Below are 144,179 nucleotides of genomic sequence, written 5' to 3' on the forward strand. Positions count from 1 at the left end.
ACATCGACTCCAACAGCATCCTACCCTCCCAGTACCTTTGCGAAAAAATTAAGACCATCTTTGACAAATTCGACAACAACCCCCACGAGGAACCCACACCCACCACTTCCTGCACCACACAGCCGGCACTGGACTGCCGGACAGTCCTTAGCATCGAAGACATCCTAAAGACTATGAAGACCACCCACTCCGGGGCCCCCACGGACCCCTGCCCCCTCCACATCTACCACAGAACCGCAGACATCATCGCCCCTGAGCTACAAAGAATCATCAACCACTCCTTGGAAACCCACTCCTTCCCCGATGACTGGAAACACGCTGAGATCAACCCTCTCCTAAAGAAACCCTCAGCGGACCCCACTGACCTCAAGAACTTCAAACCGATCTCCTTACTTTATATCAGGCGAAAGTCATTGAAAAAGATGTCAACAGCCAGCTCGCCTCCTTCTTCGATGAGAACAACATCCTTGACTCCTCCCAATCAGGCTTCAGGAAGTCCCACAGAACAGAGACCCTCCTCTTTGCTGTGACTGACGAAATCCGTTCCATCCTCGACAAAGAAGAGATGGTGGCCCTCATCCTCCTGGACCTCTCTGAGGCCTTCGACACAGTCTCACACCACACCCTAGCCCGCAGCCTCCACGTTGCTGGAATACGGAACAAAGCCCTCGACTGATTCCGCTCATTCCTCTCCAGCAGAATGCAGCGGGTCAGACTCCATCCTTTCCTCTTGGAGCCCACACCAATCACCTGCGGAATCCCCCAAGGATCCTCCATCAGCCCCACTCCGTTCAACGTCTACATGGCCCCTCTCGCGTCCATCGTCAGATAACACTGATGCAACATAGTATCGTACGCAGACGCCACACAAATCATCCTCTCCCTATCCAACTAACCCAACATCTCGAAACACAACTTTCAAGAAGGAATGGAAGCAGTCACCAGGTGGATAAAGAACAGATCCTACAACTGAACACAGTCAAAACCAAAGTACTCATCACAGGCCCTCATCCCGAGATGTGGAACGACACCTGGTGGCTCCCCGACCTTGGGAACCCACCCCCACCCAAGAACCATGCACGCAACCTCGGAATCATCCTGGACTCCAAACTCAAAATGGACCGACAGATCAATGCTGTCACCTCTTCCTGCTTTCACACCCTCCATTTCCTACGTAAAACTTTCAACTGGATCCCCCTTGAACACAGGAAAACCGTCACCCATGCCCTCATCAGTAACAGACTGGACTACGGCAATGCACTCTACGCCGGGATCAACAAGCACCTCACCCGCAAACTCCAGAATGCCTCCACCAGACTGGTCCTTAACCTACCGCACCACTGCCACATCACCCAACACCTGCAGGCTCTACACTGGCTACCCTTTAAGAAGACAATCACTTTCAAGCTTCTCACCCATGCCCACAAAACCCTCTACAACACTGGCCCCGCCTACATGAACCACTGCCTCTCGTTCCACGCACCCCAAAGATCCCTCCACTTAGCCCAGCTTTCCCTCACCACGGTGCAGTGCATCAAGAAGAACAGAACAGGAGTCCACTCCTTCTCCCTTCTCGCGGCCAAGGCATGAAATCCCTCTCTCTCCACCTCCGCCAGACACCTACCCTCTCCAAGTTCCTAAAGGACCTCAAGACCTGGCTCTTCAACGGCTCACCATGAGCGTCAGGCACCCGCACGTACCCTGGTGAGCCATGGAAGTCCTATGGAACCACTTGGCCTTCTAAGATACTCCGTGAGTGCTACGGAGCTGCACGCCCCCCTCTTCCCCCCAACACCTTGAGACCCTTCTGGGTGAGTAGCTGCGCTTAACAAACCCTTGATTGATTGATTGATTGAAAGAGGCATACGCATGCTGAAGTAGACGGTGCTGGCCTGCTTCCACCCACTGATTACACAGCTAAACTGTAATTTTGTTGAAGGTGGGATAAAAGATGCCTCACAACTCACCTAGTCCCCTTGCAACGCGTGCGCTAGCTTGAACTTAAGAAAGAGCAGCAAGATATCTCACATGAAGATGGCCCTGTCGTGGCCTGCCTCAAACTAATCAAGTGCACTTCTCTTTTGCGATCAAGGGCAAAGGTTGCTGGGCATGGAATCCATGCGAGGACATCCCTCAGAGGCCTGCAGTCCCACACCACGCCCTGGGGCATATTATCAAGGACGGCGTTAAAATTATCGCCGCTTTAGCGGCAGGAAACTGCCGCTAAAGCGGCGATAATGGGCTTGATAATATGCCGCAGAGAATTCCAATAGAAGCCCAGGTTCACACCAGAACCTGGGCTTCTATTGCAATTCTCTGCGGCATATTATCAAGCCCATTATCACCGCTTTTAGCGGCAGTTTCCTGCCGCTAAAGCTGCGATAATTTTAATGCCGTCCTTGATAATATGCCCCCCTGTTTGCCCCCGGGCGCTTGCCTTCTGTCTTGCACTTTGCACTTTAACTTAGGGGATGTGTTGGTCTCTTGCGATCTCACTACTTTGAACAGGAGACAAACAACATTTGCTTCATCTGTGGGCTGAGTTTTAATTTGTTTTATCTCCTCTGTAGCATTCCTTTATTATCTGTGGCACTTTATTCAACATTTTTTTATTGCATGTTTTAGGCATGGGGTCTGGTTGCATTTGCATGGGGCTTTTAATTAAGAATAATTAATTTGAGGTGGTTAGTACTAGTCATTATAGAAATTGTATTTTATGTTTGAAGTCGTATTTTATTGCAAAGGTTTTAAGTAACTATGCAATTAATATGTACATCTGAATCTATCTATAATGATGTGATGACCCCTTGACACAACTAATAGATTTGCCTTTGTAAAATGATGTGGTGACCCATTGACAAAGCCAATAGCCTACTTTTTATATACTGATGTAAAGACCCCTTGAGAAATTCAGTAGACCTCCATTATTTAAAATGATACCATTCTGTATTGTGATGAGTGCTCTCATTGGCTGGCTGTGTACCGGTATATATACAAGGCAAGCCTAATAGCTTTGTCAAGGGATCACCACATCATTATACAAAGGCAAACCTATTGGCTTTGTCAAGGGGTGACCAAATCGTTATAGAAAACCAATCATTTGGCTTTGTCAAAGGACGATCGCATCAATGTGCAAAGCAAGCCAGCTGGCTTTGACAAGGGGTGATCACATATAAAGACAAGCCTATTGGCTTTCTCAATAGGTGAGCACATAAATATAGAAAACAAACCTATTGTCTCTGTCAAAAATATAGAGCACACATTTAGAGTCTTTCTTTTACATTCCTGGGGCCACAAAATACAGCCCTAGCACAAGGGCAGGGCCGGGTTCTTATTAGGGGCGTGGGGGCTACACTGCGCATGTGCCCTGTCACAGGTTTTTCAGGTGTCGTCTGATTTCAGCCCTAGTTTCTGTGGCCTGCCTGAGCGTCACACCCTCACTGACTGACTACATTTGGAGAGCTACAGGCTGCAGCCTGTGCTTCCCAAGTGTGCCAATCAGTGTGAGTTCGCCTTTCACAACTCGTCACAGCGTGGGGTGGAGCAGCACGACTCACTGGCCCACCCCACTCTATGACTAATCTACAATATACATAGGTATTTTGAGAGATAAGTCCTGATGTACGTAGCATTACAGAAATGAATGGTCTGCAAAACATCTTTATGCAATGAATCATGCCAGATCCATGTGGCATGTGTCCACCTATGCATCTCATAAATAGAGACGCCAGTGATTGCAATATTTTCTACTTTAGACAAAATGCTATTTTTCATGCTTTATTATGTAAATTTCGGTAGTGATTTCAGTATTTGCTGATTTGTAAAAAAAAAAAAAAACAGTGGTTATCTGTAGAAGATCCTGGGTCAATGTTTTCAAAATCTTACAGAGAAGTTTGCTTTTATTAATGTTTGCTTTATGCACCAACGTTCCATAAGTTTGAGCTTCTTACTACTCTCATAAGGCAATTTCAAAATCTCCAGCAGAAGACCATCAGTAGGAAGGAAGGAAAGTGAGAATGTCAGAGAGAAGGTGGAGGAAATTGAGAGAAGAGGCAGCAAGAGGAAGGCTGGGACAATGATGGAGATAAAACAGGACAAGGAGAATAAGAGAGGAATAAGGTGTGATGAAGAAAAAAAGGATAAATGGATACATAGAGGGAAGACAGGCTCAGAAAAACAAAATGGGAGAAGGTAGGGTAAATGTACAGTTGAATACAAGAGTTATAGCTGGCACAGGATCACTTGAAATCTCTGAGGAAAGCGGATGGGAGCGACGAGGGAGGACACAGGAATGGAAAAATTGAGGGAATGATGGGAGAGGGAACAGATTGGGCAAACAAATCCAAGAGAACAGAAACAAAAGATAGGAAGAGGACAAAGAATATGAAGGGAGAGGAAATGGAATTTTGGTGGTCGGGGATAAAGAGGAATTGAGTAATACATGAAAGAAGAGAAGGAATTAAATGGAAAGGAACAGAAGACACAAAAGAGGGGATTGTGTTTCCAAATGTCATCCACAAAAATAGTGTCATTCAGAAATATTATAGTCAGCATATCAAATGGGAAAATATACTTCATGCAACTATATATAGCTAAATATAAATTTACTATTCTTAATTTACACACCTTGAAACACGCACCCATGAAGTCTCATTGTGACAGTTGCGCCAATTGCACTCGTTTGCATGGTTAACTCAGGATTTGGTCATCCACCCCACCACTTTCAAAATTCACCAGCCGTCACTGCACAACGAAACCCTGCAATCCTTGGCTGTCCAGCTGATGCTCCAGCCCAGGAAATGCTTAGAAAGACAGTCCATTATTCCCGGGATCATGTTGTGCACACCCCAGAAATCAAATGATTACTTTTAATAAATGGTTCCCAGGGAGATGCTGCTCATTCTGCAGCACCCACCACACTTTTGTAACACGTTGGTGGTGATTGGGACACCACCATGCAATATGCACATTAGCCCCCAAAGGGCATTACTGGGTGCTCCTGGCTGGAAGCAGTGAATAATAAATTAGCCCCCTCAGCCAATCAGAAGTCTTGACTCTGAGGACCCATCCCCCAGAATTGTGTCATAAAGAAAGGGGAGGGGAACGCATGCCCTTCTCTCCAAAGCCTCTTAGAGACCCCAGGGACCCCGTCACCTGAGGCCAATTTTATGATATAGAGAAGGAGGTGCCCCACCTTCCCCAAGCTTCAAAAAAATGTTTTGTGGACCACATCGTCCCATTTTAATAAAGGGGAGGGAGACCGCTCCCTTCCAGAGCCATACCATCACCCCAGGGACCGCATTCCCTGGTGCCAGATCAGGGACGGTGTCCAGGGGTCCCCAACCCCCAGGACACCATCTTTTCCCTGCCCTAGAGTGCTGTAGGGAAAGAGTATTGTTCTCTCAACAGGCAGGAGCACAAAGCTGTTCCCGCCTGTTGTTTTCCCTGCCTGTACTCTCAGAGAGGGAAATTGCCCAGAATTGCTCTCACCTTGTGGGAGCAAAAGAAAACTTGTCCTGTGGGGCAGGAGCAATGTCAGCTCCTGCTGCACCCATGATAGGTGCAAGCAGGAAAGCTGCTGGGGCTTCTGGAGCCCTCGTTCTCACGCGCAAACCCCAACGAGGGATGTGCTGTGAGGTGCAAACCCCAATGAGGGATGTGCTGTGAGGTGCCCTTGATGGGCATCACACTTTTTTAAAAACAAGCTGACTCCAGCAGGAGCGTCGCGCCCCTGAACAAAAATAAAAGTGTGAGGTGCCCCGGGTGGGCACAAGGGAACCCCTTCATATATATTTCTAAAAGTTGCCTGCTCCTGCTCACCCTCGCCATACACTGCTAATTTCCCTTCATATTAGATCACTCACAACATCTTCTATGACGTCATTGGTAATATCACTGCAACATTTGCAATGAAATTATTGGTGAGAAAATGTGTTGCAGGGATTCTGCTCAGGAACAGAACTATGCTTAGGACCATAGAACATCAGTATGTAGGGACTGAGTCACCATACCACCTCAGTATCCATGAGCCCAAGTCCGACAAGCTATAGTGCCTCACTTGCCCTCCTAACCTTACCAGAGAAGCAAGTGAATAGGCACCCCAGAACACAACACTATTGACCCTCTCAGGAATCTCGGTAACGGGACACAGCCTTTCGCTCCCTCACTTGTACTCGTCCACAATAAGATACAGGAGACAGGAAGAAAGTTTAAAATATTTATTTAAACTATCGTGCTCTGAAATGCAGTATTCGTGACACAATTAGAAAAAAAACACATACAAAAAATACAGGCACCATTCACAAAGGTAAACTGAGACGAAAGTTTAACTTTACGACTTTCGGTATTTACAAAGGGCATTTACACGTAGAAAAGTTAGACTTTTGTCTCAGTTTAACATACGTTTTGGTCTTTAGTTTAACTCCGACTAGACTTTTGGTCTCAGTTAAGCTTAAGACCAAAACTTAAGTTTAGCTGAGATAAAAGTCTAACTTTACTACCTGTAAGTGTCCTTTGTGAATACCGAAAGTCGTCGTTAGACTTTCATCTCAGTCTCAGTTTACCTTTGTGATTCAGGCCTACTGTTAGCATGGTTAATAAACTGCATACCATGAAAAGAACTTTAAATACATAGGACAGAGTAGCCTAACCTCCCCTACCCTGCTACTGAATATATATATGTTCTCTGGGATTAGCGGCAGACCCCGTACCTTATCATACACAGACAGAAGCTCTAAATATCAGCAGCTGCAGTGGTTTTTTCTCAGAACTCTCGTTCCATGTGGGTGTTATTGGCTCCTATACTCGTCTACATGACAAGACATGTGTGCACATAAACAACAGCTGCATTTCTGTGTTATGTCTATGTGCTAGTGCCTGGCTAGAAAGAACAACAAGGGACATTGTTGTTTGACTTTGTCTATGATGTTCAAACTAATTCCCAGGAAAAGAACAGAAAACATAGGCAGGTACCATGTGAAGGTACAATGTGAAAGCCACCGTGTTTATATAGCAATGTGTGCAAAAAGAAAATGAGGCCTATAATGTGCACAGGTAGGCTAACACAGGGAAACAACAATGGGCCATGCAGGAAACACATGACAATGGCAAGGGTGCACTTTTATTATAGTTACCTTAGGGCGCAAGTTATAGTTACTGGTAAAGTATGAAAAAAGGGCAGTGTCAATATTTACCTGCGTATCAGGAAGAATCAATAAAAGGGTTCTGGCCCTTAATCAGCAAGGCTAGGCCAAATATATACTCAAAAAACAAAACAATGCCTGTACTGATACTACTTGTTCACTCAATTCATACAATCACTCGTGCCACTCATAGTGATTGCAACCATATTTCTTAGAAAAGCTTTTTATTTTCTTATTATTATTCAATTTGGTTTTTCTTTATATTATTCACTTTTTCTTTTAGGACAAAGATTACAAAGAACACTCATTTACATGGACCAAACAATAATATTTACATTTCATAATAGTGAAGAAACATATAAAACAAATGTTATAAAACATTCAATAGATATCGACAAGCTCAACTCCCCAACCAAAATAATATAAATAAGAGAAAAGTAGGAAAAAATGAGTAAAATAGGGATTATTTTAAGAAAGGAGGGAGATAATCCCAAAGAATGTTGGTCACAAACGTGTGGTGTTCAGGTTCAGTGACCTAAACAAGTCAACTAAACAATATTTTTAATGCCTGACACCTTTCATTTAATGACAGCACTTGTTTTGACCAAACAACAAGGTCTACGCGTTTCAAACCGTATACTGATTTGTGGGTTATCCTCAGGACCTGGGAGAGTGAGCTGATAAAATAAAACAAAAAGTGCACGTGTTACACATTTATCTCTTCCAAACATTCCCATACCCCTTAATCCACTGAAACCAATCTGTACCTTTGCTGTTTCCCTGTGATGGCAGCCAAAGTGCTTCACAGCCGGGTTTTATTCCAGACCTCAATTTAGCCAACTGAAAAGAAAAAATACAGAATGGCATTTACGACCATTATGGCGATTCTTTTACTTTTGAAGAACACACTGCAAGTTGACAGTCTTCTATTACCTTTAGAAATTGGCCAACTGGCTCATTCTCAGTCGGGAAGAACTATTGTTGACAGCGATGGTGGACAACAGCAATGGACGGAAAAAGCTCTTACTACAGCGCCGGCTCAATTTAAAGGGGCTTCTTATTACTATGCCACAAAAAAGCGTACCTCTTCAGCCAAAGGCTTCCCAATGACAAAATGTACATCACAGGCCAGGATTGCCCTGTGACTACAGCTGTAGTGAATACATGTTGGCTAATATTGATGACTAATATCTTTGCTGGTCAATGAACAAATTAATCTTGTAAAAATTCTTGAAATTATCCAACCCTTTTGTGAGTTAATGCATGATAATGAATTTGCAGTTGCCCGCGTCCAGGCCTACGGCAAACACGCGGCTGCAGCTCTTGTCTAGCCCTCCAGCAATCATGCATGGCAGCAATCACAAACTTGCAGTCATTGTCTGGCCTTTAACAATCATGCAGTTGAAGCCCCAACTGGGTCGGTGATGAGCACAGTGTCTCGGTTCCTGCCAGGAATCAGGATGGGAGACTGGGTGAGTAGGGGGCACAGAGGAAACACGAACCTTCCCCAGTTTGCTGTTTTGCAGTAAGCTCTCACTGGACATCTCATACAGGCACATGCATCAAAGCTTTTTATGATCGCAAACTGTGCGATTCGCAAAAATAGACCATCTGCAATCGGAAAAATAGCTTTTGCGATGCATGAAACAACTTGCCACTCGCAATATAAGAAATCGCAAATTTTTGCAATTTCTTAAATGGCGATTGCATTTAAGGAATCGCAAATTGCGATTCCTTAAATGTAATGCAAGATGCCTTTAAAAATAGCAATTTCGCTATTTGGGCCCGCTATTTACCGTGGAATCATACCACATGGTAAATAGCGAAAACTTTGAAAAATGCACTAAAGTGCATTTTTAAAAGTTCTAGGTTACACACACACACACATGTCCTTGGGACATGTGTGTGCGCAACATATGTGCACTGATCAATTTCAGGGGTGCAACAGGGTGTCCTTTTGACACCCTTGCACCCTTGAAATTGCATGCGCAATTTGCGAGTACCTATTAGTACTCGCAAATTGCGCTTGCAATTTCCAATTCATTCTCATGGGCCTGTAGGCCCATAGGAATAAATGGGAAGCTATTCCTTATTTACGACTCGCAATTTGCGAGTCGCAAATAAGGAATGTGTAGGAATCGCTATTATTGCATAGGATTTTGCGAGTCCTTAATTGCAAAACCCTAGCTTGATGCATGTGCCTGTAAGTCTCTTCGCCAGGACAGTCTCTCCTCCTGTAGTGCCAGGCCTACTCCTCCCCTCCCTCAGCAGCCAGGCTTCAAGGTGTTGCAGGGCAGATTTAAAGCTCTTCCACTAGAAAATACAGACTGCAGGTGATGTCCCTTCACTTCTGGGAGCCTGGCTGTCAGGGAGAGACCAGCCATGCTTGCTGCACAGAAGTCCATTCTGTACTATGTGGAGCGCTCACTTCCTTGGTTATAAAGGACTTGGATATAGAACAAATAGAGTGGTTAGAGTCCAACTTCTACATATAGCCTCTACCTAAAGGATGTGATTTGACTGTCTCAAACGTTGATACAGAACATAACCTCTTCCAATGGATGTAAATCCAATGTCTCAAACTATAAAACCCGGTTTGGGAGGTTCTTCTCTCAGGTTCCTAAGGCTGCTCACCAGACACAGCCTTTGTATAGAGTGATGCTTCTTACAGCAAGTAGCACCAAGACAGTCACCATCTTGGAGTATGCACAACAAAGGCGCAATGGGGAGTGAGGTTTCTGTACCTGGCTGTCATCAGTCCACCTGAAGGAGTAATCATGGACAGGCAAAAGGACAAGTTCCACCAAGAAACACCCTTAACTCTCGCAACAGAGTCTGCAGTCTCACAACTTATGCCAACCATCCATAAACATGCAGTGCTCAAGGAGACTAATCAGCATCTCCTTGCCAGCAAAGTGTCTCATGGAATTTCTAAAGGCAGCCCTGAGTTCATCTCCTTACTTCAGTGTCTGGATCTCCTCACTCCAGCTGCAGGAATGCAGGCAATTCACCACCAGAGTCTGAGAGCACCATCCTCGCCCTCCATCTTGTGCTGTAACCCAGGCCAGAGAGATCCAAAATGGTTCCCACTGCCCTTCATTACTCGGACCGACTCATACAGCAAACTTATCACCACGCGAGACACACTACACCTATACATACACATGACACGCATGAATGTGTTAACACAAGGGTATGGGTATATACATATTAGCAGAGGTATTTACAGGTGTACCTAGAGGCCTATACCCAGAATGGCACAAGTAAAAAGAGATGGTTACAATGTTGATTTCCTCTAAATGCTGCCATCACGGCATTAAGTGCTATACCCAGGATAGGGAAACTAGTCCACAGCACACAATGAGGGTCAGGTGTGCCCCTCCAGGTCACAGGACAGGTCCTAGCTTGTGGAAGGCCCAAACCTCAGCTCACACACTCAGGATAGAGTGACACCAGGGCCAAAATAAAAGACAGTATATCAGATGTGCATGCAGTTCGGCAATCAGGGCAGGGGACACTCATATCCCATGCATGGGACATTCTCTCCCCAACAACTACTGAAGCTGATGTTAGTCCTTCTTTGGTCCCACCAAGACAATTGGGCATTCTCTCATTTTTCTTTTCAATATGTTTACATTTTCAGCACCTTCCAGTACTGTGGAGCAAACTATTTTCTATTTCTATTTACCTAACGCTAAAGACTTTTCTCTTTAAAAATGTATTATATATTGCAGAAAGCACAGGCTTGGTTTTTTGGTTGCATGACTAATATATGCATATGTAAAGTCTGCTGCCTCGTTCATGGATGCTGCTCCAATTTGTTCCTGGGAATGCCAGCTATTCTCTCTCATGAAAGATATTGTTTTTCATTTATGTGGTAAGGCAACTGGTGGCGAGTTTGGCACCAACCCTCCCTTCCTAGGTGCCTGCGGCTCTACTGGAAAGAAATGCTACGGTTTCCCGTCAATTATGAAAAACGCCCTGGCGTATCCCGCAGAGGGACGTTATATTAACTCCCGACAGCCTTGTTTTGTGTTGTCTTGTGCAATGACTCTGTGAGTACCTGACACTGTATGGTAGGTGTGGCATCGAATGTACAATGATGTGGCAATTGCCAAGCGCTCTGTGAGGTGTACTTCATGTCTCTGCTCGTCCATCAGGTGAGAAGAATAAAGTTTCAGTCTTTGCTCCTTCCTTTTAATTTGCACCTTGAATGATTATTTATTTTTGGAAACTAGAAGCATGACTTGGCTCGTAGTTCCTGGAAACTGACTGGAGGGGAGCAGAGTCATCCACATCCCTGCATTAAAAATCATCTACACAGTGGTCCTTAACCTTTTGCCTTCTGTGGACCCCCACTTAATCATTACTGGAACCCAAGGATCCCCACTAATCATTTTTGGAATCCAGAAACCTCTAATGAGTTATTACTACAAGCCGGGGACCCTGGCCTAATCATTTTTGATGATTTCGGCCACAAGGCTGTACAAATACATTAAAAAACCCAGAAACCAGCATTCATCAAACAAATACACAAGTAGGTTAAGATCCACTTTTCTACGATATTGGGGCAAGTCCTGGTTCTGAGTGAGCATGATAAACAAGCATTGAAAACGCCAATACAGCTCGCCAATCAGAGAGTTATTGGCCATGTCAATGTCTTTTAGCTCTGTTGAACAGCAGCACAGCTGCTGTTCAGCATGGCTGATAGTCATGTAAAAAAGTGCTATGACCCAGCCTGCGCTGGATTCTGAACTCACATATTTGTAAGAGCTTTTATGCATGAAAATGGAGAAACAAGTTTTGGTGAAATAAAATATTTGGGGAAGAGCACACATTTTAATTGGGACGCCACAATTTATCCAGGTTTTCTGGTTTCAGTTCATACAACTCAGCTAGGAAATAAGAATGTATTTGTCTTTCCTCATGGTAAGGCTTTGTTTTTACCTGTTCCTCCATTTTGCTGTTTTTGGTTTTTTTTTTTAAGTACAGCAGACTAAATAAAGCTGATCTGCTTTTAATAATAAAACACCATAAAGCTGATCTGCAAAGGAAAAGAAGCAGCAGGGTTTGGGGTGGGTGGAAGGAGACAGAGCGAGTGAAAACACAAGCACTCATGGGGATCCCTAAAAGACAAGGAAACAAGTCGCTCCTAAAACAGGAACAGTGAATGGACACATGTACTTGGTCCACGCACTGGGAGAGGGCTAAACAGAGATAGAGGCATGACTCATGCATGCCATGGACAAATGGGAATACTAGAGTAACATTGGTGCGAACAAATGGTAAACATATGGGTGGGCTCAAGCCCACTGAATTGTAAACAACATGTCTCTGCGAGACAGGGCATGCGCTGTCTGGCCGATACCTAAAAACGGAGTATCTGGCAGTGTGTGTCCCATTTTTGTTGGTTCAGGGGCACATAGCCAGGTGGGTGCCTGATGTGCCCATCACACAACCAGGGTGTAATGAAGGAACATCAAGTGTCACGGAAATTTACACATAGAAACAGCGTCAGGAAGAAAACTGTCTGCAGTAAATTGTAGCTGGCGAGCCAGTATGCCATCTGAGCATAATCCAGCAATACCCAAATGCATTTCAGGCCCGGCTTCAGAGGGTCTGTATCATGAGTAACGCTAATCAACTCTACACCACTTCGTTCAACACCACTCCACTGTAAGTCACTCCACTGTATGCTAGTTCACTGCACGTAACTCTACTGTACACCACTTCACTATGCCACTCCATTTCACTCTACTCCACCGCACAACACTTTACCCCACTCTACACCAATTTTCAACACTACCACACACCCCTCTACCATGCAGTGTCCTAGCAAATAATGGGATTTACGAGGGCATATGTGCTGCTATCAAAACTATGGTTTCACATGGTATAAGGAATGTAATGCACAAGGATATAACCAGTGCATGGAAAAGGCGTGAGTTGCAGCTAATGGAGTGTAGCGAGCGAGGTGACAAAACTGTGTATGGAGGTGCATGACTTATAGTAATTTGAAGGTGTTGAGAAATGTATAAATATAAGGCATAACTATAAGTTTAACATTTATTAACTTGTGCAGTTTAATTTTGGTTTGTATATAAAGAATAAATAAAGTTATAGTAAACTAAAGGTGGTGGTAAATAATAAATCTACGATATAACTATAACTTTAGAATTTCTAATGTTTGTTTTGTTAAAGCTTTGTTTATACAGAAAAAATTATGTTTTCCTAACTATAACAATGGTTTAACCTTTATCATTGAATAAACACATTCTACAGTCATGTACAGGCAACAATTACTACGATTAACCATGTTGGTGCATAAAATAGTAATACGGTATACACTCTAGCTAAGCATAGTAAAGGTATTGTGCCTGCTTTACCTACCAGTAAACATTTGGGCGCAAGCCATACTGCCTCTAATACAAGGTAAAGGATGAGGAAACTTGGACCTGTATTACTTATAGGGTACGGTCCTTGTTTGCGCTATGTTGCAGCTTTTTAACAAGTGGATAAGGTGCAAACACGGATAGTGCACCTTATTATGATGAATTGTTTTCCCTCAGGGCAGCCGCAAACTAACGCTGCTTTGGGTGCCGTGCCGTGCAGTCAGTAAAATACAGAGCAGTAACTTCATGTTTCTCCGTGCAGGAGGCAACCCGCCAGCAATTTAAAGAGGGGTTATAGCTCACCATACATGCAGGAGCACAGAGTGGCTGCTTCGGTGTGCTGGGGGACATCTGGGGTATCCATCGAACCTCTTTTCCCCTTCCAAAAGGCTGCCCTTAGGGGGATGCACTGACAGTGCAACACGTTTGTGGCACACTTACAGAGCGCCTCCTAAGGTCATGTTTGCATCCCTATGGAAATAAGGGAACACCCTCTAAAGATAACGCTGGCTCTATATGTGCGCCAATGCTATCATTTTTGAAAAAGGGACTGCACAAGCTCCTGGGGGGCCATAGCACCCTGGGGTGCAAAACGAGGGCACACACGTCTATTTCACCCTCAGGATATTATCTGTAATACATCCCCTCTTGTGGGTTGCAAAGGTATGTTTAAAAGCATGCTCTGCCTTAATAGCAAACCTTTTCATCAAAAATCTGAGACAGTCAAAGAATGTTTTTACAAAAGATTATCTATTTGTGCACAGCTGGCCACAATCCCTTGTGGAAAAGTTGTTATACACAGCTATAGACAAATTGCATGTTAAATAAAGGTTTATAATGTGTTCACGTTTGGATGCAGTACCTCTGTCAAGTTTGTGAGGAATTGCTTATTCTTCAAGTAAGTATAATGTAGGGATTATCCCTTACACATTTTAACACACAGCATTTTAAGCATGAGTCTAAAGTTGTATGCCAATGTTCTCATCTCAACAAGGTATGTAGTGTGCAAAAACAGTGGATGGTTGTCCAATGCACCTTTCAGAAGATAGCTTATCATCCACTAATGCATGCATATCAACCTTTCTACTGTAAATTCTAAGTCTTGTGACTTGTTTTGGTGAGTATCACAATTAAGGTAAATTACTAATAGTTTTGGCATTGATGGTCAAACTTTAAAAAGTGTGTAAACCCATTAAAATCATTCAAAGCTATTTCTTCTGAGACAAGTGAATATGAGTAAAAAGAGAGTTAAATTTACTGAATGTGGGTGAGTTGACAATAATGTAAATTATCTGCTAGTTACTTTTAATGGACTGGTCTGATTCCAACTGGTTCAATTACTCTAGGCCCACAAAGCATGTAGCACACAGACACAATCACTGGATGATGTCTTCAATGATGTTATTTGAGATTTCAGCAGTACATTTCTTCACCAACCCACCCTGCTCACAGGTTCTGTGCCCAACATTGCCACAGGCACCTAATCACAATCTACGCACAGCCTTCTGCCATGCACAGTGGGGAGCTGGCTGAAGGTTGACTGCTCACGGCTAACATCAATGATGTCTTTTCAGATGTTATCAGTGATACTCGCACAAACTATAGTTAGTTCAGTAATATATAACCGGTGAATTTCGGTGATTTGGTATTTTTGAAAGTAAATTTTTATCACTTTTCAAGACCTAACTGTAACGTCACTTTAACCTGTGTCTTTTTCAGTAACTTTCTGGGGTGGTTTTAATGCAAGGTAAGATCTAATTACCAAACCTCACTATAACGTCACTTTAGCTTTTATTTTTTTCCAGTATATACACGTATAAAAATATGGCTCATGTAGTCTGTGAAAGGTGACACACTGACTGTTATTATACAATTCCCAAACCGCTTTCCCGCTAGCAGAAGTCCATGATTTCCTGAAATTTACACTGATGCAATGATACAGGTTCACAAAGTTTCAACAGACCATCACTACAAGCATGCAGCATAAATCTTTGTTTTTCTGAAATGGTAGCAATTTAACATATATATATTTTTAATTTAAACATTCTAGTTTTTGTTGCATAAAATACTTATGATCAATTTACCTAGTTTATTTATATGTTTTATATAGCGCTAGCTAGACCCGAAGGTATCAGAACGCTTTACATAAAAAGGAGAAATAGCATAGCGTAGCTTAACATAGGATACATAAAATAGCAAGCATAACTCACTAGACAGTATAAATTAAATGATTGAATGATATATAGGATAGTTGAAACAATCAAATAACCAACTATCCCAAATGGTCGAGTCATGAGAAGAGTGAGCTATTGGAGCCTAGTTTAATTGGCTTGTGCGGTAAAGTATCTTTTGAGGAGAAGGAGTTGCAGGTTCCTTTTGAAGCAGGAGAAAGAGGGGTTGCATCAGAGGTCTCTGGGGAGTGTGTTCTATATCCTGGGTGCAATTCAAGAAAAAGAGCGAGTCTGGGTGGTTTTCCTTTTCAGATTCGGAGGAATGAGAAGAAGTGAGTTGGAGCTCCTCAGAGTTCTGGACCTTCCTGCTTTCATGAGTTTGGTGTTTAGATCGTTAGGGGTATGTGTCTGAAGGGCTTTGTGTGGGATGCAGGCAGTCTTGAAAATGCATCTTCCTTCAATGGGAAGCCAGTTTAGGAACTTGACTGCTGGCATGATGTGTTCAAACCATTTAACACCTGTTATTCTAAGCAATGTAAAGAAGCAAAACAAAATGCTTCTGCAACAGCAGTGATCAACATAAAAATAATAAAATATTCTCTACTCCTTTTTTCTTGGGTTTACACTTTCCAGGAGTTGGTAAACATTTAGCCATATATGCTGATCCTAGTCTACCGCACGGGTTTGAAGACCTAAGGATTATGAAGCACTAGTTCATGGTTCTCCAATGTCCGTCCTGGAGGATGCATGCCTGATTTTTAAGATAACTACATTTATCTAAATGTGGATATGCTAAAAATGTACCATGGATCCGACCCTCCAAGACCGACATTGGAGAACCCTAGTTGAGGTGGGGTTGATGGCATATTGTTGTTTCTTTTTGCAAAGTGAGTCATCTGAGACCGGGTCATGTCTTGCCTTTCTACTAAATTAGCTTGTCCGTCAAATGCAGAGGGGTGTGTCCTTGGATCATTTGATGGCCCTGGGTCTAAATTGACGGTCTGAAGATCTTGTAAGATGATGGTCCACTTCGTAGGAGCTGGCATGTGTCTGCTCCTGTGGTGTTAGATGTGGTGCATTGAAATATTCTGGGACAGCTGATTATGCTGTTGCCTCCACAGTTTCTACTGTCTCCTGCATCCATTCACATGGGTTAGGAATTACATCAGAAGGCATGATTTGTGCCTCTGCTTCAAGCGCATTTCAACCTGGAGTATACCTGTAGAGAGGACAGTGCACATAACTAATATAGTTCTAGATGTGGTTTTACTAAGTTATTGAAACATTTGAGAGAGGCATGGATACTTTTGAAAGTACAGATTTTGGTATCTTGCGGTTTGTGGTTTTTTTTGGGGGGGAGAGTGTCACTTGTTGGAGCTTGATGCCTGTTGTTGCCAAGGTTCCTTGTATGGCGGTCGTAAACATTCAGTGCCCTCAAGTTGTGAATCACATGCAAAAAAAGTTCATCACGTCATTAAGACATCCTTGAATGGCCAGAGCCAATGTTAGAAAAAATCTTTATTAATAAAAATCATTGTTTACAAATTATTGCGCATTGTATGGCTATATTATTGTATTTCATTTATAAACGCAAAATAAAAGATTAACCTTCTTCGAGCATACCTTGTTTGAATGCCTTCACAGATGGCATTTCTCATGCATCCAATTACAACACAAATACATTTGGAATTCATAAATTTTAATACTGCACATGCCGGAATGATAAGTTTGTTGCCTATCAACATACTCCCGCAGTTTTCCCTAAGTAAATATCAGCAGATTGTGGGAGTCAATGTTTGCCAACAGAAAAGACCTATTCATACTTTGAGATGTAAATATTTGTGCAGCAAGTACCACATTCGGCGTCTACCAGTATTTTCAAGGAATTTTTCCACAGGTAAATATTGACAGGTTTGACCAGCCGATGTTTACTTAGGGAAAACTGCAGGGGTTGCTGTTTTACTGTAAAATCATAGTTCCAAGATTTTGGGTAACAGGAATTACCACACATATGTCAGTTTACTAAGCCACGCTTATTCAAGCCCTTACTATGCAGATCTTCCTTGCTAAATTTTACAAAATTACATTTGTATACATACATATATTTTAAGTATTATAAGCACATACCTGAAGTGTATGGAATGCCCCGAAATCAGCTCCAACAGCAATGTCATCTATCAAGGAAACATCTAGTATAGAGAGTAACTTTCCTTCCCAGGAACTCATAAATACTTGGGTGGGCGTGCATCCTTCAGTGGTCAAGGGTTCATGTTTATTAGATAAAATGCCCTTTACATGTCTTTTATGGTCATCATGGCATCTTTCTCACATCCACTTCTTCCCGTGGAGTAGATGATACAGCATAAATATATTTCCCTTTTATTCTTGACAAATTTGTGTGCTCGTTTTTGGAGGCATCTGTAACGTCAAGTCGCTTGAGCGTCTGTCATGCTGTTTAATGACCTCATTAGAAAATATATTTAGCATCACTAAACCTATACTTGCGTACCTTGCTGGGGTCCACAATATACCTTTTTCCCACTCTGTCAGATGTGGAGAAGAATATGTAACACAGAATGCTAGTGGATTCTGCAGGATCCTGTAGGCAGTGAAGCCTTTAACTAGGAGCTCTGAAAATTAAGTTTTCTTCTCAATAGTCCTTCGAAGGTTGTAAGAATGATTTTGAAATAGAATTTTGTTTTTTTGCAATCTCTCGTTCATCCTGGGGATTCCTCCTGCCTTTGCTGTGCTGAGCACACAAAATTGCGATTTGTGATTGAAACGGGCATGAGCAGTCTATTGGATCCGGTAAACATTGAATGTTGATATTAAAGCACCCAATTAAAAAAACATACTTGCTGTTTAACATATGCAATAATAATCAGCTGTAGACATGTACTGCACTCTATAAGATGCTACTCCACAGGGTGAGTAAAACACTCACAATAGCTCGGTTTTCACTGCGAGGAATTGCTATTTTTTTTAGTTCTGTAAATTTCGATGATTAAATTAAAAACTTGTAAACAGAGCCCTAGTAAGCTCTCTCAGTGAGGTCTGCCGTTTACATTGTACAATAATTACTCAGTAGTAAGATCTTCCGCCTCTATTTCACAATGATGGAAGCTGGCCACATATTTTTTTAAATCACTGAGGAATCTAAGGCAGTCATTTACTGACACTTTGACGATGATAGACTGAGGGTAACAAAATGAGAAAAAATAATTTTCCACAAATCAATGTAGCTCTTGTTCTTTCAGTATAGGAGATGCTTCTTGGCGTGCTACGCATGTTTTTTGGAAGGACCACAATTTTATCCAGAGCAAAGAGAAGGATGGCTAAGGCATAACCAAAAAGACCATCTACTAGCTCTCAGGTTGGCAGAACCATACATGCTGAAAGTGCCTAAAAAATGACCGATGCACATCAACAAACATGGCCAGCAGCCATATTGGGACCTCTTGTCACGGAATCTACAATGAAACAGTTAAATAAGTGTATTGTTGGTCTTTGGAAATATTTTTATTGCATAGTACACAAAACACATACTAGGTTCAAGGCAGGTTCTTTATAAATAGAGAGACACAAACAGTCTTTAAGGTTCCATTTCCTCCTCTACAAAGGCTTGGTCACTCTCTCCATTTCACAAAAACAGCTGTGTTTGTCAAGCGGGTGCGATGGAACCCCACCACAAAGAGGTCCTTACTCTTGTGCAGGAAATGGACGTGGCGCACCCCAGGGCCATATGCTTTGAAGACGTGGGAAACCTTGAAAGATAAAAAAAACACAGAATGCGCAATAAGACATTAGATCAAAGAGGATGAGAAAAAAAACGAGATTTTTTTCAGGGCGCAAGGACTCAGATGAACATAGAGGTGTGGAGATTTAGAGAAGGACATTTTGCATCACAAGTTGAAGGGCATTCAGTCAGCCATTGTTAAACAAAGGGAAAGTATGTAATACAAATGGCAAACAGAGTTAGTGAGACTGTGTCACACGTTTGAGGGGTGTCAAGCTCACTGACACAAGGAGTCTCTTCCTTAAGACTGTGAAAACTCAACTACTCCTTCCCCGTACTTCATCTTAGAAGACTGAGGAATGCACCATCTTATAATATGCGACGGGTACAGACTTAGCGGAGGTTAAATCACTTCTGTGTTCATCAAACAATAGTGATGGTGCACACTTAATGAATGAGCACCTTTTGCCCCGTGAGATACCATGTTGTGGATTACTCTTCATGTATTCAAACACACATGGAAAGACACAATGGAACCCTTGACAATCTTTGGAAAAGAGGCACAATTGAATTAAAAATATTTTAAAGTTCTGTCTTCCATAGCTTGGTTTTCTAGTAGCTTTTAATACAAATAGTATATTCATAAAAAATGTGCACACTGAAATACATAATCATTAGTGGCTGTATACAGTGAGTCCATATGGAACTATACTTATTTTAATTCTTCAAAACGTCGTTTTGACTTGAAATGCCTACAGTGAGTTAAAAAGTATAAATGCTTCCTGACTGGCTACAATATAGTTTATATACAAATTATAAATATATTCTTTTCAGCTAGGGATATTTTTTTGCAAAGGATGCAAGACAGGTTGTTTGCAATCATCCAAAGGGTGGACATGAGTGAAATTACACAACTACTCGCCTTGCAGGATGACGTAGAAGGTGAACATCGACTTCATGTATGCACACCGATAACAACTTGAACGATAGAATATAGCAAGATATGAAGCGGTAAGGGTCTATTTTTTAATATGAACCCGATTGGGGGCTTGGCTAGTTGAATCATGGTGTGGTCTCAGCTAGATCACTGGACAGTTTGACTTTATAGTTATTTCTTTTTCTACAAAGTATTAAGCTTAAGGTCTACCTTAACTGATATTGGCTATAGAAAAATGAAGTTAATTCAAAGCCTTTTGAAGACTGCTGCGATTCCTAGGAGTTTAACTAACTATAATGCCCACCCTCTAGGCAGACATTAAGGCTTTGATACATGAACACGCTACAAAGAATTACCAAAAAGAGATGGGGTATGTCTTAAAATTATTCTGTAGTCTGGACTTGAACAATGAATCCTTTTCCAGCTCTGTTTTACACAATGAGGAGGGACAGACACCATCAAGCAGAGACTGCCTTCTGTCTATATCGCTCTCCTTAAAAACAGGCACAGAGTGACAACCTTCCTATCTCTGCAACGCCATGTGATGGGAATAAACATTCACATCTTGGAATCTGTTTTCAGTGATCAGGAAACCACTTGATGAACCACTTGATGGTTACTATATTAAGTGGTGGCATACTGATGGACAAGTTCCTTCCATACAGGTTACACAATGCATTTAGGAAAAACTCTTTGGACCATTATTCCCTTCTATCTCTTTTACACCATACTGTGGGGATCTCTTTGATGGTGTAAGAGACCTCTCCATATCTATATATCACTATTGGATGTGTAAGGGCTCAACCGCTGGCCCCTAAGTATCCCAGGCTGCCTCCTTACATTCTTCCATCCTGTAGAGTCTCCGCTCATGCTGTCTTCTGGTGTTAGCGAGAACTCTTGAATCACTGTGCTCTTATCGGCTCCAAGGAGTTTCACGTGCAGCTCATAGACAAACTGATGCAGTTTGCTGTCTTCGTACCTGGAGTTAAAAGGCAATTGAGAATGTGTTAGTGGGCCCCAAAATGCTGGAAATATGAGAACTTCTTTAAATTGTCTTCACTCAGTACCCTTCTCCAGCTCATCCCTCACCCTAAAAAGCAACCTGAACCCTTTTGATTTATATGGGCATAAAGAAAAAGTCCGAGAAAATTCAGGTGACAAATAGTGACTAATCTAAAGAATTCACTGACAATCCTCAATGTCAAAAATATTTTTCATTAATGATGAAAAAACGGGAAACATCGGTTACAACGCGGTCTTTACACTGCAATATGTTTACAACGTGGCCATTACAACGCAAGTCGTTACGACGACTTGCGCTGGATGGCGCTATACACTAAGGAATAGTATGATTTACTATTCCAACACCTTCCCTACTGTTACGTAGGCTGAAGTTGGAATAGTAAGTCATACTATTCCTAAGTCCAGCGACCTCCAGCGCAAGTCATTGTAACGACTTGCGTTGTAATGACTGTGTTGTAGACGTATCGCGGTATAAGGACCGCGATGTAAGGTCATACATTCTGAAAAAACTGTTTGTTCCCTTACTGTTTCAGACATTGGTCATGAAAAGGGAGTTTGTGGTTGACTGCTCTGAATAGAAGAAACATGCCATCACGGGACATAGCAGTGCATGTCAAACCTCGTTTTGGAGGCCACCAGGGAGGGGTAGGGGATACTGGGCAACAACAGTGATGTTTAAGGTAATTTGCCATCAGTGTGATAGGGTACACCCTACAACGGCTCTGGAAGCCTGACCAAGTCCAGAACTTTCTACACTTGACTCTCTGGGTAGCAAGGATGAGCAGTTACAGCCTTCTCGGGGAGGTAGTGTGACGTGCAAGAGCTCAGAACTCCCCCAACATAAACAATAATGTAAAGTCCCCCCCCCCCCAGCTCACGGAAAATACTTTTGATCACACTGCAAGCCCAAATACTACACAAAACTAAGAGAGTGTAATAAAGGGTTGTGATCAGTTGCATCTAACAGTGAAGCATTACCATCCCACTTCTCCCTAGCGCCCATCTCTTTCTCAGGATTGTCAAGAGAAGGTCTCTACAGGTCCAAATGCAGTAGGCAAAGATTGCGCACAGGTGCAGATAACTTAAAGCAGCCTCACTTGTTATTGGAGCAACTGGGTTCAATGTGTTTTTTCAACCCTTAGTTTAAAAAATTGTAAGCGTGTGGAGGTCATGCTAATGCATATCATTCTCTGGCACCATATGCAAGGTAAATCCTGTATTTGCAAGCTATTGGCTGGGTTGCACTTCAGGCTGTACAGAGAGCATGGCATGTGCACCCACCCTTGTGGAGCTAGTCCTTTCTTTGTTGGGGTCCGAGCGGCAGTGCTGTTCGAGTCACCGTTCACTGAGTGGATCCACTGGGCAGGACTGCACAGTCACACCTCTCTAGCAGCGGTGGACCTCCTCAGTGACTCCTGACCAGTGATGGACTATAAAAGTGGCAGTCTCCCGGCTGAATTCCTCTGTGGCAGTTGCGGTCTCCATGCCGATCCTGGCTTTCCACTTCAGCAGTTGTGTAACTTTCACTTTTGTTTCTTCACCAACAGCGATAGCTACAATATTTCAAGCCCACAGCAGACTGACAAGTACGATCATGACATAGTTCACTCAGGAACGGAGCGGAGTCTGTGATGAAGGGGCACTTCTGGCTTAAACTCTTCACACTTCACCTATCTCCTGGTGCTCCACGTGATATCATTATGCTAGGCTTCTCTTCCTGGACAGCATCTCATACTGCAAGCCCAGCCATACTACTTCCCTTTCTTAGCAGGCAGGTTTCTATGCGATTTACGAACATCCTACAATTTTACAGCAGACAGAGCAGAATTCAGGTGATGTTCCTTCACCTCTGGGAGGCCAGCTGCCACCAGACAGAGACGTTCTTTGAGTATTCGGCAGAGAACTCCCTTCCTTGATCAAGAAGATGTTGGGACTAGAACAAAGTGGGATGGTTTGCATCCCACTTTTATACACATTTACCAGGTAGGGGTTATTGCACATAGAGTCTCTTTTCTATTTTCAAAACAGAAATAGAAAGTGTTCAGCAGGAATGCAACCACCTGCCTGCTGAGAAGGTGATCTGATTTACGTGGAAAAACAGAGAAAAGATATGATGGTTGGATGGCACAGGATTAGGGGAAGCAGGGCACATGTGGGGGCATCACCCAGGAAGGAAACGTTGCCTCCCCAGTTAACAATACCTGTCACAAAGGGCATTTCTCATTACAAATTCATCATGACAGTCATCACTTAAGATGTGCATGCCACTTTCACTAGGACATGTCTTCCTAATCCTATATCTCATATCTAACCTCCTCAAGCTGACCATGATCACTCCTACCTCTAAATCGATCTTGATTGACAACTTTTCACTCTTCCCCTTGACCATGTGATACTGATCTGACCTTGACATGACCTAAGTCAAAGCCTGGTCTTTACTATCAGTTAATTCTAACAGTGTGCACCCAGCATATTTCTATTTTGCAGGTTGAGCCATTCTGGAATCAGCAGTCCTTAAAAATATGCATGCACTGCCTTTGAAGAAGACATTACCAATCCAAGACGCAGATCTCCGGCTGAAGGGAATCCAGTAGGTCTTCCCAAAGGCCCTCAGACACCAGGTCGATCCATTGCTCCTTGATACACCAGCTGCAAGGAAGAAGGATAGAAGGACAGTTAACAGAGGTGCTGCTCAGAGACATGGATATGGGTGAGAGGCAAGCTGAGACAATCCTTGAAAGAGACCAGGGGTCGTATTACATAAAGTGCCCTGGGGTGCAAAGGGTGTTTGTGCCCACTTTGCAAGCCCCGGGGCACTTTGGTATTACAGACAGGGGTGCAGACGCTTTTGTAACTTCTTCTGTAATACCAATAGCACTGGTGCACATAAAGCGTGTCCCTTGCAAATGAGGGAATCCCTTTGACTCCGCACCCGCGCCATATTACCGACGCTGGCGCAGAGGCAAAGAAGCCCTCAGGCGGCGCACAGACAGTTTGCCACCTAAAAGGAGGTTGCCAGGCGCAAACAGTGATAATGTGTAATATGGCCCAATTGGCACATGAGGTCCCCGTTGACCTAAAAGATGCAAGTTGGGAGAGTGAGAACCTGAAAGGTCAGCCATAGAAGGAGAGATAGGTCAGCAGGAGACAGAAGAAGAGGTCATCTCTGCGAAATAGAGACACACAACTGCTCGGTTAACTGAGGGAGGCGCATAGAGACGCTGACTAGGGAAAGGGGAGGAGTTTGTCTATGCAAATACAGAATGAATGAATGAATGAATGCAGACTTTGTGGAGTACCACAATATATGCCACGGGTTGTCCTGGCATTATTACTAATCAGCACTAGAGGAATCAACTTCGAGTGAAACTGCAAACATCCGCATTTAACAGTTTACAGAAAATAAGATAGTTCTCCTGGAACAGAAATGAGTGAAGTTTCCAACGCTTCACTGTAAGAAAGGAAAAGAAGCGGCCTGAAAGTAGAAGATGAGCCTTTTGGATCTTTGGCAACGCAAGTAATAAAACAGAACACGAGATGGAGACTTGAAGCAGCGCAGGGAAAAAAGTGACGCTGCAGCAAATTAGGCCTTTTGTTAAGAAACATACCAAATGTGCCACCTGGTGGTAAGTAATGGAACAAGCGAAGAGTGCTAATCGGGAAGAGGTGGGGGAAGGAAGGAAAAAGAGGATTCTGGGGGTTTAAAAAGAATGCAGCCACTAAAATTGATGACAATTGAAATTATCAATGCAGCTGCAAACAATTTCTCGTTGAACTGCCCGTTGAATAAATTGTTGTTTCATGTGCCAAGGTATTTAAAATACTCAAAAAGCTAAAATGTGATTATCAATTTTTCATTGAGGGGAAGGGCACATTGAAAAACTGGCGGGGATGTAGGGACTGGAATTGAAGATTTAAGTAGCACATGAGAAGAATCATGGAAAGAAGGCAGATTGTAATGGTGGTGAGACTTAAGTTGGTTTGGGACACATGCAGCATGGTCCAATCACTGTTTCAGGTTCAGTGGGTAATGATTCTGTGTGCTGTATAGAAATTGCTATATCTCCTGAGGAAGAAGCTAGTAGGGTTTGAAATGAATTGCAGTAATTGTTATACATACGCAATCTCAAAACTGAAAATAATGAAGATTAAATTTAAAAAAAATATTCTATGAGACAAATGTTAAAATGAAGAAAAAGGAAAAGCTTTGAAAATGGAAGGAAGGTGGACCAGGTATAGCAGCATACAACATTTAAAAAATGAATATTTCCAGAAGAAAAACGTAGGTTTTTCTTTTGCTATGCAAGATGGCACCCAAGCAGTAAAACAAGTGGAGCAGCAGGGACTAGACTCTGCCATTGAAAGGAGTGGTGTGGGTGTTGACTGTGGCAAGGAGAGCAGATATGGAGAAGCGCTTGTAGGAGGTACAGAGGGTAGACTCTGCTAGTGAGGGATGCAGATGAGGCACTTACCCAGGACATAAAGTTCTAGAACAATGCCATCAGGTGGCGAAAAGAGGGACGAAGTGCTAACGAGAACCTGCACAGCAGAGCAAAGAGGAAGGAGCTGGTGCATGAGGTGCAGAGAGGTACTACTGCTAGAGAGTGGTGCAGAGGAGGAACGGATACATGGCATGCAGTCAGGGGAACACTGCCAACAGGAATCTTAGAGAGGGAAGTCAGGATGCCAGTTTCACCCATTTACATGCAGGCTAGCTTGTGTACCAGTCCTGGCAAAATGTGTAAATATTGTTGATGCAAATACATAAAAAAGCAAGTGCATGGTAAACTGTCCAATCTACGTGTTCCAACCCTCCTCTCTGATTCTACCCCCTCACATCATCCTACTTTCTGTAATCTTATCTCAACAGGATCTACACACTACAGTGTCCCACCTCCACCACTTCACCCTGCAGATAATCTTGCTACAGTGAAAATGCTGTATGTACAGCACTCTACTGCTCTTCAAGCTAGAGCTGTACGAGACCATATACATTAATCTGATGTGGAGAAAACAGACAAAGTGTTCGGTACTAGCGACAAAAACAGTGAAAGGATTTTAGTGCTATAAGCAAAAGGTTATTTCGCACTTTGTCCAGGCACCATAAAAACAAATACGGTCCATTACCAAGCTTTTGGTGCTATTCTGCCTCTCCACTCATGGCTACTGACTCTGCCTTATGGAAATACTGAACACATTTGTTGACTCTCTTAGCCACAGCAGTAGCTCAGTCTTCAGCTCATATTGGTGCAGCAGTGTGATTAGTTAGGAAGTAATATATTATACCACTGGATGCAATAATCCCGTGTGCTCAGCAGTGGTAGCCTGTAATCTTTAAAAGTGGTGGGTGTAATACTTGCCCCAAATTTGTAGCGAGCACGCACAACTCCCTTTAGAGAAGTTCAGGGTTAGGGGTCCTCCCTCCATGCCCCCAGAAAAAACAATCAGGTAAAATAGTGTATTTTAAAGCACAATTTTCACATAAATTTGCTAAAACATAGGTTCTGTTCTGAAAAAGGCACTCATTAAATATTCATGTCCTTTCATGGTGTGCCAATCCAACGAAACATTATGTTCCCCGGGAGCTGACCTCAAATGTACTATGTGTGCCCCCATATGTCAAAAATTACCTCAATTGTGCCATGGCCAGCAATATATCATAGATGCCCTCCACATGCCATGTGTGCCCCCTTATGCCATAAACTACATCCAACACAAAGAACCAACATCAAGAGCCCACACGCCACCCCTACATGACACCCACATTTACGGAGATCAAGCTCCCAGGCCTCCTAAGCCTCAACGGCTTAGCACGACCACTACCCCTATCTGGAACCTGACACAGAGACCTGAAAAAACAAGAGCCACTTTGTCCTCCCAGGACGCCCCCACCCACCCCTCCATAGAGTCGACCCAACGACTTGCCCTGCTAGAAAGACAGCTAGAAACGGTAATACGGGGCCTCACCGAAATCCTACTGAACCTCCCCTCACCCTGAAAGCCCAACCGACACCCACACCTGACACTCACACTCACACCAAATAACAGTTATCACAGAAGGCCCCTCAAGACCCAACTGCTAAAATGGTCCACAACCCCTCTTCGGAACCAGACAGAGAGACCCAAAAGAACAAAACCCGCAATGTCCGCAAACGAAGCGAGGGATCTTGCCATCTCGTATGACAGAGCCACAACACTCACCTCTAGTTCCAAGATCCAGGTCATTACTGGACATGGAAGAAACCGCTCCCCCCTCAGATCCTCAAGACTCCCTGCCTCCCTCACTAACATCCCCCGGGCTCCCTTAAAGAAGAAACTCAAAAACGAGGGATCCAATACCAAACAGCATGCTCATTAACTGCAGATCGGCCACCAAACATGCTACAGAACTGGCTGAGACCATCCTTACCCACGACATAGACATCACATTCATCACCGAAACCTGGCTAAACGAGTTTTCTTCCCCAATCATGGATATGCTTATGCCCCTGGGCTTCGCAATCATCCATAAAGACAGAGAAAACCAACGTGGAGGAGGTATAGCAATCATACACAAAGAGAACATCTCCGTGACAGAGACTGACGCCCTTAAATATAATTCTTTCAAATGTCTCACTGCCACCATTAAGAGGAACGACAAGAAAACATAATTTTAGGACGACCTCAACCTACACTGGAACGAGGAAAACAACTTGCTAATCAAAACCTTAAACGATTTCCTAATCAACAACGATCTCACCCAAAACTGCACAGAGACAACCCACAACAGAGGCTCAATCCTGGATGCCATTATCACACAAGCAGATATTGTCTCTATTGACCTCACCTTGCCTGTTGACTGGTCTGATCACCATATCATTCTATTCCACATCAACCAAACAATCCAATGCCAGCCCGTTAAGCAAGACCCTCCCCCGCTGGGCAAGAAATCTGTCAGATTCCCCTTGCAGACCTGGAGGAAAGGGTAAGCTCCCTCCTCCCTATCCACACTGGTGAGCTCTCAAGACCGGAACTCACTGCGCACTACAACACCACTATGACTTCCATTATGGACCAAGTAGCCCCCCTGAAACTAAAAAAAGGCAGAAACATACCATCTAGATCATGGTTCAACACAGACATAAACTCTGAAAGAAGAGAACTAAGAGCGGCAGGAAGACTCTGTTGGAACAACCCCTCCACTATCCTTCGAGACAGACTCAAGTCAGTGCACGAGAAATACAACAAACAAATAAAGAGTGAAAAAACGTCCTTCGTTTCTAATGCCCTTAGCAATGCAAAAACAGGCCCAAAGAACTCTTTAATCTCATCAGGCAACAAACTTCCAAGCCCTCCTTGACCCCTACTACGGCCTCCCTAAGACCTCTGTAATAACTTTGCCGATTTCTTCAATGACAAAGTCACCAAGATAGAACTCTCCTTGAACGCACACCACAGTCCCCCTGGCAGTAAATCACCCCGGTGATAGAAGACATCACACCCAAGCTCCCCCCTAACCTATGGAATTCTTTCAACCCCATCTTCGAAGCAGAGGTCATCAAAATGATCTCCAGTGCCAAACCCTCAATACACGTTCTGGATCCCATTCCTGCAAAACTTGCCAAAAAACTCAATCTCTCTCTAGCCCCACACTGGACCAGGATCATAAATAGCTCCCTGACTACTGGAGTCATGCCTGATTGTCTCAAAACCGGCCAAGTCACACCTCTACTGAAACAAACGGGCTCCGACGCTACGATCTGAACAACTACAGACCCTTTCCAACCTCCCTCTCCTAGCGAAAATACTGGAAAGATGTGTTCTTCTCCAACTTACTCCACACCTGGACAACACCAACCTTCTAGACTCCTACCAATCGGGTTTCAGAAAAGGCTGCAACACAGAGACAGTGATACTAAATGTAATTGATGATATGCACAAATCTCTTGATACGGGCCAATGCTGCCTACTTATACTGCTGGACCTATCGGCAGCCTTTGACACGGTCGACCACAAACTACTCATCAAGGCACTGCAATAATGGGTTGGAGCGGATGAGGTGGTCTTACAGTGGTTCACCTCTTTCCTACAGAACCGCACCCATAGAATAAAAATCAAAAACTTCATGTCGGACTTACTCGCCATTAGCAGGGGTGTCCCCCAAGGATCCGTTCTCTCGCCGCAACTCTTCAACATCTAAATGGAACCCCTCAACACCATACTAAAAAAAAAACATTCCCTTCCACCTATATGCAGATGATACCCAGATCTATCTGGAAACCTCATCCATGGAAGACATTCAGAGACTGAACGAAACTCTAAAAGAAGTCCAACACTGGTTATCACGCAACCACCTAAATCTAAACCAAGACTAGACTGAAGTCCTCCTCATCTCCAACAAGGAGAGGAACCCCCAAATAATAGAATGGCTCAAAGCTATTAATGCTCTCAAATACAACCCCACACTAGCTGATGATGCAAAATCGCTGGAAATCACTAAGGACCCTAAATAATACATGAGCAAACATATTAATAATAACGCAAGGAGCGCCTTCATCAACCTTAAACTACTCAACAAAATAAAACCCTTCATCCCCCCGAACGACCTCAAACAATTCACTCAATCCCTGGTGCTGTCCAGACTGGACTATTGGAATGCAACCCTCACAGGATCATCAAAGAAACTTTGAACGCAGCAGCCAGAATGGTCACCGGAGTTAAAAAATATGAACACATCTCACCGGCACAGAGAACTCAAATGGCTCCCAATCGAAATGCGTGCCAACTTCAGAACTGCCTGCCTCACACACAAAGCGCTGCACACAGGAAAACCTGCATACCTGGCCTCCAAACTCCAGAAGGCTGGCCAGACAAGAAGCCTAAGGAGTACCAACACTTTACTCCTTATCCCTCTGAAACCCACAAACAAAAAAATGAATCCCGTTCCTTTGCAAGAAATGCGCCCAAAATCTGGAACTCCATACCAGTCCATATCAGGACTAGCCCCTCCTACTCGGAATTTCAAATGGCAGCTCAAAGACCTCCTCCTCAAGCGATCTCTCCCGAATGGATAGGTACAGCCTAATTGCAGGAGCCGGGCCCTCCCGCAACAGCACACAGAGACTTTGACATTATGACCTCTACCTCACTCTCCTCAGGACTACCTCCTCCAACCCCCCCCTACCGGATCCAACCCCATCATAAGTCACTGTATTTTTGCGGCGACAACACGTGAACCGACTTGAGACAATGTACAGACTATTATGATTATTTGTCTCACGAATGTCACTGTGATCTTTATGACGAGACTATGCAATGAGTCTGAGGCACTGTATGTATTACTGTATTAATGTATCATACTAATGTTAAGGCTGTAAAGCGCTCCGATACCTCAGAGTCTGGCTAGCGCTATATAAAACTCCTAAATAAATAAATAATACATTCAAAATGCCCCCATTGTGCCGTTGACATCATGCAAAATACCCTGATTGACCCTTATGTCAAAAATTACTTCTAGGGTATCAGGCCCAGCGTTTTCTCACATGTGACACTTATGCCAACATCTGAATTTTTTCCCATTGGCGCCTCCATATGTCAAAAATGATCTCTAGTGTGCAAGGGCCATCATTTTGTCATGGTGCCCCCATAGGCCAAATAATGACATACAATATACCAGAGCTAGGAACTTTACAATTTATGTCATTTTTATACCACAGGTGACCCTTATGTCAAAAATTAAACCGCAAATCTGCTGAGTCATGGGTTTAAGATTTCAGCCTCTAGCTTTTCACCCTATGTTTTCCTCTATTTGTGACAGCCTGGGAAAGGATAGGACGACAGGCTGACTGGAGGGTAGCCCAGAGCGCTGCAGGGCTCAAGCCCAAAGTGCCAGGATCCATCTTTCCAAGTGATGCTACTGTCAGTAATGGGCAGATCCCTGAGGCCAGGGCTGGACCTTCACCAGACTTAACCAATCTGTCTGATGGCAGAGGCAAGCACCTCTATGTGCCTGCGCCAGCCACTAGACAGATGTCTCTGTCTGCTTAAGGGTGCTTGAACCTTGTTCTTAGAGAGGTCATCGGTTTTTGTCACATTAACAGTAAATAATAAAACCATTATAGTTTTTTATTCACTATTAGTGTTAAGAAATGTGGCAGAAAATAAGGAGGGCAGAGCCTGGACACGTGTGTGGCTAGATGTGGCGTGTGTCCCAGTTCTGTTGGTTTCCGGCCCCACTTGGACCCCACCACCAAAGTAGTTGAATGTGCCACGAAGCATCACAGGAAGGAAAGCGACACTGCACCTTGCAGCACACATGTATTTGTCTATCAACCTCTCACTGTAAAAGCAGTGTTTGAGGAAATACACAAACCTAGAGTTTGCTTAATATGCCTAAATCTGACTTTCTACTACAACCATGGTTGCAGCACACAGAAGAGGTGGATAAAAAAATAAAATCAATATGAAAAAAATCTCACCACATATTTGTGAGAAAATGCCGGCCATGGATAGATCTGCTTAACACATGTGCAAATCGGTTTTGCGGGTGAGCTACTAATCTGCTAAACATCATGTACTCCAGATTTGGCCTGTAAATTGATTCACCAATTGCCAAGCGAAAGTGACATTGAGCACCCCTTGAGTTGATGTAACAGAATGTAAACGAGGCTCTTAAGAGTTTTTTCTCCTAACCTCCAGAGATCTACAATGCCAATGTATACCAAAGGTCAAGCAAATGGAAGCTGCTCCTACCCATGGCTACCCCTACATTAGATGCATGTACTTCTTTACATCATGGTCTCAATGTACTTCCAAATCTAGCGGATTCTTTATGGACTTCCAAAAATTATCTCCTGAAATCTATGCCGCGCTGTTTAGTATTTCGTAGTAGAACTTTAATTCACGCTTCGACTTACCTGTAGTTTGGAAGATAACATACCACTACTCCAGGAGGGATCCGGCTCGTATCCACAGGGATGTGATCTGTGCTCACTTTCCAGCCGCTAAAGTCACCTAAGAGTCCAAGAAACTATTTAGTCCACAGCAACAATGAGGAGACAAGAATAAATAGAAATGCATTAGATTTAGTTCAAGCTATCCTTGCCTTTTAAAGTTAAGTTGTGTGTGACAAATGTGTATATGGTGTCCTAAACTATACATAAAATAAAAATAAGGAAAAAGAATAGGGAGCGAGAAAAACATGGACAACTCATGTTATGGTGAGGCAGGTAAGTCCGATGACCCATATCTGGTCCTCAGAGAAACTGGTTGTCCATTTCATGTATGGCAATGGGCCTGAGAGGATGTAGTCTGTACCTGACCCACGTATAGTATGCTCTAGGAATTATTTGGGTCCATGGCCTTTGACTTTTATCCGGATGACTACGTTCTAGTGGCATAATATAATGGTTTTGTCATCAAGTCATTTTCTAGCTTGCTATGGTTAATGGTTTTATCTCTGGCTAGTGGCGCTTGGATTGCTGATTGTTCATCTGGTTGGGGTTAATGTGCAAATGGAAGTTAATGGACCTCTGACATATCCTGTTGTCCTCAGTAGATTGGTTGTTACTCGTGTCCTTTGCTGGTAAGTTGCAATACCAGCTGATGGCTAAAATCCCAAGGCGATTCGATTGACATTTACTCCATGAATAATTTCAAGTGCCATTAGACAGTATCTCGGACATTTAGGGAGTGAGCTATGGGATTGGTTGGGGGTCTGTCTCACGTCCACTGTCCTAAGGGATTTCTTCGCTGTCTGAACTGTGACCAAAAGAAAATTAGTGGGGCCTCCCATTGGCTAGTATACATCATGAATTTGTTCAGTCTCTTTTCTGTGGATAGTGCCCTATGTAGACTGTTCGGATCTCTGGGGCATGGTTTGGGCCTATCTTGCCTTTGCATGTGTCATCAGGAGAGTTACTGGCCCTGTAAACAGAGGCTAACTTCTTGACAACATTGCTAGGTCTCTGTTCTGTGGCTTGTGTAATGAGTTAGTGGGTAAGAATGGTGTCATGCCAATAAATAATATACACATTTTTACATTGAAGTCCTGTCCTTTGCTGTAGTCCAAACTCAAAATCTTACCATATGATTCCAATGGCTGCCTGGGGGGTGGAACATCGACTGGGCCGGGTGGGGGAGGCTGATTGGTTGATAAACCTAAAAAAAAGGGAAAAGGAGTGAGAGACAAAGTTAATGTTGTTGCTAATAAGAATCTATGTAATCAAAAGGGTATGCAGTTCCTAATAGGAGAAGAAGCGGTCGGGGGAAGCCTGAAGCGTCAGATTGTGGAATCTGATTCCTTAGGAGCAAGTGCCCTCACACGCCCAAAAGGGTGTCATGTTTCTTTATCGTGCAGCTCCTCCTTAGACTGTTGCTACAATGCCCAATAGGCCCCCGCAGGGGGGGAGCTCTTTGGGCAAACCGGTTAGAAACATATAAAGGCCTGGTGCACAAAGGAACATACAGTTAACAACACACTTACAAACATACTCCCTTTGCCTACACAACTCCTCCAACCAATCAACAATTCCTGTCATTAGTATCACCAGGCTCACCAGTTCAATGTCCATTGCAGCGGGACAGTGGTATGCATTATAAGCCCTGCCCTGTGGCACAAGCTGCGTCTACACGCCTTCCTCTGCCTCCACTCCCTTTACTGGCTCTGGCGGTTCTCAGGTAGCAATGGGATCTTAAAGCAGTCCTGGCAAACGTGTCGGTTCCAGTTAGATATTCTATCAAATGACTCAAACCCACTCGAGGACGATATTTTTACACGTTAATTGTTGAAGTCAGTTCTGAGAATAAATTCCTGAAGTGTTCAAATATTTCACACTCACGCATGGGCCTGTCAGAAAAGTGTGTACTTCTGCCAATCTGTCGATTTAAAAAACGACAATCTCTTCGACCAGCGGATTTTAATCAGTGGTCCAGGGAACCCACTGGGGTCTGCGATACCTACTCAGGGGCTCCATCAATGCTTAGAAAATTGAATAATATTAACATATTAATAAAGTGTACATAAATAAAGAAGCAAAATGTAAAATTGAAATGCTTAAAACTTTCTGTAAATGTGAAGGAATTTGAAATTGGAGGCTAAAAATTAAGTTTGTATCCTCGGATAGATTTGCGGGAGTAGTGCAAGTGCATCAAACAGGATATAGTATGTACGATGGGTGTACGCAACTAAATTTAAAAAGGTGCTAATCTTCCCATTAAAATTAAAACTTTAATTTTTTTTTAATTTGTTGGTGAATTTAATCAAATATTCCATTAGTTTATATTTGTTAGATGAATGCTCATTTTTGTATTGTTTGGCAATTCAAATCATCAAAATGGATTAGCCTGGGGGTCCTGGGATTCCAATAATGAATCAGTGGAGTCCCCAGATACCAGTAATGATTAAGTGGGGGTCCAGGTTAAGAACTACTGTTTAAGACCAGCTGATGCGGAGCATAACCCTCTGTACCCCAGCCTCCGGAGGAATTTTCCAGTGCCCGGCTTGGCCAAACGGGCCCTAGATTCTCAAACTAATTTCAAAAAGCCCTCCTAGGCACATCAGTTTACCCCTCAGACTTGACAACCCATTGACGTCATAGCAAAATTGACAAAAAGATGTAAGCATTCATTATCATTTGCATATGCTGTGATCTGCCCATATATTGGCGAACATAGCCAATAAATTACAAGCCTCACAAAGATTGTCAGATATGACAGGTTTTATACTATATATTCATATTTATGCAAGTTAAGACATATAGCATGGTAAGCTTGAGTTCACTACAAATATTTTTTTTAAACAAAAAATTTGCATTAACTAGGGTGCAAAGCTCTGTAACTTTATGTGCACTATCGAGCACGGCCATTCCTCCTATGTTACCGGAGTGTCCACTATCACTTTTTGGGAAAACGCTTACCGTTATCTGCAAAATCCTAGAGAGGTTAACAATTTCATGTGTTGGGTACCCACCTATTGAACCTCCACAGCCATTTCATCAGAATAAAGCCATGCCCCCTTTATTTTGGTACTTGGAGAGGGTGAACTACCATCTCATTAATTACTAAAGCTTGACGACAGTCACTGGCGTTATTCTGACTGGTCAGCGCCAAGGTGTACTTTAGTCTGCAATACGCACGTTAAATGTAAGCGTCCGCAATCCACAAGGGACCTAGGCCCCTTACCTGGTTCACGCTACACAAAATCGTAAATATTACTTAATGCATCGTAAGCTAATGCAGTATGGTATTTCCTTTATGGATGTCGCTCTCAGTAGCGATTCAATGGACCCTTCACGGAGGTAAAATGATAACTCATCTATTCATTACTCCACTGTCAAACACAAGCAAATGTTAGCTTAAACATCTAAACAAACACACACACTGCATTTCTCACGCTTGAAGAAAACTTTTTCACATATGTATGTCTCTTGAAGACACTCATGTATGCCCACACCTAAGACATTGCTTAAACAACAAGAAACCACACCTATATTCGAACATCTGTCACGCATTACCTTCAACAAAGTCAGCCACTAAGCCAATAAAGATGAAAGCCTCATCAGAAGCTGGAAATGTATTTTTGCTTGCATGCTATCCAACAGGCCACATGGGTTTCAGGGTTGTGGGAGTCAGTGGGGTGTAGATCAGGCTTGGCCTTTGCCCTATAGATTTGGTTTCATCACCCTGGAGATATAGGGAGCAACCAATGGTTGAACACAGCTATACTGGCAATACAATAGTCTGGCTTACAAATTAAAGTGCCTGTTGGGCCACTGATGGGTTTAGGCACTCAGTAAGCCATCATGTATGGACTCTTTCACTCATCTTTGCACTCATGCATTCCTTAGCCCATCTTTTGAGTCATTCTTGTATTCAACTTCTGGAACAACCATAATAGAATAAACACTAACTCAATAAGATATTTAAGATACATTAGAAGATTGCAAGTAGAAAAAACAAACTGCCACCTAAACCTAGCCGGCATATGTGTGCAAAACTGAAGTTAAACATAGCAGTGGGTGTCTGTCTTGCAGCGGTATTGTATCTGGTGTATCATTGTTTTAAAGTTTCTGTATGTCAGCCACGTTTAGAACCAATGTGTTGGCCATCTTGGAATGGTAAAACAATTATATACTATGGAAAGAAGCCTCCCATAATGGTTGACTGGCTTAGACTGAGTAGCCATGCAAGATGCGACGGACTGCAGTTGAAATGAGCTGCAAGCTAGCAGCATGTTAGCACTGCATGGGGCGCTATAGTATGCTCTTAAGATAAATATTAATTTTAAAAAAAACATAAAGCAAAGAAGTGAAAAGACAAATATAAAGGGAAAAAACTGAAAACTAAAGGAGTGGCCAAACAGCACTGACACTGAAGCACACCCAGTTCCAGGTGATGAGAAAATGTTGCCATTTACTGGACGAGAGAGAGAATGACTGATGTGGACTGAACTACAACACATTTAGTATGCCGTCATGGATGGAAGTAGAGTGTAAATGATGCTCCTCAGACAGACCAATGTAGGTAGAGGCCTGACCCAAAGGCTTTCTATGTAGCTATACATATTCACTGGAAGACAAGGTCTAAGGGATGTTATAGTTAGGAAATAGAATTAAAAAAAACGTTAGCAATTCATTGAGAAAACCAAAAGGTTACATGGAGGTTTTAGTTAGGCTCACATTTCACTTGTACAAAACCAGTAAAATTCAGCAGTTATAGTTACCTGAGCTAACTATAACTTGCAACCCCACAATCCACTGCTTATGACCTCACATATTATATCACTCATGAAATGATCAGTGACATGTCAAATGACATCACTGATGACATCATCCAGTGAGTGTGCGTGACTTATAAAACGTTTATGAGTGCTAAACATATATACCAACGCGTTACCCAAGTTAAAATAGTATACTTTCTATACTACAGAGTGAAACTGTTTCTAACATATATTATGTGAGTAGCTGTGTGAATGTGTGTATCCATCTGTGAATGGGTGTCTGAGTGCTGGTATGAGTGTGTAGTGAGTGAGTGTGCAAGTGGCCATATGGGTGTTTAAATAGGTATGTGAGTAGCTGTGTGGGTGAGTGAGTGACTATGTTGGTGAGTGAATGGGTGTGTCAGTGGCTATATGGGTGAGTGGCTGTATGCATGGGTGAGTGGGTGAGGGTATAACTGACTGTATCAGTGAGCGAGTGGGTGTCTAAATGGCTATATAAATTAGTGCCTGGCTGTGTAAGTGGCTGTATGGGTGAGTGAGTGGCTGTTTGAGTGGCTGTTTGGTTAAGTGAGTTAGTCTATAAGTGGCTGTATTGTAAGGTAAGTGCCAGTGTGAATGGGTGAGTGAGCAGATGTGTGAGGGCTTGTATGGATGTGTGAATGAGTATGTAAGTGTTGGGTGGGTGTGTGAGTTCTAGTATGGGTGAGTGAGTGGCTGTGTTGAGAGGCTGTATGGGTGAATTAGTGGGTGTATGAGTGGATGTATAGGTGAATAAGTGGGTTTGTGAGTGGCTGTACGAGTAAGTGACTGGCTATATGAGTAGCTTTATGGGTGATTGTGTGGTTGTGTGAGTGCCTGTATGATTGAGTGAGTGGGTGTCTGGTTCTATGGATGTGAGTGTGGTTGCAGGAGTACTTGTATGGGTTTGTGAATGGGTATGTGAGTGATTGTGTGGGTGTGTGAGTGGGTGTAGGAAGTTGTATATGGGTGTAAGTGGGTGAGTGCTTCTGTGGATGATGTCATCAGTGAAGTCATCAGTGATGTCACTAACCATGTCATGAGTGATGTAATAGGTAAGGTCATAGGCAGTGCATTGCCAGGCCACACAAAATAGTTAGCTCAGGTAACTATAACTGCTATAGTTCACTGGTTTTGTACGATTGAAATGTGATCCTAACTATAACTACCCTGTAACCTTTGTTTTTTTCAATGAATTTCTATGTTTTTTTAAATTCTGTTTCCTAACTGTAACCTGTAACCTTTGCAAATGAGTGTGGGAGTGAGTGCAACAGCATCTCAGTGGATGTGTGACTGAGTGTGTGAGTGTCTGACTGGGTGTGTGAGTGAGTGTTTCAGTTGGTGCATGAGTGGGGGTGTGAGTCTGAGTGGGTCTGTGAGTCAGTGCACAAGTCTCTGAGTAGGTCTGTGAGTGAGTGAGAGAGCATATAAGTAAGCGGGCGCATGAGTTTCTGATTGGGTCTGTGAGTGGGTGCATGAGTATCTGAATACGTCCGTGAGTGGCTGTGAGAGTGTCCGAGTTGTTATGTGAGTGGGTGCATGAGTACCTGGGTGGGTTCTGCTCGTTTTGGACCTTTATTTTGCCTCTTTGTTTGTGTCTGACCTCTATTTTGCCTCTTTCTGCTCACTTCAGACCTTTATTTTGTCTCTTTCTAATCTCTATTTTACCTTTTTCTGCTCGTTGCTGGTCTTTATTATGCTTCTTTCGGCTCTTCTCTGACCTCTAGTTTGCTTTTTTCTCATTTCTCACCTTTATTTTGCCTATTTCTTCTGACCTCTATTTTGCCTCTTTCTTCACATTTCTGAGGTTCCGTGTGAATCGGAACGACATTTTCTGGGTGTGTTCGAACATGGATGAGTTTGGTATCTACGAACCGCAAATGACGAGTTTAGTGGGTGTACGCGTTTTCGCTACACTACTATGTACGGATCGTCTCATTTCTGGGTATGTCCACCTGAACCCTCGGGTTCCATTTTAGATACGGCATCCATTTTGTTTCTTGCCCTCAAGTAGCCAGCGAACGGACCTTGTCCGCTCTTTGACCCTGGGATTCCCAAGCTTTCACGAAGGACACGTGTTTCTTTGAGGGTGTCTTTTATGATAGGGGAAATGACACGGCAGAGGCAGATGGCCCCGCTCAAGGCTCATCTTGCCGTGCCCGTTTATTGTTTCAGTCATACATGCATTAGGCACGAGGTCTTTGATCCTGTAATCAAGTTCCTGTTATTACTCTCTACACCCTTTTTCAATCTGTCGTGCATCTTTGTTCTTCCTTTGCATCTGTTTCTGTCCCTTCTCCTGAATGTGTTTACAGTCAGAATGGAATGTGCTTAATGTGGGGATAATATACTTTTACAGTTGGGAACCGGCAATGTCGTTGTAATCATGTTTCAGGCTTCCGAAACATGAATGCGACCCATTTGAAGTTTATTGTGGGAACTGAGTCGTAACCTTTGTCTGCCATGTTGTGCAATGACCAAAATGTGTATAAAAGGAGCGATCCACTTTTGCAATTCGAAGCAGTCTCCCAGAACCTACACGTTGTGTACTTCTTGTGATTTCTGTATCCCTGCAGTAAATAAAACGCTGATCTTTGACGTCGCAGGAAGTGTCCCGTGTCTCTGTGTTTTGTACGCCGGAACAGGTAACCCACGAAGGTTTCAGGTGTTGTCCCCTGGCACCGCTGGGTCTTAGAATAACCCAGTCCTTCAGTTGGCGCCCAACTTGGGGCGACATCAGCGGTACCGGTCCAAGCCCGACGATCGTGAGGAACTTCGTGTGAAATCTCCGAGGGAAGGTGCACCCCGCTTCATCGATCCAGTTGTCGAAATAAGTGGCCCGACGACTTTTCCCGCGAAGATTCCCGCCTTCCGACGGCTGCGACGGACTGATGCCCTGACTGTCGACCTGTTTTGGCGCCTGGCGTAGTCCTTTGTACGGCGAGACGATAGACGGGCCTTCCTGGTGACGCCATTGCTCTTTTCAGTTAAGTATTTGTGGGTCGCTCCCTGAGTAGACTTGGTTGTTTGCATGGTTCCATTGCACTTGTGGTTCTCAGTTGTTGATTCTTAGTTGTTGGGTTTTATTTGACGATTGCAATTGCCAAAAACCGAGGGTCTTGCATGTTTGCGAGGACATCATAATTTGATAGCCCTTGAAGTTTGTAAACTCGGTTAGCGTGCACGATGCCTGGCCGTAGTACATTGCTTGGTTTCCTTACATGTTGCAGCACGGATTCCCGACTGGAGGATTCATGCCCGATACCTCCAGTTGGAACTCCAATTTATGAGCTCTATAGCCGCCACGGCGTAGGTCCTATTGTATATAATGAATATTGGATTTGTTACACTAAAAATGATGGTGTTCTTAGTTGGCCATCACATGGTAGTTTCGAAACTGCAATCTTAGATAATCTTGAAGCTAAATTATTTAAAAAGAAGGCTAGGCCGGCCATGTTTGATTCTTTTCAATTATGGCGCAAAGAGGCCAAGCAGAAGGAAATCAAACAGACTAAGAAAAATAAGAGAGAAGGTGTCATTACGGTGATGCGAAATGCAGAACAGTATCAGCGAGACAAAGATGAGAAGGAGCAGGAAGTTAGTGCTCTGCTTCATCATATGGCAGTGGATAGATGTTATCCGGTATTACCGTCTAGTTCTGACAAGACGGGAGAGGAAGTGATAGAGGATCCATTATTGTCTTATCTATTGAAATCGCCACCTCCCTATGCTCCAGATACCGTGGGTCCTTTGATTCCTCCTGTTCCTCCACCTGTTGTAATAGCGGCTGCTGGTCAGCCCGCCGTTCCTCCTGTTCTTCCGAATCCCCTTGTGCCACAACTGGTTCATCCTCCCTTACCGGCCCTTTTTCCTACTGCTCCTTTGTCAGTGTCTCATCAGCCTAATCTTACTACTACTCCTGTTATCCCGATTACTGCTACTGTTTCTACGCTTACTCCTAATATTGTTGCTCCTGTGCCTTCTTCTTCTTCTTCTTCCCCTTCTATTCGTAGTCGTATATTTAATGCTGCCGCTACTCTCTATTCTCCGTTTTTTGGACCAGTACTTGGGTCTAATCTTTCTGATGTTGCTCAGAGGCGCAGTCAAATTCCTGATGGGAGGGAACGTGAGTCGTTGGTGACAATGGCGCGTAGATGGATTAGGTATCCTGCGAAGTATGCTTCGCGTATAGTTTTTGAGACGTTTTCTCAGTTTAATGAGCCCACTCAAAGATTCGTGTTCGAGGAACTGTGTAAATCTTTGAGAGAAGAGTGGGATAATGATGCAGTGGATAATGTACCGCCCGAGATCTCTGAGCTTCAGAATCAATTTTCGACTGGTACGATTGTAGGTGATAACGTCCGACGTGCTCTAGAGCGTCTGTTATCCTTTCGATCTACAGTGCAACCTCGAGCATTGTTTAAGGATGAAACTGAGGAGTGGATGGCAAAACCTGGTCAGTATCCTATGCGGGAAGTTCCCCCAGTATGGATGCCAGGTGATCCTAATGCTAATCCTGCTATTCTACCACACTTTCAGAGAGTTTGGATACACCTCCCATGGAAGCGATCGGAAGTTTTACAGGTGAAGCAAACCTTGCCCGACCCTCGTAAAAATCCTGCAGGATATTATAAGGAGTTGTCCCAATTAGTGGATGCTACTGTTATGAACCTTGCCGATATTGACATGTTGTTTGGTAATGTGGTACCTCAACCGATTTGGGCGAAAATCCGTCAAGAGAATCACGCAGCTGAGTTAGGCGGTGATTGGGCTGCTCTTGCGGCGGCTGACGGACGACAAGTTGGTGGGGCTAAACCTGAACAGCTCATTGAGAATTTGCCCCAGAGGATAATTACACTTATGAAGACACTTATGCCAGCTATACGCGTTAATTGGGACAAATTGTCTGCGTGCAAGCAAAAGAAGGATGAGAGTGTCTCCGATTTCTTTACGAGTTTTGAGGAGGCATTTATTGATCATAGTGGTCAGGATATGAGCTCTGAGGGAGGTCAGCGATTGTTTGTTGATAAATTTGTATCGAATTTGTTGCCTGAACTAAGCAACAAATTGAAGAATTCTGAAAGTTCGTGGGCCGTTTCCACCACTGCTCAGATATTAGCCACGGCCCAATATTACAAAAATAGGGAGAAAGAAGAAAGCGAGCGCGCAGATAAGAAAATGAAGGATCTTAAAACAAAGGTCTTATTGCAGCAAGCGTATCCTCCGCGCTTGCCTCAGAATGACTCGCAACAGCCAAATCGCTTACAAACGCAGTTTTCTAGATCGCAGTCGCGTAATGACTCCTCTACACCTCGCTTTGTGTTGGGGTACAATCAATGCGCCTATTGTAGAGGTGAGGGGCATTTGAAGTTTAATTGTCTGGTGCTGCGTGACCGCAACAATGGTGTTTCGGCCCGGGGAGGTCGTAGTGGTCCTCAACAAGCGTCACGTGGTAGAGGTCGCGGTGTTACTCAGAATCAGAACAAGCGTCTTGCCTCTTCCTCAGATTCGCAAAATTGTTTTGACCGACGCGCCCCATTGTCTGGTAGATCTGCACAGTATCACTTGGACGACTATTATGTCGAGCATGATGTTGGTATTGATGGTAATTACTAGGACAGCCGTAGACAAAGGAAGGGAGAAGTATCAGTTCCGGTTGATCAGAGAGGGCCTTATGTCGCAGTTGCTACATTGGGTGTAGTTGAGCCTTTTCTGTTGGACACTGGTGCAGCGAAAAGTTCCATCATTCATTCGAAACTCCCTGGCGCGCCTTTGTCTGGCTTGACAAATGTTTCCGTTGGATTCTCTGGCGCCCCCGTTAGCAACCCAGTTTCTAGCCCTTTGCCCCTTACAATTGGGTCTTGTGAGTTAGAAGCACCCTTGATTTTGACTACTGGGTGTGGTGAGAATGTTTTGGGCCTGGATTTATTGAAACGGTTATATGCGACTTTGTACTGTTCTCCTGCGGGAGTGGAGCTTACATTAGGTCAGAGAGTGATCTCCCCTATGTATCTGTCGACTGATAAGCTCCCACCGGAATTGAGTTCTCTTCCTGATTCTTTGTGGGCGACAGGTCCCAATGACGTGGGTCTGCTGGATATACTACCTTATGTTGTCCAATTGAAATCGAATGTGCGACTACCGCGTATTCCCCAGTATCGTATTTCCCTTGATGGCGAACGAGCGCTATTAGCGATCATTTATGATTTGATCGATAAAGATGTCATTGAGGAAACACGAGGTAACGTGTGTAATAGTCCTGTGTTACCTATTTTGAAACGAACTGCTCCATCCCAGCCTCCCGTGTATCGTTTTGTTATTGATCTAAGGGAGGTGAATAAAATTGTTGTTCCACAGTTCCCCGTGGTGCCTGACATTACGGCTTTGCTGACTCTGATTCCAGCTTCTGCATCTTGGTTCTCGGTGATCGATCTGAAGAATGCGTTCTTTAGCATTCCGATTGCTGAGGAAAGCAGAGATTTATTCGGTTTCTCATTAGGTGGTCGCAGTTTCCGGTTTAAACGTGCACCTCAGGGCTAATGTGAGAGTCCATCGATCTACAGTCAAGCTCTTAAGAGTCAACTTGATGCGTTTGTGTTGCCGGCTGGTGCGGCTTTGATTCAGTACGTTGATGATCTGTTGGTAGCTGCTGACACCGAACAGATTTGCAAAACCGCTACAGTGTCACTGTTACGGCATCTATGTGACTTACACCACAAAGTGTCACCTTCTAAACTACAATATTGTTGTCAAGAAGTAACCTATCTAGTTCACTTATTGTCAAAGGCGGGAAGAAGGTTGACCCCTGAAAGAATTGCAGCAATTGCTCGGATGACTGTGCCAACAACTCAGAGAGACGTGCGTGTCTTTCTAGGTATCACGTCATACTGCAGACAGTGGATTCCAAATTTCTCACTGTTAGCGAAGCCATTGATAGCTCTTACGTGCAAGGATGTCTCGACTCCTTTGCCATGGACGGAAGAATGTCAGAAAAGTTTTTCTGAACTGCGTGATGCGTTGTGTTCGGCTCCTGTGTTAGGTACTCCTGATTACAGTAAACCATTTACACTATACGTTCACGAGAGAGAAGGTTGTGCGTTGAGTGTTTTGACGCAACAATTCGGTGGTAAGCAGCGTCCATGTGCGTATTTTTCCTCGACTTTAGACCCGGTAGCTAGAGCGTTGCCAAGTTGCTTGAGGGCGACAGCGGCAGCTGCGGTGTCTATTCGGCAATCCGCAGGTCTGGTCATGGATAATATGCTCATAGTGATGGTTCCCCATGCAGTTGACACTCTTTTGAATCGGACAAAAACTCAACATCTGACGAGTGCAAGATTGTCCGGGTATGAGTTGACCCTTTTGGCAAGTCATATACAGATTAAGCGTTGTAATGTGCTGAATCCGGCGACATTGTTGCCGACTACTATGGAATCAGATGATGTACCACCACATGATTGTTATTTACGAACTGAGGAAGAAACGAAGGGTCGTGTGGACCTGAAAAACACTCCGTTGACGGATCCCGATGGCACTCTGTATGTTGATGGTTCATGCTTTAAATTACCGAATGGTGATGTGACGACTGCGTATGCTGTAGTAACGTTGAGCACGGTTGTGGAGACCGCGAGATTGAGTCAGAATTCAGCCCAAGCGGCAGAATTGATTGCATTGACGAGAGCATGCGTTTTGTCTAAAGGAAAGCGAGTGAATGTGTTTACCGATAGTCAGTATGCATTCGGTGTTGGGCATAGTTTTGGTCGATTGTGGAGAGAAAGAGGATTCATGACATCGCATGGTACGAAGATTCAACACGGGCAGCTCGTGAATGATCTTTTGGATGCACTTACATTGCCTAAACAGGTAGCGATTGTTAAATGTGGTGCGCATCAAAAGGTTACGGATGATGTTGGTCGTGGTAATGCATTTGCGGACGAGATTGCCAAGGAAACGGCTAAGAATCTTGCGTCCCGAATGTATGTTACGAGTTCAGTGAGGTGGCCAATGGAGACTGGTATGTGTGAAGACACTGTTGAGAGTGTGAAAGCGATTCAGAATGAGGCCACTAAAATTGAAAGAACCAAGTGGAAAGAAAGCACGGGAAAGTTGGACATGCATGGATGTTGGGTTGACTTGTCGGAATGTCAGATGTGGATGTTACCGGATGCTTATGTATTGGCTATCATGACTATGGCTCATGGGTTGTCACACATTAGTGCGAAAGGTATATGCAAGTTATTGTCTCCTGTATGGAAGAACGATGGTATTGCTAAATGTGCTGAGAGGGTGGTTAAGAATTGTATGGTGTGTTTGATGCATAATCCTGGCAAGGACACCCCCACTCCACCTGGTCATTTTGCTCCTCCTGTCTGTCCCTTCGAGGTTATCCAACTGGACTTCATTCATATGGAGAGATGCAATAATCTGAAGTATGTTTTAGTTGTGGTTTGTGCGTTCTCCAGATGGATTGAGGCTTATCCTCTTAAGGATAATACTGCCCTGTCCACAGCGAAAGTCCTACTGACGGAATATTTCCCGCGGTATGGAATGCCACGGATTGTGTGGTCAGATAATGGAAGTGAGTTTGTGGGTAATGTGATGCAGAGTGTGTGTAAGGGCCTTGGAATTCGACAGAAATTCCATAGCGCCAATCATCCTCAGGCAGCAGGTTTGGTCGAAGGGTACAATGGTACTCTGAAGCTGAAACTTGCAAAGATACAAGCTACGACTGGTTTGTCATGGCCCGATGCCCTGCCTCTGGCTCTCTTATCAACCAGAGCGACTGTACACTCTCGAGTAGGGCTCAGCCCATATGAGATTGTGTTCGGCCGCCCTGCGAATATTTGGGGAGTCTCGAGACCTAAGGCCTTTGATAGTCTTGAATATCCCATGTTAATTGATTATCTTTATGATCTGACTGCTAAACTCAGGTTAATTCATCAACAGGTCTTTGAAGCTTTACCGGCACAGACAGAGGGTCCTGGACATCGGCTCCAACCGGGTGACTGGGTGGTTACCCGAAATTTTGCCCGAAAACGCAACTTGGAGCCAAGATTTGTGGGACCCTTCCAAGTGCTATTGACTACAAGGACTGCAGTTCGGTTGGAAGGCAGGAAAAATTGGGTACACGCCGGCCATACCAAGAAGGTGCCGATCCCCTCACCAACAGATAGTTGGGTGAGAACTGGTATAGCGGCAACGGAAACTGAGACCCCTCTATGCTTTGTGCCGTTCAGCGATGCCCAACCTGTGAGAGACGATTCATCGCAGTCAGACACACCTGTTGAGTTGCCAGTTGACAAAAATTCGAGGTCTGAATTGTTATCCAATCGACGGAACATTGTTTCACCAGCTGAACAATTGTTTGAGGAACAGACTCGACCTGGAAGAGATCGATACTTTCTTCGTACACGTAACAAAGACTAATAAAAAAATTTCTTACATTTTCTTCTACTGTTGCCACAAACATTATGAACAATTACATCTTTTCTTGAGGTTTTTGTGTGTGCCTCTCACAGCTAAGGAGATTTGTATTGAGCTGAGCATTTAGGAAAACCTATCATCCTGGTTAACCGTAGGGCCGTGCGGGTACTTCCTTCTGTTTGGCAGGTTTCTGACACTAGGTCGGTTACTTTTTGTCGACTCCTGGGAACTCCTGGGAATTGATAATCGCTACTCAGAACGAAGTGCGTCAAGAACGTACGGACGGTTTTTAGGGGATGGCGTTCTCTAAGCTGTTGGAAGTAGAAAGGATGTCGGCGCAAAGATCAAAAGTGCACAAGATTGTACGAACAAAATGTTTTTTGTTTCAGGTATTTCTGCTGTTTCTGACTGTGTCTATGCTATTGGTGGGTGGAGTGTATTTCGGAATACAGTCGTTATTGCCTTCCATTTCACCTACTCTTCCCCCTAAATCAAGCTCTATTACCACTGTTTCTCCACATTCCTTTCATCCTCTGCCCCAACATGAACAGGTTAGACGTGCGGAATTCATGAATAACTCCTTTGTTCAACTCCTACATCAGTACCAGTTGGTGATGAATACTACCAACTGTTGGGTGTGTGGGTTAATGCCACATACCATGGATAGGGGTATTCCGTATCTGGTTCTTCCTTATAGCTCCCAAGGATCAGCTCGAGCATTCCAAACTATGTTCCGTAGTGCACTAGATTCCTACCCCAGTCGAGAGCCACGCTCTGCAAACTTTGGTCCTGGCCCGTACCATAAACCTTTGGCGATAGCGATTGCTGATTTGGATAGAGATGTTTTTGATGCGTCGCTTATTCCAGATGAAGAGGTGCAAGCCTATAAAGACCTGAGCGAAGCTGAGTATAGTGCGTCAGTGGGTGATAGACAGCTCAAGAGCTCGTCTCCAATATGGATCGTACCCCACCTCGGTAATTTCTGCTTGAAAGGTTTGGGTCGAAATCCGAGAGCACAATTTGGGAACAGTGCTTGTACTGATACGTATGTTCTCCCGATGCTCTCTTCCCCTGTTTTTCTGACTGCCAAGGGTACCTATTTTGTGTGTTACGAACGTGCATATACATGGTTGCCCCGTGACTTCTCGGGTACCTGCTATATTGCGAATCTTTTGCCACCGACTTTTACAGTCGCCTCAGACTATCACAAGACTAGAATTGTGAGAGGCGTTGTCAGCAAGGAGGACACTGCGGGTCAAGAAGCAGGAGACTTCTTTAAGGGTTTCTTGCCGTTTTGGGGACCTATGGTTAATAGTAGGAACCTAAGACAGTTGACCCGTGTGGTAGAATCGACTGCTAACCTAACTGCGAGTGCTCTTGGTAATTTAACAGCGGAACTTCAGGCGGATAGACTTATGACGCTGCAGAACCGTATGGTTCTAGACGTTGTTCTCGCAGATAGAGGTGGTGTGTGTAAAGTTATCCATTCAAGCTGTTGCATTTTCATTCCTGACAACGCTCCAACCGTTTACCAAGCCATCTCGAAGTTGCATAAGATTTCCGAGTCCATACACGTGGACGAAGGTAATTGGACACTATTAGGATGGTTTTGGGGCCTGATATCAACTTGGGGTTGGAAGATTCTGATGATTGTAGGGGTTGTTGTAACGTTTCTGTTCACGTGTTGTCTTTGTGTGCAGTGTGGCCCTGCCTTATGTAGTCTTTGTGCTACAACGTGTATAAGACGGCCATCTGTTACAAGGAGACATTGATGGATAGAATGATGTTCCAGCAACAGCTGAATGATCTGATGAATATCGAAATCGATTCTGATCTCGACTAGTGCTTGCCTACATGAGGGCAAAAGGAGCGTCTGAGGTTCCGTGTGAATCGGAACGACATTTTCTGGGTGTGTTCGAACATGGATGAGTTTGGTATCTACGAACCGCAAATGACGAGTTTAGTGGGTGTACGCGTTTTCGCTACACTACTATGTACGGATCGTCTCATTTCTGGGTATGTCCACCTGAACCCTCGGGTTCCATTTTAGATACGGCATCCATTTTGTTTCTTGCCCTCAAGTAGCCAGCGAACGGACCTTGTCCGCTCTTTGACCCTGGGATTCCCAAGCTTTCACGAAGGACACGTGTTTCTTTGAGGGTGTCTTTTATGATAGGGGAAATGACACGGCAGAGGCAGATGGCCCCGCTCAAGGCTCATCTTGCCGTGCCCGTTTATTGTTTCAGTCATACATGCATTAGGCACGAGGTCTTTGATCCTGTAATCAAGTTCCTGTTATTACTCTCTACACCCTTTTTCAATCTGTCGTGCATCTTTGTTCTTCCTTTGCATCTGTTTCTGTCCCTTCTCCTGAATGTGTTTACAGTCAGAATGGAATGTGCTTAATGTGGGGATAATATACTTTTACAGTTGGGAACCGGCAATGTCGTTGTAATCATGTTTCAGGCTTCCGAAACATGAATGCGACCCGTTTGAAGTTTATTGTGGGAACTGAGTCGTAACCTTTGTCTGCCATGTTGTGCAATGACCAAAATGTGTATAAAAGGAGCGATCCACTTTTGCAATTCGAAGCAGTCTCCCAGAACCTACACGTTGTGTACTTCTTGTGATTTCTGTATCCCTGCAGTAAATAAAACGCTGATCTTTGACTCGTGTCTCTGTGTTTTGTACGCCGGAACAGGTAACCCACGAAGGTTTCAGGTGTTGTCCCCTGGCACCGCTGGGTCTTAGAATAACCCAGTCCTTCATTTCTCACCTTTATTTTGTCTCTTTCTGCTTGTTTCTCACCTTTCTCTTGACTCTTTCTGCTCATTGCTGACCTTTATTGTGCCTCTTTCTGACCTTTATTGTGCTTCTTTCTGCTCTCTTCTCATCTTTATTTTCTAATATTTTTTTAGGGGAGGGTGCCATGCGGCCCCCTCTCCGGGCAAATTTTGGCCCCAGGGACCCCATCTCCTGGGGCCCGGTCATGTCATCTGGGTGCCCCTAGGGCACCAAATGTGCAATTGGACCATAGGGTCTCAAGACCCCTGCGGTCCCAGACGGCCCCTCACCTCCTGCGGGAGCCGGCACTGCTCTGGCAGACAGGGGGCTGCTGAAAGGCACGTCCTTGTCTGTCAGAGCAATTTTTCATCTGCTTCCCTGCACACATATTTAAGTGCATGGAAACAGATGAAAATTCCGCTTTCTTCAAGCCGGAGCAGTTTGACAGCTCTGACTTGCAAAAAGCAGAGTTATGTTTGCTTTTGCTTGGTGAGAGCTGTCAGATCACACCAATTAAAAGCAGACAGCTACCTCCTGAGGGTGGTCACCTCAGAAGGTTGCATGAGCAGGCCCTGGGGTGTACTGGCCCTCAGGGCCATAAATGGCTCCACGAGGAAGGCTGCGTGGTCCCCTTCCAACGTAAAACTTTGCCCAGGAGGGTGGCTGTCCCCAGGGTCTGCGGTGGACCCCCACATTAATTTTTTTCAGCCTCGGGTGGTCTCTTGGGCTGCAGGGGATTCAAGCGGACACCCTGCATTGATTTTATGTTTTGCTCTGGGGAGGTGGTGGTCCAGCGGCTGCAGGGGACCCTCGAGAGCCACCACATTCACATTACTTCATTTGCCCTGGGAGGTGGCGATCCCTGGGGCTTTCATACGCCGTAGGACCTCCTTTATATATTTGCTTACGCCCACAGGACCTGGCACACTTGTGGGTCCAACATCACAGGAGCTTGTGCTTTTTTTCCAGCAGGAGCCGCGGATCCAGCAAGACTCTTGCTGAATGCTTTTTTTTAAAAAACTTTGTGCCCCAGGCGGGGTCCCAGCTGGATACCCCCTCCCCCACCTAGAGACCTAGGTAGTATTCCTACCCTGCCCCCTTATCTTTCTGTAACTTTTTTTTCGGGGTGCCAACATTTCCTGGTTTGAAGTGCTGGCAGCCAAACAGACTTGAACACAGGGACTGTGGTATCCCGGGAGGATCCAGGTCCCTATACATACAAATTTGGTTTTACTTTAATATTTTCAAAACTACTGCATGGATTTACGCCGGTTTACAAAAAAGTCGCTTTCTGGATCAAAAGCTATCTTTCTGCCAAATTTGGTGTCATTCTGTTTAGCAGTTCAGGCTGTAGTCGTGTCTAAAATATCTATGGGAACTAACATCTCGGCCTCTGCTTGACGGATCACCATGAAACTTTCAAGAGAGCAGCTGGAGTGAGCGTCATACTAGTTTTGAAATGTTTGCGAGAACTCGTCAAACGATGGTTACAAAAAAACGCTCTTACTATGGAAACTAGGTCCTAACTATAACTACCTACTGGCGACTGCCAGTAGATTATATATATATTTAATTACAAGAGCCTGGCAGATAGCTAAGCCTGTCAGGCCTTCCGAAGAGATTCTAGCAAGAATTATTACAATTCAAATCCTCTAACCTTAGGGTTTATCAACGTGCGTAACCAACACTAAAATTCATCCCTACAAAGGTAATCTGAGATTTCATGTAACAAAATACCTGACTGCCGGCTTAAACACAGTACAAAATCAATCCAATCATATAGGCCTATTGGCTTTAGCATAGATGTTACATATGTCATAACGTTTTTATTATAAACAGATTATACCCAACAAATCTGACATAACTTTTCCCATTGAACCTATAAGGCCTATAGCCTTTAAAATTGGTTTGATACTATAAGCACCACACGCTTATTGAAATATGCATAAACTGTTAACTATCATGCGTAAACTTAAAACATTACAAATATGTACAAAATTACAGTTGGCAAAACAATATACGACTTCTGTGAATAGGGCCTAACAAGAATCACCACTGTGAAAATCTTCTACCCCTAGGATTCGTCAGTGAGTGAGCAACACCAAAACCCTTGCCTGCGATTGTAAACAGTGGGATCACGTGTAACAAAATATCTGTCTACAGTCTGTAACACAATACAAAAGCTATTCACCGATAGCAGGCCCACTTGCTTTAACAAATGCTTTTCAAAATAAATCAGCCAGACTTTCTGACTTTGTCATAACTTTTCATAATAAGCAGACCAGACCTATGGCATCTGGTATAACCTTTCTACGCACATCAGTGAGCTGTTATTTGTGCTTTGCCACCACAACCAAATCAGTCCTACTGTATAATCTTTCCTATTTGGCTACCATCAGGCACAGAGTCATAACATTACAAATGTATACAAAATTACAGTTGACAAAGCAAAAAACTATCTCTTCTAAAATAGCCTAACAAAGATTCTCACCGTGCAAATATTCTACACCCACAGTTTTTCGGGGGGGGGGGGGTCTTAACCAAAACCCTTGCCTACTACAGTAATGCGTGAGATTCCACATAAAAAACTCTTCTCTGTAGACTATCATACAGAGTAATAACAATCCGCCATTAAATGTATTGATGATAACATATGCTTTTCACATTAAGTACACCAAGCCCATTGTCTTTGTTGTAACATTTCAAAGTAAACACAAACCTACAGCCATGATCCTTGCCTCCATAACCAACTCTGTGTGCTGTATAGAGTATAAACTTTACCACAAGCCCAAAAATGCAATACAAGCACTTTTTTCAGTGGACGCGCACAACGTATACCCAAGCAAATCTATACGCATAAGAACCAGCATGTGATTGGAGCCTAACTCCCCTCTCACATGAGTACTCTGAACGCCTTTTAGGTCGAGAATTCGAGACCTGTTGTATATACTTTAGTACAGGGCTCTCCAACTTTTTCTGTAATAAGAGCTACTTATATTTTGTGAGAACCATCATGGGATACTAATATTATTTGTGTTGCAATAGTGATCACATCAGATAAGATTGCATAAGCATGTTTATTACCAGCAGTGATCGCCTTAGTGCATCAGGCATGGTTGCCAGCAGTAATGTGGAATGCCTCTACCTGGATCATACATAACAGCCATAACTGCAATGCCTGGGTACCAAGTTAATATTAGTAATAATTCTTTACACCACATGATCTTTCACACAAATACCAAATTTGAGAAATTCAACCATTTAACTCCAGACATCAGGTTATGAGTTCTGAAAACACACACATTTTTGTCTCAAATACACACTTTTCAATTTTGGTATGCATATATTCATTCAAACAAGCAAAAGCTTCTAATTTAGCAGGCTGGCCTACACACAGGAGAGCTACTTTCAAACAGGTGGAGAGCTACCAGTAGCTCACAAGCTACTCGTTGGAGAAACCTGCTTTAGTATATACTTTATATACTGATTGATAGGCTTTATTTCGATACATAAAATATCTTAAAAGCAATTCAACAGTTAAAGAAAACAACAGGTAAAACGAAGAAGGTAAAAGACAATAACTTAGTAAATACAATTAATACAGTTAAAAATCAGAATTAAATTGATACGGAAAGCCTTTTTGCACAAATCAACCAAGTCCACTTTAAAAATTTAGACACACCACAAACCACCAAAGTGGATGTGTCGGACAATAGAATGCGTAGAGCTACTGTGTGATGGCGAGTTCCCAACTGTCTACAAAGTGGTTTGAGCCAGCGCCTCCTGGGAGAGCAATAGTCAGGGCATTCAAAAAGAATATGTGCCACCGTCTCGACCTGCGTGGAGCAGAGGGCACAAAAGGGGGAGGGCTGGTGGGACAATTTCCACCGGGATACCAGATCACCTACAGGTAGAATCCCTACTCTAAATTTACATAGGCGTGCATCGACAATGAGTTTGGACGAAACCCGATCCCAATACAATTTCTTTAAAGTGGCTTTAGGAGGGGCAGATCGAGTAACCCAAGCTTCACCTAAGCCCAACTCCCCCAGAAGATGTTTAACGTCCCTCAACCATTTTATCCTATACCAGCCCCCCATTGACATCACCTCGGACAGTCCCTCCGCATAGGAGGCTAATTCGGGCACCCTCCACAAGCGGGCCCACAGGAGCAGGGGACGAAGTCGAGCTTGGTCCGCAATTGATCTGCAGCCTAGATCCAGCAACACTGGAACTGTGGGTGTGCTCAAAGGGAGAGCCATCAATTCTTTCAAGAATTTGCTCTCCGATTTTGCAAGTACATCGAGATTGCTTGTGCCCCACAACTCCGCCCCATACAAGGCAGCACTAACCCCTCTAGCTTTATAGATCTCCACAGCTGGGGCAATAAATTGTTTTGTGGAAGAACGATGTTCCCTAAGCAACACACCACCCACCCTTTTATGATTAAGGAGCATCTTATGAATGTGCGGAGTCCAACTCATAGAGTCGCTAAGGCGGATTCCCAGGTAGTCAAACTCTGAAACCCTCTCCAAGTGAGCAGAGTTCAAGACCGGGAGGCGCCCCATTTCCTAGGAGGATTCATGATCATATATTTGGTCTTGTCAACATTGATCACCAATCCCCTAAGGGAACAGAACTCCTGGAAGCGGTTAAGAAGTTTTTGGAGGCCCTGGGGGGTCTTTGCAATGAGGAGGGTATCATCTGCAAAGAGCAGTGTGGGGATCCGAGTGCCCGCCAGGGAGGGTACATCAGCAGGTTCTTGTAGCAGATACTCAACCACACCATTCACATAGAGAGAGAATAGAGTGGGAGCTAACACACATCCCTGGCGGACACCCTTGCTTACTGGAATTCTGTCAGTTTTCTCCCCATTCTTACCCCACCTCACCTGCGCATAATTGTCTGTGTGTAGTTTTATCAGGAGTGATAGGATATAAGAAGGCACCCCCAACCCCTGCAAGACCCTCCACAGTTCCTCCCTAGGTACCAGGTCAAAGGCAGTCTTGAGGTCGATAAAGGCCAAATAGAGACTGCCCTTGCCCAGCACCACCACCTTCCAATACAGGAGCGCCAGTCTGAAGGCTTGCCCAATGGTCCATGTTCCAGAGCGAAAACCAGCCTGGAAATCTGACAAGATCTTATTTTCATCCACCCATTGGAGGATCCTCCCCAGAATCACCTTCCCTGCCACCTTTTGGGTTGAATCAATAAGGCTTATGGGCCTATAGTTAGCGGGGTTGTCCCGACATCCCTTCTTGAATATCGGGACAACCTCCGCCCCTTTCCAGGATTCAGGTACAGATGCTCCCCCCATAATAGCATTCAGTAGAGTGGAAACCAACTTCCCCCATTGCTTGGGATTGGCATGTAACAAGTCACCGGGTATCCCGTCAGGCCCAGCAGCTTTTAGGGGGACCAGGGACTTGATTACGACCTCCACTTCTCTGTCAGTAAAGGCATCGGCTTCAGTGTCCCCTGCCTCGACCAACAGAGCAAAGGAGTCATTAAGGACCCACTCAGCAGGGGTATAAAGGGACAAGAAGTGGCTAAACCAATTCTGAGCTGGGATATTACATGTCAGCAATGTGCCAACAGGCCTATCCCTGGTTCTTACCAAACTCCAAAATCCCCTAGCATTCCTGTCCAAGCTTGCTGCCAAGAGGTCCGCCCAGAACTTCTCCTCCCCCTCTCTTTTTGCTAACCTTTAAGGTCTGGGAGTAATCTTTCCTTGCGATCCTAATTGCAACCTGGGATTTAGATTTAACAGCCCCTACCAGCGCTTTTTTCTTAACTCTGCATTTTTTTGTAAACCAACCCTGCGTTTTGGGCAGCAACTTCCTGTTATTAGCACGCGTAGCCATGCTAGGGAGAATAAACAGGTTGCTCAGCGCCCTAGTTAAGTCGCAGAAGGTCAGCGTGACCTCCTCTGGCAATTGGGTCAGCAACTCCAATTTGCACTGTGCTGCAGCCAGGAGTGCCCCCATACCTGCCACTTTCTCTTCGGACATGATAAGCTTGGCCCACTTCAGTCGTCTACCACAATTGGATGGGAAAACTTTGTGGGGGTTTGGAGCTATATAAGATGATACTCCCCCCTTATCTGTTAACCACTGGGGATAGAGGGCGAGTGAGAGGAGATTATGATCGCTCTCAGTTGTCGGTATGATCACCATATCCGTCAGGATGCTCCATAGACTTACGTCAAGAAGAATATAATCTATTCTAGACATATGATTCGGCCTATTATAAGTATGAGCTCCCACTAAGTCAGACTTTGACCTCCCATTAACAGCCCTAAGGTCAAATTCCATGTTGAGGGAATTAATCTGTACCACCACTTGGGTCCACCTCTTGATAGGGGGCAGCGCTAGGGCAGGAATCCCCCTCCTGGAGTCCTCCTCACCACTTCCCAATGTATCGTCCAAGCCCAAAGGCTCGAACGTACAATTCAGGTCTCCTGCCACCAAGATGCGAGATTTATTGGGGCGCTGCCTGAGCAGACCTTCTAATAGGGATATTGTGGACGATTGTATGCCACCCTTCGTCCCTCTGGTGTGGATGTTAAAAATATCCAGGAGGAGGCCACCCCGTGCACCCTTTATAGTAATATTAAGGAGATCGGGAGAGTTGGTGGGGTGCTGAACCGCCTGACAATCGAGAGCGACATCAACCCATATGAGGAGACCACCCGAAGGGCGTCCCTTCCCTAAAGCAGGGGGGACAGCGGGAACAAAATATGTCGAATATCCTACCTTATGGCAGAGCTCCCTGCACCATGTCTCTTGAAAAATGCAAATGGAGTAACCCTCCACAAGGGCGTTCCAGTCTGGTAATCCCAGCTTCCTCGAGATACCCGCAACGTTCCAGCTAAAAATCTTAAAGCCTGGATCCGCCACAACCGGCTCCCTACGGGGCTCGGTGTTTGGTGCCCCCTCCGTCAAATCTATAAAACTTAATCTACTGCCCCCACTTAGTCTACCAGCGAGCGGGTTAATATCCTGAGGTTGGTTAGTGGCTTCGTCTAACTGAGAGGGAAGAATGGCATTGCTTTCACCCAACTCTTTTGGCACAGGAACATCACCTGGGCTAAGGACCCTGAAGGCCACCCTATGGCAAGTGTCGGTTCAATATCCCGACAGCCCCCCGTAAGACCCGGGCCAGACTACCGGTTGGAATAATTGAGGGATGACAGGATTCTCGGGATAAATAGGGTTATTACTCCAACCCCCACCAAAATGTAAACCATTATAGTTTGCTGCAGTCCTAGGTTAAAAATAAGTTAAATCTACTACACCAATGCTTGCCCCCCCAGCAACATACTTTTGATTGCAAATAGTTTGAGCTCCCTATTGTCTTTGAAGTTTACCACCACACAGTCTCCTTCTAGGTGCTTACGACCATAACCTATCCACCCTACCCTTCTCACTCCTAGGATCAACCCATCTAGACCCCTAGGAAGAGGTCTATTGGTCTTTAACCAGTGCATGGTTTTATTTTTTAAAGCCTGGTGGGATTCATAATGATCATCCTTCAAGGTGGGTACGTTAGTAAGTATGGCGACATACGGGTGGCACTCGGGGGGCAAATTCATCGGTGGAAAAGTTGGAGCCGCTTTGGGGGAAGATTCTTCTGGCTGGGTTTCTCTGAGGAGGTTAATACAAGTTCTGGGCGAGTGGGCTTGATCGGGACCATTGCCTTTGGCAATCCCATTTGAGGTTCCCTTATATTTAGGAGGTCCCTTCCTACCCGGCAGCTCAGCCCGGATAGGCTTCTTTACCGGGACTTTAAGAGGCTTAGGTACACTCGGTTGTGCTAGGCCTAATTGACTAGCACTGCCTGAGGTATCCGCAACCTGTACAGCAGGTACATTAGCCACAGCCAACATATTTACAGAGTTTGCTGTGTTAGAGGCGATAGGTGTGGCCTGTGTGGATGCAGGAAACATCCGGGTGCCACTATCCCCTCCCTGTCCATCCTCCCTGATTTTAGAGTGCAGTTTGATAAGGGTTTTTAGAGAGAAGAAATTATCCAAGGTTGCTTGTTCGAATCTATCCAACCTCTCTCCCAACCCTTTTACTCTCTCTACAATTGGGGACAATAATGTTATCATCAGATCTTCAAATTGTGTAATTGTTACAAGGTCATTAGGTGGAGCTAAATGACAGTCTGATGTTAGATCTACACATGCTTCCTCAATCATGAGGCCTAAGTGGTCACCCCCCTTATCCATCCCGGGGTTTTTCATGCCCAACCCCTCACCCGCTTTAGTTCCTATTCCCCTGGCACCATACTTCCTTGGTCTCTTAAGAAGTTTTGGGAAGCTGCCTTTTCGTGGGCTAGCAATCCTTTTCCTTTTGGTGTAAGTTACATTCTTGGATACCGTCAGTGGTATGACAGGTGGCTGAGGGATATTAACTTGGATAGTAGGAGTGATAGCGCGGACAGGGAGTTCACTGGAGCATGGGTCAGAACTACTGCTATCAACAGGAGGGGGAATAGATATGGCTGCCAAGCTCTCCAACCTATCTATACTGGCCCTCAAAGATGCAACCCGTAAATGCTCCAGTGGAGGGGATGTAATTGAGAGGGGATCTGAACTGCATACAGGCGGGGTAACAAACGCCAGGGAACCCAATGAGGACCGTTTCGATAGAGGAAGTTCTTGGGAGAGACGCCGCTCTGTCATTACAATCTCCTTCTCTATGACAGCAGCTACCCGTGTAATAAACTGATCCATAGTGCCTACAATACAACTGGCTCCACCCTCACCTCCTCTCCTGAGGCTCTTCCCTGAACGGGTGGACATTAACACAGGCTATAGTGGTAGCCAGATAATAATGATAATAATATTAATAAACCTCTATATGTCTGACAATAGAAGTGTTGTTGTCAGGGAGGTGGCCCGACCCGGCCCAGGACAGCCCCAGACTGCCACAGACTGCCCGCCCTTTGCCCGGGCTTCGCTCCGGGCTTCGACCCGCGCGCGACCCGCGTTCGCAGACGTGAGCGAGATTAAGTACGTATACGCTGGGGGCGTGGCTTGCAGGGAGAGCGGGCCAGGTGTCAGCTATTGGCCAGGCAGGGACTCCTGGGAGATGGAGTCCCTGCGGTAATGCTCGCAGCCCTGCTGTACTGCCACAAACCTCCCCAGCTGCCGAGCAAACTACAGGTACTCCGCTGATTTGTCCGTGAAGCGGGACCGGGTCCGGCGAACAGTGGTGGCGAATACAGCGATTAGGTCCAGGCACAAGATTCCTTAGGATAAGTGTCCACTTGCCCAGGGTCCAAATTAAAGCGCACAGAGTCCCACCATCACCAGGGAAAGAGGATGTTTTTAAATGCAGCCGGTACACTGGGGGCGTGGCTTGCAGGGAGAGCGGGCCAGGTGTCAGCTATTGGCCAGGCAGGGACTCCTGGGAGATGGAGTCCCTGCGGTAACGCTCGCAGCCCTGCTGTACTGCCACAAACCTCCCCAGCTGCCGAGGAAACTACAGGTACTCCGCTGATTTGTCCGTGAAGCGGGACCCGCGAAGCGGGTCCGGCGAACAGTGGTGGCGAATACAACGATTAGGTCCAGGCACAAGATTCCTTAGGATAAGTGTCCACTTGCCCAGGGTCCAAATTAAAGCACACAGAGTCCCCATATATACTTACTTTGTGGGCTTAAAAGCCTGCCTCTGCTTTTCATTTGTTTGTTTCAGAGTCCTTTAAAAATCCCTGCTTCCTAGTGGTCAGTCCTTCTTCTTTGTCCCTCCTTTTTTTGGTTGGTTGGTTTCCTCCCACAGAGTAGGGACTAATTACTGTATTTTTACGTCTTGCTTGTTTATCAGTTCTTGGGGGATTCTTTTTTAAAATTTCTTTCCTACTCGTGGTACATTGTGGGTGCATGCTCAGCTGCGGCGCTGTTTTATTATTGCATCTTCCCTCCCACTCCCTCCTTCCTCTGTTGTTGCTGCATGATGCTGCTTCGGTTGTAAGATTTTATTTTGTGTTAAACAGTGTCTTTTACTGCTGGTTTTCTTCACACTCTGCTCGTCATCTAGTACGCACGCTTTGTTTAGTTTCAAAGGTTTGCCACTGTGACCAGCAATGATTGTAACTTTGAAACCTTAATATTGCAGAGGGCTCAGAAACGTTTAGTGGTGATGAAACTAATCGAAGTAAAAAAGCAACAACTGTAGGCAGCTCCAGTGATTTAAATGGGCGGAGTACCGGCACTTTTTAGGTCTCGCTGAGCCAGCGCATGCGCTGCTCTGCGAGACATTTAGTAGGTGAGTTTTCAAAGTGCTACCCCACACTTTGGCTGGCCTAGCGCTTGCGTTCACACGAGCGTGCACTCACGCAGCCGCCATCTGTCTTTCACGGGTCATTAAATGCACCACTCGGCCGCACGTCTTGTGGCTCCTGCCATGTCTGCTTTTGACGTGCGCGCACGCACCACTCGACCGCACGTCTTGTGGCTCCTGCCATGTCTGCTTTTGACCCTCGAGTGCGCGCACCGCTTGGCTGCACGTCTTGTTAATTATTCCAGGTAGGGCTGCAAGCATTCCATAGCCTCGTGCTGCCAAGGCCTTTCTGTGTTGCTGGAGGAATTGCAGCCAATATGTTGTATAATGGCATGCAGTAAACATTGCTCATGCATACCCCTCTAGCTAGGGTGACCAGATGTCTTGGATTTCCCGGGACAGTCTCGTTTTTTCGAGGACTGGTCCGGCGTCCTGACACATTTCAATAAATGTAAAACGTGTCCTGGTTTTTACCGAGGGCTGGGTGCTTTAATCCTCTCAAATACCGGTCTGCATTATGAGGCAACTCCGTGCATCTGAAGAGTTAACCACGGACTGCTGTGATGCAGCCAGAGATGGCATGGGTGGTGAAAATGTGAGAGTGCATCACATTTTAACTAATGTGCTTTCTAATGTGCTTTCTCGCGTGACACCGTCTGGCACAATCACGCTGTAGACATAAGTTAACTCTAGGGCTGCACATACACGCCTCACGCAACACAGCAGTATTTAACTTCACCACAGCATGAGCGATAGGGGAGCGGGGGGGAAAGGACAAACGTGTTTAGCTTAATAGTCTTACACATGCTTTGCGTAATCCTAATAACTATACCGATACTGAAAAGGGGTTCTAAATGTGTTTTCTTTTCTTATATGCTTAGGGAATTTAAAAAATTCCCATTTCAGATTCATGTGAATCTCAACACCGCTGACGTCCCACAGAAACTCATCCGTTTGCTTATCCAGCCTGGCTTTTGTAATTTTCTTTGTAGCATCTGTGGCTATGTTTTTAATAAATAAAAAGGAAAAACTGTAAATTCAAGGATTCAACACAAACCAGACAATGCTCTACTCCTGTGGCATAGAACAACTTGAAATATCCTTTAATCCTTCCATGAGCTAGACAAAACTTTGTGATTTCGAAGAAAGTACACAGCCTCGGACTGTTGTCCTCCTCATGGTACGGGCAGTCCTGTGCGAGTGAAAGGTGTCACTAAAGTCCCTCTGTGTCCACGAGTAACCGCATCTAGTCGTACTTCTATGTCTGGGCCCTGTCCCAGTTTATGGTTTTGAAAATGTAGCCACCCTATTTCTACCTGTGCTGGTAGTAGGAGGCAGGCATCCCTCTTCCTGCACAGCTGCCTGATGCCTTTCCGCACACCTCTGCCAGGGTAGAGGTATCACACGTGGCAATGCTCGTTGCAGCTTACCGCACTGTTGTGCCCGGACCTCTGCCTGTCTAAAGCACATTTGTAAAGTTTTTTTGTTGATAGGTGCAAAGTGACACATTCCTTGAAAAAAGCCCAGTGGTGTGCACACAGGCCAGGTAGGTCAAGAAGCATCACAGAACCAGCTGTTACCAGAGTCCCAGGTTCATAACCCCAACCCTCTTATCGACGACTCGTTGCCACGTGTTTGCAAAAGTACACAAGTTTAAAGAGCATCAAAAAACCCTTTATTTTTACCCGTGATTTTCGCCAAAATGCACATACTGGTTACTTCTGTTGGGGGTATATTATTGTATGGTTTAAGAGAAGTGCATATTGGAATGTCCTTGGAACTCCCTATTAACTCATCCATAGATATGTGGCCCCATGCGACAGTGACAAGTTGTTGTCCTACTTCTGTGTCTAAAGCGTGTCCCGGTTTTTGATTTTGAAAAAAGCGATCATTCTCCTGTAGGCGTTAACATTGTTGAAGCACACTATTTTTGCATGTGCCATCGGGCGCTTTCACACCGTTCTGCACCGTGTAGTTGTATAATATAATAAACATATTAAAACCAAATTGCATGTTGGCTGCTCCTCTAAGGACTGATAGAGTACAGGCAGCAAGCACGTGCCCTGTGGACAGCAGACAGGGTGCACGGTGTCCACTCCACTCGCAGTGCAGCCCTGCAAACACCTTGGAATGTGTGATTTTTCCAAGTGACGCCACTACCGACAGTGTGTTCTGGGCTCCACTTTCTGTATGGAATATTGACCTAGTGACGTTTTTGTCTGGGTTTGTTGGGAAACTGCCAACGATGCAGAAATGTGGACGGACTGGTTACACCTTCTCCTCAAAGGGCAGACCTGCTGGGCCCGCGGATGGACTGTCAGCATGACAAAGGGGCTTGTCTGAAAACAATCTCCAGATGTGATAACCCGGGATAGGACTGCAATTTGCTCCCTGTAATTCTTTTCAAGTGCAAATTCCAAGCGTGTGAAGGTCTTTGATGCAAGGCCTATTGAGACAACGAGATGGAAAGCGATATCATTTCTCCCGGTGCCGAAGAGCACAGGCTGTGAGCTGTCTTCTTGTTCCATGGGTGTCTATGTGTTTCACCCGCACATCTGCCTGAAGGGACCCACACACAAAACAAAGAGGACACCCTCAGACCACCATCCTGCCCAGAGGTCACCAGTGCTTCAGGGAACCCAATATTCTCCCACACTACCCAGGGCGCTCTGTAAGGACAAGGGTGCTTTCAGGAAGTAGGAGCGAGGCCACAGAAAGAGGAGCAGAGTTACCTACATATTCCGCACCGGAGTATATTTTAGGCGTTCCAGAGCACTGGGGCACAGAAGCCCACACTTCGAGAGTTGTCGCACATTCAGTCCCTCTGGTATAGGTCATCGCCCACTCTATCCTTGCGAAGGCCACACTTCAAGAGTAGTTGCATTCTTGGATCCTCTGGTGTAGGTCTTCGCCCACTCTCTCCTTGCGCAGCCCACACTTCAAGAGTAGTTGCATTCTTAGATCCTCTGGTGTAGGTCTTCGCCCACTGCCTCCTTGCGAAGCCCACACTTCAAGAGTAGTTGCATTCTTAGATCCTCTGGTGTAAGTCTTCGCCCACTCTCTCCTTGCGAAGCCCACACTTCAAGAGTAGTTGCATTCTTAGATCCTCTGGTGTAGGTCTTCGCCCACTGTCTCCCTGCGAAGCCCACACTTCAAGAGTAGTTGCATTCTTAGATCCTCTGGTGTAGGTCTTCGCCCACTCTCTCCTTGCGAAGCCCACACTTCAAGAGTAGTTGCATTCTTAGATCCTCTGGTGTAGGTCTTCGCCCACTCTCTCCTTGCGAAGCCCACACTTCAAGAGTAGTTGCATTCTTAGATCCTCTGGTGTAGGTCTTCGCCCACTCTCTCCTTGCACAGCCCACACTTCAAGAGTAGTTGCATTCTTAGATCCTCTGGTGTAGGTCTTCGCCCACTGTCTCCTTGCGAAGCCCACACTTCAAGAGCAGTTGCATTCTTAGATCCTCTGGTGTAGGTCTTCGGCCACTCTCTCCTTGCACAGCCCACACTTCAAGAGTAGTTGCGTTCTTAGATCCTCTGGTGTAGGTCTTCGCCCACTCTCTCCTTGCGAAGCCCACACTTCAAGAGTAGTTGCGTTCTTAGATCCTCTGGTGTAGGTCTTCGCCCACTCTCTCCTTGCGAAGCCCACACTTCAAGAGTAGTTGCGTTCTTAGATCCTCTGGTGTAGGTCATCGCCCACTCTCTCCTTGCGAAGGCCACACTTCAAGAGTAGTTGCAGTCTTAGATCCTCTGGTGTAGGTCTTCGCCCACTCTCTCCTTGCGAAGCCCACACTTCAAGAGTAGTTGCATTCTTAGATCCTCTGGTGTAGGTCTTCGCCCACTCTCTCCTTGCACAGCCCACACTTCAAGAGTAGTTGCATTCTTAGATCCTCTGGTGTAGGTCTTCGCCCACTCTCTCCTTGCGAAGCCCACACTTCAAGAGTAGTTGCGTTCTTAGATCCTCTGGTGTAGGTCATCGCCCACTCTCTCCTTGCGCAGCACACACTTCAAGAGTAGTTGCATTCTTAGATCCTCTGGTGTAGGTCTTCGCCCACTCTCTCCTTGCGAAGCCCACACTTCAAGAGTAGTTGCATTCTTAGATCCTCTGGTGTAGGTCTTCGCCCACTCTCTCCTTGCGAAGCCCACACTTCAAGAGTAGTTGCATTCTTAGATCCTCTGGTGTAGGTCTTCGCCCACTCTCTCCTTGCGAAGCCCACACTTCAAGAGTAGTTGCGTTCTTAGATCCTCTGGTGTAGGTCATCGCCCACTCTCTCCTTGCGCAGCCCACACTTCAAGAGTAGTTGCATTCTTAGATCCTCTGGTGTAGGTCTTTGTCCACTCTCTCCTTGCGAAGCCCACACTTCAAGAGTAGTTGCATTCTTAGATCCTCTGGTGTAGGTCTTCGCCCACTCTCTCCTTGCGAAGCCCACACTTCAAGAGTAGTTGCATTCTTAGATCCTCTGGTGTAGGTCTTCGCCCACTCTCTCCTTGCATAGCCCACACTTCAAGAGTAGTTGCGTTCTTAGATCCTCTGGTGTAGGTCATCGCCCACTCTCTCCTTGCGATGCCACACTTCAAGAGTAGTTGCATTCTTAGATCCTCTGGTGTAGGTCTTCGCCCACTCTCTCCTTGCGAAGCCCACACTTCAAGAGTAGTTGCATTCTTAGATCCTCTGGTGTAGGTCTTCGCCCACTCTCTCCTTGCGAAGCCCACACTTCAAGAGTAGTTGCGTTCTTAGATCCTCTGGTGTAGGTCATCGCCCACTCTCTCCTTGCGCAGCCCACACTTCAAGAGTAGTTGCATTCTTAGATCCTCTGGTGTAGGTCTTTGTCCACTCTCTCCTTGCGAAGCCCACACTTCAAGAGTAGTTGCATTCTTAGATCCTCTGGTGTAGGTCTTCGCCCACTCTCTCCTTGCGAAGCCCACACTTCAAGAGTAGTTGCATTCTTAGATCCTCTGGTGTAGGTCTTCGCCCACTCTCTCCTTGCGAAGCCCACACTTCAAGAGTAGTTGCATTCTTAGATCCTCTGGTGTAGGTCTTCGCCCACTCTCTCCTTGCGAAGCCCACACTTCAAGAGTAGTTGCGTTCTTAGATCCTCTGGTGTAGGTCATCGCCCACTCTCTCCTTGCGCAGCCCACACTTCAAGAGTAGTTGCATTCTTAGATCCTCTGGTGTAGGTCTTTGTCCACTCTCTCCTTGCGAAGCCCACACTTCAAGAGTAGTTGCATTCTTAGATCCTCTGGTGTAGGTCTTCGCCCACTCTCTCCTTGCGAAGCCCACACTTATCGCCCACTCTCTCCTTGCGAAGCCCACACTTCAAGAGTAGTTGCGTTCTTAGATCCTCTGGTGTAGGTCATCGCCCACTCTCTCCTTGCGAAGCCCACACTTCAAGAGTAGTTGCATTCTTAGATCCTCTGGTGTAGGTCTTCGCCCACTCTCTCCTTACGAAGCCCACACTTCAAGAGTAGTTGCATTCTTAGATCCTCTGGTGTAGGTCTTCGCCCACTCTCTCCTTGCGAAGCCCACACTTCAAGAGTAGTTGCATTCTTAGATCCTCTGGTGTAGGTCTTCGCCCACTCTCTCCTTGCGAAGACCACACTTCAAGAGTAGTTGCATTCTTAGATCCTCTGGTGTAGGTCTTCGCCCACTCTCTCCTTGCGAAGCCCACACTTCAAGAGTAGTTGCATTCTTAGATCCTCTGGTGTAGGTCTTCGCCCACTCTCTCATGTGAGCTAATGAGAGTGTTGGATTCGTGGGATACCACTGAGCAAGAAATCATTGGCAAAGAAATAAACCTCACCTTTCAAAGGCATTAGTCGACCTTTTGGCTTTGCCAATGCTCTTTGTTGCGCTGAACCAGCTAAAATGGAAACAAGCATTGGCATAGCCAATAGGTCTCGCCTTTGGGACTTGCTGCATAACTAAATACTTATAAGGTCCCAAAGGCGAGACCTATTGGCTATGCCAATGCTTGTTTATTTTGAGAGGGAGAGTATGGGCACTTCTCAGAAACAAGCAGGTACTCTGCTACAGAGTACCTGCACTTCTATTTTCTAAGCACTGGGCAGTTCCCAGGCTCCGCTTGGAATGGAGAGCAATTTGAATTTAATTGTTGTGGCTTTCACTCTGCTCCTTTTAAGTTTCTCATCTGCCGTAGCTGGAAAAGACCAGTTGTTGTGCTCCGATCGACTGGGGCCAGGGCCGGACTGGGAAACAAAACCGGCCCTGGCAAAGTGCTCGGCCGCTCCCCCCTCCCCCGCGGGGGGTTGGTGGTGCTGCCGAGCTCTTTGCCAGGGACGGTTTTCGGCCGATTTTGTTTCAGGGCCGATTTTGCAGCTATGCTGCGAAAACGGCCCTGTAACAAGAACGGTCCCCAGGGGCCCAAAACCGGCCGCACCCGTGCGGCGCACCGGGGAATTGCCCGGTGCCCGCTACGGCCAGTCCGGCCCTGACTGAGGCGCCCTGCTGCTCCGTGCGTCTTTTGTTTTTAACAGACCATTTACAAACATGCTCTGTAACAGCACTGTCCATTAAAGCATACAAAGCGTGGCCAGGTAAGGAAGGAACTGGGAGCCCGAGGCGCTGTTGTTGGCCATTTACTGAATTCCATCTCATTTCTAGCTTTTCAAATTCCTTCCTTGTCTCGGTTAACTGTTAATTACGGCGTCTTCTCTGTAACCCCTCCCTGTGGGAGGGCAGCCTAGCCTCAAGGCTGCTCATCTACGGAGTAATCTCGCTCTACTTTTCCGGCAACATGGCGACACGTTATTACAACACAGGCGAGACGTGCCTGCGCTCGCATCGGACCGGTATTGTCAAACAGATAAGAAATGGTGCTTCAGTATGTCATGAGTACAGTAGCCTGGCAGAGACATATGGGTATTTACAGCCTATTCTTGAATTGCCAGGGCTTGTACATGAGAAGTGTACAAGTGACAGTGCTTCGATATTGTGAATATTGCATCTCCATCTCCACTCATACATCCCACTGAAAGCCACAAAGAATTGTTCCAACTGTCATTGGGGGAGAGGATGTGGTCTGTCGGCTGCGCTGCCGCCTCTGGTGCAGGAAACCAAGGTTCGAGCCTCGAGGTCGCGTCCACATCCTGTGATTCTGGGCAAATCACTTAATCTCCCCGTGCCTGAATATATAATGTAAATACGGTGCTATGTAAAGCGCTCCAATACCTTTGGGTCGAGTTCGCTCTATATAAATATGCACAAAAAAAACCTAAAACTATGGGGCATATCAGCAAGGGCCGGCGATAATTAGCGCTCTTAGCGTGAGAATAATTATCGCCGACCCTCTGAATGTTATCGCGGAGATAGCGTGCTATCAGCAACGCTTATCTCCAAAGCGATAAAATTCAGAGCGCAAGCTGCCAATTGTGAGATTATCGCTGGAAATACAGTGATAATCCTACAAGGTTTGGCAATAGCTTGCTGATAGGGGTAGACATACTTAGCTATGATATCCACCTTACATAGGATATCATGGCTAAGTCAGAAAAATACCAGACGTAAAAAAGCAGCATTAACCGCCGTTTGCGCTGCTTTTTTTTATCGCTAACAGGGTTAACGATATCCTTGATAATAGGAGAAATGTCGCTTAGCGACATTTCTCCTATTTTACTCTGGAACGCCCCCTTTGCATCTCATTAGAGATGCAAGGGGAAGCGTAGAGTAAAAGGGCGCTAATATGCGAATTTGCGTGTTAGCACCCTGTTGCTGATTGGGCGCTAGTTTTAGCTCTGCTTTTTTGGCTTTTAAAGCCAAAAAAGCAGAGATAAAGCCCTTGTTGATATGCCCCTATGACAATTCTTAAGCAGCGCAGGTATTTTCAGATACATTTATTGCAATCAGGCTGTACTCGTATACCATCAGTTTAGTGTTGCAACAGTGCCGCAGAATTATTTTAGAAACTGGTTGACAAATACAGTTTACTCAAATCATCACAACTCGGCTGAAAATGGAGACTTGCTTGCTTAGTTGTTGGCTTTCTTCATTTTTTCCCGTTTGGTTCTCAACATCCCCACCCGCCATGCCTTAAGCCCTTGGTGTCTGCCCCTCCTTCCTGCTTGCCCTGTGCCTTGTGACTGCTACAGAATTTTGACTGCTCTGGAATCTTGGCAAAAGATCGAAACACGCAATGAGCATTAAAGATAATTTTTAAAAAATTCTTTTAGTTAATGTTTCCGATGCCTGGAGACTTACAAAGGAGAAGCTGACAAGTTAGCTAATTTTGTTTGTGTTTTTTACTGGCATGCATAATGCACAGTGGCTAGATACACAGCTAGCTGTATGATGGGGAACATTATCATGTGTCAGAAATGTATGTTGCTGTTCAATGGTTGTTCATTGTCTTTAATCAGTCAAGACATTGGTTAAAACTTTGGTTATGAGTAACATTTATTGACAAGTGCAGAACAGGGGATAACTACTGTAATACCTTATTTTGATTGCTTTCCATGCAGCCTTAAACACTGATCTTGAATAAGGGATTACATTGTGCATTTCTAGTCAACCTGAGATTTGCTACCTATCACCTTTTTACACTAGTGAACCAGGTTTAATAACACTGAGGGGAAGATTTTCTGTCAAGGTCCAGATTTTACTGTTCACCAGTGGATTAGAGTTTGGAAAACAACATTAAAATCAATCAGCATTTTTATAGCGTGCTAATCTCCCCTGGGTGGGGGGGGATATAAAAGTAAATACCACATCATAATTTACAACAGAAAATACCATTTCGCATAATTACTCTCCCATGCCACATAATTCCAGTACACTCAATACCACAGAATTACTATCCACATAATTCCACTGCACACTATGCCACGTAATTCCACTCCACAAATCCACTCCACGCCACACAATTCCACAACAAAATTTTTTAATCCAACCCCATAATTCCACTATTGACCACATACATACACTAAATAACAGATAGGTAGAAGAAATTGCCATTTACAATGCCTATAGCTCTAGCTCAAACAAATACGAAAACTAATGCATTTCCAATGCTTGTTTTTATTGCTCACATAAGGTCAAGCAACAGTTGTGCAGCTACACCAGACCTAAAAAGTGCCTAGCTCTCTACGCCAGAGTTGTCCGCACCATACCGCTTTTATTTTTTACTTTCAGCATGCTGCATGGATAAAAAAATCCATTTAAAAAGCCAATAGTTCTTGCATAACTGAGACCTATTGGCTTTGCCCCTGTTTGTTTTTACTTGGTTTCACCTACTTTTTTGTCAAAATTAGATTTCATTCGTGGGGGTGAAAATGTCCCCACCGAAGTCTATGGGCTTTATGCCCTCTTCCAGATATTGAAGACAAGTTCTGTGACAGAGACCAGCTCAGAGCACCTGTGGCCCCTGGGTAAGATGAGTGAGACGCAGCCTTGTGACGTGCTTTCGATGCACCCCAAGGCGATTTGGAAAAGAGAAGCAAAATGTGCCTGGTGCTTTTTTATAAATAGAATTGTGAAAGAATTGTATTTTTTTTTATAGGGGCCCGGTCTTGATGCTAGGGATCGTCACCTGGGTACTTGTCTGGTCTACAAATTGCTCTCTCCTTTTGCATCAAAGGGCAATAAAAACCTAGAATGAATGGCGGAAGTATTGTTGCATATTTGATATATTGTAACATTGTTCGTGACACCTCTAGTGTAATTGACCCTGGTCCTTAAAGCCAGAGAAGGAGACTGAGCCCAAAATATCTTCTAACATTGCCCCCATATGATAATATCGCCTATAGATGCCTATGCTATTTGAAGTGTAGCAACTTGGAAAGTCAGACATATAGTCAACTGGGGCCATAACTCTGCCACAAAATTCTCTGCAATATTGTTCGTTTTTTGCTCTTAATTTTATCTCCTTTATATCGCCCAAGTCGAAATATACATATTTTTTAAAGAAGGTCATACATAGGGCTGATGATGGAAGTTAGTATTGTGGGATTTCTGTCATCATACCATATTAAAACTTACTACCGCCTATTGGAGTAGGTCTCGAAAGCCTGACTTCGCTACCTTTGGAGAGTCGTGTTCCAAGGAAGTAAGGTAGCTTGAAACTGGAATGCATGTCTCGAGGCCCTGAGACATGAGTGGTAAACCTTGGTACCCACCACAGATACTGGTCTGTAGCCAGAACAAGAAACAAGCAATAGCAAAGCCAATAGGTCACGCCTATGCAACAGCTATTGGCTTTGCCAATGTGTTTTAGCCATGCTGTACACCATCATGGTGGCTGGTCAGCATGGCTAAAACTTAGTGGCGAAGAGGAGAGTCGCATGGAGTATTGTAGAGTGGAATGGCAAAGGGTGTAGTAGAGTGTCGTACAGTGGAGTGGCACAGAGTGTTGAGTAATCGGGTGGCATGAAGTGGAGCTGTGTGGACTCAAGGGAGTGATGTAGAGTAGAGTGGACTGGTGTAGAGTACATTGGCAAAGAGTGTTGCAGAGTAAAGTGGCTTAGAGTGCAGTGGCATAGATTTCAGCAGCGTAGAATGAAGTAGCATAGATTAGAGTGTTCCACAGTAGACTGCGGTGGTGGAGAGTGCTGTGATGCATAGTAGAGTTGCATAAAGTACAATGGTGTAGAGTATAGTGGTGCAAATCAGAATGGCATAGAATGCAGTGACGTAGAGCCGCATACAGTGAAGTGGCGTAGAGTGGAGTGGTGTAGTGTAGCGGAGAGTGTGGTGTGGTATAGTGCAGTGGAGTAGAGCGCATTGGTGCAGAGTGTAATGACAGAGTAGAGTGATGCAGAGTAGAGTGGCGTAGAGTGCAGCGGCGTAGAGTGCTGTCGTGTAGAGTGCAGTTGTGCAGAGTAGAGTATGGTGCAATGGCAGAGAGGGATAGAGTGAAGTGACAGAGTACAGTACAGTAGAGTGGACTGGTGTAGAGTGCATTGGTGTAGAGTGTTGCAAAGTAAGGTGGCATAGAGTGCAGTGGCATACAATGCAGTATCGTAGAATGCAATGGCACAGATTAGAGTAGTGTATAGTAGAGTGCAGTGGCATAGAGTGCAGTGGTACAGAGAAGAGAGGCATAGAGTGCAGTGGCATGGAATACAGTGGCATAGAGTGCAGTATTTCAGAGTAGAGTGGCATGGCATAGAGTGCAGTGGCATAGAGTGGTGCAGAGTAGAATGTCATAGAGTGCAGTGGGGTAAAGTGGTGCTGAGTAGAGTATAGTAGCATAGAGTAGCGTTGACTGAATTGGTGTAGAGTGCAGTGGCATAGATAAGAGTGCTGTGGAGAGCAGTGGCATTGAGTTCTGCAGTGCAGAGTAGAGTGACGCAGAGTTGAGTGGCAGAGAGTGTGGTGCTGCAGAGTAGAGTGTCATAGAGTGCAGTGGTGTAGAGTGGCATAGAGTGCAGTGGCGTAGAGATGCTTGGAGAGCAGTGACAGAGACTACAGTGCTGTAGGGTAGAGTGCATTGGCGTAGAGTGCAGTGGCATAAAGAAGAGTGGCGCAGAGTACAGTGGCATAAAGTAGAGTGGCACAGAGTGCAGTGGCACAGAGTAGATTGTTTCAGAGTAAAGTGGCATAGAGTGGAGTAGTGCAGGGTACAGTGAGGTAGCACAGAGTGGAGTGGTGCAGGGTAGAGTGCAGTGGCGTAGAGTGGGGTAGAGAAATGGCATAAAGTGGTGTACAGTGCAGGGGCATAGAGTGCAGTTGTACAAAGTAGATTAGAGTGTGGTACAGTGGATTGGCATGGAGTGTAGGGGAGTGAAGTGGTAAAGAGTAGAGTGCATTGGAGTGCAGTGAAGTGTTGCAGAGTGGCATAGAGGGAAATGACAAAGAGTGGAGTTGTACAGAGTAGAGTGGAGTGGCCTAAACTGGAATGGTGTAGAGTGCAGTGGCAAAGAGTAGAGTGGCATAGAGTGCATTGGCGTAAAGTAGTGCAGAGTGGAGCGGTGTATAGTGAAGTGCCGTAGAGTGCAGTGGCATAGAGTGGAGTAGAGTGCAGTGACATAGTGTAAAGCAGAGTTGTGCAGTGGCGTGGAGCAGAGTAGAGTGGAGTACAGTTGAATATGCATGGTGCGGTGGCACGCTTCCATTCCAGACAATACAACTTCAATTGAAATCATCATTACATTTTCACAGACCTACAGTTTCACTGCTAAAAGTATACTGGCCACTAACAATAATGTGTGGAAATGTCACCACCTAGTGTATTGATTTGCTTTGATCAGTTTAAAATATTGTTTCCACCACATTTCAGGATTAACAAAAAACGTGCTTCATTTGGTCTAGTCTAATTCTGAAATATCTACACAGTTCATTTAGAGACATTTACATTTTGTTTTGCGTTAGAAAAAAAAACAACATCGTATAGCCTTCCTCAAGTACTCCCCGAAGCCAACATGATTGTCAAATAAACCCTCTCACTCAGTCAGAGAAAGAAAAGTGAACACCAAGCTCCCTGGAAGGCCGAGCCTGACACTTCACCTCTGTCTATGAATGCGCAACAAATGTGATAAGATAAGAACAAGATTTATAGGCCTGTTTACAGAAATCGAGCACTGGTGGCCGAATACAGTCAATAAGGTTTGGGCAGGGGAAGGGGCGAACTCAAATTGGACAGCCTAAAACAAATAGAGCCAGCAAATAGAAAGCGAGCAAATGTGAGTTACAAACCGCGAAGCCAATGGTAAACAACTGGTTGAAACCATTCCCAGGGAATCTTTGTGAGTGCCCTGAAGATGTTGATGTCGTTAGCAAACCTGGGCATTGACCTAAAATGGCCTCAAAGTGGATTCTGATCATGTCCAATGAATGTCCCTATACCAAAGGCACATAAGTTAAAACGGATCCATCATGATTAAGTGGTAGTATATTTTCTTTGTTCCTAAAGCAACGTGGAGCCCTATTCTATGTATTTGTGCCTGTGGCTGTCTCAGTCAGATGTGCTTTATTACTCTCAAATCGAGCTTTATTCATTTTCTCTGAAGCTCCCTGCAACTCCAGTCTGAATTTAGGTAAAGGATGCTCCAGGCATCCTTCGAGTTAGCCTTACCTGTGGTGTGCAATAAGGAGCACAGATAAAGCCCAGAATCTGCCGAACAAGGGCCACTTGTTCTACAGTGAACGTCCACTGATTGCTGTTACGCCAGTTTCAGCAATGGAGAGAGTGGAGCGAGTCGGTGAGCTCCGCGCTCCAGAGCTTTGCACCTCATGCCCGGTTGGGTTTCCTGCTGGGCAGAGTGGAGCGCAGTAGAGCGGAGAAAACATGCTCAGTGCTCCTGGGGGCCCAAGTCGGAGTTCTGTGCTCGTGTCCTGAGCCCTGAGGAACTCTTGTTTGGCGCAGGCTTGAGCCCCGCAGCCAATCTTCAGGCTTCTTAAAGCTCTCCAGGCCCCTACCCAGGCCCGGTTCTAGAGGGTGGGCCAGGTGGGCCAGGCCCACCCAAGGAAAACCCTGGCCCACCCAAGGCCACTCAGAACTGAAAAGCCAGCGTTTTTAGGTCTCGCCTGACCCAGCACATGGGCTGGTCTAGCGAGACTTATTGAGAGGGCTCCAAAAAGTGCTACCAGGCCAGCCTAGAGCTACAGTGCATGTGCGCGGGCACGCGCGCAGCGCTTTACCGCGATTACTTTCACTTTCTCGGCCGCACGGCCGCTTTGATGTTTGATCGTGATCATGATTGCAAAAACTTTCACTTTCGCGGCCGCATTGCATAGCCAATAGGTCTCGCTTTTGGGACCTTCTAAGTATTTAGTTATGCAACTTCGAGACCTATTGGCTATGCCAATGCTTGTTCACCTTGATGTTTCACAGGGGCGTGCAGCCCCGTGGGCTCTCCCTTATCGTTTATTTTAATGTTTCACACCATTGACATGGGCTATTTTCAGGCCTGGGGAGAGGTGTGAAATCAGCAGAGTTTACTAGCTGCCATGATGCACAATTGACCAGCATAGATATCCTGAAAACTGAATTATGATTCTGGGCTTATTGCATCATATTTGTAAACTTCAATGCTTTTCAAAGTCAAGTGGCTCTTTATGGCAGCAGAAACATTTCTTCCGCTGCACATGGCCAGGAGCATGATGTAGTCTTAAAGTTCTACATCTCAGAGATTTGACAAGCAGCCTCCCTCCCCTTCCCCAAAGCCAGAAGCACATCAAGAAAGCGAAGTATGTAGCTCTTTACTGCTGATTATTGTGTCAAAAATGTCAAACGCAGACAGATGCCATTACCTAAAATATCCACTCGATTGAATGCTTCGTTGTTTTTTGGCCAATACCCACTCACCTTCATGGCCCTCCCATGCTTCTTCATGGCCCTCCCATGCTTCTTCATGGCCCTCCCATGCTTCTTCATGGCCCTCTCATGCTTCTTCATGGCCCTCTCATGCTTCTTCATGGCCCTCTCATGCTTCTTCATGCCCCACCCAAAGAAAAAATTCTACCAGAGGGAAGCCTTCGATTGCTGCAGTCCGCAAGCTACAAACCACGAGCCAGCCACAGTCCACGGTTTTGACAGCAGATAGCAGGAGAGTCCTTCAGAGGGGGCATTTAGATCTGCCCTCAAACTTTTTTCATCTGTCAATTGCGGTGTCTTCTGTCCCACTCCAGAAGGCAGGAGGTGGGAGGCAGGAGGAAGACAGCAGTGTCAATGGCAGTGATGCAAGGCAATGTAGGCGAACTGGGCATTTTAGTGTTCGCACTTTGGTGTGCAGTAGAGGCTTAGGCCGCAAGCCCCTCCCCCCCCCTTGGTGGTGAGGAGGCGGCCTGCATTGGGTCGGTGTGGCTTGTGCCTCCTGGGGGGAGCCTGCTCTATGCACGCATATTCACATTTTCATCTATTGGCAACCCACTGCTTGTCACCTGGGCTTCTCCTGCTGCCCACTGCTTGCCTGCTCTTTATCTTTCCTATCCCTGCAAATATTGCCACCACTGCCATCTACGCCTGTCGTATATCGCCCCGTCTGAAGCGTCCACTGATTCAAAGTCGCTGGTGCCCTGTTTTGCAGTGGTATAGTTGACACTGGTTATTTAGGTCCTGATTTAGATCTTGGTGGAAGGGTTACTCCGTCACAATGGTGACGGCTATCCCGTCTGCCGAAATATAAATCCCATTATATCCTATGGATTTATATTTCGAAAGACTGGATATCAGTCACCATTGTGATGGAGTAATCCGTCCGCCAAGATCTAAGCCAGGTCCTAAGTGTCTTATTGGTACTGCTGAGTGACTTTTACTGTGAGTCTTCTATCAGTGCATATGAGCAGCATCTTTGCCGACTTGGGTGAGAATACGATGACTCTGAAAAAGTTGCCCTCCGTGCTAGAAATTTCTTCTTCTCCCAGCCAAAATCAAAAAGTAAGGAAATCTACTCACTATGCTATAAGCTCCCAGTAACATCATTTTTCAATCCCATACATTTATTACGTTTTTTTTTGGTGGAAAATGCCCAAAGTTGCCTCAAAAGCAGTGTCGGAAGGCTTTAGTTGTGGTCCCACTGTCTCATCACTCTTGGTTATGGCCTCCTCTCTGGCCCATGGATGTTCTAAGAGGGCCAGTGTTGACACTGGGGTAGCATTGGTTAGCGGTGCTCAGGAGGGTTTGGTCCATTTGGCTTCAACTGTTATTTCAGCGACTGCTGTGGAGTTGTCTACTGCTGCTCAGTCAATGCCCTGTAACCCCTCCGATAGCATTTTGAAAGTCTTTTGTTTTCCAAGCTTATCTCTGGAGGGTGGCAACTGAGGGGGGCTATGTGTAGTCTCTCCTTTAGGAAGTTTCTATGAGAAGTGAAACCTGTGAAGACGCTGTGACAGTCGTCTGCAAAAAGGCGGAGACTGGTGAAGAGATCACTCTCCCGGACATTGACATCGATCCGAATATGAAGGGAAGGTAAACATCGTTTACAACGAAAATGTTTCCCCGCAGGGAATTACAATGCGGTCGTTACAATGACCACGTTGTAACCACACATACCATTACTCCGCAAGTCGGAACAACGCCTTGCGGAGGGGGCAGAAGGTGTTAGATTTGAAATCCAACACCTTCCCTACTGTCCGCACAGACTGGAGTTGGAATAGTAAATTATACTATTCCAACATCCAGCGCCCCCATCTGCAAGTCGTTCTTATGACTTGGAGGGTAATGATATGTGTGGTTACAACACGGTCGTTGTAACGACCGCGTTGTAATTCCCTGCGGGGAAAAAGGATGCGTAAAAAAGCGGTATATTCATAGGGGGTTTCCCCCAGATTGTGGTTCCTCCCCAAAAATGTCAGATGAATGGCGTTTACCCAAATCAATTCCCCCTCTTGCTCTCCGCATCCATCTCAATCTCTGTTTTATTGTAATTCTACTCCATTAAAAGGTTTCGCTTTCTGAATTAGATCATGAAGTTCTCCTTCAGAGTACGCAATTGAATACTGACAATGGAGGGGAGGGTGCTTCATCTGATATCCTATTTTGCATTGAAAAGATCATATTTTCTATTTTGTCTTTATTGGAAAGTTCTGATCCCCTACTGGAAATGATGCCTGCAATTTTGTTTGAAGTACAGAATGTAATTAATTTAAGCCTTTCCAAGTTAAAATCAGCAGTAAATCCTTTTAAGGACAATATTGTGACACAAAAGTTCAAAATGGTGGTGCCCATAGAAGGGTTAAGAGATGTTTCTGTTCAAGCTGATATTCCATTGCGTCATATGCTTGCCCCAAAAAATGATTGTAATCTTGAAAATGAAGAGCTATTATGAAGTACTGTGTTTGCGGACCCGGATCAGTGCTCCTCCTAGGGTAAAGTTAAGATAGAGATTTTCCCAATGTTCAGAAAAGGGGTAATAAAAAGACACTAAAAAAGCTGGGAAAGGAAATGGTTCAGCTCTGCAGTCAGGTGTGGGGCTGGAAGGGGAGCCGGCAATTCCCAGTACATTGATGGAATCTTGCGGAAGAATACAGTTAATTGGAATCATGTGATTAATACACATCCTTCAAATGTGTTTATGCTTGAAGATGGCCATCCTGGGAGACAACAATGTTCCATCTTTCTTTTTATTAGTGTACATCACACCTGGAAAACCATTTGATTTCTTGGTGTGCTCTCTTTTGCTTTCTCAGCTCTAAGCACTGCTTTGCATTACTTTCAAGTCAATTTTCCCGTGCAAAATAAATTTTGTACTGGAAAGTAAATTGGGGGGAAAAGATTTTGCGTTGATTTGCATCACTTTTGTGACACAAACACGGTACAAAATCTTAGTAAATATGCCCCATGAAGTTAACATGCATTATCCGACAAGCAGGGGCCACAAAAGGGGCTTTAGGGGCAGTGGAAAGGGAGAGTAATGCGGATTGATAGGGGTATTATCTGAGAACACACATTATTTTGTGAAATAAGCAACATTTCTTTAATCCTCTTTCCAAACAGAGAGGCGTGTGTGTGCATTTTTGGTCTGGGTCTGTAAAAATTCATGGTGAAATTCGACAGACACCTCACCATACATGACTAAAAGCACATGTACCTAACTATGTATCACAAAACACCCCCCCTCCCCACTGAACCTACACCTCTGTGGAGCACCTCTAGCACATGGCCCAATGTAGCTCCAAAGACTGGCATTCAAACATTCCTGGCAAACCAGAGCACACACACAACTCGCGCAGAAGACCCGAGTGCGGACGCCCGGGAGGCCCATACATGCTGCTCGGGAGGCGGAGAGGCGTGGGGCCCAAAGGCTTGGCCGCTGCTCCGATAAAGACAAGCCCACACTACCCACGCGTGGCAGACCTACCCGCAACGCTATCCTGAAGGGTGCCACACTGGGAGGCATTTAAGAAGCCCCCCTCAAGAATTTTGCTGGACGTCAGTTGTGGGTTGCCCCACCCGGAGAGTGAACGCTGCACAGAGGGTGGCCATGCCCTTTGAAGCGGCCTACGCTACACCCGCCTGGGGGTCATCGAGTCAAGCTCCCAGTCTGGACGTCCGGAAGGATGGTGAATGCTGTTGGGAGGCCTGTGCCCCATGAGCGGAGGAGGGGCCGCCTGGGGCCCCTAATAAGAGGGGAGAGGAGCACAAATGGACGGAATACGGCACCACCACTGTGACACGGCACGAGGCCCTCAGGAGAGCCTCGGCCATACTGAGACTTTGAAGCTCCTGTGAGTACCGGTTCTGGTCGTGACTGATGTGCAGGTGGGGACCCTGCTTACTGGGGACAACGCTGAGGTTGTACTGACTGATGCTGGCTGGCGACGCGCTTCTGCCCCTCTGACCGCCAGGGCCCTGCGGCTTCCACCAGTTTGTTGGAGATTTGGCATGAAGTGCGTTTTGGGAGGCGCCGGCAGAGGGGGCACCCGCGGGGACTGCTCGCTTCCCCTGCACCCTGGGCATCTGGGTGAAGCTTGTCCGTGCCCGGGACGTTTTGGTGGGACACAAGGAACCTCTTGGGGAAAACTCTACCGAGATCCCTCGGTGATGAAGCTGGGCGGCGCACCGAGCCGCTTCATACCGTTAGGAGGGGGCCAGACCACACGCCCCAGCTGCAACTGCGGCAGGAAGCCGCCTCTACTGACTCTGGACCAGGAGGCGTAATACTTAGCCCAGCAAGGCTCCCGCAGTGTGGGACGCACCAGGGCGCTTGCCCAGGGAAAGAGCGGGCCCATCTGCGCCCGTTCGTGGCCGATTGAGGCTGAGCTGGGCCCACTCTCCAAGGCCTTTGTCATCAGAAGAGCGGACGTTAGCGTTAGCGGAAGCAGACGCGAGCGCGAGAGCAGACACTGCACGAAGCGGTAAGCTCAGAGGGTGTGCGACCTGCGAATTACTGAGGATTCCCGTGAAAAGTGCCGAAAAGTGCGGAGCCTACCCTGGAGACAGCGCGAGTGTCGGATGGTATTGCCGGTGCCGGCACCGCCTGGGAAGCACTGCAAGCAGCTGGGTGTCCTCGTGCCCACCGCAAGTCCTGTGTTTTTTTCTTTTTTTATTTCGGATGTGGCTGAGGCCCCTGAGAGATGCAGCGATAGCAGCGGTGAGACACAGAGAAATTCTTCCAATCCTTTAAATCCCAGAGGAGACGCTTGCCCTAGGGGAAATAGTGAGGACTTGGCAGGTGTGTGTGAAGCTTCTATTGGCAAAGACTCCTTTGGCAGAGAATTAATCAGCCAATCAGTCAGCAGCTAAAACTAGCGCCAAGTAGTAAACTACGGTCGGTCAGTCAGCACACAGGGAAGGTAAGTGTTTTTAACAGTTTTTTAAATCTTATTCTTCCTTTTTTTTTTTTTTTTTTTTTAAACTGTGGGTGAATACAGAAAGGTTTAGGAAGAGCATGTAAAGCTTTCAAGGAAGGGTTAAAACTGACCTGGCGCGATTGGAATTGTATGGTGAAAGAAGGTAGAGCCCTCTACCTGAGAGTTATTCTGATTAGGCGGACAAATCCAAGGATAGACGCAATAAATATTACTGAATATATAAGGAGGACTTTGGAATGGCGCCACGAAAGATAAAACCAAGAAAAATCTGCAAAGAAGCACCAAAACAAACTGTAGAGACCGAGACGACGCCAGCAGAAGAAGGGCCAGGTGGGGCAGCCTTGAATACTCCGGTGAAAAATGATGAAGGGGAGCTGAGGAAAATTATAAAGAAACCCACTGCAGCTAATAAATTACAAGACTGTGGGAAAAAAGGTGGCTTAGTGTCCAAATCTATAAAGGACTTCGTGGGGAAGCACTTTAAGAGAACACTTACTCCAGGAAGAGCCCAAGACCAAGAGAGTAATATGGAGTTACCAAGTGTAGAGGAGTTTGCGGCGACCGTTGATTCCTCCCTCATACAGAGTGACTTAAGCCATATTACTCCCCTCATAGTACCAAGACTCTCATCTTCGCCCCGGATCTTCTCCTCGACAGAAGTTGAGAATGAGATATTGGCAGGGTATAGGTCCAAGGACGGGGGGGCCCGCATTGATTTGTCAAATTCTTTTACAAGAACCGCTCCTGACAGAAGTACGGATCCTATAGTAAATCAAAGCCCAAAGCCTATAGACTCCTTAAATGAAATATTACGGAATGGTACGTTGGGCCTAGATATTACGACATCGCCTTCTGCCTCTATGCTGGACATTATGCTGATGCTACAAAAAATGTTGCAAGGCTTGTTAGAAGTCTCTGTGTTAAATAACTCCCTATTAAATAGTCATGAAATACAATTTAAAAAAATGATAGAAGAACTACAGGGGATAAGGGGACAGATGCCTACAATGATTAGACCAGTACAAGACCCCTTAAAAGAAGGTTTTAATGAAGGGAACACAGAGGCTACTACTAAGGAGGGTTGTGCCCATCATGATATATATATTTCCAGATGGCCGATGCTAGTAAGGAGGAGGAGAGATTTTTATCGGCCAAATCACCAGAACCTTAGATACGTTCATAAAAGATCTACTTATAGCTATGGAAGAAAGAAGGGCCCAAAAAAAGTGAAAGGCAAGGAACTCCAGAATAGTGAACCCATTTATAAAAATGGAATACCGCAAAATAAGAAAAGGGAAAGAAGGCAAATAGCGAGGCTGTACGACTCAGGAAGAGTTGAAGCCGAGGTTGAAGCGAAAAGGGAACCATGCAATTATATCCGTAACGCTTGTAGGGAGGTGGTGTGCCCCAAAATTAACAGAAATAAGCTAGGAGGGAAAGAATCCCCTAGTAGTGCAGTAGTTGGAGGAAGTAGAGCGAACATATTCCCAAAAAAGAATGAATATCAGGGAAGAGGTGATTGGGCCTCAAAAACCTTAGTTAAGAGCAATAAGAATAAAATGTGGATATATTTTAAACCAACTGATCAAGTGATGGGGAGGAAAAAACAAAGGAAGATAGCCCCCTTAAACCGCTCCCAGCTCTTATTTTCTTTTTCAAAATGTCCAAGTCTAAAAGAAATTGGCACGAAGGATTTGAGACAGGTGGGGTTCAGCAGTAATACCAAAGGTATCGAATACACAAAGGTCTTAGTTTACTCAGGTCTTGTTAAGGCAGCTATTCTGAAAGCGGAGAAGGAGATATTAAAAGAGGGTATAAGGATCATCTCTGAAGTAGAAGTCGAAGAAGGGCATCAGCGAGAGGGAGGTTTTCTGAGATTCCATGCAGGGTTGGGGGAAAGGCAGGTGAGGTTAATAACAGGGGGGGGTGGGGAGAAGACTATGATCAACATAGCTGTAGAGAACCTAGAGCCCAATAAAAATGGGGGCATTTGGGGATCGGACAATAGTATCCTAAGTTCAGACTCATGGGGTTTGAATGAGTCAGGATGTCTTAGTGAGATCGACTAGGATTCCGTGTTGCCGCATAGCCTGAGATTACTTTCATGGAATATAAATGGGTTGGTAGGACAAACAAAGGTGGACAGTCTAAATCACGTCGCAAAATATGTTGATATCATTTGTCTACAGGAGACATGGCTATGCGGCAATACCCCAGTAATCGAAGGGTTTGCCCAAATTTATAAACCGGCCAGAAAAATGAAAAAATTTGGACGTGCTTCGGGTGGGATTTTGACCCTTATGTCAACCAGGTTAGTGAAAGAGGTCAAGTCAATTAGTACATTGTGTAAATGGTTGTTGGTCTGTAAGGCATCCTATCCATGTATTGAAGGGAAGGTTGATTATTTAATCCTCATAAATGTATATATACAATGGGGTTCCCAAAAAGAATACGAAACAGAAATGGGGTTACTCAAAAAGGATATAACTGATTTAATAGAAATATATGGGAAGGACACAATGGTGATAATGGGTGATTTTAACCACAAATTAAACTTTGGAAAGCTAGATCGTTGGTTTGAAGACATTTTGAGCTCATATAATATAGGGGCAGCTAAATACCCCTCATGTCTAACCACCAGTCATGACGAAGCCTTAGGGAAGTTTCTGGGCTCTAAGGGTTTAATATGTTTAAATGGTAGGAAGGACCCAGACCGACCGGCTACACAGACTTTTAGAATGGGCAATCAACAGTGTCCTATAGATTATATCTTTGTTCAGGCCTGGAACTATGCAATGGTAAAAAAGTTCCGGGTAATTAAGCGTAGGGACAGTGATCACAATGCTTTGTATTGTGAATATTTAGGGGGGTCAATAAGTACTTGTGAAAGGGCGATCCCCCAAAATGTGGAATACCCAAAGCGCTTGACTACAAAATTGACAGAAGAATATGTAGAGAAATTGGTAAGCTTTCAACAAAATTTAACGAAGGATAGTGCCGAAGGTCATCAGGTAGCATGGTATGTGGATAAAATTGCGCAGGCAGTGCAATGCCTTAGAGTATATCTAAAAAAAGAAAATAAATCGGTAAAAGTAAAAATACAAGAGAGTAAAGGTAGGCCGAGGTGGTTTAACCCTGAATGTCTGAATAAAACAAGCATTTACAATGCAATGGTCTCGGCATTGGTAAAGTTAGAGCTATTGGCATTGCTCATGACATTTTTTTTGTTTATGTTTTTGTTTTTAAAACATTTCAAGAAACGGCATTGTTATTTACAATGTCAATAGCTTAATCACTCTCCAATGCGAGACCTAGTGCATTTGCACCCACACACAGATTAAGCTATTGACATTGTAAATAACAATGCCGTTTCTTTACATGTTTTAAAAACATAAACAAAAATAATGTCATGAGCAATTCCAATAGCTCTAACTTTAACAATGCCGAGACCGTTGCATTGTAAATGCTTGTTTAGCTTACCAACCACCATTACGTTCTTTTTATTTTTTAATTTATAAACTTCCTTTTAGATTTTGTGCTCAACTAATACTTCTGCGTCCCCCTAGTCCTGATGATGACCGCACAGTAACCAAGAGGTCGAAACGCCATCGACTATGGACAAAACATAGACCCTTCTGACCCCACTCTTGAAAATAGCTCTTGGAATCAAGAGTCATGAGTCTCCCTCATCTGTACTTGTCCCTTATTCACCCATTCTGCGCCGAGTGACCCCCGTCAGAGCACCTTCTTGAATACTCTACCTGGACTCGCAAATAAGTTGTATTAAGTAATATTTTCTGTGGTTTTTGCAAAAACATTGACGAGTATTTTCTTCACAAATCTTTCCTAAATGTTTCCTGAGGGGATAGATGTTGCATTCACTGGTTAAATACGTTTATTATCCTAAACAAGTCAACAGTGAACCGCTGCGGCGCTGCACGAGGCATCACCAACGTTACCAAAGGACAGATATATTTGATTTACAGCCACAGAGGCCATTTACAAACTGCTCCCTCGTTTCGTTTATTTAAAGTGCGTGCTCTAGTTTTCCCTTTTACTGCTGGCGAGCTTTATTCCGCTTCTTTCATGTGGTCGCTGGACAGGAACATCTGAAGTGAATACTTGCACTGCTATCGGCTCCGTGTGTTTGCTTAGCTTGTAACACTTCAGTTTTTCCTTTCAGGCCTTTATGAACAACTGTTTGCCAGCGTCCCGGGGCCTGCTGGAACTGGAGCCGATCTCGAGCGCAGCGGATGTACCTGCCTCGCGCCTTTGAAGTGCGCTGGAGGAATGCAGGGGTTTGCTGGGGCCGCCCTCTCTCCCAGGCATGCAGGGGAGCTGCGGGGGCGAGGCGTGCAGAGTGAGCGGAGTGGACAGCTTTCTGAGGACAGTGAAACAGGGGTATGTCTTGTGCCTTCGCTGGGCAGACAGAGCCATGAAGGTGGTCCCATCACACCCGTCCAGGCAGGACGGGCACTTCAAAGCACAGACCTGCTTTAAATGCACTAATTACCGCGGCATATTGCCTGCCGTCCAGAGTGATATTTATAAAGGAGACCCGCGCCCGAGGATTAGAGAGGCGTAAATCACCCAGATAGGAGAGCTCACTCCGGCACGCATCAGCGCGCACCAAAGCAAGCACACAAACAGCTGAATCCGAATAAAGAGATCAGGTGAGGGAGCAACGCCGGGACACCACCGCCTTTCTCCGAGGCACAGCAGAAAATGCCTCGGAGGAAGGGAGTGTCCTTTTCGGATTGGGGGGCGTGTTTTGCTGTTGTCTCCTCCCTGAGACTTCTCGCAAAAAACACGCCCCCCGATCCGAAAAGGACGGGGCAGGATTAGAGTGACGGGACCTCTTCTCCAATGGCTGGCCAGCATTTACTAGGCCAGCCAATGGAGAACAGGGAAGAAGAGGGGCGGGTTCAAGCCCCTCTTCACCCAAGTCATTATGTCTCGCGAGCGAGACTGCGCAAGCGCAGCCATCGCTAGCCGAGACCTAAAAAGGGCTATTCGTAAAATAGAGCGAGGTCAGAGGAAATGTTTTGATCATGGGAACTTAGAGACCCTGCTCAACTTGAAGAAAGAATATAAATCCCTAGTAAGGAAGCAGAAAAGGATTTTTAAAGAAAAATGTTGGGCAAATCTACTTGAGACAATAGAAAATAGAAATATAAAAGGATTCTGGAGGTTGATACAGGTTGCCGCGGGAAGGTCTCCGGGTAATATGAGCTGTGTTGTGGAAGAGGGGGCCTGGGTAAATTATTTAGGAAATCTATATAAAGCCAGTAGGATTTTGGGAAAAGTCAAGGAAAAACCAAGTTGGACTGCCTGTGTAGAAGGTTTAAAACCAGCTTTTAATGAGGAGAAAGTAAAAGAAACAATAAAAAAGCTGAATTTATCTCGCGCAGCAGGCCCCGATAATCTTCCTGCCATCTTAATTAAAACTCATTTAGATTGGTGGGCAGGCTTTCTATCCCATATGTTCATTGCCATTCTGGATTCAGGGTGTATCCCGAAATCCTGGAGAGGGGCCATCATTAGACCCCTACATAAAAAGGGGGAAAGGAAGGACCCAAAGAACTACAGATTAATTAATTTATTGGATATTGGAGAAAAGGTTTTTTCCAAAATAATCCTTGGTAGATTGAAGGAGTGGGTGGAGCAGCGATCGATAGTCCCAATAGAGCAGGGAGGCTTTAAGGAAGGACATTCTACTACCGATCACTGCTTTGCCCTGTGGGCTGTAGAACGGAAGTCCATGGAGCTGCAGGGCAAGTTGTATTGTTGCTTCGTGGACTTTCGCGCAGCTTTTGATCTGGTGGATAGGGAGTGCTTGTGGGAAACCATGAGAAATTATGAGGTCCCTGCGGATCTATTGTTGGTAATCCAGGAGCTACATAGCCAAAACTGGGCTCAGGTCATTAAAGACACTTCTGATGGCCTGACTCCCGAGATAGCAATAAACAATGGATTAAGGCAAGGTTGTGTCTTGGCGCCGCTTCTTTTTGCAATATTCTTAGCAGACTTGCCTCTTACCTTGGGCTCTGCCAGAGGTGCAAGCCCAAAAGTAAATGGAAAGCATTTGTCCTGTTTGTTGTATGCCGATGATCTAGTAATACTGGATCAAACTGAGATAGGACTTCAAAGAAAACTGAATATATTCAGCGAATACTGTACGTCAAAACGACTTACTGTAAACATGGACAAAACAAAAATTTTGTGCTTTGGGAAGAGGAATACGAAGTTTAAATGGTATTTGGGCCAAACTAAACTAGAGATTGTAAATGAATACAAATACCTTGGAATATGGTTTACGAATTCCTTGAAGTGGGGCATACATCTGGAGGCACAGAAAATAAAAGCTCATCAAGCAGTATGTGGGCTGAAAAGATTCAATCATAGTTATGGCGATATGTCCCATAAGCCACTTTTGACGGCCTATAAAGCCATGATTCCTCCGCAATTCCAATATGGCTCAGAAGTAATTTGTATTGATGGTAAAAGCTCCTGGGATAAAGAAGAAGGGAAATGTCTGAAATCATTATTGTCACTTCCCAGCTCGGCAATGATTCAGGCAATCAGAATGGATTTAGGCCTAACTGCATGGAACATTCAGGTGCAATTAAGTTTTCTTAGATTTTGGAATCGTTTGAGTCTTGGGGAGGTCACAAAGGTGTCCCAATGGTGTATGAAAGAAATCCAGTCCAGTGAGTTAAAGTGGGCTAAGGCCACAAGAAGGAAACTCTTGACCATGTGTGATCACTTGAATGTGAAAATTGACCCCCTGACCCTACAAATAAATGTAATAAAGAGTGTACTTAAAATGCAGGGTAAAGAATGTTCTAGAGTAACAGATCGCGAGTATTTGATTAGGAAAGATTCTGTAAAATTCATGCATTCTAGCTGGGAGAAAGATATCAGCTTTCCCTATCTCGATTTACTACCGAACCGTTGGTTAAGAATGGAAGTACTTAGGATAAGAATTGGCATTAACCCAGCCATAATAAATTGCGCAATAAAATCAGTTTTAATGCAACCTGATGGCAAGTGTACGTGCAAGATAGGATTGAAATGCAACATTTTACACATTTTATTAGATTGTCGAAGATTTTTAAATTTACGTAAATTATTCCTCCGTCCGATATTCTTAAAATATGGTGTAAGGACGCGCTTACAAGCATGGGAGCTTCTTGCTGATATGGAAAATTTAGATATAGCAATAGCCATTGGGAAATATATGCAAGGTATATATAAGCTCCCCGCCCCATTAGAGGCGTAAGAGTAGCTAGTGCCTTCCAATTGTAAATGAAATTATCTGTTATAAAACTGTTTTAAAATTGTTAAGAATGATTTTTTAAGGATTTTATGACTCTTAATGTTTAAGAACATAATTTAGCAATGTGGACATTTTTAAATGGTATTGTAAATGCTGTGGTTTAAAGACCAATTGGTCTAAATAAACATTATTTTTGAACTGAATTGAACTGAGCCTTTGTCATCACGTCCCAGGGCCTAAAATTCGAGAGTGAAGCTGTCGAAGCCGCAAATCCACCGCCTGGAATTTGAGTCACTATCTGCTGAGAAGTACTATTTTTCATTTTAATCCTAAACCGTTAGTAGTGGCCTCCTCCTTACCCCAGGCTTTCAATGTGCGCAGGCTTGTCGCCGTTTTCGCAGTTTTCCCATTTTAATCAGCTGACCATTTGCGGGGATTATGGGCAAAAGTAAAGGGGGTGACTGTGGTACCATCTTATCAACTCTAGCAAAGCCTACCCCAAAGCCTAGTTCAATTGACCGGATGCTAGAGCAGGCCGTCAGCCCTATTAGTAATGACATCGCCAGAACTGAACTGAGGCTATCCATCAACCCGGATAGTCTTAGTGTGGGTCTACCTGGCCAGTCCCCATGCCTTCCTTCAGACATGCTTATAGTTTTATCCCAAAACAATGCTGACTCACTTTCCACACAAGGATCCGCAAAGAATCGTGCACCGACTTCTCCAACTGCTAACCCCTCCATTTTTTTCAAAGGAGCAAATAATAAATCCTTGCCTCTCAACATTATCAAAAAGAGCTAAACGTGGGAAGACATGTTAACAGGTGACTAGTCCCCCTTTATCCCCTCTCAAGACCGTACAAATGTCTGTGCCTGAGCCTGTGCCTGAACCAGTGCTTGTCCTGCTACCAAGTAAAGAAGTCCCAGTGGCTTCAGTCTCAACCTCAGTCCAACTTTCACAGGCTGACAAGTCTTACCTTATTGATTATCTAAATGACCTTCTGGTTAGACACCTAAAGATCTTCTCAGAAAAACTGTGCTCAACGATTAACACTGCACTTTCTCCTTTGGTTTCACGTTTGGCCACTATTGAGTCCAAGATGGTTGCGCTTGGTAACAACCTCTCAGGCGCCGTCAAATGATCTTCAATTAGTACTCCCATCAGGCACTGTATCTTGAATATGAATCCCGTTGGTCCTTCTGAAAAGCGTATTCCAGCACCACAGGCTCTGCCTGCTCCTAGCACTTTGCTAGTCCATGATCATCATTCATGTAACAAAAATCTCTTCACCTTTCAGAAATCAGTCCGATTACCTACCTCCACTCCCCATTTTAACAATAAATACACAAGGGATCCAGAGGGCAAAGCAGCTTCAGCCCATTTTCAGATGTAAACACAACTACCAGTTAATAATCTTCTTCCTGCCGCATGCCCAAACGTGGCCGTCTTGAGAGAGGTACCTCCATTGTGTTTGGATCAACGTGAATCCTATGAACAGCTCTCCAACAAAACCTTAGACTGGCTGGCACGATATAGATGCATGCCATTTCAGCATGCTAAGCACATTCTGCACATAAGGAGGTGCGCTTGGATTGGGCCAAATTGTCCGGACTCGCATAGAATTGTATTGTGATTCGTTTTAGTCTTACAGACCTTGCACATCATCTGGTATTTAATGCTAGACCCAGTAATATGGGCCACTACCTTCATCTCCCTGGTCCCGTTAGGCTTTTTCTATAGACCCCCTTTGTCCATAGGCAGTGCCCACTTAACTCAGCTCCAGTCTGTAGTGCACAAGATGTAACTTCATCTAACTGTCAGAGGGACATTAACACACATCTAGACAACTCAAAACAGACAGTCACAGTTAGTCAACCTCTCTCTAGAGGCCTGCCGCTTGCTCAGACCTCACAGAGCGCTCCTCCTGTCTCGTGCCCTTTACCCACATGTAACAGATTTGATGCACTCTCTGATTTGGACTGACTCAAAGGCCCTAAAGTAGTTTTCACAACTGCTACTCCTTGTATGACATCTTTGACTGACAATCCCTCAGTGACAACTACGGTCACTGCCCCGTTAAGAACAATGGCAGTTGTAATTCACACTTTGGATATGCACTACAGACCCCTTTCTGTCCTTAGCTGGAATATGGCAGGCCTGAAAGGGAAGATTACTAACGAAGACTGGAGGGCATTTGTTTCCAAGTTTGACTTAATCCTTCTGCAGGAGCCCTGGTTTACTGTCGCACCACATCTTGAGGGCTATGCTTGTTATTCATGTCCTGCTGCTCCCTCCACTTGCGGTTGTGGGACTAGCTACCTGGGTTAGTCTAAGCCTTCAGCTATAGTTATCACAGATTAAATCTAGTTCCTCTTCATTTTTTAGCATTAATAATTCAAGTTCCAATGACTAACATGGCTTTTTATTTGATACATTTTTATAGCAATGATTTTACTAACACTAGCTGTACACATTATAACAGCCTATTTAATTTTCTATCCCTACTACAATCTAAGGTCGATAACCGAGTTTTTCAAGTTCACTTTTTTCTTTGTGGTGATTTTACAGGGGTCTCAGGTCGCAAGACTAAGAAACAAATGGGCATTGCATCATGAAAGATGCTAGGGATGCCGAGCTTTGTAAATATCTTACTGCCCACTGCCTGGTCGACTTACTTGAAAACCTAGGGCAAGCATGCAACATGCTTACGTCATTTAGAGGGGGTGTGAGAACTTCCCTTATAGATTATATGTTTGTCAGCCCTGACTTTTTTTCTTGTTCTCCAAAGGAGAGATCTTGCCTAGAGACTGGGGCGATCGTAAAACTTTGAGCGCCTCCATGTTTTTACCGCTAAAGGGCCTTGCTCGCAACAGTACTCTAGCCTCCATTATGCATCACACACTGGATGGCCTACGACTAGTTTGGTGCATGAAAAACCCAAAGGAGTCACTAGCTGCCTTACTCAAGTCACACTTAAACAAATGTCCTTACTGCTTAGCAGAGAGTGCACAGGATTCTATGGTTCCACACTAGAATAGGATAATACTTAATCAGGGATTCGATGTTCAGGTCAATTCATATTGGGACCCAAGATGGTTCGACAGGGTCTGTTCTCTGGCAAATAGGAAGCTGAGGAAAGCCCTAAATACCCGCCCTAGGAATAAAACCGAAATCTCCCTTGCACGCACTGAGTACAAAACTGCATGTACAAACAGAAAGAGGGAGTTATATAATCAAGATTGGGAACTCTTTGAATACGCGTCTCTGGAAAAGGACAGTAAATCCTTCTTGATTCCGCTATTAATCCCCCTCTCCAAAACAACATCTCCGGCATGGACTTGGTTACCCACTTCACCTCCATTTACCACACTAAGGATGAGCCAATTATGTTTGTTACTCTCCTCAATAGATTGCAAACCTCTCCCCAACTTTTATTAACTTTGCAGGATGTTGAGTTGGCCATCCATTACAGTAAGGATGGGAAAGTCCCAGGCCCAGATGGGGTACCGATGGACTTGTTGAAATCCATGCCTGAAATTTTGGGCCCCCTTATTACGAATACTTTTAACACTTCCCTATCCACAACTTTCCCCCCCCTCTCATGGTCTACTGCAACAATTGTACCCATATTCAAAAGGGGGACCCTATGTCGCCCTAGTGCTATCGACCTAGCTCACTCATCGACAGCACTATTAGAATCATAGGTAGTCATTTATGATCGTTTGGTCGAATGGGCAGCTGACAAGGACATACTCTTCCCGTTTCAATTTGGATTCTGGCCAAAACTAGGAACCAACGAACAATGTCTGAATCTGGCTCTGACCAATTCTAAATAAACCAAGGCAAAGCGCTCCCCCATCTACTTAGCTTTCATGTATCTATCCACCGCCTTTGATTCAGTACCAAACATTGGTTAATGTTGATGGATCAAGGCGTGGATTCCCCCTTTGGTGAATTTCTTATACTGCCCGCATTCAGACCTTTCAGCCCGGGTTCGTTCAAATTCCATTGGGGAGCTTTCTTCTGAATTCCCTCTGAAGAGTGGAGCAAGGCAGTGTTGTATATTGGCACCTTTATTTTTCATTCTATATATCAACGGATTAACAGTCCATTTATCTACTTCCCACACAGACATACCCAGAGTTGCTGGCTCCACTATCTCGCTTTACTGTATGCTGATAATGCGGTATTGTTAGCCCTCACTCCAAAAGCACTGAGACATCAGTCGCACATCGTGTCCTGTGGCCCGGCAGACTGAGGCTAAATAAAATTAGTATCATGCTTTGACGACTGTTGAGAACTTTTGTTATATAGTATTAAATTTCAGTTCAACAGGGTCATGGAATCATCATCTTGCTCAGGCTAGTGTTAAATTAATTACATCTGCGGCCACAGTTTGCACCCTCATTAGACCGCATATTAGGGGGGACTGTGTTTCCACCACTGAAAGTTTACAACTCGCAATGCATCAGTGTAGCCTCCTACGGAGCTGGAGTATGGGAATCACAATGGGTTCGGCACCACATCTCGGCAGCGGCGCTGGTAATGGCACCACTGGAACAGTCCCCAGAGGATATTGCGACCTCGCACCTGATCTGGATCCACCAATGGATTCTAGGAGGTTAACAGGAGTGAACTCACCGGCGGAGCTCCAACCACCGACCCGTCCAAACCCATGGGACCCGAAGGTGCTCACGGGAGGTTCAGCTACTCAAAAATTAGGCTCATGGCCTCATAAAACTCTCTGAGCTGGCCAGGGGTCTCCTCAGCTCCAGGAAATATGGGAAAGCACGGAGCTGACCCAATTTCCAATGTAAGCTGTAGAGGGACCACCAGCGAGTGAGTGAGCATCCTTGCCGCACTTCATTCAAAGAATGAGAACAACATGGAGAAGCCGAAGAGTGCTTCGACTTCCTCTTCTGGGACTTAGCAGAAGAAGTCCTAGAGTGATACGAGGACCGGTCGTGTGGAGCGGTCCCGAGACCTCCCACACGAACGAGGCCTGTAGCTGCACGGAGTCGCGTGAGGAGCGGCCAAAAGCTTCATGGCTCACTTGCGCATGGCCTATGGTTTCAGTGTCTTGTATTCTGTACATGACGCAGAGTTGTGATCCCTCTCAAGGCACTACAGACATACCAAGAGAGGGTCTGTCACCGACATCTGTCGATGATAGGTGCCACAAGGTTTGCACCCGGTGGGTTTTTCAGGATCATCTTAAAAATAATACAAAATTGAACATTAGTCGTCAACAAAAATATCTAAGTCAGTCAAAAATTGACTGAGGTGAGCTTGATCCAGACCTGCGCTGATGGCATGGAAAAGAAGGAACTGAGGTCAGGGCACTGGGGTGGCACCTATATAAGCACCGTGCACGTCACTTCCAGTGAGGACAAAGCCAATAACACCATGCAGGGCCGAACGTTAGCCCCTACTACTGCACAAGGGGGATTGCTCAAATATTTCCGGTTACAGTATGACGCCTACGAATATTCCAGGGTAAGGTATCAGGTACTAACAATTTTAGAACTGCATAGCCCAAATGTACTGCCGGAAAACTAAAAACTAAATAGCAGCCTAAAAATCACTGGGCTGGCATGGAGTCAAATAAAGAAGGCAACTCTATACATGCTCATCACTGTGACTCACTTTTTACCCACAACCTATTGTGATCCATGTATACCTGTCTGATTCACATGTCTCTTCCACTGTGGAGACTCCAGTCTTCATTTTTAGCTCTGGCTTGACGGAGTGATGTATGCAAGATCAATCGTTACCAATTAAATGAAATATAAAGGGCCTGATTCACAAAGGGCCTCTGCACTCATGGCGGAGGCCCCGCAGTCGTGGCGGGGGCCCCACAGTCGTGGCGGGGGCCCCGCAGTCGTGGCGGAGGCCCCGCAGTCGTGGCGGAGGCCCCGCAGTCGTGGCAGAGGCCCTGCAGTCGTGGCAGAGGCCCTGCAGTCGTGACGGGACCTTCGCAATGAGAAACTGCAATGCAGAGGTCCCGCTGCGAGCGAGTGCGGGCGTCTCGTCATGACTGCGGGCTTCCGCCACGAGTGCAGAGACCCTTTGTGAATCAGGCCCACAGAGTGTCCTTTGGCTCAGGCCAGAAGTGTAGTTGTGAATGAATCATCACATATCACATTATTATTCTCAGAGATGCATTGCACAAGAAAGCATTTCTTTCCACAGCAGCAGGCTTTTTATATTTTTAGTGAGAACATAAAATGCAAGCCAAACCTATTGACTTTATCAATGCTCGTTTATTATCAGCAGTTAAGGATCTGGGATAACTGGGTGTGAAATCCTGTTTGGTGAGTTCTTTTACACTACCTTTATTGCACTCCCACTTGTTTGCACTGGTATATCGTGTATAACTGGAGCTGCCTGGCCTTCTTTTGTTGTATTTGCCTCATCGGTCCCGCCCCCCCCCCCCCCCCATGTCATTTTGAGAAATATTTTTTTTTCGTTTTTACTAGTATCCTGGAAATGCTTAGCAAATGTTTAAATGTATGTGTCACACTGCCTTTCAACCACTTCGTCCCTATTCTAATGAATTAGCCTTTGTGTTTGTCATTAACTCTGTGGACTAGCACGTGGTTTCCTTTTATAACATATTATAAGACCTTTGCAATAAATGCATGATTGAAAAGAGTTTAAAAGTATACCAGCCCATACCACTGTGGATGTCAGAATACCTAGTACAAAAATATCGACTACGAAAATATAGGTAACTACAGATTTACTGTCCCACACACCTAGGTACCTTGAGATTATATATCAAGGTACACGTGTGGTGTTGAGAATAATATCTATTAAGTCCATACTTACCTGTATATACTTAAGTGCACATTTTTGTAGACAATAGTCTGGACGATATATTTTTGTAGTTTGAGGTTTAAAACTTGAATCTCATAGAAAACTCTCAAAACAGGTATATACATGCCTTTCTGTCACATGCCAATCCATCACACACCTCGTCTATTTGTAGTATGTAACCATATCTGTGTTAGCACATGTAATGCTACTTACCTACACTAAACCAGCTATTGTATACCCCTATATCTCTGGTTTTTGCCCATCAGAGTCATACAATAATTCTTTGCACATCGTTCATATTTGTTGTGTGCCTTCTTAATTGCGTCACAGGCTTATACCCGACACACAAATTGCCTAGTTCAGGGGCCACATTACAGGTAAATACATTAATAAACCCAGAGCACCACAAAGGTCATGTGTTGGTCTGCAGTTGAAACAGGTCCAATTCTATTGCTGAAGAATTCAAAGGTCCAGCAGTGGTTGTATTATTTGTCCATAAGAAGACAGCCGACACGTGTTTCGCCTTACTCTACTTTTTCAAGGCTTTAAGATCAATAACTACATACATAAATATGTTATTTTTCAATAAAAAAGATTAAAATAGCGCCAGCCCCATGCTGTGAAAGTTATACCACGTCACTAAACCGGATCAATATTACCAAGAAAACATCAAAGCTGCAATGGACAGATCATAGTAAGGTCCAACATAAGGTGCAATATTCACCCAAACTTTGTGCAGGAAGACAGAGGATCCCTTTAGAATAAGACAGTCATGAAGGGCTAGTAGGGAGTTAAAAAGAAGAAAAGCCGAAATAATGGAATAGAAAGGGAAAAGGGAAGCATCGTGGTGTCTATATTTCAAGACAAAATCTGTCAAATCACCACTTGTGATGCATCTCCCAAGGAAGTAAGTCTTCCAGTCTATGACTGGTCCTATAAAATACCCGATTAATGTAGCTATCTAGTGAGGTTCTGTCAAACCACGAGGGCCCTAAGTGGTTTAATTTAAGCCCCCAAAAAAACGTACAACAGTGACCCGGGTCGCCATGGTTCTAGTGCTTAATTTGTAAAAAAATAAAATAAGTTCTAGGGTTCTCGTCGTGAGGTCACTGTAGCTTGTATCACACTTGCCTCTGCCATGCCGCCAATCATAGTAACAACACAACTACTGACCATCACATCCCTACAAGTGTGACAGTTCTGACTTTTTTAGACCCCCAAAGCTACAAGATTAGCTTGGACAGCAAATAATAGTCATTTTTAATGTATATTGAATTAACAATTAACTGTTGTTGTAGTCCTCTCTAAATTAGTCAGACAATGCCACCTTGTGGCAGGCTGTCACAAGCGCTGGTGTTGACAATTAAGTACCAGTGCCGAGCACCGGAAACCACCGGCGCAAATTAAAAACACTGCATGGTTCGGATTTAAACCCACCATAAGTTTACTAAAAGTTATACACCTGATATCGAATGAGTTAATAATAATAATGATATCCCTGCGTGCTGGGCTGAAGTCTTTACCACGCTGGACTACACGACAAGGAAGAGAGAGGGGAAGCCAATCACCTATAAGAAAGAAAGGAAAAACATCCTTTCATGTAGGTTTTACACTAGCTTGGTGTCTTAGTGTTTCCGGCTCATAGAGCACGCATTAATCTGTATGCTGTTTACATACCCAGTGTCTTTGGGTGTGCAGAACATCTTCATACCACTGCCACCATAGTTCCCTGTTCACATTACAGGCAAGGCATATTCCAACCGGGCCAGTGCGTCATATCACAGCAAACACACTGCTTCCAGTTAAGGTGCAACCCCCATCTGCACTAGTGAAAGGCGTATTAGTGAAAGGGGACCAGATGTCTGAAGTCACTGGTCGGCCTGCACTTGAAATGGCGACTCAGCCTCTATTTCACACGAAGATCCCTGGGCAGACTGTGGGACCCCCTTGAACCCTTACAAAGGGCACCCCGTGTTAAGGGATGGGGGTCAGAGGGGGTGCTGCACAGTCAATGGGCCTCTGTCCAGGGCGCAAAAGAGGAAGGACAGTGGGTGGGGAAGGCCTATATACCCCCCGTTCCTCGCGCCCCGGAAATGACGCGCCCTGCGCGCCGCAGCCCCTGGCTGCCAGAGTAGAGGGACTCCTCACTGAGAGGTCCCCATACTTAGAAGAAGGGGGGTGGGCTGGTGCCTTGCTGGCACTAGAGGCCCGACCTTCTAGGGCACCCTGCGGGCGCCAGGGCAGCCGCAGGGATGGGGGTCAGAGGGGGTGCTGCACAGTCAATGGGCCTCTTGATGGTCTGCCCCCAACAGTCCTATGGGGCAGACAAAGAGTAAAAGGATCCTCTCATTTGAGTGGGGCCACGCCTCCATGCAAATGAGGAAACCCCCACGGGTATCACTCTGGTGCCCATTTTGACCTGGCACGATCCATGTAACAGAAGGGGCGACGCAAGCATCTGCGGCCCCTTGTGTACTAACTTAGTGGAGTACAAAAAAGCAAACACCTGTAGCGCCCCCAAAGCACTATATATGAAGCAGTCTGTCCAATACACACATCATTTGATGCGTCTTATGTGTAGGTCCCACACTTGCCCCACCCATGTCTCTCGGATGCTCAAAGATGGCGCTTAAAAATCTCTCGTTACCAACACCATTGAATTCAGGACTCACAAACAAGCCTTCCTCTAACTGAGGGTCCTACAAGCCTGCTCCAGGGTCCTGTCATGGTATTCGTAGATCGCGACATGCAGGGTGTTCGTGTCAGGGTATGGAGTCTCGCCCACAAGATGCTAGTGCCTAGAAAACTATGTGATGCTAAAAAGGCAATATTTGCACATGAAATGTCTCTGTGATGAAGTTCGGAGCTTGCCTGCTTTGTGCAAGTCCGTTCCATATAAGGAGTCTATACCAGTTGTTAGAATCACCAAGTTTCTTGGAATAGCAAACGACCCCATAGCAAGCGTGCGCACACAGTGTGGAATGTATTTCTACTACGGTGTCAAACAGTCCTCGCACAAGACAGGTCTCGTGCCTGGAAATGCAACGAGCTAAACTTTCATAATTAAAGTTTTGATTTTTATGTAGAGGTGGACGAGCCGGAGCCACTGAATGCTCGAGATAGGCTCGAGCCTGAAGTCTGGCTCTGGTGCAGCTCGAGGTCCTTTCGGAACCGCGAGCCCATAACGAGCCGGGCTTTCACGTGGAATCAACCTGCCACACTCGCTCTGGCCTCTTATGCAAAGACGTGAATGTAGCGTTTTAAACGCTCTAATTTACATAGCTGCGCAACAGAGCTAAAGGAGACACAGGAGCCGGTATTCTTTGGTTGCACACGCGGCTCCGACTAACGCGTCGAGGCCACGCCTCTTTATTTAAACTAGCTAGCGTCTGACGTCACGCGTCAGCGCTAGCGCACCCCGGCAGCGCGGAAGGCTAGAACGCCTCGCGCGCGCCGGACACTACACTCCTTCCAACCTTTATAAAACATTAAGCAAAACATAAAGCCAGAAAAATCAACGATGAGTCTGTTACCAGTCTGCCAGCCCTTACAGGTTACACCATATAGTCCGCCAGCTGGGATGACGGGGCCGGGTTCTTCCTCAGGTTGTAGCGGGATGGGCCGCCTCTGGAAAGGGCCACATCGGGGGTTCTGCGCCTTGGGATGTTAGGCTCTACCCGGGCTGGGGAGCCGCCAGGCGGGTTACCCCCCGGGGTGGCTGGGATGGACTGGGAACCACCATCCTCGCTCCGACCGTCCTCCCCCTCCTGATCTCCGCTCGGCTGGTCGGGGTCCGGCCCCTCTGGCTCGGCCCCGGGACGTGAAGGTGTTCCTGGGTGGACCTTTTTGAAGAACGACACATCTCGCGTGACCGTTTCAGCACCTCTTTGAGCGGTCACCATCGTGCCTGTCGGCGGGTGACAAACAATGGCTGAGGTTCAAAAGGAAGTCTGAACTTGCTGCCTGGGTAGCGGTCCTTCACGTACACTCGATCCTGCCATTGTATCGTGGACTCCTTAGCTCCCCTTCGCTGGCTGGCGTGGTCATTCGAGCGCATCCGATTGGCTAGGGTCTTTTCATTGGAGGCTTGTGCCGGAACCCAAGTAGGGTGGTGTGGGATCGTGTCACTTACGATTCTCCCCATGGTGGCTGTTCCTGGCGCTGCCTCGGTTGTGACATGGGGGGTCATCCGGTATTCCCGCAGGAAACTGTATATCGCTCTCTCCAGTGGAGATCCATCAGCCATGGCGATGCGAATGGTTTTGTTGAGTGTCCTCATAAACCTCTCCACCTCTCCATTGGCTTGGGGCCATCTTGGTGTTACTTTGTGGTGATGGATCCCCCAGCTCTTGAGATACTCTGCAAACTCCTGCCCCTGGAAAGGCGGTCCATTGTCGGTCTTGACCACCCCGAATATGCCATGAGTGGCGATGGTTTTCTCGAATTTCGCTATTACTTCAGTGGCTGTTTCGACCTCTGGGTATTTGGTGAAATCATCGATAATGACCAACGCATACCGTCCATCGGGGAGATGTCTGAAGTCGGCACTCACACACTCCCACGGTCTCCGGGGATTGTCTTCGGTCGCCACCGGGTGAGGGCGTTCCGGCTGTCCTGCGGCTTGGCACCACGTGCAGGTTCTCACCTTCTGCTCAACCATCGCATCCATGCCTGGGAACCATACTTTGGCTTGGAGCCTGCCCTTCATCTTTACCATTCCTTGATGTCCCCTGTGGGCGAGGTCCACCGCCTGTTGAGCGAGGCTGGCCGGCAAGACTAGCCTCGGGCCCTGCAGAAGACATCCTTGGGCGTCAACGGACAACTCACTTTTCATCTTCAAGAATGATTCCAGTTCCAGCTTGGCTTGGGGCGTCCTTCTGTTGAGCGAGTCTTGGATTGTCCTCCAATCTCCCGACCTGACAGCCTCCGCCGCTGCTCTCACGCATTCATCACCTTCTGAGGCCTCTATGATCGCGGCCAGGCTCATTGGGAGGGGTCGTGACCACTCCGTCACATACCGGACGTACTCCTCTGTATCCTCGGCCTCCTCCTTCTCTTCTGTTGTGGCTTTCCTCGGGTGCCGTGACAGATAGTCCGCCGGGTTCGTGGCCCCTGGTTTGTACTCCACCCGGTAGTCGTACCCTTGTAGTTGGAGTATCCACTTTTCAATCCGGGGTGGCGGCTTCGAGGACAACCCTTGGAATAGAGGAATGAGTGGCTTGTGATCGGTTGTTACCGTGAAATGATGTCCATACACATACACGTGAAAATGCCGGCATGCCCAGTGGATGGCGATGGCTTCTCGCTCGATTTGCGAGTAACGCTGCTCCGTTTCGGTCAGGGACCGGCTGGCGTAGGCAATGGGGGCCCACTCCTCGTTGTTCTGGAGTTGTGTCAGAACCGCTCCCAACCCAAACGGGCTCGCGTCGACCGCCACGTTGGTGGGCTTTGCCGGATCGAAGTACGAGAGGGTAGTCTCCGCGGACAGGGCCGCCTTCGTTGCTTGGAACGCTTGCTCCTGTTCCGGGCCCCACTGCCACGTGGTGGACGACTTGGTCAGCTCCCTGAGGGGTTTGGTGAGGTTGGAGAGGTCCGGAATGAAGCGGCCGCAGAAGTTGACCATGCCCAGGAAACTCCGGGCCTCCGAGATGTTCGTCGGAGCTGGGGCATCTTGGACATCCTTCACCTTGTCTGGGTCTGGGGCCACCCCTTGGTCCGAGAAGGTGTACCCGAAGAAACTGATCTTGTTCTGCAGGAACTGACACTTCTCCCGGTGCAGGGTCAAGCCTGACTCCTGAATCCTTTTGAGGACCCCTCTCAACCGCTGGTGGTGTTCCTCTATTGTTGACGCGTATATGAGCAGGTCGTCGCTCACATTAAGCACGCCGGGGAGCCCACTGAGTACTTCTCTGATGGTATTTTGGAATACCTCGGCGGCACTCGAGATGCCGAAGTTCAGGCGCCGATACCGTCTGAGGCCCACATGTGTGGAAAATGTGGTGATGTACCTCGAGTCCGGATGAAGTGGTTGCTGGTGATAGCCGGACCGTAGGTCCATCTTCGAAAACCACCTGGCCCCGTTCAGCTCTCCCAGGATGTCATCAATGGTGGGCGTCAGGTGTCGCTCTCGCTTGACCGCGGCGTTAGGGAGGCACATGTCCACACAGATGCGGACTTGTCCTGGCTGCTTCGGCTTCCTGGCGATGACGATCGGGGATACCCACGGGGTTGGCCCACTGACCTTTTCGATGATGCCTTGTCTCTCCAGGGCCTCCAGCTCCTCCTCGACCTTTTGCCTCAGGTGGAAAGCGATTCGCCGGTGCCTCAGCGCCACTGGTTGGACCGACGGGTCGATGTGTAAGGATACTTCCTTTCCTTTCAGGCACCCGATGCCGTTAAAAACTTCTCCAAACTCTTCCATGATGGTATCCAGTTCTTCCTCCAGGACTGCCATGGCAAACGAGATCAGTCTCAACTCTTCGGCCGATTGCCCGCTCAGCAGCATCCCGCTGCCCTCTTCCGTGACATAAACGGTGGTGTTGATGCTCCTCTCACCATGTTGTAGCTCCGTTTTGAAGCACCCGATGAGAGGAATGGGCGTCTTCTGGCCGTATGCGAACACCCGAATCTTCGCCTCTCGCAGCGGGGGTTTGACCCGCAGTTGGTGGTAGACATTGGCGGCCATCAACTCGATGGAGGCCCCAGTGTCAATTGTCGCCTTTACCTCTTGTTGTTGGACTAGGATGCGACATTTCGGAAGTCTGCGCTTCTTCTTCTGTGGCTGGTGGATCGCAAACACATAATGGACTGGGTACTCTTCGGTGTCGTCGTCCATGTCTTCGCTGTCTGCCCCTTCCTGCACCGCATGGGCCGCCTCCTTCTTGACTCTGGTGGACCGGCACACCGCCGCAAAGTGGTTCATCCACCCACAGGCGCCGCACTTTTTCACTCTGGCCGGGCAGTCTTGCATGCGGTGGGGTTGGCCGCCACAGTACCCACAGTCCTTCTTTGCCTCCGGTTGCCGTTTCCCTCCGGTTTGCCACCCTTTAGGCCGCACTACGTTCACCGCTTCCGCCACTTGCACTTGCTCCGTCTTCACAGGGCGATGTAGGGCTGCTTCCATATGCAAGGCCCTCTCTTGCGATAGCTCCTTCGACCGTCCGAGAGTAAGGATGTCCGCCAGGGGCTTTCCGTCTTCCTGGAGGACCGTGACACGAAGCTTGGACGAGTAACACCCCTGTATGATCTGCCCTCGGATCTCTTCCTGTTCGTCACGGAACCCACACGTGCTGGCTAACTCCTTCAGCCTGCCATGGAACGCATCCAGGGACTCGTCCGCCTCCTGTTTGGCTTGACGAAAGATTAACCTTTCATAGTCTCTGTTCGCCATGGGCTCGAAATGGGCGTTGAGCGCGTTCAGCAGTGTGTGGTACGTTTTTGGCGTGGCTTCCACGAGAGTTTTGTAGATGCGGTGGATGTCTTTGCCTCCTAGGTGGAGCAGCAGTGCTCTGCGCCGTTCCCTCGCGATGCCAGCCCCTTCGAAGTAAATTTGTAGATGGTCTGTCCAATCCCTCCAGCGCGGGGCAAGGGACGACGGGGCACCGTCAACGGCAAACGGCTCAATGGCGGGAATCGACGCCATCTTGGAACGTGCGCAGCACGCGGTGGAAGCTGGCTCCCTCTCCTCTGCATCGACGCCAACAGGCGTGCACCCCCTCCTGGCGTTGCGTGTTGACTTCCCTCGCGCTTCTACACCAACTGGTGGGTGCGCCTACCTCCAGACGACATCCGCGGGACTCCTCCGGCGCTCATGGGCTTAGGCGATCTCACCCGGCGTAGGCCTGATCCGGTGGAGGGCACGGTCGTCATCAGGCACCTCGTGGAGCAGGCGCGGCACTGCCTGGGCGAGACATACCCCTTACAGGCTGTGGAATGGGGCACCAGGGCGCACACAGCGTCACTACCGATGGCTGGATGGGCCTCCAGGGCACTTGCAGTGTCCCCCCATCAGGCCTAACAGCAGGCACAGCCGGGTCACCATGAGGAGGGGCTGCACACTCAGGCTCAGGCTACATGGGTGGCCAAAATATACACTGTGGGGCACAAAAGCAGCACATCAGGGCTCAATACACCCCTCGTCGCCAGTGTAGCGTTTTAAACGCTCTAATTTACATAGCTGCGCAACAGCGCTAAAGGAGACACAGGAGCCGGTATTCTTTGGTTGCACACGCGGCTCCGACTAACGCGTCGAGGCCACGCCTCTTTATTTAAACTGGCTAGCGTCTGACGTCACGCGTCAGCGCTAGCGCATCCCGGCAGCGCGGAAGGCTAGAACGCCTCGCGCGCGCCGGACACTACAGTGAAAACAAAGCAAAGATTAAAAGGAGAAACAGATACCCTTTTGGAGGCTAAAACCAGAAAACCTGCATTAATCGCGGCTTCCCCACTTAACCAAATTGTATGATCTTGGGCAAATATTGTATTTTTTTGACCCTTCGTTTCTTCATTATATCATATGAAAGCACCTATTGTTTTTAGTTTAATAGACTATAATGTTGCACTTTCTATAAGAATCCGAGCCACACACAGGTTTCATATGACAACTGACGCCTCGTAGCTCACCAATAGCACTATCGCCAGGATATGGCGGGGACAAATGGATTTACGTTCATGATTAAAGTCTAACTTTCAATAAGTACATTTCACTGCAGTGCTATAATGTAAAATGTCAAAACGTCTACATGTTAAAGAAATACACTTCTTTGAATTTTAAAGAAACGTCATCATATTTTACGTGATGCGTGTTGCGTGATTTACATGGCAAACGAGTTTAGGGCTCGGCTCGTGCACAGGCTCTAAGACCCAGGAGCCCTTGGGTCGGCTCTGGCTAGGCTGGCCCTGGCGATTTTCCGCTTTGCCCACCTCTATTTTTATGTGTGCTCAACCCTTTGTGTACCGAGTACTGAGCGTGAGAAGGGAGGGGGTGTCCAAAAGGGGGTTGGTCACCTATCCGAGAGTATTGAAACTCCAGACTAATAAAGAAAGGGCATCAGTTTGGCACAGTATCAGAATATAACCAGAATATTGTGGCCTTAATGTCCTCTCACAATAGTATAGTGTATTAAATCTGGTTTACTAAATTATAGAGCAAGTTAATGAAAGTCTAACAGCGAGATATTTTTGCAAAAAAAATGTTTAGGGCACGATATTTATGTCACGCGCTCCTGATCGATATTCGGGCCCACAACCAATCAGTTGTGTACCTGCGTTGTAGGGGCGGGCCTTGAACACGTGGATGTATTGCTTTAGAAATTCCTGCGCGAGGCGGTTTGCACGGCTCACCACCTGTTGCATGACAGCTGTCTCTCCTGCCAGGTCGTTTTCTTTTCCTTGCTTTGTCTCACCTGTGCTCGCCTCTGTTGTTGCCGTGTCAAAGTTTGCTTAGCATCAGCCTCTGTGAGGGTCCTGTTTGTGGTCGCCCTCAAGTAATGGGAAGTTGGGGGTGCTGCGTCCCTTTCAACACCCCTAGCTCGCACCTCTTTCAGTTGCACTGCAAACTGTTCGTTCTAATTGCGTAATGTGCTTCAAACTTCTTGTTTTTTTGCGATGCTTCTGCCTTTGCAAACTTCTTTGCTTCCCTCTTGAAATGGCTGAAACCCTTTGATGTCGACATGTGTTATCGACTCCGTTGCACCCACTGAGGGCTTCCTCGGGACTTTGTTTTCTAGAAATGCTCCAAATTCGGCCTTTTACTAGAGCTTGTACTGGAAATAACGTGAGGCCTCTCGTGCTCTGTAACGTGTCTAAGCCAGTCTACTTTACTCCAAGTCACTTTCTCTTAACGGGGTTCTCTTTCCCTTAACGGGGGTTCTCTTTCCCGGACCAGGCTTAACGGCTAGAGCAACCGACATTGAAGCTGGGGAACCGGGTTCGAGTCTGGTGGGGCCCAAACATCCTGCGATTCTCGGCAAATCACTTAGGGGTAGATTTACAAGAAAGTGACGCATCTGTAGAGCTGCATCACTTTCCCTGCGCCACCCTGAGAAACCCTAGCGCCACCATGGATGTGCCGTATTTCCAATAAGGCGCACCATGGCGCAAGGATTGACGGATGGGTCAGAAATTCTGAAGCATCTGTTGGCGTAAAAGTCGCACATTGCTGGAATTGTGTCGCAAGCACGATGCAACTCCAGCAATGTATGAGGAGGCCTATCCTCATTGTGCTGCGTCACTCCTTACGCCTGCTTCAAGCAGACGTAAGGTTTTGACGCAGTGACGTCCTAGAAGTGGCGCAGTGAAATCACTTCGACAAGGCTTTTTTTGCGTGGGAACACCTACCCTGCATACACAAAAAGTGAAACAACCGTAGCACAAAAATAACACAAGGGGCTTGTAATTCTGCCCCTTAATCTCCCCGTGCCTAGAAAGGAATGTGTGCGTCTGAAAAGCAGCTGGTGCTGATGTAAAGCGCTCTGATACCTTAAGGTCGAGTTTACGCTATATAAAACTGCAAAAACAAAAAATTCAGGGGCTTATTTGCAAGCCCCTTGCGCTGCTGGTGCGTCACTTTTAGTATGGGAAAAAGAGACGCACCGGCTGCGCAAGGGGCTTGTAAATAAGCCCCTCAGTTCCCAACACGTCTCCTGGAGCCATTCCTCTCTTGCTGCCCCTAACTCCAAACCTCTCGCTCGATGCATGCTCCTCTGAATATAAGCAGCGCCAGTGCGTCCATAAGGCGCGGTAAGACAGCAAGCACACAGCGACAATTATTGATAACCAGGGATGTATGGATCCTAAGCCGTCCAAGCAACAAGCATTGGCAGAGCCAATAGGTCTGGCGTTGGCTTTGTCAATGCTCGTTTTGTTATGTTTTTGCAAATCGTTATGGTTGGGTGAGCGGCAGGGCTTTCGTCAACATTAAAGAAAACATTGACTAAAAACAAAAACAAAATTAGGTCTCAAAAAGCATCCATTGCCCTTGTGGTTTCTGCGACTGTAGGGAACTACTTAGGGCACTCCTTTTGAAAGGGAGGAATGTGTGACTCACAAGGAAGTTATCCAATGGCGGAAGTGGGCTGACCGGTGCCCCACTGAGGTAAATAGGGAAGACATGGTAGCAGACCATTGAACGAATAGAACTGTCTGAAAGCCCTATTGTTAAATACATTATTAATTTACACCTTTCGTAAATTCAAAAAGGTCTCGACTAACCCCAGACTAAATCAAGACCCCTCTGCCAATACTAAGTGATAAAAGACAGCATAATTGTGGTATAGTGGGTCCTTTTACTACTGCATTTACTGCACTGATAACAATCGTCATGCCTCTGTGGGGCGCCAAATTACAACAAATGGTTTTAAAAAGCTACTACTGCTAAGAATGTATGTTTAATCAGTCAGTGTATGGGGAGTGCACCAGCAGGCAAAAGGCTATTCCACACGAAGCACTGAAAAATGCCTGTGAGATTCTTGAACCTAAGCCAGGGAGACAGTGTAGGTGGCTTCTGCCCTTGCCGGTAACCGTGACTGAAGGTTGGAATGAATGAAGGAATGAATGAAAAGCGGATACAGCAAGGAAGAACGCAGATGATTAAAACAATGAAGGAAGCAGCCATGGAAGACACAAGGAAGGAGGAAAATGGAGTAAGGAGAAAGTCTGAAGGAGTTATGTGAGAAAGCAAAGAAGCAAATGGATGGCAGGAAAGGAGAAGGCGGCGAGAGGAGGAATAAACAAATACAGTCGAAAGAAAGTGGATGAGAGAGGGAAGGGTCCAGGTGATGAAAAAGAAGTGGCGAGATATGTGGGAGAGACTGAAAAGAAAGGCAGAAAAGAAAGGGAGCCGAGCTTTCGGTTTTCCTAAATCCATGTGTTGGTATAGCATTTCTAGTCTAGGTTTTCTTATCTCTACATTCTGGTACAGCAGACAACGACGGACCCCAGGCGCCCAGCAGCTTTACCTTCGGGGTTGGAGCTTTTCAGGAAGTTCCTGCCGAAGGGCCGCTTGTGGTAGATGTCTTCCCAGTCCAGGGGCTCGGGGGTGGGGATGCCGTCTTCGCTCAGCTTCCAGGCCTTGTCGCACTTCAGCCTCCAATCGATTATTAGGGCCTCCTCCGAGGGCTTCTCCTGCTCACTCCCTGGGGCTTTCTTCTGCTCAGACACGGACTCCCCTGCTTTCTCGCTCACAGACTTATCTGTGTCACGCACAGATTTCTGCCCCCCCTTACCACACACAGTCTGCTCTCCTTTCTCACGCGCAGATTTCTCCTCGTCACGCGCAGGTTTCTGCTCCCCCTTTTCGCACGCACTGTGCTCTCCTTTCTCACAGGCGTGCTTCTCTTCTTTACGCGCAGGTTGCTGACCCCCCTTCTCACACACAGGCTGCTCCCCCTTTTCACTCGCAGACTTCTCTTCGTCACGCGCAGGTTTCCGCTCCCCCTTTTCGCACGCACTGTGCTCTCCTTTCTCACAGGCGTGCTTCTTCTGTTCGTCACGCGCAGGTTGCTGTCCCCCCTTTTCACTAGCAGACTGCTCCCCTTTCCCACACGGTGAGTTATCTACCTCACGCACGGATTGCGCCTCTCCCTTTTCACATGGGGACTGCTCTCCCTTCCCACACGCAGGCTGTTGCTCACTCGCTTGCTTCTCTCCATGGTCCTCCTGCCTCTGCCCCTCCACGGGCTCCGGGCAGGCCTTTTCGGCCGAGTGTTGCATTCTGCTGCTCATCGCGCAGACCTACAGAGGCTGCCGCTGCTTATCGAGTTTGATTCCCTAGATAAGTGCAAGTCAGGACTGTGGGCTCCTTATCCTGCAGAGTGCCACTCCCTGCCCAGGTGGGCGTGGCCCAGTAAAGGTGGAACCAACACTCCCTTTCCCGCTTAAGGAGGAAGCCCTCAGAAGTGCCGTCATCCTTCGCCTCGAAATTGTACAAACACATCTCTATAGTCAAGCAACTATAAACATATGTAATCAATCTCATGTATCCCCCGCCCCCACAAGAGCCAAACACAGAGTGCTTGGGAGCTTCATGTAATATTTTTTTTAAATGTCAATTTTTGTGTAGCGCTTGCTGTCAGCGTTTTGCTGCTTTATGGCGCTTCACATGACGGGGGCCGTATTAAGAATAAGATGCATTCAGTGCAGACGCAGGTGGGGTCTCTGCATTTTTCTCTCCAGAAATTGCACTGTCTACAGAGCATACATTAATTTGGAAAATGTTGCCATAATACACAATCTGGAGTGCACAGCTTGGAGGGCAAAGCAGAAATTGCTTCACTGCGTTCGCGAGGTGTGCCCTGTACATCCTGATCCAGCTCTGAGATTTTCAGAATTAATGTGTGTACCATGTACGGATCTGATTGACTTAACACTTCGGTTAGATCACCGGCTTAAAGAAAGGTGAGGAGACAACAAAAAGAAAGAGAAAGGGGTTGGTTTCAGCGACCGAAGCTACAGTGGAGAAAAAAGGAACAACCAACCGGAACCAATGGAAATAGGCACGGTGAGAGCCTCATTGACGCTCAGCGAACGAGACCATCGCCGGAAGCAAGGGTTGTGTTTATACTGCGGAAAAAAGGGGCACTTCCTCAGAGAATGCCCAGTAAAACCCAAGTATGGTAGGGGAAGAGTAGGACAAACCACAGCTCTAACCACAGAAAAGGAAGAGGGAAACGGCAAAGCTTGAAGAAGAAAGAAGGGAAGTCTTCAGGCGAATACGCCATCCCTTCAGTGGATGCATACGATTTCGATACCACCAAACACTTTTTTATATCACTGGCAATCAGGGTTAACCACGAAACTCAACACCTGATGGCAATGGTGGATTCTGGAGCCACCGGGTGTTTTATGGATATAAAAGAAGCACAACGACTGCAAGTGCAAATGGTTCCCCGGTCCACTCCGGAGAAGGTGTATGCGGTGGATGGACAAGAGCTGGAAACCGGTCCCATCACACATAACACGCTGGATTACGGTATCATTCACGAGGATTGCCATAGAGAAACCCTATCGTTCAGCATCATACACGCTCCACAATACGGTGTTATCCTAGGCCTACCGTGGCTCCAAAAGCACAATCCCACAATCATGTGGGCCCAAAAGACAGTGAGGTTCGAGTCTGAGTACTGTAAACTACATTGTAATGCACCACAGCTCAGGCCATCGAGGATCTTAGCCATTAGCCACCATGTAGCCACTGCAGCTGAAAAAGACGTTGCGCTTCCTTTCTGCTATGTGCCCTATGCCGATGTATTTAGCGACATCCAGGCCGAAAGGTTACCACCACACAGAGAATACGACTGTCGGATAGATTTGGTTCCCGGAGCGGCTATACCCTGTGGGAGAATTTATGCCCTTACCCTACCTCAAACAACTTATCTGCGGGAATATTTGGACAAATACATCGAGCTGGGGTTTATTAGACCTTCGAGATCACCAGCGGCATCTCCCCTCTTTTTCATTCCCAAGGCCAATGGAGATTTGAGATGTTGCATTGACTACAGAGCATTGAATGAGATTACCATCAAGAATCGGTATCCTCTCCCCCTGATTCCTGTGTTGTTGGAACAAGTGAGAGCAGCCGGCATCTACACTAAACTGGATTTACGGGGTGCATATCACATAGTTCGCATCAAAGCAGGAGATGAATGGAAGACCGCATTTAAAACCAGATACGGCCTTTACGAATACCTAGTAATGCCTTTCGGGCTATGTAACGCCCCAGCGGCATTTCAATTCTTTCTCAATGAGGTCCTGAGACGGTATTTGGATATTTTTGTAGTCGTCCATATAGACGATATTTTAATCTACTCCGACAACGAAGGAGAACATGTCGGTCACGTACGTTTGGTCTTGCAAGCCCTGCGGAAACATCAGTTGTCCTGCAAGATTACAAAGTGTGAATTTCACGTCACAACGGTGGAATTCCTGGGGGTGATGCTTACCCCATCAGGACAAGTTATGGCGGAAAGGAAGGTGAAAGCCATTCTCGACTGGCCTCGTCCACACAACGTCAAAGAAATACAGAGGCTGTTGGGGTTTGCGAACTTCTATGCCGGTTTATCAGGAGTTTCTCAGAAATAGTCACGCCATTGACGAAGTTAACTCGTAAAAAGACCCCGTTCTTATGGACCCAGGATACCCAAACCTCCTTCGACCTTCTCAAGAATGCTTTTGTCTCGGCCCCCATCCTTACCCATGCCAATCCAGAGCTACCTTTCGTAGTGGAAGCGGATGCCTCAGAATCAGCGATAGGAGCGGTGCTTTCACAACAACAAGAATCCACGGGATGCCTACATCCAATTGCCTTTATGTCTCGGAAACTCAACGCAGCGGAACAGAATTACACAATAGCAGAGAAGGAGCTATTAGCCATCCGAGACGCCTTCCTGGAATGGAGACATTGGTTAATGGGAGCAGTCCATAAAATCACGTTTTTTTCTGACCATCATAATCTCCAGTTTATGAAGGCAGCACGCCATTTTACCCCACGCCAACTCAGGTGGATGCTATTCTTCGCGGAATACCATTTTATGGTTACTTACCGTCATGGAACCCAGAACAAGAAGGCAGACGCTCTGACTAGAAAGGAAGTCGTTCTCCCTGAGGTGAAGGCAAGCGAGGATTCCATCATCGAACCTGCCAAAGTAATATGCGCCTTACAAACCGAAGGATTTCTACGAGACACCCGAATTGGGATACAAAACTTCACGTGGAGACGCTGGCTCCAATCACATCCAGAATGGCGAGTGAGACAAGGGCTTCCCATGAAAGGACAACAATTATTGCTTCCTACTCTCAAGCTACGTCGGGCTGCGTTTGTATGGTGTCACGAGCTACCATGTGCTGGTCATCCAGGAGGCGCCAAAACGCTGGAGAAGATGTTGCGTCAGTTTTGGTGGCCAATAATCTGTCCAGACGTATTGAGGTGGGTCCAAGAATGCGACAGGTGTGTTCAAGCAAAGACAGATCACCAGGCCACGCAAGGATTATTACAAATCATGCCAACGCCGTCAGTCCCCTGGGAAAGGATTTCGGTTGACTTCATAGTGGGTTTACCAAGAGATCAAGGGAATACAGCGATAATTGTGGTGGTGGACTATTTAACAAAGATGGGCCATTTCATAGCTTGTAAACAAGCCCCTACTGCCAGTCAGCTGGCAAAACTGCTGTTAATCCACGTTGTTCGTCTCCATGGCCTTCCCAAAGATATTGTTTCGGACCGAGGGGCCCAGTTCACTGCTGGATTTTGGAAGACATGGTGTTCGGAGTTACAAATGGCCACTTCCATCTCTACTAGTTTCCATCCGCAAACAGACGGACAAACCGAAAGACTCAACCAGACGTTGAAACAATAGCTAAGGTGCTATGTCAAAGCTAACACTGATGAGTGGGTGGAATGGTTATGAGCAGCGGAAGTAGCATACAACAGCGCCAAACATTCCTCCACGCTATACACTCCATTCTTTAGCACCTATGGTTTCCACCTTAGATTTACACCACTGATACTTCCGAGTTCTAATACACACATCCCTGAAGTACACACAAGACTGCAGCATATGCGCAAAATACTCGTGGCCATACATGGTAATCTAATCAAGGCCAAGGAAAGATACAAAACACAGGCGGATAAAAGGCGTAGACCAGGTCCGACATATGTCAAGGGGGACTGGGTCTGGTTATCCACGAAACATATCAGATTTAGAAGGTATAGCGTGTTTAATCCGAAATACATAGGCCCTTATCAGGTAGAGAAACATGTTAATCCTGTGGCCGTGCGGCTTAAGATACCTCCCCATATGCGCATTTATCCCGTCTTTCATGTTTCCCTCCTGAAACCCGCTCGGGGTAGGACACGGTCCCGCCCTGCGCCTGTGGTAGTGCAAGGGGATCTGGAGAATGTGGTTCAGAGTATCTTAGACTCCAAGAGAGTGGGTAAGAAGGTGTGGTATTTGGTTGCCTGGAAGGCTTACGGCCCTGAAGAGAACTCATGGGAACCGAGGGAGGCAGTGCATGCTCCCAAGTTGGTTGCCAGGTTTCATCGTCTGCACCCAGAAAGACCCTCTTGCAGCTCACGCTCCCGGTAAAAGGGGGGTGTGCTGTCAGGAACTTGCCTTTCCGAGATCGCGCTCGCTGCCGATGGTTGAGCGGGCGAGACGCGGAAAGGAAAAGACTACAAATCCCGATAGGCAACGCGATCACGTTGCGCGTCTGACGGCGGCGGACCGGAAGCAGGAAATAAAAGCCCTGCAGCCCGGACCGCGGTGCCGATTATTCGACTTCACCCGCGAGGAAGCTGGACGCTTCGCTTTGCATCACCGTTGGCGGTAAGTGTGTCAGTGACACAACCTAAGACCGCATCCTTAGAGTCTCAAGGGCATACATATTGCCAAACTTCTGTGACTCCCCTGTTGGAGGTGAGAGCATCACCGTGCAGGGGAGCGACCGCGCACATAGTGGCGCTTGGGCAGCTATCTTGACCCCGTTGGAGAAACCGATCCCGGTTTCATGCGGGGTGAAGACGCGCCCGCGAGTGGTATGAGTAGCAACCTTGAATCGATGGATGAGTGTAACATTATCTCTCTGGGCATCCCAAGGCAGCGAATATTATATTCTTTTGGTTCCATGACATTGTACAGGCCAGTATAACCAGTGTTCTATCGTGACTGAGACAGGACGAGGTATCAGTTGTATAGCATCATCCTATTGGGAATGAGATACCCCCAAGGTATAAGGAATGTGATACTTAACGTTTTCCAGCTATTTCTACACCTAAGACCTGGTCAGACCTGCATTTTCTTAGCACTGCAGTGGTAGTAGTCTATGTTTCTTCTCGCTTCCTTTCTGGTGTATGTGTGTGCTTCTCTTTTGTAGTCACACAGGACGTTCGCAAAAACAAAAACTTCAGAGAGCCAGATAAGCAAGGCCCGCTGCCCCTGCACCTCCTCTTTAAGTGATGGTCCGTTCATCTTTTTCTTTACAGGTAAGAAAGGGTGTAGTGAGAGGGGGTAGTAAATAGATTAAGGGAGTAAAGGGGAATACTAAGTGCTCATTGTGTTTATTGTCTCTCGCCCACAGGTCTCCCTCCCCGCAGTCCCCACCCTTTCCTTCCCCCGCTCAATTGCCCCAAAAGTCTGTGTATGTTTACATGGCCAGACTTGGGTCGATGCAGAGGTGGGCCCCCATAGAGCATCGACACAGCCCTGAGGATTCGGACCCGGCAAGCCTGACACAACCAATAGGCAATAATGTTAAAATAAATACATTTCTTTTACTTCTTAAAAATAGAGATGCATTTAATTACAATTTAAAAATATATAAATAAGAAAATAACTAATAAGTATTTTATTATAACATTTTAAAAACCTTTTTAAATTTAAAAATAAATTAATCTAATTAGAACATGTATTATTTTGAATGAATTCTAAACATTAATTGTTACTACATAGTTATAAAAGTGAAACCCTAAGGACCCCATTATGAGTACGGTGGTCCTTAGTACCAGCGCTGGCGTTCCGACCGCCCGATTACAAGGTTGGCAGTCGGACCGCCACAAGCCTAACGCAAGACTGCCGCCACCTCCAGGATCCTCGATCCCAACGGGGTGAGGAAAGCAGTGATCAATGGCGGCGGGGCTGATCATGGCCTGCCTTTCCGCCAACCTGTTTATGGCAGGGACCCCCACCATGAAAAGATCAGAAAGGGAGGGCATGGAGCTCAGGCAGGACTCCAGGGTGAATTTGCCAAAGGGGGGCTGTGCTTCAGGGCACATGTTGTGCCCCCCTCTGCTTCAACTGTCGTGAGTGTACTGTGTGCCATGCACAATTTATTTGACACCTGAATACTACTGGATGGATTTTCACAAAGCCAAAAAATGATCACGAGTTGACTCAAGATGCTTAACTTCATCAACGTTTTTTGCTAATGAACAAGTTATCCATCGGAATTAGGCTTTTAGGCTTTAGACCGCTCCAGAAAATCTTTTCCCAGGACAAAATATTTTCTGCACTATCCAGTGGAGCCATGCAGACTCATCCATGACTACACCTCCATACATGAAGATACCAGAGTAGATTCCGAGCAAACTGCTGTGTTGATGTCAGTTGCTGATATGTTTTCCACACATCACCAAGGCATTCAGAGAAGAATCGAGGTAGCAAGAACACTAGGAAATACAGCTGGGAGACGGGACGCACCTCTCCAGGCGAATCAACACCTTTAAAGGACTGAAGCAAGGATGCGTCCTAGCCCCTACTTTGTTTAATCTCTTCTTGGCAGACCTACCAGGGGAACTGGACAGCATTAAATCGCATGCCCCACGGTTGGGGGACATCACACTGTCCAACCTCCTCTATGCCGATGACCTGGTTTTAATAAGCCGAACTCCAATCGGCCTTCAGCAACTTCTAAACACTACCAACACATTTTCACAGCGAAATGGACTAAAAATCAACCTAAAGAAAACAAAAACTATTGCTGTGAATTACAAGAAGGCCAGGAAAAACTGCTGGTACCTGGACGGACATAAACTGGACCATGTAGCGTGCTACAAATACCTGGGAGTCCTAGTAGACAGCAGAGGCTCATACAAACCGCAATTGGAGACGTTACAACGAAAAGGCATCATGAGCTGTCTTGCGATGATCCCCCTGAAGAAAATATTGCCAGACTATACGCTTGACCCGCTTCTACAAGTACTGAGAGCTCGCCTTCAACCGATGCTAACATACGGGAGCGAATCAACTCTCGGAAAAGATGCTCTTACCCTTGATAGAGTGATCAGCAAAACTTACAGATCCATCTTTCGGCTACCCAATTATGTATCTCCTGCGCAAATCCGTTTGGAATTCGGGGTTCAAAAACAGACAGTGGAGAGAAGGGGCAGCTTCATAAAATGCTGGCATAAGATTAGAAATGCAGAGCAAGGCACTTTAAACGTCCACCTTTGGATTGAACTGCAGCGACGAGAACGATCATACGCAAGGAAGTATCTGATGGAATCGTTAGAAGTACTCGAACTGTCTGACCTCTGGAATACCCCAGTAGATCACAAAAGTTTTAAAAAACTAGCAACAAAGGTTACAAAAATAACATCGCTACTAGAGGACAAGGAAACTCTAGCAAAAAGGGCACATGGATGGACAGTCCTAAACGACTATAAAACATTAAAACCTCAAGCATATATGGACCACGGATTCAAACAGACGACTAAAGAGAAATTTTTAAAACTGCGACTCGGTATACTACCAATTCTCCCTCACCTGGCTCCATGGAAAAGGAATCAGGAAGACAAAACTTGTCGTCTCTGCAGTACAGGACCTGAAGGTCTAATCCATATAATATGTATCTGCCCAATCTTAATGGACCAAAGGAGATCCTTATTACGTGCAATATTGAAACAAAAGGGTGTTAGAACCTGTAGACACACAGTCAAAGTATGTTTCAACCCGCGGGAGACCCAATTAAACTGCAGACTTACAAAATACTTTGACGTAGTGGCGGAGAGAATTAAGGAGACACAAAACAAGGAACCTGAGTAACAGACAGATAGTGCCTCTGAGCATAAACTTATGGGCCACAGCTCTAACGAACAATAATAAAAATATAAACTATTAACATGAACTTCATAATTTTAACTCCTGGTAATTAATTTTTACTTTTGATATGTATCTCTTTTAAAGCTGTGTAAATTGTAAGTTTTAATTAGCTGTGCAATAAATTTACTTTACTACCAAAGGGGGGATGTGCTTCAGGGCACATGTTGTGCCCCCTCTGCTTCAATTGTCGTGAGTGCACTGTGTGCCATGCAAAATTTATTGGTGTGTTGATGTCAGTTGCTGATATGTTTTCCACACATCACCAATGCATTCAGAGAAGAATCGAGGTAGCAAGAAAACCAGCAAATACAGCAAATGAGATTGCACACTTCAGTAAATTATTAATCACTGCACTGCACTAACTGATTGGAGAAGAGCGAGGGTGGTGAGGATCCTGCAGCAAGATTAGTCATCTGCCAGAAATATTGTTACTGAAATAAGTAACATTTTCTTCTGATGTTTAAATCAGCTACAGATTAATTGCCTAATAAATGAATCCTAAAGCAATACTTTCCCATGGGATGTACAACGGAACAAAACATGATTTTACCACGCATGCCTTCACCATGCAGTCTTTACAACACGTATACTGTTACCACGCATGTCTTAACCACGCATACCTTTACCATGAACATACATAGGATTACATTAAAATCACCGTTACCATGCATGCATTTACCATGCATAACTTTACCACGCAAACCTTTACCACGCTTTATGTAAATGGTAAAAATTACAGTTAAGGGCCAGATTATGACTTTGGCGGTCGAACCGCCTGGCCACCACAGCAGCAGTTCTGAAAATGCCACTGAGCCGGTGGCATCCTGCCTGCCATTTTAGGAGTGTCCCGCTGAACTGGCGGTTCAACTGTAGAGGAGTCAAGCAGGATTACACTGCTGACTGCTGGACACAACCAGAATGTAATTCTAGCCAGTCAGGGGTATGTGTACATTTTATTAATATCATACATTTTGTGATCGTGCTAACCCGACCCGAAGGTATTGGAGCACTTTGTATGTGCACCAGTGACATACCCTAAGTGCACAATCACCCTTGGTTAATATTTTCAGCAATTTACATGTGTTTCCGCCGACTTGTGCATGGCGGTGTTTCTGCCAGGAAAAGGACGGCGGAAAGGCATGTCATAATTTAGATGGCTTGACCGCCTCTGTCTCTTCTGCCGCTGCCTCTCCCGCCACTGCAGTAGTGGCAAATGTCAGCGGTGGTGGCGGTCATGGGGTGGTCTTCTTGCTGTATTCGTAATCTGGTATTTGGACTTCCAGGGAGGCTGGTGGTTAGACGGCCAAACAGCAACAGCAGCTTCTTAACCGCCAATGTCATAATTATATATTTACCCAAATGTATTAAAATATACAGAAAAATATTTTTACAAACAGAAAACATCTCAACATTCCGCAAATAAAAGTAATATATTTTCCATTCCTACACAATGTGTAACTCTGTCCCCAACCAAGATGGCAGACGAAGTCTCTGAGGAAGGTTAAATACATATGAAAAAAAAAACTACAAAATAATTATACTTTTAGTCACGTATTTGTCCACCAAAAAGCACATATTACAACAATTATTTTGCTGAAAATAGCTAAACTTTACAAAAAATATAAAGACCGGCATCCACAATTTTGCAGTCAGTGGTACACTGCCTTCTAAAGTGACAACACCCATGGGAGAAAGCAGGACAACTACAGAGACACTATTCGAAACAGTGCCATCTAGCTGTCATAGGGCCCGATTACAACTACGGCAGCCTCAGTGGTGGTGCAGGCACCACCGCACTGGCGGCCCGTTCGCTTTGTTACAACTTGGGTGGTTGGTCCTCCATTGCACCGCCGCAACCGCCAGGGATCAGAGATCCCTGGCGGTGAGTGCAGCGGTCATGAGCCCGCAATATGCTTGGCGGGACTGTAGTGTTCCTGCCAAGCATATTACGAGTTCCTCCACACCACGGATTTCATGGTGGTTCCTACTCCATGAAAACCGTGGCAGACAGGGCCCCCTGTTGTCTCAAGGCCATGGTGTGCATGCAGGGGTGCACATGTTGTGCTCCCCCTGTGTGCATGCATCCCAGTATCTGCACGGCATGGACTGTGCCAGTCCATGCCGTGCAGGTACTATCTTTGATGTCCCCATTACGGGGCCCGGTTTCAAAAAAATGAGAATGGCACAATCAGTCAGTCAGTCAGTCAGTCAAAATTAACTTTATTCGGCTAATTAAAGCCATAAAAGTACAACAGCAAAAAAGAAAGCGGGTCATTCTGCAAACATTATAATACATGGATATATAATCCATAATCAGTTAAGTTCCTACCGTTCTAAAAACCATAAAACAAACATATAAAATAAATAAGTAGACAATAAAACCATAAAACAATTAACAATCATTATAAAATCCTACTCAACACGAAATTCATGGTCTGCAGCCCCCTTGGGGAACAACAAAATAAAATACACACCATCGTATAATGTAACAATTCATACAAAATAGAACACACATCATAAAAACCTTGACGAGAAAAAAGAATACTTAAATAAGAGATCAGCCCACCTTTACATAATTAGACCTGGGAGTAAAAATACAATTTGCCCAACATACACTTGCTCGTATTTACAATTAAAATAAGAAGAATTCATATTAGACAAGACTGCAACATATAGAAAAATTAAAATATGTTCTTAAAATTATTTTTTTACATAACATGATTAGGATCCATATCCACAGGCTGACTGAAGGGAAGCCTATTCCTATGTCTAATCGCCCCCGTTAGGAAACTGGCTACCCCAAAGCAGACCATAGGTGACGCTAGCATTTGTAAATAAACCAACGCCGGCCTAACTTGTACAAAATTTCAACCTCTAAGCAAAAGGAGGATAAACTTTCTGCGCAATAGATTGTAATAGGCACAGAAAAACATTATATGAAGAGTATCTTGATCTGAGAAGTTGTCGCAGGGCAGGGATTTAATGTGCCCTCCTCTAGGGAAGACTAGTAGCCAAGGAACCATATTCAGTCTAAATCTTGTCAGAACAAAAAGATGATACGGTTTATTTATATAAGATAGATATGGTTGCATCTGTTGTCCCGAGCTCAATGTGACAAATCTTTTCACCATAGGTTTTTTCAATTCGTTCTCCTCCCTTAATCCTTTTCATCTGTCTAAAAACTGCTGCTTGGGGTCTCTAATGGCCAGTTTACCCAATGCTATAGGACTCAAGAATAAATCAGGGCAGCCAAGGATTTCCATCTGATCCTTAATTTATTTCATCCAAGGAATGTCTAATGCCCTTTCTAAGGTAAGACAGTTTCGGATGATCAGTTGATTTAAATTTAGGGTCGGTTGAGCCCAATCATTGTCAGGAACTCTGAATCACCAAATTTCCCAAAAAAGTAAAGAAATGTCAGAGAGAATATTGGGCAGAATTAAATGATTTTAGTTGATGGGTGGTTCAGAGTACTTGAACAATCTTGCACAGATTCTATTCTATTAAAATTAAAAACAACATATAGGGCCCGATCATCATGGTGGATGGATCGCCACCGAAAGGCCGTCGTGGTGGTCCATCTGACATCTGAGGCTGCGGTCTGAGGCTGCGCTCTGACCGCCGCAAAATGATTAATGCACTTTCCCACCCATTACCCCTATATTACTCCTATATTTCCCACATACCACTCCTAAAACATTTTTTTTTATATTTTTAAAATAATTTGCAATGATTCTTTAAAAAATATTACACAGTTTATTAAATGGATTTCTTAATGAATACTCAAGTATCATAGATTACACCTGTGTATTAATACACTTCCACACCTATTACCCCATGTCCCTTACCTCCTGCTCCTAAAACGTGATTGATTTATTTTTAAATTCATTTTTAATAATTATTTTACAAATATTACAATATTTATTAGATAGATTACTTAATTAATACTCAAGTACCATCGTTATTACCTGAGTATTAATACACTTTCTAGCCCATTGCCCCTATATCCCTTACACCCCCTTCTAAAAATGTATTTTGTTATTTTTAAATTAATTTGCAATAATTATTTTCAAATTATTACAATAAAATTATTCAATGGATTACATAATTAATACTGAAGCCTCTCGTTTGATACCTTACTATTAATACACTTCCCCACCCATTACCCCTATTTCCCTTACTTCATGCTCCCAATTTTAAAAACATATTTTAATATAATTTTCAATAATTCATTTAAAATATTAAAATCTTTACTATATTGATTACATAATCAATACTCCAATATCACAGTTGGCACCTAAGTATTAAAACACTTTCCCACCCATTACCCTTTTTATCCCTTACATCCCACTCCTAAAACGTTAGTTATTTTTGCATTTATTTGTAATAATTATTTTAAAAATATTCAAACAATTATTAAATAAATTACAAAAGTAATACTCAGGTATCACAGATGATACCTGAATATTAATACACTTCCCAACCCATTACCCCTATATCCCTCAGATCCCACTCCTAAAACTGTAGTATAAGATCATTATGTTAATTTGCATTATATATTAATATATATATATATATATATATATATATATATATATATATATATATATATATATGACATGCCACGCCGTTACTAACCTTGAATAAATCTTTATGAAGCACGTCTGGTGTCCGTGTGCTTTTCCTCCTCGCCCGCTGGGAAGTGGAAGGATGCGCTTGATATTCATATATATATATATATATATATATATATATATATATATATATATATATATATATCCACTTCGTTTACCCACACAGGTTTCCTCGCGCACTCCCAGAAGGACAAACAGCTTCACCAATGATCGTTTTTTATAATTCCTTTACTTTCAGCATGCCAGATACAAAAAGACAAACTCTACGCGTTTCAGTCTCAGCAGAGACCTTGCTCACGAGTCTAGCGGTTGCTCAAAGGTAGTCAGGATTTTTAAACATACAAACAAATCAATTAGTGACATCACTTCCTGAGACAGTGCTGCTTGGCATTCTGGTCATTGTAGTGCCCAATACATTTTCTGACAAAACCCGACATTTTCCAATCCAAATAAAGTTCGTTTTCAACAAAAATAGGAATAAAAAACCCATTCCGTAGGCCTATGCACCTTTCTGTACATTTCAGGTCATTAAAACCATGCAATGTTATGATAACTATGATAGACATTTATATAGCTTAGTCTACGGTAATGTTGACAAGGTCTGGTCACCATTTGATTATTCACTTTCTACTAAACATAGTAGTAAACCACAAATTTCTATTAAAGTGAGTCATAATGTTACACCCTGGTGATCTTATATTAAGGATTGGAACTGTTGATTTTGAACATAAATCAAGCCCTCTAGTGGGCAGTATTCTACAACTTGTGATATGAAGGCACTGTCTCTCATCGTGAAAAAGGAACAAAAAAATGTGAGACATACATTAATGTAATAAACCTAAAAGTGTAAAAATGTAGGGGGCCAATGTCAGTGTCCTTGGTCAATTCTGACCCTTTCCTTGATAATTTTGGATGGCATAATTAAAGATGGTAATGAAGTTCCTCATCCTGATTTAAACCAAAAGGAGTCAGAGTCCTGAAATTCAAAATGTGTTTAGATTCTTTTTGCCGAAGGGTTTTCTCTCGGTCTCCTCCCCGTGGATGTATTCCTACGGATTCCACTGCATAGAATTTCAAGTCCTTCCATCTTCCTCCATGCTCCTTCTCCATGTGCTTTGCGACAGCATTGCTCCTGTCAGTGTTGACAGTGGCACGAACATGTTCCAAGATACGTTTTTTCAGTTCGCACTTGGTGCTTCCAACGTACTTTAGGGGGCAGGGACATTCGATGATGTATATGACGAATTGGCTTTTGCAATTGATTAGTTGTTGAATTCTCCATTTGCGTTTATTAGCCATCACCAACTCCTTGGTATTCTGAGCAATGGGGCATACCTTACAGCTCGTACATTTATAGAATCCTTTAGGTTTTAACCAGGTTTCTTTTTTGTTCTGTTGTTTGAAGTGGCTGTGGATCAATTGATCCCTAAGGTTTCTGGTTCGTCTGTAGGTAATGTTGGGATGATCACCTACAATTGATGACATTGTTGGATCCATGTGTAAGATGTGCCAATTTTTGCGTAGTATTTTCATCACCTGTTGGTTTCCTGTTGAGTGGGTAGTTATGAATCGTATTTGATTTTCTTCATTTGTTTTAGCTTCTTTGTCCTTTAGCAAATCTGTTCTGTTGATAGTTGCCGTTCGTTGTAAAGACATCTGGATGGTTTTGGAGCTGTAATTTCTTCTTTTGAAGCGTGTTATTGCCTGATTACGGTGTTTGAACCACTCTTCATCCCTGGAGCATATCCTTTTGATCCTGAGAAATTCCCCATAAGGGATGTTTTGTATCAGACTTTTTTGATGGAAGGATTCTGCATGCAGTACTGCATTTGTTGCGGTGTCTTTGCGATGTAGAGTTGTGTGTACAGTGTTGTCTACAATGTAAATTACAGTGTCCAGAAACACCACTTTTTCGTCACTGATATTGTATGTGAATTTCAATTTGAAGTTGGAGTTGTTCAAGATTTCGAAATATTCTGCAAACTCGCTATTTGTTCCATCCCAGATGATCAATAGGTCGTCTATATACCTAAACCAAGCTATGGTTTTATTCACATAGGTGTCGTTCTCTTGGCTCCATGCCCATGCTTTTTCCCATACGCCCATAGTCAAACAGGCATACGATGGGCTAAATGAAAAACCCATAGCTGTCCCTTTTACTTGGCGGTAGATCTCCTCGCCGAACATGAATGTATTTTGTTCAAGGCATAGCTGTATCATTTGTAATAACATCTCGTTATGGTCAGAGAATTGTATGTTTCTTTCAGCCAGGAATTGTTTACATGCCTTTAATCCAATGTCATTCTGAATGTTTGAGTACAATGATATTACATCCATTGTTACTAATTTGTAGGACGCTTGCCATGGGGTGTTTTGTAGGTGTCTTAACAAATCTCCTGTGTCTTGTAGGTAAGAAGATAACCCCTTCACATATGGTAGTAGGAAAACATCCAGGAAATTGGCCATTGGTTCGAGTAGAGCTCCTTTTGCTGAAATTATAGGCCTTCCCGGTGGTTTCGTCGGATGTTTGTGGATTTTTGGAAGAAAGTATATTGTAGCCATTTTGGGGTGTTCCATTTTCAGATATTTTACTTCTTCCTCATTCAATAGATTTTGTTTGCTCCACAGATCCAATTTCAAATCTAATTCCTCCTTCCATCTTTTGGTGGGGTTGGTTTTCAATTTCTCATAATATTCTTTGTTTTCCAATTGTGAATATGCTTCTTTAACATATGCTTCTTTCTGTAGGATGATGACGTTACCTCCTTTATCTGCCATCTTTATTTCAATTGTATCATCATTTTTTAGATCAGTTAAGGCATTACGTTCTTCATGTGAGAGATTGTCTAGTTTCTTGGAGTGGTTAATTTTGTAAAGGTCTTTGATAACACACTCATGAAATAAATCAATTTTGTTGCCTTGTGGTAGTTGTGGATAGAATTTAGACTTCGGTTTTTTGCTGCTGCAGCCAGCTCCCAATTGGTTACAGTAGGTTCGTACGTCACCTTTCTCATGTTCAGGATTTTTGTCTAGTTCCATCAGAGTAACAAAGTTTTCTGCATCTTGTGCCAGCAGTTCCATTTCTGGTATTTGGGTGATCTTTCGATGTTTATCCAGACCAGGGTTTTCAACAAACAATTTTGCTAGTTTAATTTTGCGAACGTATTTATATAGATCAATTCTTGTTTCAGCTATATCAATGCCGGTGGTGGGACAGAAATTCAAACCGCGTTGGAGAAGTTTTATTTCCATTTCGGTCAGTGTCTTTTTGGAGAGGTTGATTACTTGTAGTTCTTGATTCTCACTTGCGACGACTTCTTGTGAGTCTGTTAATTCCATTTCTGTCGCATGCTCCTCGTCATTGTTCCCACTCGAGTAGTGCTTGAATTTGTGTTTCCGCTTTCCTCTTCTTGTGCGTTTCTGCGGGCACCTCCACGTCCTCTGCCCCTTCCCCGGGTGTTGATTGATGGTGTTCCCACGTTCTTTTCCCAGTTCTTTTGCTGTAAAGCCAGCCTCATTTCTCCTAAAAAAGAACACTTAGGTTTTGTAGTGCTTGGCTCCCCTTCTACATCGCTCACATCCGTTGAGGTTAATGAGGAAAGGCTGCTGGCGTTTGTGGCCATATCCCATCTATCTTGTTCTTTGAACCGATCATACTTTCTAGCATAAGTAAGGATGCGTCCTTCTAAATAATCCTCTTTGTCTTTACTTATGCTAGAAAGTATGATCGGTTCAAAGAACAAGATAGATGGGATATGGCCACAAACGCCAGCAGCCTTTCCTCATTAACCTCAACGGATGTGAGCGATGTAGAAGGGGAGCCAAGCACTACAAAACCTAAGTGTTCTTTTTTAGGAGAAATGAGGCTGGCTTTACAGCAAAAGAACTGGGAAAAGAACGTGGGAACACCATCAATCAACACCCGGGGAAGGGGCAGAGGACGTGGAGGTGCCCGCAGAAACGCACAAGAAGAGGAAAGCGGAAACACAAATTCAAGCACTACTCGAGTGGGAACAATGACGAGGAGCATGCGACAGAAATGGAATTAACAGACTCACAAGAAGTCGTCGCAAGTGAGAATCAAGAACTACAAGTAATCAACCTCTCCAAAAAGACACTGACCGAAATGGAAATAAAACTTCTCCAACGCGGTTTGAATTTCTGTCCCACCACCGGCATTGATATAGCTGAAACAAGAATTGATCTATATAAATACGTTCGCAAAATTAAACTAGCAAAATTGTTTGTTGAAAACCCTGGTCTGGATAAACATCGAAAGATCACCCAAATACCAGAAATGGAACTGCTGGCACAAGATGCAGAAAACTTTGTTACTCTGATGGAACTAGACAAAAATCCTGAACATGAGAAAGGTGACGTACGAACCTACTGTAACCAATTGGGAGCTGGCTGCAGCAGCAAAAAACCGAAGTCTAAATTCTATCCACAACTACCACAAGGCAACAAAATTGATTTATTTCATGAGTGTGTTATCAAAGACCTTTACAAAATTAACCACTCCAAGAAACTAGACAATCTCTCACATGAAGAACGTAATGCCTTAACTGATCTAAAAAATGATGATACAATTGAAATAAAGATGGCAGATAAAGGAGGTAACGTCATCATCCTACAGAAAGAAGCATATGTTAAAGAAGCATATTCACAATTGGAAAACAAAGAATATTATGAGAAATTGAAAACCAACCCCACCAAAAGATGGAAGGAGGAATTAGATTTGAAATTGGATCTGTGGAGCAAACAAAATCTATTGAATGAGGAAGAAGTAAAATATCTGAAAATGGAACACCCCAAAATGGCTACAATATACTTTCTTCCAAAAATCCACAAACATCCGACGAAACCACCGGGAAGGCCTATAATTTCAGCAAAAGGAGCTCTACTCGAACCAATGGCCAATTTCCTGGATGTTTTCCTACTACCATATGTGAAGGGGTTATCTTCTTACCTACAAGACACAGGAGATTTGTTAAGACACCTACAAAACACCCCATGGCAAGCGTCCTACAAATTAGTAACAATGGATGTAATATCATTGTACTCAAACATTCAGAATGACATTGGATTAAAGGCATGTAAACAATTCCTGGCTGAAAGAAACATACAATTCTCTGACCATAACGAGATGTTATTACAAATGATACAGCTATGCCTTGAACAAAATACATTCATGTTCGGCGAGGAGATCTACCGCCAAGTAAAAGGGACAGCTATGGGTTTTTCATTTAGCCCATCGTATGCCTGTTTGACTATGGGCGTATGGGAAAAAGCATGGGCATGGAGCCAAGAGAACGACACCTATGTGAATAAAACCATAGCTTGGTTTAGGTATATAGACGACCTATTGATCATCTGGGATGGAACAAATAGCGAGTTTGCAGAATATTTCGAAATCTTGAACAACTCCAACTTCAAATTGAAATTCACATACAATATCAGTGACGAAAAAGTGGTGTTTCTGGACACTGTAATTTACATTGTAGACAACACTGTACACACAACTCTACATCGCAAAGACACCGCAACAAATGCAGTACTGCATGCAGAATCCTTCCATCAAAAAAGTCTGATACAAAACATCCCTTATGGGGAATTTCTCAGGATCAAAAGGATATGCTCCAGGGATGAAGAGTGGTTCAAACACCGTAATCAGGCAATAACACGCTTCAAAAGAAGAAATTACAGCTCCAAAACCATCCAGATGTCTTTACAACGAACGGCAACTATCAACAGAACAGATTTGCTAAAGGACAAAGAAGCTAAAACAAATGAAGAAAATCAAATACGATTCATAACTACCCACTCAACAGGAAACCAACAGGTGATGAAAATACTACGCAAAAATTGGCACATCTTACACATGGATCCAACAATGTCATCAATTGTAGGTGATCATCCCAACATTACCTACAGACGAACCAGAAACCTTAGGGATCAATTGATCCACAGCCACTTCAAACAACAGAACAAAAAAGAAACCTGGTTAAAACCTAAAGGATTCTATAAATGTACGAGCTGTAAGGTATGCCCCATTGCTCAGAATACCAAGGAGTTGGTGATGGCTAATAAACGCAAATGGAGAATTCAACAACTAATCAATTGCAAAAGCCAATTCGTCATATACATCATCGAATGTCCCTGCCCCCTAAAGTACGTTGGAAGCACCAAGTGCGAACTGAAAAAACGTATCTTGGAACATGTTCGTGCCACTGTCAACACTGACAGGAGCAATGCTGTCGCAAAGCACATGGAGAAGGAGCATGGAGGAAGATGGAAGGACTTGAAATTCTATGCAGTGGAATCCGTAGGAATACATCCACGGGGAGGAGACCGAGAGAAAACCCTTCGGCAAAAAGAATCTAAACACATTTTGAATTTCAGGACTCTGACTCCTTTTGGTTTAAATCAGGATGAGGAACTTCATTACCATCTTTAATTATGCCATCCAAAATTATCAAGGAAAGGGTCAGAATTGACCAAGGACACTGACATTGGCCCCCTACATTTTTACACTTTTAGGTTTATTACATTAATGTATGTCTCACATTTTTTTGTTCCTTTTTCACGATGAGAGACAGTGCCTTCATATCACAAGTTGTAGAATACTGCCCACTAGAGGGCTTGATTTATGTTCAAAATCAACAGTTCCAATCCTTAATATAAGATCACCAGGGTGTAACATTATGACTCACTTTAATAGAAATTTGTGGTTTACTACTATGTTTAGTAGAAAGTGAATAATCAAATGGTGACCAGACCTTGTCAACATTACCGTAGACTAAGCTATATAAATGTCTATCATAGTTATCATAACATTGCATGGTTTTAATGACCTGAAATGTACAGAAAGGTGCATAGGCCTACGGAATGGGTTTTTTATTCCTATTTTTGTTGAAAACGAACTTTATTTGGATTGGAAAATGTCGGGTTTTGTCAGAAAATGTATTGGGCACTACAATGACCAGAATGCCAAGCAGCACTGTCTCAGGAAGTGATGTCACTAATTGATTTGTTTGTATGTTTAAAAATCCTGACTACCTTTGAGCAACCGCTAGACTCGTGAGCAAGGTCTCTGCTGAGACTGAAACGCGTAGAGTTTGTCTTTTTGTATCTGGCATGCTGAAAGTAAAGGAATTATAAAAAACGATCATTGGTGAAGCTGTTTGTCCTTCTGGGAGTGCGCGAGGAAACCTGTGTGGGTAAACGAAGTGGATATTACAACGGCTTAACCCTGCCGTACCTCGAACGCACCACCGCAGAGCGCCCATGATTCCTGAAGTGGGTTGTGTTGGAAAAGAATATATATATATATATACATATACCAAGAGAAATACGGGTCCTTCCAAGATCAGTCCCTTCGCCAGGTGATGCGTCGACCGGCAGAAACCCAAGCCAGTAAATAAGTATCAAAATGTTTCTTCGAATAACGATGCACACTCAGGAGTCCATTGCATCCACAGGTATTTATTTCAGACAATCGCTACGCGTTTCGACACACAGAGTGTCTTGATCAAGACACTCTGTGTGTCGAAACATTTTGATATATATATATATATATATATATATATATATATATATATATATATATATATATATATATATATATATATATATATATATATATATATATATATATATATATATATATATATATATATACAAAGAAAAAAAGTCTCGTAAATACGCTCTCAGGAAGGAAAGGCAAACACAGAATTCCCAATCTCCAGTTTAATGTACACACGACGCGTTTCGGCAAAAGCCTTGTTCACGTGTGAAATGCTGTCAGAATCACACACTGATAAAGTTACGTTCCAACAAGAAATAAACATAGGACAATATACACAGAGTGAAATACAAGCACGGCGGCCATTATTAAATGGGTAAATTCCCTAATGAATAAAAGGAAACTAAGCCAACCCCTGGCATCTGGTTCAGAAAAAATCAATTACAGTTCGTTATGCTGAAACTGAACCAACTAAATGTGGCCTGGGGAGGGAAAAACCAAATTAAAGGACAATAAATGACAATAAATATGTACATGTATTGAAAGCATTCAGTTGTAACTCATAAAGCCCAAATAAATATGCAAGGCTGGACATAGGTAATCACATAGTGTGCCTCAATTAAACATATCATCTCTGAACAGTGTTCTGCACAATAACGAAGTAGGTACAGGAATGTACCACTCAAACCCGGTAAGGCAAATATAAGTGGCCGAACATGACAGAAGTGATAGCACCAAGGTATGCAAAGTTGTTAAATACAGTCCATGACATGTATGGTAAAATACGTAGTAGTGCAATAGAAGACACCTAGGTGCCGATCACGATCCTGGAAAAACCGGGTACGAACCGTCGGACGGAGCATATTCTCCGTCCGACGCGTACCCGGTCGTAACAATATACAAACATGGAATTACGATTCGCACGGAAACTCAATATCCGTACGAATCGTACAAAACCCCGACCGACGAAAATAAACATACAAATGCGATCCGGGAAAGCGCCGACGTGACGTCGGGACGCACGCAGCCTGCCATTCACGAACCAGGAATTACGATTCGCACCGACGTCATCCCGCACGGACAATATTTTCCGGCTGCCAAAAACTGCCGGGAAATCAGTGCGACGCGAACAAGGAGTACCTGTACGCGACGGACAGACATGGACCCAAACCTACGTGTCATCCCTGCCCTCATAGCAGTCGACCTCCTCTACAGGTTCGGACGCAGATGCCGCAGAAGGTCAGAACAACAAAGGGAGGGGAGAAAGGGGGGGGGCAGGACCAGGGGCAGGCCACAAAACCCCCACCCAAGTCACACAGCACACATGCCCTGGACATACCTGACCCCCAGGCCCTGGTCACTACAAGGGGGTGGGGGCGTGTCCAGCAAAGCCAGCGTCCACCACAACGGAAGTGCCTGATGACGCGAACCGGCAACACAACAATACAGGTACGTCCCGTACCCACGCCTTAAGAGCGTGGGTACGAGTCGTACCACGCCCACACCTACGTCACCCCAACAATGGCGGGACGGCTGTACCCACGTGGCAAAGGCCTGGGTACGGCCCGCACAAGCATTCCACAGCGTGGGTACGGATATGTACGGACCGTACCCCTACCCGCGTATGCATGGAGCGTACCCCCCACCCCAACCGTGTATGTACGGCCCGTACCCTCACCCGCGTACGTATGGAGCGTACCCCCCACCCCAACAGTGTAAGTACGACCCGTACCCTCACCAGCGTATGCATGGAGCGTACCCCCACCCCAACCGTGTATGTACGTACCGTACCCCCACCCCAACTGTGTATGTACGACCCATACCCCCACCTCGTATGCATGGAGCGTACCCCAACCCCAACAGTGTAAGTATGACCCGTACCCCACCCGCGTACGTATGGAGCGTACTCCCACCCCAACAGTGTAAGTACGACCCGTACCCCACCCGCGTACGTATGGAGCGTACTCCCACCCCAACAGTGTAAGTACGACCCGTACCCTCACCCGCGAACGTATGGAGCGTACCCCGACCCCAACAGTGTAAGTACGACCCGTACCCTCACCCGCGGACGTATGGAGCGTACCCCCCACCCCAACAGTGTAAGTACGACCCGTACCCCCACCCGCGTATGCATGGAGCGTACCCCCACCCCAACCGTGTATGTACGACACGTACCCCCACCTCATATGCATGGAGCGTACCCCAACCCCAACAGTGTAAGTATGACCCGTACCCCACCCGCGTACGTATGGAGCGTACTCCCACCCCAACAGTGTAAGTACGACCCGTACCCTCACCCGCGGACGTATGGAGCGTACCCCCACCCCAACAGTGTAAGTACGACCCGTACCCTCACCCGCGGACGTATGGAGCGTACCCCCCGCCCCAACAGTGTAAGTACGACCCGTACCCCCACCCGCGTATGCATGGAGCGTACCCCCACCCCAACCGTGTATGTACGACACGTACCCCCACCTCGTATGCATGGAGCGTACCCCAACCCCAACAGTGTAAGTACGATCCGTACCCCACCCGCGTACGTATGGAGCGTACTCCCACCCCAACAGTGTAAGTACGACCCGTACCCTCACCCGCGGACGTATGGAGCGTACTCCCACCCCAACAGTGTAAGTACGACCCGTACCCTCACCCGCGGGCGTATGGAGCGTACCCCCCGCCCCAACAGTGTAAGTACGACCCGTACCCCCACCCGCGTATGCATGGAGCGTACCCCCACCCCAACCGTGTATGTACGACACGTACCCCCACCTCGTATGCATGGAGCGTACCCCAACCCCAACAGTGTAAGTACGACCCGTACCCCACCCGCGTACGTATGGAGCGTACTCCCACCCCAACAGTGTAAGTACGACCCGTACCCTCACCCGCGGATGTATGGAGCGTACTCCCACCCCAACAGTGTAAGTACGACCCGTACCCCCATGGAGCGAACCCACACACGTGTTTGTTCTAAGCGTACATATTGTTAAATAGGAGGGATGTGTGCAGAGTCGTCCCAGCAGTGCCCAATCACAGGAGGGGTGTGTGCAGAGTCCTCCCAGCAGTGCCCAGACACAGGAGGGGTGTGTGCAGAGTCCTCCCAGCAGTGCCCAGACACAGGAGGGGTGGGTGCCTAACACTCCCAGCAGTGCCCAGAGACAGGAGGGGTGTGTGCAGAGTCCTCCCAGCAGTGCCCAGACACAGGAGGGGTGTGTGCCTATCACTCCCAGCAGTGCCCAGACAGAGGAGGGGTGGGTGCAGATTCCTCCCAGCAGTGCCCAGACACAGGAGGGGTGGGTGCATAGTCCTCCCAGCAGTGCCCAGACGCAGGAGGGGTGGGTGCAGAGTCCTCCCAGCAGTGCTCAGACACAGGAGGGGTGGGTGCAGAGTCCTCCCAGCAGTGCCCAGACATAGGAGGGGTGGGTGCAGAGTCCTCCCAGCAGTGCCCAGACACAGGAGGGGTGGGTGCAGAGTCCTCCCAGCAGTGCCCAGACACAGGAGGGGTGGGTGCAGAGTCCTCCCAGCAGTGCCCAGACACAGGAGGGGTGGGTGCAGAGTCCTCCCAGCAGTGCCCAGACACAGGAGGGGCGTGTGCCTATCACTCCCAGCAGTGCCCAGACACAGGAGGGGTGTGTGCAGAGTCCTCCCAGCAGTGCCTAGACACAGGAGGGGTGTGTGCAGAGTCCTCCCAGCAGTGCCCAGACACAGGAGGGGTGGGTGCCTAACACTCCCAGCAGTACCCAGAGACAGGAGGGGTGTGTGCAGAGTCCTCCCAGTAGTGCCCAGACACAGGAGGGGTGTGTGCCTATCACTCCCAGCAGTGCCCAGACAGAGGAGGGGTGGGTGCAGATTCCTCCCAGCAGTGCCCAGACACAGGAGGGGTGGGTGCAGAGTCCTCCCAGCAGTGCCCAGACACAGGAGGGGTGGGTGCAGAGTCCTCCCAGCAGTGCCCTGACACAGGAGGGGTGGGTGCAGAGTCCTCCCAGCAGTGCCCAGACACAGGAGGGGTGGGTGCAGAGTCCTCCCAGCAGTGCCCAGACATAGGAGGGGTGGGTGCAGAGTCCTCCCAGCAGTGCCCAGACAGAGGAGGGGTGTGTGCCTATCACTCCCAGCAGTGCCCAGACACAGGAGGGGTGGGTGCAGAGTCCTCCCAGCAGTGCCCAGACACAGGAGGGGTGGGTGCAGAGTCCTCCCAGCAGTGCCCAGACATAGGAGGGGTGGGTGCAGAGTCCTCCCAGCAGTGCCCAGAGACAGGAGGGTGGGTGCAGAGGCCCCCAGCAGTGCCCATGGAAAGAAAAAGGGTGGAGTACCCACAGATCCAATGGCCACAATTGTCAGTCAGGTGCACAAAGACCCTGCAGTACATGTACCACATGTGTGCGAGGCTGGGAGTATACGCATGCATAGCGCAGAAAAGAAAACATGTCCACATGAAGTCATGTCAATAGTCCACATACACAAGTACAATGACTACCAAGGATGCCACGAATGATGCAGGTGGAGACATTGCTCAGCATGCATGTGCGAAGTAGAAGGAGTCCGTCACACACCCAGCTAATGTACACACAGCTCAGCGCTAAATATTGGGAACACCCTGCAGGGAAGATGTCAGGGTACACAGAGGAAGGAATACACCTTTGGACAATTTCACCATGCAGCAACTGCTTACATGAACAGAGAATCCTAGCTAACACCGTGTGATGGCACACAGATCCCAGGGTCCCCCCTATGACCAGCACACTACTACATTTCCCACACACCCAACACATGAACACCACCCAAAACCATGTAGCAGCCCCACCAACAGCAATACCAGCAAAGCAGTAGTGTTCCAAGTGGAAAAAAATTAATTGCTTTATTCAGCATGAACCAAAAAATCTAGTTTGTAGGAAGTTCAATATTTACAAAGCCCATAGGGCAGTCCAGAAGTCACAGCTGGATGGGGGACACAGTGGGATGCGTGTCCCCTAGCTTGCCTGCACAGTTAGATTCCGTCGTCTTCCACAGGGGTGAGGGCATCATGTGGGGGGGAAGAACCAGGCACCGCAGGGACAGGAGGGCGAAGGGTAGGCGTCGTGGGTGCAGGGATGGAGGACTCCACCACAGGGGGTGGGGCAGGGCCAAAGGCGGAGGCCAGGATCTCGCTGCACACCTTAGCAAGGTCCTCCAGGGAATCCCCTGCACCCAGAGGAACCACAGGCCCCAAGGAGGGGGGGGGGGGTCAGAGGGATGGGTCGCAGCGCCACTGGGGGAGGGTGTAGACAGGGCGGGGGACTCAACCACCCTGACCGGGGACTCCCTTGACCGCTTGCGGGGTGGTGTCACTGTGGGGCTCAGGGACAGAGCGGCCATGAAGGAGTCTTTGTGTGATATGTGGCCAGGAGAGCTGAGGGCAGGGGATTTGGAGGGAGTGGATTTGGTGGAATGCGGACTCCCACTCTGGCTGCGTGTCTTACGTTTGCCCCCCGACCCAGTGGGTGTGCCTACTTCACCCCGTGTGTGCGTGCCAGGAGGTGTGCGGGTGACCTTCCCTGCTGGTGTGGTGCCTGTGTCCGTCGTGGTGGGTGCATGCTGACGTCTGGGTGTACGTGGGACAGGCATGGGAGTGGGAGGTGTGGATGGGGCAGGGGTAGGGGTAGGGGGTTGGACGTAGCGCTGCAGGAGACCCACTGCTGCAGTCAGTGTCGAGTCTATCGACCTCAGCAAGCTGCGTTGGTCAGCCTGCGATGAGTGAATGCCCTCCAAGTATGCCTCCATGTTGTTGAGGACCTGGCTGTGGCCATGGAGGACATTAAGGATCGCAGCCTGACCAATCTGCAACTGCCGCTGGATGTCCACAGACTCGGCATTGGCGGCAGCAGTGGAGACAGGGGCAGGGGTTGCGGTGCCTGGCAGGAAGGAGACATGTGGTGACCGGGCACGTTGGGAAGGGACACGAGCAAGTGGGAGGCGGCTGATGGCAATGGAGGGGGCGGGGTGCGATGTTGTGCCGCTGTCAGCTGGTGGTGCAGCCTCCGCCCACTCGGAGAGATCATCCTCGGACCCGTCGGCTTCATATTCAGTGGTGCCAGTGGACAGGTCCTCGGCCTCACTCTCCTCCGCCTCTGTACCACTCAATGTGCCAGCCACGATGTCAACGCTGGCACTGGTGCTCGGTCCCTCCGCTCCGTCTGTGCTCATGTCTCCCTCCGTGTCCCCCGACGATGCTGTGGGCAAGGTGAAGAGACAGCAATTAATCACACACCTGTATACATATGTCACATGAGTCCAATCTACATAGGTTACAGTGCACAGCCTGAAAAGAAAGATCAGTAACATCTACAAAACAAGGTACGCCTGTCCAAATAATCATATACAAATGGCCAGCATCAGATGATTGTAACAAGACACACAGGCACTGGCCACTGTGACTATGAACAAGGAAAATCAGGTCAGGCTGTACAGTGGACACTTGTACTACATTTCACGTCAAGATACATGGTGCCAGGGGACAATGGCACAGAGCACAACCTATGCTGTAGACACTGAGAGTGTCCACGTTTTGTGATGACACACATGACACCTAGGAAAATATGACCCAGGGGACAGTAGTGGCAACACAGCTCCATGGTCCTGAATGGGAATGACTGCAACACACGCCACCATCCCTGCACTATGCGTATCGCACACTCATGCACATCATGTCACAGGCCACAACATAGGACATGCGCACTGTAAGGCATGACACTTGTGAGACTAACTCCCATGTCTGTACTCTGCATCAGTGCCAACTGACATGGAACCCACATGTACTGAACTGGACAGGGCACAGGCAAGGTCCCAAAACCTGTTACACACCACCCCCACACATGATGCTACAGGCATAGTTCACGTGGAGAAAGCGCAAGCCTAGATAACCTTGTGAAGGAGTGACTACACACAGACCAGGGAACACATTACAAGGAGGGGAAGGGGGGCAGGAGAGCACAGCTATACAGTGGGTAACTGGATCTGCACAGCACCTTTACACCCTGGCAGTGTATCCATGCAACTGTGCACTTACAAATGCTGGTGAAACACAACAAGCACACATGTACCTACCCCCTTCCTGCTGCTGCATCTCCTGTAAGCGCCTCTCCAAGTCTGGAAAGACCACCGGCAGCACACGCTTGTGGATGTGGCTCAGTCGGCGGCGCCCGCGGTTCTTATGGCTCTCAGGTGAGTCCCCCAGCAGGACCCGTGCGATCCTCCGCGTCCAGCACCGGATATCCTGCCAGCGTTTCCTCACCTGGGACAGGTGCCGCTTCCGACCATCCGCACTCCTCACGGCGCTGACGGCGGTCAGCCATATCTGCTCCTTGGCAGAGGCGCCTACCTGTGAGGATGAACAAGTGACACTACATCAATACACCTGGCACATGTCACAGAGACACATATTAGAACACATTTGCTGTTTACAACAAGGCATAGTATGCATCCAACGCATTGCACCTTTGTCATAGGGACATGATCCTCTGGGGAAGGGCAAAAGCAGTACGTGCCATTGAAAGGACACAGGTGGAATGAGGGCAACTACACAATCAATGATCCAGGCTCACACTGTGCATCACAAGCTACACCAGGATAATGTGCAGCACCTCTAAGCAGTCACATGCCACAGGCCACTGACGCTACCGCAGCAGGGTACACAGACACACACAGGCACAGGACATTCACCTGCCATTGCCAAATGCAGCGACAAACCTCACTCTGCACATGTGCCACTAGACTGGGGGGGGAGGTCACAGGTGTGGGCTTGGCTCTGTACGTCAGACACAAAGCACTGCTCCCTGCTCACATCACATGGCCAGGGTATATCCATCCCTCATGCAGCTGGGGTGCTACACTCCACATATGCACCCACCCACATGACAGGGGACTTACACACACACCGATGTCCAGGGTACGAACACATCATGTGGACACTCTCAGCACAGGTACACAGAACTAACACACATCTGTGGGTACAGTCACCTGTCACACTGGGCTGACCACATAATCACATGAGGACTGTAGAGGCAACATTCCCAGGAGGAGAAGACAGGCAGAATGTGGCATGCACCATGCAGTGATTGTCACAGTAAACACGATGCAAGTGAGGATGGCAGACATGCACCACTGCATGCTCTGGCTGGGAGACATCAGGCATTCCCCCCCCGGGACCCCCCCTACAGTACATAGCATGTGTGAGACACCTGGACACAATGCCAGAAGTCACAGTCACAAAAAAGGGACACAGTCTGTGCTAGTGGACTCTGCACTCACCTGATACCCTGATCGCCCATACAGCATGGGGTACTGTGGGAGGATCACATCCAGCAAAGCCATGTTCTTCTCCAGGGTGAAGGGCTGTGACCTCTCCACAGACCTTGACATGGTTCCAGGGAATCAGTAGCAGCAGCTGGGTCGTGGAATCCAGAGATGTGCAGGCAAGTGCTCCCTCATGGGACCTGGCTGCCTTATATCTGCCTTGCTGGCCTGTTTCATGCACAGGAGTACAGAGTGATTGGTCACTCACATTTGCATGCTATGTTTCCTCCAATCCCTTCAAACCTAGCACAGTCAGTGGGTTCTTATTGTGTTTTTTTCTTCAGCATGATGTCAACCCCACAAACACATTGCAACAAAGTAGATTCATTCCAACTGACTTCTGCTGTGCACCTTCCAGAACAAATTCAAACTTTAAACTTGGTCTCCATGACAACCAGCATGCATGTAGGCCTTAATACTTGTCCCTCATGTGTCCCCTATGTAATTTTGAGCTCCACACACAGGTACGGTGCGTTCTGGGGCCCTAGGGCACCCCAAATGCATAGCAACGGCCAGTACAGGCGTGTGTACGGGCCGTACCACTATGAGTACGCATACGCAAGAACACCCATAGTGGTACGGACCGTACACGCGTGCGTACGTTCACTATCACTATGGGTGTCCTCGCGTATGCGTACTTGTAGTGGTGCGGCCCGTACACACGCCTGTACGCTCACTATCACTATGGGTGTCCTCGCGTATGCGTACTCGTAGTGGTACGGCCCGTACACACGCCTGTACGCTCACTATCACTATGGGTGTCCTCGCGTATGCGTACTCGTAGTGCCATTAGAAATCCTCAGAGTCCATGCCACAGTCTTTGTCAACATTGGTCAGACAGTGACCAGCAAGGCCATGTGGCAGAGAATGTCTTTTGATGCTGTGCTACTGTTGCTCCAGTGGGCCAGGTGCCAGGCCAGGTGTCCTGGGAGATGGTGCTGTAGCGCCGACCCTCACGGTCTTTTACGTGGACGACCCGCCCTCCTGCGGGGACCCTCAGAAGCAGGCCGTGACGATGTTTGGGATGCTCCATCGGATGTTTCCTCCTCCTCCTCCTGATCCCTCCCTGTGGGTGGTGATGTTCTACGCCTTCTGGCACAGGGAGGGTTGCCCATGTTGTCGGCCATCCTACGGAGTGTACTGTGAATTCCCGTGAACACCGTCACGAGCTCAGCCTGTCTGTCCTCCATCCTCCGTTGGTGTTGCAGTAGACAGGCATGTTGCTCCGCATGTTGCTGGGCCTGCTTGATCCCCTTGAGGATGGACACAACCTGGGCCATGCCCGTGGTGTCCTGCCGGTATGTGTCCAGGATGTTTCGGACATGGGAATATACCGGTTCCCCAGCCAACTGGTCAGGCTGGCGCCTCCGCCGTCCTCCACTCCCACCACCCCTGCCCACTTGCACCTGGCCTGCCCTTGTGGGCACATCGGGTCTCCGGGACCCCTGAGGGGTGGCATTGGCGTTGTCGCCTGCCTCCTCCTGGGTGCCCGGGACACCGCGTCCCTCCTGGCCAGCCTGGCTGCTTTGTGGTGGTGGGGCAGGGATCCTGGGTGTCTCCTGGGATGTGGCAGGAGTGGGGGTGGTGGTTGGCCCCGTTGTACCTGACGCAGGTGCTGCAGGTCGTTGGACACCAGAGGGGCCAGGTTGGTCGGGGTCGGGTTGGTCCACAGAGTGGTGAGAGTCGTCGCTGCCGGTGGCTCCTTCATCCCGCCGAGCCGGTCCTGTGAGTCTTCCCCCCCAGTGTTGGGGGTGATCCACGATGTTGACCTGTGTGTGAGAGAGACAATGTTAATTTTGTTCCATGCAACATCCATGTTTCATTAGTTTCAAAGTTGGAACATTTCCTCTGGGAAATTGGATATGTCTTGCATTCCACTCACAGTGCACTTGTGCATGGGTATGTCCCTTGGACACAGCTTTGGCAACTTTACCTATGTGTGGCACAGTCTTACTTGCTGCGTCAAGTGTGACTGCAGTCAGCAGTGGAGTGGGCAGGTGTGGCGAGCCGTGCATTGGTGCCTTCCGTGTAGCACTGTACGTGGGCACATGAAGTTGTTCCACACACTTATATGATGCAGGTAGCTGTCGTTGTGCTCGTGCACAGGTTGTGACATGGCTCTGTGTTTTGCCATGGAGGAGAGGGGGGGTGCTGGCACTGGCCACCCTTGTCTACATGCACGCAGTCCACCTGCTGACGAGCAGACATTCCCACACACCACAAGGCTGATTTGCTCTCCCTGTGTCTCCCTCCTTCTCGGTCCCCCTCTCCCTCCCTCTGTGTGTCGGCCTCCTCCCTCTGTCCGTCTCCCTGTGTCTCCCTCCCTCTCGGTCCCCCTCTCCCTCCCTCTGTGTGTCGGCCTCCTCCCTCTGTCCGTCTCCCTGTGTCTCCCTCCCTCTCTGTCCCCCTCTCCCTCCCTCTGTGTGTCGGCCTCCTCCCTCTGTCCGTCTTCCTGTGTCTCCCTCCCTCTCTGTCCCCCTCTCCCTCCCTCTGTGTGTCACCCTCTGTCACCTCAGCCCAGCTTACTGTGCACACACTGTTAGCAGTTCTTTGAATGGCCCTTGGATTGTTGATGTGAGTTTGTTTCTGATCTCCAGGCACCCATTGGGTGTAGTGTCTGTGTCTGCACTGCTGCTGTGGTGGTGTGTGCTGCCACTCTTTCACAGTGTTGGCTGTTCATTAGCTGCTGTCATGTGCAAGAACGTGCCGTCACCCCCATGTGTTGATGCAAGGCGTCCGCCATTTGCTGGCAAGTCATTCCTGTGTTGGGACACACTGTTTGTCTGGCTGTGACCTAGGCCATATGGGCAGGGGGCATTGTTGTCTGCTTCTGAGTTGCACTATGTGATTTTTTGGACCCACCCTCCCGCCATCCGGCTTACCGTGTCATGTGTTGGTGTCTTCTGTGGCCTGTGACTTGACATTGTCCAGCTGAGTGCATGGGGCATGGTGGCGCCAGTGGCATGTGCGTGTTCATGGAGTGTGGTTGAGTCATGAGATAGCTTGGGGTGGTTGCGTGCCTGTTTGTGAGTTTGGTTGTGGATGACGTTCCCCCCATGTGAGGTGAGTTGTTTGTGTACTCACCCGGGTCTCGGAGTCCTCCTAATCCGTCCACTGCCTCCACCGGCAGTATGGCCATCACCCTCTCCTCCCAGGGATGGTAGTGTACGGGTCTGCGGGACGGCCCTCCTCCAGTGACGTTGGCCTGGTTGTGTTCATCCGTCATCTTGGCTCGGACCCTCCTCCGCAGATCGTACCACCTGGCTTGGCATTCCTGCTTGTTCCTTCTGGTGTCCGCAACAGCATTCACAGCATCGACGATGGTCTGCCACATGGCTGTTTTTGCTGAAATGCTGGTCTGTCTGACCAATGTTCCAAAGAGGTGTGGCTCAACTCTGAGGATTTCATCGACAAGGACCTCCAACTCTCGGCTAGTGAACTTTGGATTCTTGTTAGTGGGCATGGTGAGGGGTGTGGGTGTGGATGGTGGGGGGGGGTGTGGATGGTTGTGGGTGTGTGGGTGTGGTTGTGCAGGTGTGTGAATGTGATGTGGGGGTGTTTGTGAAGGTGTGTGTGTGAAGGTGTGCAAGTGTAAGGTGTGGTAAAGCTTCTAGTATGGTGCTGTAGGTTGTCTGTGGGGTCTGGCAGCAGTGAGTCTGTTGCAAAGGCTCATGGTTTGTGTGTGTGGGCCCTTTTTATTGGTCCATTGGTGGGTGTGGCTGTGTTTGAACTTTGGGTGGGTGTGTTATAAGGAGTGGTTGTGTTTTGGGCCTCTGTTTTGGATTTTGGCAGTTGCAGGTCAGTGAATGTGTTGTTTTAGTGGTTGTTGGACATGTTTAGTGGCTTTGTGCCATTCGAATGGTGTATTCTTGTGTCGTTTTGGTTTGTCCTGGTTGTGTACGTGCATTTTTTGCGTGTGTACGGTGTGTACATGGGCCATTTTGTTGTACAGTGCTGTCCTTGTGTGTGGCTTGGTACGACTCGTACATGCGGTTGTGATGTTGGGGCCTGGGGTGCGCTCCGTACTTAGAATGTTGTGGTGGTGGTACGCTCCATGCATACGCGGGTGGGGGTACGACTCTAACGTACACGGGTGTAGATACACGGGGGTATGACACGAATGTAGAGGGCTGGGTAGGACACGTACACGGGTGTACATACACGGGGGGTACGACACGTACACGGGTGTACATTCACGGGGGTACGACACGTACAGGGGTGTACATACACAGGGGGTACGACACGTACACAGGTGTACATACACGGGGGGTACGACATGTACACGGGTGTACATACACGGGGGTACGACACAGACACGGGTGTACATACACGGGGGTAGGACACGTACACGGGTGTACATACGGGGGGTACGACACGTACACGGGTGTACATACACGGGGGGTACGACATGTACACGGGTGTACATACAGGGGGGGGTACGACACGTACACGGGTGTACATACACGGGGGTAGGACACGTACACATACAGGGGGGTACGACACGTACACGGGTGTACATACACGGGGGTAGGACACGTACACGGGTGTACATACAGGGGGGGTACGACACGTACACGGGGGGGTACGGCACGTACACGGGTGTACATACACGGGGGTACGACACGTACACGGGTGTACATACACGGGGGTAGGACATGTACACATACAGGGGGGGGTACGACACGTACACGGGTGTACATACACGGGGTAGGACACGTACACGGGTGTACATACAGGGGGGGATACGACACGTGTACGGGTGTACATACACGGGGGGTACGACACGTACACGGGTGTCCATACACGGGGGTAGGACACGTACACGGGTGTACATACAGGGGGGTATGACACGTACATGGGTGTACATACACGGGGGGTACGACACGTACACAGGTGTACATACACGGGGGTACGACACGTACACGGGTGTACATGCACGGGGTAGGACACGTACACATACAGCGGGGGGGTACGACACGTACACGGGTGTACATACACGGGGGGTATGACACGGGTGTACATACACGGGGGTAGGACACGTACACGGGTGTACATACGGGGGGTACGACACGTACACGGGTGTACATACACGGGGGTACGACACGTACATGGGTGTACATACACGGGGGTACGACACGTACACGGGTGTACATACACGGGGGACGACGACATGTACACGGGTGTACATACACGGGGGTACGACACGTACACGGGTGCATATACAGGGGGGGTACGACACGTACACGGGTGTACATACACGGGGGTACGACATGTACACGGGTGTACATACACGGGGGTACGACACGTACACGGGTGTACATACACGAGTGGGGGTGTACATACACGGGGGGTACGACTCGAACGTACGGGGGCTGGGGGGAGTGTTGGGCGCGTATGCGGGCACATGTCTCCATGGTTGCTATGGGAGTTCGGTGGGGACTGTGTTTTTTCCATACGGTTGTAACATCGGACGCACGGGATGGATCGTGATTCCGCGGTCGGACTTCACTTTTCACATTTGTACGGTAAATCGTCCGAGGACGTGTCGGACACATTTTCCGACCCGAGGACGTGTGGGGAATTATTCCGAATGTGAATCGTATGGTCTTTTTCCCATGCGAATCGTAATTGGCAGTTTGTACGGCACTTGTACGATTCGTACGGTAAAAAGACCGGATACGAGTCGTACGGGGAAATTTTTTACAGGATCGTGATCGGCACCCTAGTGTGTACAAGTGTAACAGGCCAGTCCATGTTAACAAGAGAAGGTCTTACAAACACAATAGAAACAGGATATACTTGTCATGAAGATGTTTCCACAAAGAAAAACTACATGGCCAACCTGGAACGTGTAAATATCAGTGGACATTACTGGTGACAGCATAGAGTAAAGATGTGTCAAGCGTGTTGTCATTCCGGATGAAAAGGGTAGGTTGCCCGTGCTGGTGAATACGTGAATATGGGCCCCTTCCTTTTCTCCTATGAAAAAGTAAAAAATACAAATTAAAAATACGAAAGTATAAAAACAAGTAACATTTGTTACACATCCTAACAAGGAATAGAATAAGCAAGAAAGAATATATATACATAATAGCAGTTGGGCAGGTGATGAAAAGCCTGTCCCTACCCCAAAATGGCCTGTAGGGGAGAAGAAACATAAGGATAGTTGTAGTATACATACTCATATGACACAAGGGAATGACAATGCCCTATGCCAGGTTACACACAGGAAAAGAGTCAAGAGTATTATGAACTTTCTTTGAGGTGAATCGATAACTCTTCATCCATATTCAGACCCCAGCCTATGTCCAGCCTTGCATATTTATTTGGGCTTTATGAGTTACAACTGAATGCTTTCAATACATGTACATATTTATTGTCATTTATTCTCCTTTAATTTGGTTTTTCCCTCCCCAGGCCACATTTAGTTGGTTCAGTTTCAGCATAACGAACTGTAATTGATTTTTTCTGAACCAGATCCCAGGGGTTGGCTTAGTTTCCTTTTATTCATTAGGGAATTTACCCATTTAATAATGGCCGCCGTGCTTGTATTTCACTCTGTGTATATTGTCCTATGTTTATTTCTTGTTGGAACGTAACTTTATCAGTGTGTGATTCTGACAGCATTTCACACGTGAACAAGGCTTTTGCCGAAACGCGTCGTGTGTACATTAAACTGGAGATTGGGAATTCTGTGTTTGCCTTTCCTTCCTGAGAGCGTATTTACGAGACTTTTTTTCTTTGGATTGCCTTTCCGGATCGCTCCACCGGAGTATACGCCACCCTTCGAGGGTCCCAGCGTTCCAGTAGGAGCTGTTTCTGCCGTTGGATATTGAAGGAGGAACGCATTGGACCGGCCAAACATTTTGGATCGCATCAGCTTTGGGAGATAAGAATACATCCACCACACGGAGGTAAGCCCACCTAACCCCGGTTCGGGTCTCGTAGGGAGGGTCGCGGGGCTGGATCGGCGGATCCGTAACGTGGCGTTTTCCTTGGGATTACGGCGGGAGCGGTGGGTGCTGCTAAGTGTGGGTATTCGTATATCTCTGTGACTTTCATTCTCACTTTTATGCATGCGGATGAACCGCGAAGCATTAAAGCTTTTTAGCATTACTCACTGACATACGTGGAGTAACCTTCAGTACAAGACCTGTCACCGCTCATAGTCTGAGGGCTTAATAGTATGCTGTTCTCTCGCTATGCAATTCACATTGGTGTCTGAAAGCAATTGCGATTGTTTGCCAAAGGGAACTCTCAATTCTCAGAGAGGGGAAGTCAGGCAAACACAGGAAAATAAATATTTATTGCCAGTTTGATATACGACATGGAAGAAGAGGCAGAAAGAAGAGCAGCTGCTCTAACTTTATTTAGTAGAAAACCAGGAAACATTAGCCAACAGGGCAATACTGAGAAGATTAACCCTAAAATCCATACGGTTGAGGAGAAACTTAAAAAACTTGAGAAGCTTAAAAGAACTGAAACATCTAAATGGTGGGAAGCGATCTCACTCCAAAATTATGTGGACCAATCCATGGCACCAAGGGGCTTACGCATCTTCATCACTCCAACTTATGAAGCACCTAACCCCAAGATGTTACAAGAATGGTCGGAACATTCGGCAGCCAGTTCTAGGATCATGATGGAAAATCTAATAAAATATGCCTGGCAGGACAGAGAAGAAACCTTGAAATTAATCAAAGAAACTCTCTCTGAATTGTCACAATTAATGAATAACAGCATGCTAAACAAAGCATTGGAGTCTATGAAAGAACGCCTCACGAAATATGAGGAAGAGATAAAGGCAAGAAAACAAAGAAAAATGAACCGAGATTATGCGGACTATGAAAGCGGCAGGATCCTGACTTTCAGTAAGAAATATGATCACCTTTACAGATCTGAGGCACCTTCGACTACACAGACAGCGGCCACCGACAAAACAACAGATAATTCCGTCATCAGTGATACAGAATCAGACGTGTCTGAAGGAAATGTATCGAGTGAAGAGCACATCCAGAAACAGATCAATTTTTTAGACGAGTTTCGGGTGATGAGAAAAGATCGACAGAAAATGAGGGACAATCCACCCTCGAGAGCGAGAGGACGAGGACGGGGCCGGGGCAGAGGACAAGGAAGCGACGCAATAGAAAGAAGAGACTCAAACAACGATGGGAATACAGACAGAGGAAGGGGCGCCATGGGAAATCGGAGAACACGCTCCAACAGAAAATACTAATGGATAAGAACATGGTAAACAAAACAGTGGTTAACCTATCTAGTAGGCCCATTAGTGACTTGGACAAAAGAACTCTATGTCTTGGCCTTTCCTTCTGTCCCTCTTCTCCCTTCAACTACACGGATGCTAGAATAGATCTGTTCAAATTTATCAGAAAACTTGAATTAAAAAAATGGCACAAGCTCAAAAGGCTCAATCACACTCCGGCCAAACAACACACCATCAGGTTTGATGATAATCTCACCATTGGAGATGTGGATACTCTCATTGCCTTAGCTACATTAGACAATACCGATGGGATTCATAATGACGATATCACCACTTCCCAAATCCTTGATAATATGGAAGTTGAACAGGGGGCATCGGCTAGGACTGAATTCAGGGTCAAATCTACTTTCATACCCACATTACCCCACGATAACATAGATACCTTTCATGACTGCACCACTCAGGCACTCATGGAGTTAAGACAAAAAAACAAAAAACATCCTAGGGACAACTTCAACAATTTGTCATTTAGTCAAAGGCAAGCACTGAAAGCCCTTTATGATGACACCAGCATTGTGATCCGCCCTGCTGACAAAGGGGGCAACATAGTGATTTTGGACAGAGAGGACTATATACAGGAGGCCTTACGCCAGTTGAATGACATCAAATTCTATACACCCATCACTCAAGACATCTATGATCTTAGCATTACCACCTTATGGGAAAAACTTGTCACCTGGAAAGATAAGGGACTGTTAGTGTGGGAAGAGTTTTGCTACCTTAAAAATGACCATCCCAAACTTCCCATACTCTACCTACTTCCCAAGCTACACAAAAACAGCACTAAACCACCTGGGCGCCCCATAGTCTCCTCCATTGGCAGTGTCAGCGAACATATATCCAAATATGTGGATCATTTTCTGAGAGATTTTGTTCTCGAGCTGCCTAGCTATCTCAGAGACACAAAAGATTTTCTTTGTAAGATTGACAAGATAATTTGGAACACCAATTTTTTGTTCATTGTTCTAGACGTACACTCACTTTACACCATCATTGACAATCAACAGGGGATGGAGGCATGTGAGCATTTTTTACAACAGAGACCGCTCAGATATCGCGAACATAGTAGGATGCTCTTGGAAATTATACACTTTTGTCTCAACAACAACATTTTTTCATTCAATGGCGCCCTCTACAGGCAGATCAATGGTACTGCCATGGGTTTGTGCTTTGCGCCGAGCTTTGCTAATCTGTTTATGGGCTTTTGGGAAAAAGAGATCTTCGGCAGCACCACATTGAAAAAGGATTTCCAACAGGTCATTGTGGGAGCCGGCCTCGTGGCGTGGTCCTGTTTCCCCGCGCTAAGCCGCACGAGGTCCCATGCACCTCGGGGCTCCTCCATTTTGGACTATACGTCACTCCACGTGACCACCTGCGTGACCCCGCTTCACCCGGCCTCTGTCCCAGCGAGGCCCGACATCGAGGCGCCAACCCCTGGCCTGGGGGATACCACGTGAACCCTTCCCACTCCCGGCGGAGGGCAGTATCGATGGGACCCCCAACCGTCCTTCCCCACCTAGGTGCCATCGCCCCACAGCTCTCTGGGGCCTGGCGCCTCTCCTGCTGGGCGTCTGGCCGCTCCCTACCCGGCTTCTCCGCCCCTCCGGGCGCAAGGGTCCGGACATCAAAGGGCTCCAGTCCTATATCTGGGGCGACCCGGCAACAGGACAGTAGTTGTATCCTGGAGTCAAGAGCCCTGCTGATCGGATCGCGGCTGACCCTACGGAGGAAGACTCTGCCTGAAACTACCTGCTGAGCCCTGCTGACGACGTCGCGGCTCCATCGTACTTACAAGACCTTCACGAACCTTTGGGGCCCTGCTGACGCAGTCGCGGCCCGACCTTGTGAACTTGCCATCAGAGCCCAGCTGACCTCGTCGCGGCTCGACTGAAGCGGACCTACCACCGGA

At 46.2% G+C, this 144,179-nt stretch overlaps 1 protein-coding gene across 1 annotated transcript; it reads right to left on the minus strand.

Annotated features, from left to right (window-relative positions):
* Nucleotides 1–19,200: 19,200 nt before the first annotated feature.
* LOC146797796 (F-box only protein 50-like) lies at nt 19,201–105,717 on the minus strand. The gene is made up of 6 exons (XM_085624973.1): nt 104,866–105,717; nt 33,465–33,539; nt 32,297–32,393; nt 23,955–24,050; nt 21,219–21,357; nt 19,201–19,469 (listed from the first exon to the last, which is right to left on the minus strand). The coding sequence occupies exons 1-6, from the start codon at nt 105,629–105,631 to the stop codon at nt 19,332–19,334; spliced, it is 1,311 nt and encodes a 436-aa protein (XP_085481099.1). The 5' UTR covers nt 105,632–105,717; the 3' UTR covers nt 19,201–19,331.
* Between the last annotated feature and the right edge of the window lie 38,462 nt (nt 105,718–144,179).

Source organism: Triturus cristatus, chromosome 9 (genome assembly GCF_964204655.1).
Source record: "Triturus cristatus chromosome 9, aTriCri1.1, whole genome shotgun sequence".
NCBI classification, from domain to species: domain Eukaryota; kingdom Metazoa; phylum Chordata; class Amphibia; order Caudata; family Salamandridae; genus Triturus; species Triturus cristatus.

Excerpts from the sequence above, each read along its gene's own strand:
- LOC146797796 (XM_085624973.1), bottom strand. The coding sequence starts at position 105,631 with ATGAGCAGCAGAATGCAACACTCGGCCGAAAAGGCCTGCCCGGAGCCC. Across the intron at positions 33,540-104,865 it reads GAAAAGCTCCAACCCCGAAG|GTTTATCAACCAATCAGCCT; the intron begins GTAAAGCTGCTG and ends CCTTTTTTTTAG. Across the intron at positions 19,470-21,218 it reads ACTCTACAGGATGGAAGAAT|GTTTCCCACGTCTTCAAAGC; the intron begins GTAAGGAGGCAG and ends TTATCTTTCAAG.